The sequence below is a fragment of the Cnephaeus nilssonii genome (genome assembly GCF_951640355.1).
Source record: "Cnephaeus nilssonii genome assembly, chromosome: 6".
Classification (NCBI taxonomy): domain Eukaryota; kingdom Metazoa; phylum Chordata; class Mammalia; order Chiroptera; family Vespertilionidae; genus Cnephaeus; species Cnephaeus nilssonii.
In genome coordinates, this window is record NC_137077.1 from 22248739 (window position 1) to 22363257 (window position 114519).

General features: G+C 39.7%; 5 protein-coding genes and 1 pseudogene across 9 annotated transcripts; 3 read left to right on the forward strand and 3 right to left on the reverse strand.

The window, feature by feature from the left end:
- Positions 1 to 8487: 8487 nt before the first annotated feature.
- Positions 8488 to 17604, reverse strand: CLEC12B (C-type lectin domain family 12 member B; the record flags this gene model as incomplete). 2 transcript variants are annotated; one of them, XM_079775697.1, is made up of 6 exons in its annotated part: positions 8488 to 8551; positions 12309 to 12424; positions 12624 to 12778; positions 13291 to 13512; positions 15584 to 15673; positions 17514 to 17604. In XM_079775697.1, 6 exons carry the CDS (start codon positions 17602 to 17604, stop codon positions 8488 to 8490), a joined length of 738 nt encoding a protein of 245 aa, XP_079631823.1. The 2 variants fall into 2 exon arrangements, with proteins under 2 accessions (XP_079631823.1, XP_079631822.1); XM_079775696.1 differs by having other exon boundaries at positions 8488 to 8638.
- Positions 17605 to 24479: 6875 nt separating this feature from the next.
- CLEC1B (C-type lectin domain family 1 member B) lies at positions 24480 to 32019 on the forward strand (the record flags this gene model as incomplete). The annotated part of the gene is made up of 6 exons (XM_079775956.1): positions 24480 to 24543; positions 25163 to 25261; positions 26462 to 26584; positions 26721 to 26872; positions 30187 to 30293; positions 31805 to 32019. The coding sequence occupies 6 exons, from the start codon at positions 24480 to 24482 to the stop codon at positions 31947 to 31949; spliced, it is 690 nt and encodes a 229-aa protein (XP_079632082.1). The 3' UTR covers positions 31950 to 32019.
- Positions 32020 to 35838: 3819 nt separating this feature from the next.
- CLEC9A (C-type lectin domain containing 9A) lies at positions 35839 to 53158 on the forward strand (the record flags this gene model as incomplete). The annotated part of the gene is made up of 6 exons (XM_079775214.1): positions 35839 to 35929; positions 37826 to 37906; positions 43703 to 43849; positions 49219 to 49358; positions 50567 to 50688; positions 51378 to 53158. 6 exons carry the CDS (start codon positions 35839 to 35841, stop codon positions 51508 to 51510), a joined length of 714 nt encoding a protein of 237 aa, XP_079631340.1. The 3' UTR covers positions 51511 to 53158.
- Positions 53159 to 57941: 4783 nt separating this feature from the next.
- CLEC1A (C-type lectin domain family 1 member A) lies at positions 57942 to 84858 on the reverse strand. 2 transcript variants are annotated; one of them, XM_079773581.1, is made up of 6 exons: positions 84563 to 84858; positions 65496 to 65594; positions 63937 to 64113; positions 62014 to 62165; positions 59807 to 59922; positions 57942 to 59067 (listed from the first exon to the last, which is right to left on the reverse strand). In XM_079773581.1, exons 1-6 carry the CDS (start codon positions 84675 to 84677, stop codon positions 58917 to 58919), a joined length of 810 nt encoding a protein of 269 aa, XP_079629707.1. In that variant the 5' UTR covers positions 84678 to 84858; the 3' UTR covers positions 57942 to 58916. The 2 variants fall into 2 exon arrangements, with proteins under 2 accessions (XP_079629707.1, XP_079629706.1); XM_079773580.1 differs by having other exon boundaries at positions 59807 to 59925.
- A 5940-nt stretch (positions 84859 to 90798) lies between these two features.
- LOC307101940 (chromobox protein homolog 3-like) lies at positions 90799 to 92088 on the forward strand (annotated as a pseudogene). Its single transcript has 2 exons — positions 90799 to 90997; positions 91713 to 92088. The product of its transcript is annotated as a chromobox protein homolog 3-like (transcript).
- A 1652-nt stretch (positions 92089 to 93740) lies between these two features.
- On the reverse strand, positions 93741 to 109176 carry CLEC7A (C-type lectin domain containing 7A). Of its 2 annotated transcripts, XM_079775728.1 has the most exons (6): positions 108983 to 109176; positions 106735 to 106833; positions 104669 to 104806; positions 102998 to 103149; positions 100695 to 100813; positions 93741 to 96486 (listed from the first exon to the last, which is right to left on the reverse strand). In XM_079775728.1, exons 1-6 carry the CDS (start codon positions 109083 to 109085, stop codon positions 96363 to 96365), a joined length of 735 nt encoding a protein of 244 aa, XP_079631854.1. In that variant the 5' UTR covers positions 109086 to 109176; the 3' UTR covers positions 93741 to 96362. The 2 variants fall into 2 exon arrangements, with proteins under 2 accessions (XP_079631854.1, XP_079631853.1); XM_079775727.1 differs by lacking the exon at positions 104669 to 104806.
- Positions 109177 to 114519: the final 5343 nt, after the last annotated feature.

The window sequence follows — 114519 nt, forward strand, 5'->3', positions numbered from 1 at the left end:
TTAGATATGAGTGTGAATTCTTAGTTTTGTCTCAAGTCTGTAGTTTGCTTTCATTTGTAATCTTTAGTTTTGTTTTTCTAACTAATCTACCTGAGCCTGAGTCTTCAATCTATTAATTCAGCAAATTCTATCCCAGGAATTTAACATGAAAAGGGGCGAATTTGGGTCAAGTCACCACATGTTTATTGGGTGTTGGGCACTGCAGGCCGTGAAATGAACATCACAGTCCGTCCACCCTGACAACCCTAGTTAATGAATGTCTAGATGTACTCAAGCCTTTCCCATTGTACCCCTACCCCATCTTGTCTAGGATCTACCTCAGCACCTGACCCTTTGTCACACATTTTTGCCCCGTATGTCTAACTCCTCATTCTGGGCGATTTGTTCCTGACCCTCCTCCTGTCCAGTGCTCCTTCCCCTACCATGGCACACTCAACCCTCTGTTCTTATCTCACCTGATTGTAATCTCCTGGGGATGTGGGCTGCTGGAAACTAGTTCCCCAGCAGAGTTGGGCCTCTGACGTCTGTCCCCCACCCACCCCTTCACCCTTGAAAGCAGTTCATGGGCTATGGTGCTCTGGCTGGCTGGCTGGTATGTCCATATTTGGCCTGTGGACACCCCTCGGGCAGGCCTCTGCCTTTTTTCCTCTGGGCACTGTGAGCCTGCACACGGTGGGCTTTTAGGCCCTCAGAAACCTCACCATCTGGGGATGCTCTCTCAAGGCCAGAAGCCTCTAGCCATCAAAGGCCCTTCAGATTCACGCTGGCCCACGCACTGCTTCCTGGAACCCTGGGATTTCTACAGCCGCTTCTTCTGAAGTGTGAGGTCCTGGCTGCCAGATCTCACCTCAAACACGCCTTCGGGTGCTGAGCTATTGCTTTTTTGACAGGTCACTCTCTTGCAGCAGCCATGGGAGGCCACAGTACAGGGAGAGGAGTGCATCAGCTGAGTTTTAAGGGAGACATGGAAAGGCCAGTGATGAATACATCCCATTCCAAACTGAGTGAGGTCCTCTGCATATTCTGGAAAAGACCTCTGGTGTGCAAGTGGGAAGTAGGGTCTCCCAAGGTCCAAATGAAGGAGATGTCCCCAGGCATAGTGAGGTGGGGTGGGGGGGTGAAGGTTACTTGCTTACCCTGTAGCAGCTCCAGATTCCAGCCTGTGAGAGGGGAATTGTCCAGGTGGTCACCTGAGCATGATTCTGTAACTGCCAAGCAAAGCATGAGAAAGGGATGCTGAGTGTTGGGGAGCGAGGAGGGTACACATTGCTTCTGTGAGTCTCCTAATGGCCAATGGCATTTGCCAAGTCTCAGGGGCCCACAGTACCCTGGGAGTGGGGCTGGGTGGCTTAGCTCTTATCACGTGGACAGCCACACCATGTGGCTTCCCAGAGTGCAAGCAGCAGACTCTGGGTTTGCAGTCAGGCCCCACACTTCCTCACTATGGTCCACTCACTTCCCTTTTCTGAGCCTCCATTTTGCCCTCTAAAATGAAGACATCAGTTGGTACCTTATCAGGGTTAATCCCATGAGGATTAATTTGGGTAACATGAGTGGCCTGGCCTATAGCTGGTCCTCAACAGATATTGTTTGAATTCATTTGGATCTCTAGAATGAACTAGAGCCTTGTGATGTTATCTGGAAATTATTCCTTGAAGATAGCCTAAATCCATAGCATTACTGTTCCAAGGTATTCTTCTATTTACCAAGTTAGAAGGAACAGTCAGAATTTTTTTGATAGCCAGTAACAGAAATCCCACAGTGGCTTAAACAAACCATCAAAGCAGGAGGAAATAGTTTATGTAACGAATAAGTCTAAAGGCAGATAGCTTTAGGCAAAGCTGTACCTGGATGCTTGAGAACCTCAGCAGGAATCATCTCTCCCGACCTCTTGGCTTTGCCTACTCCCCTCTCTGCTGCTGTCATTCTCGTTGGGGCTTTCCTTTTATGAAAGCAAGTTGGCCACCAACAGCCAACAGGATATGATCTCCTAACCCCTCAGCACTCCAACGGAAATAGAGCTTCTCTTCCCCCAGGATTCCAACACTAACTGCTGCCCTGTGGGAGCTGATTGGTCACATGCTCAGCCCTGAGCCAATCACTGTCCAGGAATATGGACCATGTTGATTGGTCCAGGTCATGTAACCACCCTCTGCGAGGAAATTTGTAAAAGAAAACCTGAGTTGGAAGGAATTTCCAACATCACGATCACCCACAGACAGTAACTTTTCTCAGAAACAAATTCTGTCTAGAGTCAAAGGAAGTTGGAGAACTGAAAATGATGGTCTTTTCATTTGGTAACTATTACAATAAAAATAATGTTTTCTACAATTTCCATGTTAATGGATCTAAAAGATGAAAGGGCCTAGACCCTCCCCTTGCTTACCTCACTTCTGACCCCAACACCACAGAGGGTATAGAAAGCTCAAAATAGTCCTTATGGTTTGCCCAGTTGCTTCTTGCTCTTTTTACTCCAATGAACTGATGTTTGGTTACAGGCACCAGCTTACTTTATATCTGTAAGAAAAAAAGGTGGCCTTTCTGTTTACACCAAGATCAATTTCTTAAAAACCTTGAAAGTAGCCCTAGCCAGTTTGGCTCAGTGGATAAAGCATCAGCCTGTGAACTAAAGGGTACCAGGTTCGATTCCAGTCAAGGCACATGCCCAGATTGCAGGCTCAATCTGAAGTAGGAGGTGGGCAGGAGGAAACTTATCGATAATTCTCATCATTGATTCTTCTATCTCTCTCTCCTTCTCCCTTCCTCTCTGAAATCAATAAAAACATATTATATAAAAGAAAAACAAAACAAAACAAAACAAAAAAAACCGCAGGTATAGAAATAGAGATTCAGCACCTGCATGCAAAAACAGGCTCTAGTGGTGAGAATCAGAGAACTCCCTGCACAGTGTGCACAGGGCTGAAAGGGTCACAAGAATTCGCTCTTCAAGTGGGAGGTGGGGGAGTAAACAGTAATAACGGCTAAACATCATTGGCTACTCAGTATACCACATGCTTTTTATCACATATTTTTTTCTCCATAAAATTTACAGGGAATAGGTACTATTTTTGTTACCCTGTGATGTTGAGAGCTTAAGAATCCTATTTAAGCTTATACAGCTCTTAAATGGAGATTAAGAAGAGAAACCCATCCCGGCCTCTGTGGCTCACTGGATGAGCATCAACCTATGAACCAGGAGGTCATGGTTCCATTCCCAGTCAGTGAATATGCCTGGGTTGTGGGCTTAATCCCCAGTGGGGGGCATGCAGGAGTCAGCTGATTAATGATTCTCTCTCATCATCAATATTTCTATATCTCTCTCCCTCTCCCTTCCTCTCTGAAATCAATAAAAAATCTATATATAGATAAAAGCTTAAGAGACCAAATGACTAGAATGACAGGTCGCTATGATGTGCACTGACCACCAGGAGAAGATACTCAACCAAGGAGCTGCCCCTGGTGGTCAGTGAGCTCACACAGCAGAGTGCCGCTCAGCTGACCGACCTGTCCTGGCAATTCACCAGCCTGGCAGCAGCCACCCACTCCCTCAGTAGTCCTGCAGGTCCAATCTCTGGAGAACGGGCCAGGCACCGATGGACTGGTGCCGCCAGCACGATCCTGACAGCACCACTGGCTTCCTGGAAGTTGGCTTCGGGCACCGCGACCACTTCCCCTCCCTAAACACTCCACAAGGAAGAAATGATATAAAAGTGGCTATCAGGTAGCTCCCGACAACTGGTGTGAAAGTCCCAGGACAGATCCGGATCCTGGGTCGGCAAGGGCATCCCACTGCCAGCCCGGATGGCCGATGGCATCCCACCCACCCACCCCCTTGGGCCGGGCGCTAGATGCAGGACTCATGGCTGGTGAGCACCGCTGTGGCGGCATGAGCCTCTCCCTATCAGGACTGACTGGGTGCAAGCCCGTGGCAGGTGCAGTGCAGAGGGGCAGGATGAGTGGAAACAGCAGGCAGGAGCAGCAGGCAGCATTGGACTGCCGGTTTCAGCCGATCCCCACAGGCCACGCTGAGGGACCCCACCAGTGCACAAATTCATGTACCAGGCCTCGTGTGTGTGTGTGTGTGTGTGTGTGTGTGTGTGTGTGTGTGTGTATCCTATCTAATAAAGAGGGAATATGCTAATTGACCCTCATGCAGTCACAAAGATGGCAGCGCCCACAGCCAATAAGGAGGGAATATGCTAATTGACTGCCCTGCCCTCAAGGATGGCGGAGCCCACAGCCACAAAATGGTGGGGCGGTAGGTGCGCGGCAAGGCCAGGCCCACACCACGCACCTGCCTCTGGAGTCCCCCAATCCACTCAGCCCCCAGCCACCCAGGACCAGCCTGAGGCACATGCAAGCCTTGGATGGTGGCTGCCCAGCCACCCAGGGCCTGCCTGAGGCACAGGCAAGCCTTGGATCTTGCCCAAGGCTCAGGTAACCAGGGCCGGCTCAGGCTTGCACTACAGGCAGTGGCATCAGCAAAGGTGTGATGGGGGCATTGCCTTCCCCTGATCACTGGGTCACCTCTTACCACCAAGGGCTCCCGGACTGTGAGAGGGGGCAGGCTAGCTGAGGGACCCCCCCTCCAGTGCATGAATTTTCATGCACCGGGCCTCTAGTGTGTGTGTGTGTATATATATATATATATATATATATATATATATATATATATATATAGAGAGAGAGAGAGAGAGAGAGAGAGAGAGAGAGAGAGAGACGGGGGAGGGGGGAAGAGAGAGAAACCTACATCTGCCTGACTTCAAAAATATATCGTCTTAAGCAAAAAGTGATACAACTCCCCAATAAAGACTAGGATGCATCTGTATCTTGGAAGCTAAGGCACAGTTTGAGAAAACTCAGGGGAGGTGCATTTTATTGTATTTATGTTATTATATATCTTGAAGGAGAGAGAAACACCCATGCTATTACCTGACGTTAGGCTTATTTAGCAAGACTAACATAGCTGAGAAATGAAGAGTTACATTTGCTTCAGGACCACTAGTTAATTTTGGCCATCTGTTCAGAATCTGACTCTCACTTTCAGTCCTCAGCTTCCGAATGAATTCTCAATGTCCTAAGTTAATCATTTCCTCTTCCTGTCTTGCTTTGCTACCATCATACATACCCTGAGGGAAACAATGTTAATCATATGTTTGTTACATTTTTGTCTATACATAGTCAAACATATACAAGAGTAATTACACACAAATCAGTCAGTATATAGCCTTGACTATATAGTCAACCTTCGCTTCAAATAATAGTCACTATGTTCACTCTTCCAACCCATAGAATCCTCACCAATGGAACTAGCTCACCTGCTTTTTGTTACATGATAATGGAGGGTTGGCTATTTTGCCAACATGTTACCCCTGCATTGACCCAACTAAAGGTCAGTGGAATGACCTCATGAAGTGGTTTTCAACCTTATCAACACGTCAGAATCACATAGGAAGCTTTAAATGTTTTCAATACCTTGTCACACCCCTGATCAATCAAATCAGAATCATAAGAGGTGGGATAATCTCAGGCATCAGTGCTTCTTCAAAGCTCCTCATATAATTTCAGTGTGCAGACACACTGAGAACTACCACAAATCCAGACAGATCAAATTGCATATGGCCAGTCTGTCTGACCATCCAATTCCTTCCCCTCATTAAGAAGTTGTTGATCAAAGTTACAACAATGAAATAGCTGCGATTAGTAGTTACTTCTGTCCCAGTTTTGACCTGCCCTGACCTTCACAAACCAAACAAATTTGCTAACATTGCAAAAGGAGCCATTCCTTTGAGGTGATGGATGTGGCAACTAAATACTGTGGAAATCATCTCACAATACATTCATATATCAAATTATGATGCTATACATCTCAAACTTATAGCAGCATTATATGTCTATTATCTCAATAAACCTGGGGGGGGGAGTAAAATATATAAAATTAAAAAAAAAATAGAAAAGAGAGAGAGAGGAAAGAACAAGCCATCCAATTTAAGGATGGTTCCAGCACCTTTGCCTCTGCATATTTGCTGAGGAAGTTCAGGTCATTTATCCAAACATTGCACAGGCTAAGATAATAAGAATCACCTGTGGAGTTTGTGAAATTCACAGGATTTTTAATCCTGCTCCCCTCCTCCCCTAAGTCATTCTGAACCTATAGATCTTAGATGTGAACTTTTAAGAGACTGTTTGTATAAATGTGATGTGAATGCTGGTTTGGAAACCACATAACTACTCAATGAGGGAAGAAAAGTTATCCCAAATAAATACAAACACAACCAAGGGAACCAGGAAATTTGAGAGAGAGAGAGAGAGAGAGAGAGAGAGAGAGAGAGAGAGAGAGAGTGTGTGTGTGTGTGTGTGTGTATCTTCCAGGGATTTTGAGTAGGGAAAGAGAGAGAGAGAGAGAGAGAGAGAGAGAGAGAGAGAGAGAGAGAGAGAGAGAGAGAAGAGAGAGAGAGAGAGAGAAATCGAAATTCCTGGGATATATCATGTTTCATAAGCCAAGTTATCAGTAAGCAATAGGGATAAATTATTGTGACAGAAGAGGTTCCCCAACAAGAGCTTTGGATTTACTCGTTCCCTGTAGAGGGCTGCCAGGGATAGCATGACGATGGCAGGGCAGCACAAGAGGTCTATGAGCAATAAGGTCTGATCAAATTCCAGAGCCACTCTAAGGTCAGAAACACAAATGTTCTCTTCTATTGAATGTGAAAGTCAGAGTGTACATGAGATAAGAATTAAAAGATACAAGATATCTGGGGGGCTGGGAGGGGGAAGGGGGGGAAGGACCTGTAACTTCTTTTTTTATTATTATTGTCTAAAGTTTTACATATGTCTTCTTTTTCCCCAATTGACACCCCCCTCCCCGAGCCATTTGTAACTTCTTTATAGGAACAAAAAATAACCAACACAGATATTTTAATTATTAACAGCAGATATCTCAATGGTTAGAAATAGAGGAATAAAAGAAGAAATTATGTTTACTGTGGGAAGCAAGAAAAACCCAAATGTGTGGGAGTCAAGGGCACAGTCTTAAGCTTCAGAAAATAAAATTATCTTTGTAAGAATGACATTGACAGTAGCTACTAAAGAGTAATGAAACAAAGTTGTTTTTCAATCCATGTATATGTAACTTGTATTGCAGTCCTATGTGAAAATTGGTAAAGCCTGTTCACTTGAGCAATGATGAAATAATGATCTCTAATAATTTGTGCTTAAATATGTTTTATTTGAAATTCTCGCTAAATTTTCACATTAGACTTTAATTCCTTTATTCTAGACTGTCTGTTGGTATAGATATAAAATGCTGATTAGCTCACAATTTTAAATCTTTAGAGAATAATAGGTTACTAGATGGTATGTATGAAGATATTCTTTCAAAAAAAGGTCAAAGTATTCTGAAATGCAACTAGCTTTGATGTTGAATCATATCAGTTTTTCCAGTAAATTCTATATTTTTGTTCTAGCAAAATCAGTATCACAAATTAGTTTACCATTTTCTTTAGCTTATACATAGCTGTGCAATTATATGAGAACATAAGAACCATACTTTTCATTGATATCCTCCAATCAGCAATTTTGTCCCAGAAAAACTCTTAACCTCTAAATTTCCAATGTTTATCCTGTAACGTGTAAGGACACTGGCGAACTATGTCAGAGGGAAATTCTGAAAAACAAAAATTAATAATTCTAATAACTTAATTTCTTCAATTTCTTAGAACTTTTCTCAATGAAATAAAATCTCAACTATAAGAGAATAAACTTTGAATAATAATTCCCAGATTACCACATGAATAACCTCAACATTACTAATTTAAATAAATGAGGATATAAATGCTAAATGATGTGCTACTTCACCGAGATTACAAATGATCTAAATTTAAAAGATTATTAAAAGTGTATTTTCATAGGGAAATGGAGAAGGGCAAGTTATGTTGTACTTGCAGGCTGATGCGGACCTGGTACACAGTGGTACAGGCACTCTATTTGCTAAGATATTTCCAAAGCATTTGGTATAGTGCTGCTGCCCAGAAACTAGAATCCCTACTTGGGGATCCCTCACCTTCTGCATGATCCAGCAACTCTCACAGCAAGATTTCCTAGGCCTTGCTCCATGGCGATGGCCTGTGTCAGTTCTGACTGTTCAATCCTCACATAGCACCCAGTGCACTTGTGGATATGTAACAACAGAGCTAGAAAAGAGTCCTTTATTTGAGAAAGGAAAGTCAGTAAAATGATTTTGTGACAGAACTACAGGGCCTTAGAACAGCTAATCCCCCTAGGACTCCAGCAATAACCAGAACATCAGATCAGAAGGCATCAGACAATGATGTGGAGAATTTTCTGTAAAGCAAGTTTATTTGCCTGATAGATTCAATACACAGTCACGTTTTAATATGTTTTTTGTTCGGGTAGGGTAGCTGTCTCCTTCCTCACATGAACTTAACCACAAGTCCCTTACTTTTCGGTGAATTTGGAAGAAGCCTATTAATCTAAGTCTTCAATCTTCACTAATGCAGCTGTCTTCTCACAAATCCAAGAAATCTCAGCACTGCAGCGGGAAGTATAAGTATTTCCTTCTTGAAAATAGGCACATCCTTGGGATCCATTGATCTGGGCATATTCTCTAGTATTAAATCTGAAAATTAATCAATTCAAAATTAATTATATATTTTTAAAAGTTAAGTTATACATCAAATATTTTAAATTTGATCACAGTTCAATGTTCTCCATTACTAAATATCATATATCTGAATGTTGAGAGACTTAGGCTTCCACAACACAACAAGATCCCTGAAGCTGGCAGACGTGAGTTCTTTATTTCAAGTTAATTATAATAACATGTGGAATTGTTTAAGAAGGATGCTTAAATTCTGAGAATTTGTATTCCCCCCATTAAAATGGTAGAAACTACCCAATCTATATATATAAAAGGCTAAGCGAGTGCACTGACCACCAGGGGCAGATGCTCAACACAGGAGCTGCTGAGCAACAGCAGCTTTGCAGAGTGCCCTCTTGCACTCCAGGACACCTTGGGGGAAGTTGGACTGCTGGTTTCTGCCTGATCCCTACAGGCCAGGCCGAGGGACCCCACCTGCCTGAGGGACCCTGCTAACTCTGCAGACCTTGCCCAGTCCCGCCCCACCAGCCACCTTCTAATTAATTTCCTTTCAATGTGCACGAATCTGTGCACCAGGCCTCTAGTGCAGATTACATTAGAAGTACCAGATTTTCTTTAGTTTGGAACTTGATGAAGAAAAACAAACAAATTAATCACTTTCTGTCTATAAAGTTGTTACATTTTACTATGCACAAGTATCATTTATATATATATATATATATATATATATATATATATATATATATATATGGTGAAAAGAGAACAAGACAAAGTTAAGAGAGAAATGAATGTGGCCCTAGTATCAGTCCCTAGTTCCTCTGTCAAGGAATTGGTGATAACTTAAATAATGTCATTAGAAAATTATACTCATCTGATTTAAATTTTCTGTGTGCACCAATTCTGCCCCCCTCCCCCCACCTGCCAAATGATCTGCCTTATACTGCAATGTTCTTTTCTTGCTTCAGGGCTGAATTTACTAAATCTTATTCATAGTATGTGAGTTTGCTCAAACTGGCCTTTCCTCAGTAGGAAATGGCCATGTGATCCTGAAGTTCAATGTTACCATGCTGGGTGTGCCGCACTGGTTTATCGAACAGCTCAGTCTCAGGGAACCAGTGTTCCCAGGCTCTGAAACTTGCTGTGGGGGCCCCCCTCTTCCATACTTCAATTAAGTGTAAGTGGGGAGGGGGCCAGGAAAGATTAAAACTCTTTCGGGAAGAGGAACATATCTTCTTAAATTCCAAAATGGAAACAACTGAACTTGCATGGTGTCATGGTATACCTGTGTAACCTCAGTCTAGCATCGTCAGTCTCTCAGATTAATTTGTAATCATTTCATGCCCAATATTGCTCCATTGGCAGAGCAACTGTCATTTTTTGGTGTGTTTATTACTTTGCATGTGCTTTTTCCCATTATTACCTGTGTGAACCCAGATTAGTCAATTTAATGTAAGTAGTGGTGATTAGAGGGTGGGAAGATTTGTGTTGAGTAGAAAAGTCCAGGACAAAAATTGGGGAAATGAATGAAGATAAAGTGTAACCAGGGAGAAAAGTATAAACATATTGTTTGTTATTAATGGAAGTCCATGAGTCACAACTGAAGCACAGTATCTTTGACAGAAAATGGACAATTATAATTCAATTTAAGGAAACTTTGACAACATGCATTATTAAAGAGTGAAATAGGAGTTGAATAGATTAATAATTTTATAAGGGGAGGGAGATGAAAAAACCTGCTATGCCCAGAAAGATGCCACTACTTTTAAGTTTCATATAATATACAAATGCCATATGTTATATTAAAAATACAAATATGATTATATCATTTGAATATAGTTGTGATGAGAGGTGTTCCTCAAAATATTTGGTTTTGTAGTCAGTTCGCTAAAAGAATTTTGTAAAACTATGTGCCCCTTGACATATTTTTAACTTGACTTATTTTTTCATATCTTTTAATAGTTCCCCAAAATCCTTTTTTTTCAAAATACTATGTAGTGTATAAATACTTTAAATATTTTTATCAAAACCATAAAGTGGCTCATGTTAATTCATGAAAAACATTTGCTATATAATTTAATTGCAAGTTCCCATAATAAAATTAATTGTTAAACTAATCAACCAATGTAGACTTGCTTTTTGTTAGAAAATAGCTAACAATTGTTAAATTTAAATGTGTGTTAATGTATGTTCTTATAGAAAATACTAGAGGCCCAGTACACGAAATTTGTGCATGGGGGGGGTGGTCCCTCAGCCTGGCCTGTACCCTCTCCAATCTGGGACCCCTTGGGGGATGTCCGACTGCTGGTTTAGGTCCGATCCCGCAGGACATCCATCTCACAATCCGGGACTGCTGGCTCTTACCCGCTCACTTGCCTGCCTGATCACCTCTAACTGCCTCTGCCTGCCTGCCTGATCGCCCCTAACCTCCTCTGCCTGCTGGCCTGATTGCCCCCTAACTGCTCCTCTGCAGGCCTGGTCACCCCAACTGCCCTCCCCTGCTGGCCTGACCGCCCCCTAACTGCTTGCTCTCCCACGCCAGCCTGATCACACCCCTAACTGCTTGTTCCCCCATGCTGACCTGATCATGCCCCTAACTGCTTGCTCCCCTGTGCTGGCCTGATCTCGCCCCTAACTGCTTGCTCCCCTGCCAGCCTGATTGCCCCTAACCACCTCTGTCTCAGCCCCCGCCACCGTGGCTTTGTCCGGAAGGAAGTCGGATGTCCAGTCGACCCAGTCTAATTATCATATTACCCTTTTATTAGTATAGATTATCCTTCTGGATTTTAAGTACCAGAGAGCCAAGGTAGCTGAGAGGCTGAACTCATGATCACAATATTGGTCCTGATTTTGCTACTTACAAGCTGAGTGACCATGGGCAAATTATTTAATCTCTCTATGACAATTTTTTCACCTATAAAATGGGACTATAATAGTGTTTTAATCATAAGGCTAATATTTATAAAGTATTTCCAACATAGTAAGTATGATTTATGTTTGTTAAAGAAATTTAAACTAATAGATGAGAGTCAATGCCTTGACATGAGTTTGTCACACACACAAAGGAAGGTACTCCTCCTTTCAGTATTTTTTTTAATCTTCACCTCAGAATAGTTTTTCCATTGATTTTTAGAGAGAGTAGAGAAGGAAAGAGAGAGAGAGAGACATCTATGTGAGAGAGACACATTGATTGGTTGCCTCTCACATGCACCCCAACCTGGGGGCCTAAGATCAAGCCTGAAACTGAGGAAGGTGCCCATGATCAGGAATTGAATCCAAGACCTTTTGGTTGGTGGGCTGACACTCTAACCACTGAACAAAACTGGCCAGGGCATCAGTATTTGTTACTGAAGCTCTATTTTCTTTGTAGGTTGTACTCTTTCTTATATCTCGATTTATAATTCTTAAAATTAACTTTTTATTGAGGTAGATTAATTAATAACATATGTTTCAGATGTACACTATTGTAATTTGATATCTATATATACTATAGCATACTCACCACCAAAATTAAAAAATAAGCAGAGGATCTGATTAGCCATTTCTCCAAGAAAGACCTACAGAGGGCCAATAGGCAAATAAAAAGATGTTCAACATCACTAATTATTATGGAAATGAAAATCAGATCATTTTGTCAATATCCCATTTGTTAGTGTTATTAGCTTTGATTTTTTCCAAAATAGAGACTTACAAGGATGGAGAGGGGCTAGAACCATCTTCCCACAGCCAACTTCTGCCAGATGGATCCCATGATAATCCCAACCAGAAGAAAGAAGACTTGGGTAATGGTTGTGACTTCAGAAAATGCTGAAAAAGAGAAAAGGAAAAATCTTACATGAGAACCACATTTCCAGTTGCAGAAGTAAGATAGATGGGAATATACATTAAAACCACTTATTAATTCTCCTTCAAAATGTACTGAATTCCTACTGTGTGGATCAGAAATTCTATTTATTTGCTTTACATTACATGGGCAATTTCTGTAACCAGGAAAGGAGATTCTGACCTTTTCTTCTAAGCTGTCTATCTTCACCAAGGTGGAGTTCTTGTCCTTGCAGTTTTTTCTACTGTTACTCCAAGTTTTCTCTTCATTTGTTGCAAAATAATAGCAGCTGTTTTGGTGCCATTGCCACATCTTAGGACAAGGATTGCATTTGTGGTCTGAAAAAAAAATTATATCTAAAGGTACAAACTAAACAACTCTGGAGTGATTGGGGAAGGTTTTGGAAACTAAGCTACTTAATTTGATAATAGGGTTTGAGACCCAGCACCCTAAAAACATACTGTTGTCAGAGCCTTTGAAAATGAAATCACCCCAATTATGGGTTGGGGCAATGGTGATTAAAATTATCTTTGCAGGGCTCAGTCTTCTGGCCTTAGAAAGATCACTTCCACTTTTAACTTCTTATAACACCAGGATCCCTAAAAATAGATCATAAAGTGAGGGGCTGAAGTATCCAAATTGATATAAGTCCACAATGCTTCCCCAAATTTGCCTCTGTTTCAAAAATATTAAATACTTTTATATCTTCCCTTGTCTTCTGTAAAATCAATGTGACATCATTAGTGGTCTTTGGACAGCATGACTCTCTTATACTCCCAGAGGTGATGCACATAATTAACCTAAACTGGGACAACAGATTTGATCTGAAAGGTCATCAGATCCTGATTACCTGAAGTGTGAATGACTAGCTCTTGACAGAGTTTGATGGCCATTTGTCCCTGCTTCTTCAATAGATTGGAGATCTGTGATTTGAGAAGTTCCTCCTCCTCCGTGGGAAAGTTCCTGTAGTTGCTCAGCTGCTGGGATAAGTTATCTTGCTGGTGGTGGACGGTTTTTTGAAGTTGACTCAAATTCTCTGAATCTGAGTTAATTTCATTAGAGGTCTGCAAAACTCCAAGACATAATAGTAAATAAGTTCATACAGCCTCCCATTCTCATGTTAGCCAGGGATAATTCTCTTAACACAGAAATATTTCTTACATTGTTTAAAATTTATTAGTAACTCCTAATAATGGGGGTATCTGGAAGAAGCCTTTCTATTTAAAGCTGTTTAAAGCTCATTCTTATAACTTTATTTATATTTAATTATTTTGTGCTTATATTAAAATAACAAATTGCTGATTATATAACTCTGACATTTCATCCGGGTCATTTTGCCATATGCTTGTTGGAAATTTTGTCTTTTTCTGTTTGGAGTTGGTTCACATAATTGTTTTAATAGAAACAGAATCCTTTGGAGAAATGGCTATCTCAAAGTATGGTCTGCAGACAGATTGTGTCAGAATCACTTGAGGTATTTGTTTATTTGTGTGTGTATGTTTTTTTTAAAGGCAGATTTTAATGCCATACTTGATCATTTCTGATCTTAGATCCATAAAAATATTCATTTTAATAAGCACTTTAGATTATTCACCAGCAGAATAAATTTAAGAACAATTGCACTCTAAGCACTGCACTTTAATTGAGAAAAACTCTTCCTTCTATGGAGAACCAATGAATACATATTACATCTTCTTTTTTATTTTCTTATTTTATTTTTTAAAATATATTTTTATTGATTTCAGAAAGGAAGGGAGAGGGAGAGAGAGATAGAAACATCAATGATGAGAGAGAATCATTGACTGGCTGCCTCTTACACTGCCCACCCCCCACCCCCACTGGGGATTGAGCCTGCAACCCCAACCTGGGGGAACATCTATAATAATGTTAATAATTTAAAAATAAAACATACATCATTGTAGAAGACTGACTACTAAGCTTCATAATGATTGGCTGCTGAATAGTTGTTACTACTGCTAGAACATAATACTTGTTTTCAAAAGAGCAAGTTACATCATTAGCTTCTATTTGTATGTTCAAATAGGTATGTCTGAATCCTAATTATCCATGAGATTTTACACACATAAAAAAAAAATGAAAGTATCAGAGGAAATGTTGGTATCATTTAGCAAATAAATGTTCTTGATTGCAAATCCCCTGAAATTGAATACTGTGCTCACTCACTACTCTACTCTGTACATCACATACTTAACATCCTACAAAGTGTGTATTCTCAGGATATTTTTGTACTTGTTAGTTTAGGATTCCCTACCCTGAATAGCCCTTACTGTCCAAATTATGGGTCAGACTAAAAAGAATACTCTTTTCACTACTGTGCTTGGAAGTGGAGCTTCCATTGTTGGAGGTGGTTCAACTTTCTATTTTCTTGATTTTTTAAAATATATTTGTATTGATTTCAGAGAAGAAGAGAGAGGGAGGGGGAGATAGAAACATCAATAATGAGAGAGAACCATTGATCAACAGGCTCCTGCACGCCCCACACTGGGGATCAACCTGGGTATGTGCCCTGACCCGGAATCCAACCGTGACTTCCTGGTTCATAGGTCAACACTCAATCACTGAGGCACGCCTGCCCGGCTGGTTCAACTTTCTATCTATTGGCTAAGGAATATCAGGCAACTCTTCCTCCTTGTTTGTATATCTTTTTCATTTATAGTAGTCAGGCTGTTTCTGCTGCTTAGACGTTTCTCTACTCTAGAAAGGTCTTATATGAGCAGATTAAGTCAGTCTTGTACAAAGTCTTAGAGGTAAATAAAATAGTATGCTTTTCCTTGAACCCACCTTCCTTGGCTTTCTGTTTCTCACCATTGGAATCATAAGTGGATGTGTGCCTATGCAGAAAAGAGACTCCTTATTCCAACCAATAACTGGAAAAATAAAAGTTGGCTTCATAGTCCAGTCTAGGTTATCGAGAGAAAGCAATGGACTTAAGGAAAAATCCTCATAATAATATTTTCCTAGTTGGTTTACCTTGGAGACAGGGGGAATGAGAGAGATAGAAAGTAGCAGAAAGTATTAGGATATTTAGGATGTAGCACTTACCATATACCAAACCTGAATTCATATAGTTTACAATTGTGTTTCCTAATCATCTTCCTTGGGTTTGATACAAGTATACTTACACATAATCCCCAAGGTCACAAGCCCAACCAGCAGCAACAGACAAAGGGTCAGCAGACTCAGGGCTGCCCAACGCCATGTGTGGGATAGACCTGGAAACAATGAAGAAAGCCAACAGAGGAATGAACAAGCAGAACTCCCTTGTAGGAGTTGCATGCGGCTGTTTATTTTTCCCACCGAGGAAGCTTCCTAAGCTTCTTCAATGCCCCTTTCTAGAAAACACCTAAAACAATGTGCTGTGAGGGCCCCACCACCAGTGCTCTTCCCTTATTCTTCCTTTCTTTCTTTTCCCTTCTCCTTTCCTTTATGAGTGTCTTCTAAGCGTTAGGTTTTTGTTTTCATTACGCACCTTTCTTCTACAAGTTTATTGAATTCATGAATAAGATGTTGTAGAAAGTGGTTTTCTGGATGACCCTAACAATAGAAGAGATCCCAAGTTTTTAAAATTACAAACCTCCACAACACAAGTGTTATTATGGGTTTTATTTTTATCTATTACCCATTTTATTTATCACCTATTAGATAATGAATGGATACTGAATAAAAAAAGGAACGAATGTACAATCTAACTTCAAAACCACAGAAAAAACCAGGAAGCCAGTGAATAATACTTCAAAATTTGACATTCCATATACAAGGTGGGGCAAAAATAGGCTTAAAATAGTTTGTATGGAAAATAATACAATAATAAAGAATAATATAGGAATAAACTTTGTGTTTCATGTACTCACAACTGTAAACCTGCTTTTGCCCCATCCTGTATATATCACAAATGGTTCTCTTACATCACTTTCCTATTCCTCAATTCAGGATCTAATGGCATCTAGCCCAATATTTGAGAATGATTAATGTAACTTCCAGGTGCACTATTACATATAATATATCCACTACTCCCTCTTTCTCAAAGATTAGAATTAAACTTTTCTAAAAAATATAACTATCTTTATTAGACAAATGCAAAGTCTATTCCCATCTTCTTTTTTTTATATCACCCCCTCTCAAACCACACACACACACACACACACACACACACACACACACACACACACACACTTAAATTAAAAAAAATAACTCTAAAGAAAAGAACATAGTTTATATATTTTAGATGATGATTCAGGACAACAACCTGAACTGTCGATGGCTTTTTGAAAGTGAGGGATGTAGTCTGATACATTAAATTGGATTCTTGACCACAAAGACCATTCTTTCTTTCTTTCAGTTGGATATAAGGGGATGAGAGAAAGGCTAGGACTGCGTCTGAACTCCACCACATGAACTTGGTTAAATCATTTAATTGCTTTTAGCCTCAGTTTTCTCAACACATTGTCAAAAGTACTAATATTACTTCATTTACTTAACAACTATATTTTAATAAAGATGTGATGCACAGCAAGTAATATACTTTTAAAAATACTGTTGTTATATATTCAACACTACTAATTATTCTGGGAATTTCAATTTCTTATTTTTTTTAAATACTATAAAACCGAAACTATCATCTATTTCTGACTCACCCATTCTCCAATTATCCTGTTCAGTTTTTTATACCTTTGAAAAGAAAAATTTCCTCTGCCTTCTATGTTTTAGAAGCTTCCAATCTGCCTTCTAAAAGATTCCTCTGGCATCTCTCGCAGGGACTACATTTATAAGAGTACTACATTTATTAAAAAACAACCTTTTAGTCCTCAATCTCTGGCATGTCTAATCAACATTTTTACTATTACACATGGCTTCATGAAACATAATGATAACACACCATTTTTTCCTCAGTATTCGGAACACTTTTTCTACTAATATATTCCACAACTTTGTCTCTATTTCAAAGCTTTCACGGCACCCTTCTCTTTAGCATAGGTATCAAAGTCAGCACCTCAAAGCATTGAACACCTGTCCATCCCCCAAGGTCAAGTCTCACTTTCCCTGAATCCTTACCTTTTTTCCTTAGGTTATTTCTATTCTGGTTATTTCCTGCTCCAACAGAATCCTGAAATGAAAGTGTTGCATAGGTCACTTCTTCAGACATTGTAGGAGAAAGCACTACTGTAAATTGTGTAATTAATGTTTCAGTGTCTTCAGGCCTGAAACAAGATGTTCTTTCCAAGGCTTGGAGCTTTTATACAGACACTCAACTGGCTCAAGACACATCCCACTGCAATCTATGTAAGGACAGAATGATACTCTGTTCTTCTGCAGAGAATGTGAGTGAAGTCAAATAGTCTCCTTAGAAATCAGTATAGTGTAGATTCCAAACTGCTCTTTCATTATTGTTTCATACTATGAAGCAAAGAAGTGGTGCTTGGAATCAGTGCAGGAGTGGTGGTTTTATGCAGGAAATCCTATGATCCTCAAGGTTTCAATAAAGGGTCAGGTTGTCCTCTTTACATGCGTTAAAGGTAAGGTAAGCTAATTCTGCATGGACATATTGGATGTGGTTTATACTCACCTATATTAGATATCAAGCAGAAACACATACTAAAACAGTAAGGAGTGTGTAGTCACATGTACTGAGATCTGTGTAGTTAAATACCAACCACACTTGGCTGATGTTTTAAGAAATTCAAGTGTGTGTGTGTGTGTGTGTGTGTGTGTGTGTGTGTGTGTGTGTGAAAGGGAGGGAGAGACGAGAGAGAGAAAGAGAGAGAGAGAGAGAGAGAGAGAGAGAGAGAGAGAGAGAGAGAAAGAGAGAGAGAGAGAGAGAGAGAGAGAGAGAGAGAGAGAGATGGCAATGGGGCATGGAGAAGAAATGGATAGCTATTAAAAATGATGTGAATGGAGTTCCCTTCTGGCATGGCTAACTTCCTATGGAATAATCTTCCTGCAAAAAGCAACTAATATTCAGAAGAAGATTATCTTGAAAAAATAAAAACAATCAAAAGAGAATTTTCTCTGTTTCACTGACCAAATATACAAAAACATTTACCTCTGTATGCATGGTAATATAATTTTCAACCATCTTCCATGTTAAATTTTACAAACTCTTATCTATGTTCAATTCCATCTATACATTGATATCCATTCCATCTACCTACTCAAAGATTTTCAACTTATAATTTTCTGTCTCTGGGATCATTATTTTTTTCTGCTGGTTGACTCAACTTACAAATATGAGATATCTTCTATTTTAAAAATAAGCAGAAAATCTCTTGTTCATCCCCCTCACACGCTCTACACATTATCACCTCATTTCTCTAATTCTCTTAACAATTAAAGTGTTCAAAAGCTGTCTATTCCTGCTGTTTCTTCCTATTTTTCTTAAACCCACACTAATTAGTCTTTTCCCTTCACTTTATATAAAAATGCTTTTTTCCAAGTCACCATTAATCTCCACAGTAACACATCCAAAGGCTATTTCTGAGGATTCATCTTAGCCTACAAGCAGCATTCAACATAACTGATTTTTAAAATTCATCTTCAAAAATATTTACAAGAAGGGATGAAGAAAAGTAAAAATTAAATTTGGAGGCATCAAAGACATAGAGAAAAGCAAAAAGAAAAAAAAACTGGCCACAAGGAGGAGCCAGAGGATGAGTATAGAATGGAATTTATTTTGGAATGTATATTCATCCAATAAGGATAGTACAATATCCTGATTAAAATAAAGGACTATGAAGGCAGACTGATTGATTCATTCAAATCCTAGATCAACAGGATTTCATAACAGGAAATCTTAGCTTTTTCAAAATTAAAAAATAAACAGTATTTAATTTGTGTAGGAGGTTAGTAAGTAAAAGTTGAACCAACACTTTTAATGCAGAAAACTGAAAGGGAATAGGATATCATCAATAAATGCACTGAAGGATTAGCTTAAAGGCTATACACATTTAAAAGTCCATTAAAAGATATCACCAACTGTAAAATGCTCAGTTTCTTTATATTTTTCAGTGTAGAGACACTGTTAGAGCATTCATAGTAGTCAACATTATTTCCTTTTTGTACACACTACTAACCATCATTATATATTGATCAGTCTTATCCACAATGTTATGTATTCCACTAATTTCCTTTCTTATTGCATCTACAACTTGTCATTGTGATCCTATTTTCTTGTACTCACTCTCCAGCTAGCAGCATAGATAATGAAGTCTGGACTAAATTTAAAATACATCACACTAAAAAAAATAAAAATAAAATAAATAAAATAAAAAATAAAATACATCACACTGTAGAGGAAAGAATGTGGAGGTAGATGGTACTACTTTTTATAAGAAGTGTAAAAATAGAAAAGTCCCAAGATTCCTTAAAGTTCTCTTTTTACATGTAGAGTGAAAATGCCCATCGTACATGTATGTATGTATGCATGTAAGTATACATACATACATTAATTCATTAATTCATTCATTCATTCTTTCATTCATCATATCTATTGGATGATTGCTGTATGTCAGTCACTATTTTAGAGTCATGGAATACACTCTCGAGGGGATAATTACAAAAATTTAAATATCTAGGGAGACTCTGTGTGTCAGAAAGGAGTGAAGCTTTTCTGTAGGGACAAGAATGTGGGCTGGTGTGTGGTGTGATGAGGGAAGTTGTTCTAAATTCTGAAAAATAAAAATTAGGTAGCAAAAATCTAAGATTTTATGCTCCATAAGGACTATTACCATGACTTTGTCCATGAATATTCACCAATGTCAGTGTTTGAAACAAAATGAACATCACTTAAATATTTGCTTTAAACTAAAAGAGATAATTTATGTAATAGTGCCTCTTAATCTCTAAAATATTAAACAAATAAAGGTTTTTATTCCAAATTCAAACTCATAAGGCTGTTTGGACTAAAGAACTATTTTTTCAGGATGGTGTTTTTTTCCCAGTTTCCTGAGCTATGAAAAAAGGGAATAATAAAATATGGCAATAACATGCCTTGTAGTGTGATTAAGAGATATCTAGCAAAGCCCCTGGATTTTGGAAAAGGGGAGGGGAAGTTATTATATCTACTTGCTTTTTCTGCAGTTCTCTGATTAACTGTTGCTGAGTAACTCAGCTTGTATTTATAGGATATGTATAGCAAGAAAGCAGAATTAAGACTAAATGTTATCAGGAGTTCCTTTGACCCTGAGAGTCTCTATACTCAACTAGCGTATACTTAACACTGCAAAGCCATGCTTGGGGAATAAAAATAAAGGCAAATATATTTTAATGAAACAAATCTAAATATAAGACCCTTAGTCTGTGGCTAGAGTAATTGAAGTTCCAAAAACAATATGAATTACAAACCAGAAGCTAAGATAAAGCAAATAAATATCCTCTGAGGCTTACTGTTACCCTAGTTCAGCTTTACCTACTTCTGGTGCTAAATGTGCAGTTTTAAGAACTCATGGGTCAAACTCAAGACCAGCACCTTCCTGGTGGTTTACAAAAGGAATAAATGGACTATTTTTATAATTAAGCCAATTAGCCAAGACCTAGAGAATATGGTAACCCTGACAAAGCAAGCTAATTGTATGCTTCATACCTTCTTAAAGTGTCTGTTAATTGAACAAGAAAATGTTTACAAGAATTATAAGTGCTTCCAAATGCCCAACCATCTTCATTTACATATTTGATTTAATTTAACTGTAAATTTTCATAAGTTACGTACATGGTTATTAAGGGAACAGAGCCATGCTTTATTGAAAAGATGTCATTTGAACCATAACCTCCACATTCTTCTTTCTGTCACTTGGGCACCATATTTTTCAGTGTTTCTGTATATTTTAGGGGGAAAAACAATACTAAAGTAAGGCAGTGTCAGAAAAAAAAGTGAAAAAGAGAGGAGATAGATGAGAAGAAAACCCCATGGCTTGGTAGGTGAGTAGATGTGGGCAATAGAAGAGAGGGAAAGTCAAACATTCTCAGACTGTGGTGGCAGATTGGGGTGATCAATGTTAGGAAGAGTGAACAGTCCACTTTGACTGAAATAAGTTACTCGAACAGAAACAGAAGTAGATAAATGGTAGAGTAATGATCTGAAATTACCCTGCTTATGATTGGGAATCACTGAATATTATAGCTGAGATAAGAAACTCAGTGACAAGTATGGGTCTGGGAATTTTAAAAATTTGATTACTTAATTTTTAGAACATTATTGAATTTGACTTTTATTTAAAGTGGGATATTTTATTAAGGATTGGGTTTTGGTGAAAATACTCAAATCATGCTAACTTTGAGTTTTTAAAATCAGCAATGCCTTTCATGCTTGTTTTGTTTATTCTTTTTACCCCTTAAAATAGTTTGAGGTGTGTATGGAAAGAAATTTTAAAATAAAAGATTATTTTATGTGAATCAACAAAGAATTCAGAGTGAAGGAGATAACAGGAAGAAAAATATATGTATACTAGAGACCCAGTGCATGAAAATTCATGCACTGGAGGGGGAGGTCCCTCAGCCCGGCCTGCCCCATTTCACAGTCCAGGAGCCCTCAGGGGTGGGAGGCGACCCAGCGATCAGGGGAAGGCGACACCCCCATCACACCTCTGCTGCTGCCACTGCTGGCAGTGCAAGCCTTGGTCAGCCCTGGTTACCTGAGCCTCGGGCGGCCCTGGGCGGCTGGGCAGCCTCCATCTGAGGCTTGCCTGCGCCTTGGGCATCAGTTGGGCAGACACCATCCAAGGCTTGCCTGTTCCTCAGGCTGGCCCTGGGCGGCTGGGGGGCTGAGGGGACTGGGGGACTCCGGAGGCAGGTGCGCAGAGTGGCTGGACCCACTTGGGGGCAGGCACGGCCATGCTGCTTGCCTGCCGCCCCAACAGGGATAAGGGGACTGGGTGCCACCATCTTGTGGCTATGGGTGCTGCCATCTTTGAGGGCGTGCCAGTCAATTAGCATATTCCCTCTTTATCAGAACAAGATGTGATAATTAGAAAATGAATAAATAAAATATCTGCCATGAGATCCTATGTAATTACTATATTGAATAATAAAGTCTAACACTATTAACTGAAGAAAGGGTAGAAATAAGATAATTAAGAAGACAAATGCCTAATAGTTTCAGAAGAAGAGTAGCTTTTCTGGCCCTGAAGTTTTAACAAAAATATGTAAGAACTACCCTAGGGACAAAGTAGATAGCACCCTCACCAATATTTTTCTAGTAAGCACAGCAGCTAGCTTTCTATGGTTGTTCTTATAAATACTTTCAATTAAGCTAAAAGGACAATTAAAAATCCATTTCATAAAGTTAAATGTGTGGGAGATCTGGATGTCATATGAAGGCAGAAGCAGCCTCACTTATCTGTATCATCAGTGTGAGCAAACAAGCAGTTTTTTTACTTTTTTATTTATTAACTAGAGGCTCAGCTCACTAAATTCATGCACAGGTACAGTCCCTAGGCCTAGCCTGCAATCAGGGCCATCTTCCCCGGCTACCCACAGCCAGCCCCACCCCACCCCCACCACCCACCTCGGTTCCCCGTTCACCATCGGGCGATCGGAGCCTGCCGGCTGGGGAAAAGGATTGAGAGGTGGTCAGTGTGCGTCATAGTGACTGGTTGAGCGGTCATTCTGGTCGTTCTGCCGTTAGGGTACATTTGCATATTATCCTTTTTATTATATAGGATAGAGACTTGATGCATGGGTGGGGGCTGGCCGGCCTGCCCTGATGGGGGCCCCAGACCGGAGTGGGGGTCCCTTCTGGGGGGCAGGGCTGGCGGGGTGAGGGGCCACCCATGCCTCTGATGAGGGTAGGGATCCCTGCTGGGGGACGGGGCCAGCTGGGGCAGGGGCCGCAGGCAGTTTCCAGACCGGCCATGCCCCTGATCAGAATGGGGTCCTTGCTGGGGAGCAGGGCCAGCTGGGGCGAGGGGCCACGGTTGTTCTGGTCTCTGGTCATTCTGGTCTTTCTGCCATTTCGGTCGCTGGGCTTTTATTATATACGATTCTACTTCTTGTTCCAAAAATGACTAAAGAATGGGACAGATTAAGTAAACTGCTCATATGCTAGACATTATAAGACTTCAATACATTTAAATCAAACTAAGTGTTGTTTTTGAGAAATAATTAACATTAAAATTTTGTTATGACAAAGGTTAAATGTGTGGAATAAATAATATATCATGATGTAAAGTACTAAGAAAACATTTCTTCTCCAAAATAATATCTCTTCAACTATAGCACCACTATGCTTAATATTACATTATTTCATTGAATTACGATTTTTCCAATCCTGGGAATTCACTTGAAAGTGCAAACATTATTGAAAAGTAATAACACATCAAGTCACTAACTCTGCGTTATTTCACTTTATTTGATGTTGTCTTTTGATGCCTAAACCTGAGAAATATGATGCCTGCCTCATGTGGAATCCATGAATTTATGAAGAATTTCATTTGAGAAAGATGCAAGTATTTGGTTGAATTCTAGGTCATAATTACAAATAGCTCCTTCCAACGTAAGTCCATGAAATATCTAACTAAGCCCATATTTGATCAACTGCTATTAGCTTTTTCTCCTCACAATAGAATAGACTATATATTTACTGGTGTTTTGCCCCTGAATTCTCATCAGAAAGTAGTTTATTTTAACAACGTGATCCAGACTCTGTTAGGGTTAAGATCAAGCATGAACTTTTGTTCTTTGAAAGGATACAGATGATGGGATATCCCTCCATTTAGAGTTGAAGATAAGGAAACGAGAAACAAATGCTGTTATCTACTCCTTTCAACAAGTTATTATTATTTTTGTGTTTTTATGTTCAAGGTTCATGTATCCCTAAGCAGCTATGAAAGGGCTTCCTGGAAAGAAAAAACAAAAACAAAACAAAAAATGGGAAGAAAAAAACCCAAAAACCCACACATCCCCAACTCATGGCTCCACCTTATGAGAGAGAGGAGGATCACAGACTGACAGACACTGAAATAATAAAAGTGGACACTACATTTTGCAAAGTCATTGGACCCTGAGCTCACTTGCAGAGCAAAGGAAACCATGCAGGATGAAGATGGATATATCACCTTAAATATTAAAACTCGCAAGCCAGCTCTCACCTCAGGTAAGAATGCCCAGAGCAAGCCATTTGAAAATTAATTATATAAATGGGTCAACTCTAGTTTTCTCTTTAAAAAAAAAAAACTAGTATAGCATGTATAGTTTTATTTTCCTAAATGGACTTATTTTCCTATAGCATTTGAATACTATCCACATAGATTCAGATAGACTTGTTTAGGCAGCAAACAAGAAAAGATACAAGCAAGGAACACTACTTTACACTTACAGAGTTTAATGCCAGAGGGACTAGAAACCATGAGGATAAAGGGAGAGAATGTTTGAAAACCCCATTTTTTAACATGTCAGCAAATGGGTTTGATTCTCTAGGTCTTGCTCATTAAAGCAGTTACTTATGGGAATGACCACAAAACAAAACAAAGACAAACACACACAGTGTAAGTTATATTTGGACTCAGAGAGACGTGCCCTGAGAATGGGAATGGATGTATGGAGTAAGGGTGGGTTGTGCTTACGGTTAATGATCACCAAGGGAACATGGCAAGATCTGCCCATGATGCTGTTTACATCACTGAAAAAAATCCGGAGAGGGCAGGGCCAGGAGGGTCGCTGCCCCATAACTATGCCCACACCTGTTCCCTGACATCTTTATTGTATGTCCACAGTTGAGCCTGCGTCCTCGTCATTGTGGCGGGTAATGGCTTTGATTCTGCTGGTCTTGTGCATTGGGATGGTTGTTGGACTCGTGGCTCTGGGGATTATGTGTAAGTGTTGACTCATTCAATGATTGCATGTGAGAAAGGCAATACCTGAGGGTCCTGGTGTATGCCACTGAGCTAACTGTATTTGTCACTACTCCAGTATTGATTCTATCCGTAGCTGCCATGATATTGTCATTAAAGGGGAACTCTGAACTTTCCCTCCTGATTAAAATCATCTTTTAGATTTCTTATTAGTTAAAAATTATTTTCAAGAATTTTAGACTGGTTCTTAAGTTTCTCCTCAGTATATTTGCACGCTATCTTTTGAAACTTTTTTTTCACTCTCCTGCCTATCTTAAGATCCTGCCAACAAGGAATTTTCTCCACTTTACAAATAAATCCTGTCCCTTGTCTGAGATTTTGTTCATTCTATTCCCTCTATTTTCCCTATAAACCTAAAAGCCCTCCAATGCCATATTATCATCTGTTTAGTTGTTGTTTGTGTTCCTCTATATTTTTTCATAAAATATTTTAGAATCATCCATTCAACATTTTTTATTTATGTGAATATCACAGTACTTTTAGCATAAAATAAATTAATATGCATTTTTAAATAAATGGATATTTTGGTAATACATGGAAAACAAAACAACAGAGTTTATTCACCCACATGAAATCCGCTTAGAAATTTAAACTTTCAAAATAATTGCTGTGGGAATGCGATTTGATCATGGCATTTTTTCTTATTTGTTATTATCTCCTTCAAATAGTTCACTTATTATTTGGGATAACCCTGTCAGCTTTTCTTAGTTCTTAATTTGTTCTTTATGCCCCCTCCTTTTTGCCTTGACCCCTTTTCAGCACTCATTTATTTATGTGTATCTAAAACAGTGATTTTCAACTGGTATGCTACAAGAATGTTTAAAACATGCATATACCTGACTACTTCGTCGGGGGCACTGACTTCTTTTCCCTTAGATTGTCAAATTTAAAAAAAAAATGACAACATCACACAACAATAACCATCCAGTGTGAATGAATCAAAATTATACCCTTTTTATTTGTCAGATTAGCAAAAAATATTTCTGTGTGCCTCAGTTTTATTAATTAGTTTATGTGTGCTATGAGATGAATAAGCTTGAAAATCACCGAGCTAGTAAACACTTCATAGATTGATAACCCTAGTGAAATTAGTTTATTGAAAGATCCTTGCATTACCCTTATTATCCTTACTACAAATTATTAACTAACTTTCACATCTAGCTGTCACGCAGCAAAACTATCTACAAATTGAGAATAAAAATCTCTCAGGAATTCTGCAACAATTATTAGCCAACCAGTTCTGCCAAGATTTAATGAAACCATCAGAACAAAAAGACAGTTTCAGTAAGTATGATTTGGTAACCGTATCTCTCCTACCCTAGAGTCTTTCTGTAATGCTATCTGTAGAAAACATTGAATTTAGAGGAAAAGTAAATCCTACGTAGAATAAAAGGATTTCTATGCTTGATTTCTCCTTAAGGCCATAAGGACAGCCCATGTGACAAAAATTGGAGACATTATGAAGGCAATTGCTATGGATTCTTCCGGCACAACCTGACTTGGGAAGAGAGTAAGCAGTACTGTGCCAACATGAATGCCACTCTACTGAAGATTGCCAGCCAGAGCATTCTGGTAAGGAGATTCCCATGCCAAATATTTTGAAATCATAAGGAGAAAAATCTGAAGTGAAAAATTTAACTTAAAAAAAAAACCACACATAATTTTTTTCTCATGCCTTCTGGTTTGTGAGAAATCTGAGAACTTTATCAAGCTCAGTAAGTATCAACATGTTTTATGTTTTTTATTTTATTTTTCATTCTCTAACAAGTGAACTTGGTCCAATTCTAAATATCAAATATAATTAATTGATATTAACATAGACATATAATCTAACTTTTGTGCGGTCCAGGGTGTTATAACGAAGCTTTGTCTTTGTGCCTTTAAAGAACTGTGGAGCTGAAACCGGTTTGGCTCAGTGGATAGAGCATCAGCCTGCGGACTCAAGGGTCCCAGGTTCGATTCCGGTCAAGGGCATGTACCTTGGTTGTGGGCACATCCCCAGTAGGGGGTGTGCAAGAGGCAGCTGATCGATGTTTCTCTCTCATCTATGTTTCTAACTCTCTATCCCTCTCTCTTCCTCTCTGTAAAAAATCAATAAAATATATATTAAAAAAATAAAATAAAATAAAATAAAATAAAATAAAATAAAATAAAATAAAATAAAGAACTGTGGAGTTAGTTGCCTCCTGTAAGCACCGAGACCGGGCATAGAACCTGCAACCTGGGCATGTGCCCTGACTGGGAATCGAACCCATGACCCTTCCGTGCACGGGACAAAGTCCCAACCGAGCCACGCTGGCCAGGGCCGCACACGGAAGTTTCAGAGGCCCATTGCTTAGAATAGTGCCTGGCCCATGGGAATGGTCCGGCACCTGCTGCCTCTTGGGGATGTTGGCCTTCCTGGTAAAACCCACTCCCAAGGTCTGAGGGACCCTGAAGACCACCTCAGAGGCAGAGAATCCCACGGGGTCAGGAGTCTCAAACCTTTGAGTCAGTTGTAAGGGCTCTGAGTTCACAAAAAGGGAAACTGAGGCTCCCAAAAGGGAGACTCATCCAGCACCCTCTGAACCATGGTGGGCAGCACGAGCAGGAGACCCCGCACCAGAACCCCAGGAAGCGGGCAGGGGCAGGAGAGGCAGGTGAGGCTCTGGCCCTGTTCCCCCGCCCCGCTGGGTGACTTGGGACAAGCCAGACCACCTCTCTGAGTCTGCTGCCCCAGCAAGGAAGCTGCGTGCTCTAAGAGGCTCAGGCCCAGGAGGGCTCTGGACTCACCCCTCCGGAGCCCCCCACCGTGGAGCCACCTGGCCTTCCTGTTTACTCAAGGCCCCCCTGGAGGCTGGGAGGCGGCAGCCTTGGCCTCTTCTGCTCCCCGCTTCCTTCCTCTCCCACTTCAGCGCCTCCGGCCAGGCCCTCAGGGCCCCCGAGGCCAAGACTTAGGAGCACAGTCCAGTGGGGGCAGCTGAGGCCACCACCCAGAGGGCCTACTGAAGACCACACTCTCTCTCTCTGGGACCCTGAGGTTTCAGAGGCGCTGGGCCATCCCTCTGGCACCTTGGGACAAGCCATTTCCTGGAGTGTCACTGGAGACATGAAGACTGTCCTGGATCCGACACCAGGCCCACCTCTCAGCCCACCAGTAGAGGATGAGGACACAGGGACCTTAGAGGTGTCCCCTGCTCCCCCTCCTCCCTGTCCCTTACCTGGCTCCCGCCTCTCTGAGCTCCCCAGTGTGGGCCTCCCTCCCCAGACAGACCTGCTAAATCAGAAGCAGCTTTTTAGCGAGACCCTGGGGAGATTCGTGTGCCCTTAAAGCCAGATGCTGCCCAGCTGCCCATCCTGCCTGGTTTTAAAACCCTTGGGAGCCTCACCTATCCGGTAACCTTGTCTGAAAGGCTTCCCCTGAACATCTATGATATTTACATAGACATATAATCTAACTTTTGTGCGGTCCAGGGTGTTACAATGAAGCTTTGTCTTTGTGCCTTTAAAGAACTGTGGAGTTATTGCCTCCTATAGGCACCGAGACCGGGCATAGAACCTGCAACCTGGGCGTGTGCCCTGACTTCAGTATGACTCTAATAAATAAGGACATTTATTAGAATGTACTTCAGCGTGCAGGAAATTCAGGGAATGGAGGAACAAGTCCAGCGACACCACAAGGAAGCAACAGACACATCTGGAAGGAGGAATTTTCTGCAGGACAACCGGTCCCTTCACAGGTCAATGTCATAAAAAGAAGGAGCGAGTCAGAGGTTAAAGTTAGACGGACAGGTCCTGGATTGCCTCCCAGTTTTAACAAAGACATATTTTGGGGGAAATTGCATGTGGACCGATTATTACCTATGATATTAGTGTTAACTTAGTGTCTTCGAAACTCTGAGTTGTAGCTATATAGCAAAATGTCCTTATTTATTAGAGTCATACAGAAGTCACACTTTGGGAGTGAACTTTGTTCATATCTGTACTTTACTTTAAAATACTGCAACAGCAATAAAACAGAAGTGAAGGAAGTATGGGAAAATGTTAACGATTACTAAATGTTGGTGATGGTGTATGAGTGTTCATTGTATTATTTCCTCTAATTTTGTTTGTTTGAAACTTTTTATTAAAAATGAAACTTTCTGGGCCTCCCATCGCCCTTTTGGGAAAGACTAGATACTTGGGTTGGCATTCAAGGCCCTGCGAGCGTGGCTTCTATCACCGACCAAGCTTGTCTCCAGCTAGGACACCCCTCTAGCCTGCCTTTCAGCCCCCACGAATGCCTCAGCCCTCCCTTCACTCAACGGGTCCTCTCCACCTCTGCAGCTCTGCAGAGCGGTTCCCTCTGCCCTTCCATGCCCTCTGCCTCGTGGTGAAGTGAACTCCTAGGTGTCTTTAGGGCCCCACTCCAGAGCTCCAGGTCAAGGAACCTTCTGCCACCCAGGGCCCCTCTGAGCTCTGTGCTCTGAGCTGCCTAGAACTGGTCTCAGGTGAGTAGGTCTGATGGAGTTTTGCGAGCATGGGTCCGCTCCTGGTGCCGGGAGTCACAGCACAGTGGGCCAGGGCTTGTAAGCCTCCATGGCAGGTGCTGGAGTGCTGCTGAAGGAACAAACGTGCATGAAGAAAACCCTCAAAGAAAGGTTAATAGGAGCAAAGTTTGGCTAGTGGTTACCAGAACTTTTAAAATTTTTGTTTGTTTTCTTTAAGTTTTCAAGCCTTTTTATTTTTATTTTTTTGTGAACAAAGTGATTCTATGGTGAAGAATTTGGGTCAGCTTAGGTTTTCATAAATTGGCACACACCTGAATTCAGGAAGCTGTAATAAGAAAATAAAGATAATGATGATGAAGAAAAAAAAAAAAACTGTGTAAGTTTTCTGACCATTACTTTTATCTGTGTTTGCAATAGGAATATATCAAATCCAGGACTGGATTAATTCGTTGGGTGGGACTGTCCCGACAGAACTCCAATAAAGTCTGGAAGTGGGAAGATGGCTCAGTTCCCTCCAAAAATATGTGAGTCACAGGCCACTCAGAATATAGCAATTTTTATTCCCGAGATACTCTATCCACTTGGGTACAAGTTACTTATAAGTTGGGAGATAATTCTGTACCCTACTGTGGGTTATATAAGCGGAAGCTGAGTAACTTACACTCTAATCCTAACAAGAGAACACTGATAGTAAGACAATTATACTTGTTATATTATCCCATTCCTCTGTTCTTTATCTCAGTCACAATCCACCTCTATTCCCAATATTTTTTTCTCACTCATTTCTACTGACCACTTTACTATTGGAACAGTTTATGTCTTTTTTAGCTTAATCTAATTTTCTTCATATATTTTTACAAGAAAATTATCTTTATTATTTTGTGGTTGAAAGTTATTCACGGATTCTTTTGACTTTTTTTGTAGCATGTACCTACTCTTCCACCCTAGGGCTCTCCAGGAATCAGACTCATCATCATTCACAAGGTGGTTCTGATGTCCTTGTCATAAGGCTCCATCTCTCTGCAAATAATCCAGTCAAAGGAGCCAATTGCATTGAGTTACTTAATGTGGCTTTCCAATCTTCAGTCTCAACACCTATTGTTTATCTTGTATATCAAAACTGCAATGTTTCTCCCACTAAAAGTTAAACTCATTAACCAAAATTTACACAATCTGATTATTACATTTTAATTAGTTTATTTACAAATATTTATTAAATATTTACTATGAGTAGGAGACGAGGATACTTCAACTACAAGCAAGTTTTTCATAGACCTTGATCTCCAATAACTTGCTGCCTCATTCACAATATTGCAAGCAAACTGGTGTTCCCTCCGTTCTTTCAGCAAATCAGTATCCCCCAACTATTATGCAAGTTCCCCAGTAGAAAGGACCTTGTCTTTCTTAACCACTCTATCATTGACACAGAAAAAAACTTTGGCACATAGTAGGCATCCCATAGATATGTAGCAAATGAATTAATAAATTACATTTTTGTCCTCTTCTCATAAGCAGTGTGGCAGAGAATATAAACAAGTTAACAGGCAATACAATATAAAGTGCTGCTTTTTATATCTTCTATTTTATAACATAAACCTTTATTTTGAAGATACTTTATCAACTTACTTTTCCATGAGCTCATTTCCATCCTGTGCAACTACTTTCCCTCTGAAGCTCATCTAAATCCTACCCTTCCTTCAAGACAAAACTAAGGTATTATCTTCTATAAAAGATAAAAAGATAAAGCCTTTCCAATTACTTCAGATTCCCACCCATCTCTTCCTCTGGACTACTATTGTACCTACTGTTCACTTGCTGTTTAATCTTATTCTATTTTAAGTTATTATTGACCGATTCAAATGGACATACTTTATACTCCCAAGCAGATTGGCAGTCTCTCAGTGATCTGAATGTTGTTTGTAACTTTCTTTTCCCATAATTTCATCTCCACTTTATGTAACAAAATTGTACACAGAGTTTTATTGCTGATTGTTTGGCTTTCAAAGGAACTCACGTCTACCTTTTTCATTCACAGGTTTGACCTTTCTGAAAATGCAAGAGAAAATATGAATTGTGCTTATTTTCATAGTGGGAAAATTCACCCTAGCTTCTGCAAGAACAAACATTATTTAATGTGTGAGAGAAAGGCAGGCATGGCAAAGGTGGACAAACTACTTTAATGCAAAGAGACGGGCAGGTTGTCACAGACAAATGCTTGATTGTATAATAAAAGATCTGGATGAAAGAATCACTAGCCATAAAATTACTTATTTCTTCCTTTATTCCCCTTGGAGTCACCTTAACATTATGTTTCCTACCAGCACCACGTAGTCCCCTCTTTATATATCTCTTTATATGAAGGGGTAACTTGGTCTCTTCTTTATACATCCAGAAGCTAGTCTGTGAGTTGATCTTTTGTTCTCAATGGTGCTTTTCCTATTAATTTCCCTTCTGCTTGTCTTCCATTCCTAATTATGTCAACATTGTATTATTCACTGTATCTTCAGACCTAAGATATATTTTCAATTGGAACAAAACAGATCCAGAGAAAGAGAAGCATAGATCAGACTGTCAAACTTCAGAGGGAAGGCAGGGGATGGTGGGGGTAAAGGGGAAAGGTCAACCAAAGGTCTTTTATGCATGCATAACCAATGGACACAGACACGAGGGGGCAGGGTGAGGGCATGAGTAGGGGGATGGGGGGCAATGGAGGGATAAGAACTCATATGTAATACCTTAATAAAAAAAAAAAAGAAAGGTTTGGACTTAGATTACTTAAGCTGTGCAAAATATTTAAGTTTGAAAACCATTTAAAATATCCAAGTTTGAAAGACATTATGAGGTGGTGGGAAAAATAAGAATCTTGGAATCAGAGAATAATTTAGATGGTGTGATTATCTAAAGTACAACCATGGGCCAATTATGTAGTCTCTTTAACTTCCATCTTTGCATATTTAAAATAGGATAATACCTATCTTATATACCTCAGAGTTCTACAACATAGCATAAAACTTCAGAGTATTAACTATATCAGAAACTCCATGAAGGCAGACACCTTGGATTTCCTGTTTGCTAAGGACCAAGCACAGTTTCTGCCTCACAAGAAACAGAAAAAACTAGTGATTTCTCATTGTGTATAGCTCATTACAAAACATCAATTTAGTAAAACACTATGCAAATACTATTTCTATTCTAAATCTACCTCTTGCAAAACTCAACAGCAGTAATTTTCTGTGCAAAGAAGAGAAATAAAGTTTGCAAGAAACCTGATGGAGTTTAAAAATGAGTAAATGCTTCTTATCAAGGCCATAGGCTAGGAGACAGATCAGCAAGTAAAAATACTTTATCTAGTTCTTTTCCTGACAGTTCTGTGCTTGTTTTTTTGCTGAGTAACTCGTGAAATATTTATAGACATGGAGAGAGGCACCCTTTAACAGGATAATAGGCAAAAAGTGCATTTCCTTGCCACAGCTTCTCTGAAGGTACACTTTCTTCTTAAATTAGTGCTAATAAAATTTATAAACATGATTCTCAAACTTCTCAACTGAAGTCTTATGTTTTTAATAAGCTCCCTTAATTGATTCTGATATGTCAACTTCAATAGATTTCAACTAATATTACTCTAGAACTCAATCCCTATGTGGCTTTTGTAAGTTACTTAGTCTCTTTCAAACCCAGCTTTTTTGTGTCTATAAAATTAGTTTAATATTATTACCTTACTCATGAGGTAATTGTGAGGATTATTGTGATTATATAAAGCATCAAGCAGAGTACCAAGCATGTAATGAACACTCAATAAATGTGTATTACTTTTACAGCTTTGTATACTAAGATTGAAAGATATTTAGGTCTTTATCTTGTTTTATACTATCCATAAATGAACAGGATTTTTTTTTTTTTTTGCGGGGATGGGGGATGGGGAGAGGGAGGAAAAACAGAAATACCTCAGATTCTGCCTCCACTTAAAATGTCTCAAGATCTTGGCATTTTCCGGTTAGTATCATTATTTTTCTATTTTAACTTTTATTTAGAGAAACCAAATAGAAACTAATAATTCCAAAAACTATATAAAAATCAATCATATCTCTGGACTTTAATGTTTTATGTCCCCCAAATTTCCTTCTTTATACATCACTATGGCACAACAAAATTTCAAAGACTAATATTTCAGTGCATGGCAAAAATGTAATTAATTACAAATGTGACCAATAAAATTATGCTTACAGAGATTCTTTGTTTTTTGTTTTTGTTTTTGTTTTTGTTTTGGTACTCATATCAAAAGCATTTTGTACATGAACTCGGAATACCACAGATTTTAATAGCATAAGTACTGTGACCAGACCATTTGATTTCAGATACTAACTCTTCTACTTACTACATAAGTAAACCAGTAAATAACTTGACTTCTCTGTGCCTCAATTTACAAATAAGTTAATAGTAGCACCTATATCATAGATTTGTGACAATCACAATAATTCATGTCAAAGCCCTTTGAAACAGTACTTGGAAAATAATGAATAGTAAATAAGTATGATTAAAAACATCAAATATAAAACAGGTAACATATTAATCTTCTATTAGGAGAGCCCAATGGTATTAGAGAATGCAAAGTGCTGATGAAATTCAAGAGAATCTAGAAATTAATGGCAACACTTTGAACTATGTTCCTGACGTTAGTCTTAATGTACATTTGGTATGTTTATTGTTTCTACCTTTTTTTTTTCTCCTGAAGATAGAAATATTTTCACTGATTAAGTCACATTATTTTTCACATCAGAATCTCAGGTCACACGAAAGTCATATAAAATACTTGGAGAATTTTTTGGATATTCTTCATTTGCCTCTTGAGTTCTTCTTATCCCCGCTCTGTGCCTTGGGAGGCAGAACTCAAATGAACAGCATAATTAGGGTAGACTTGGCCTGTGGCTTCCTTATCAAAACTTCATAAACAGCATCTTTATGAATTAGAATACCCTTGAGAGCCATTTGTTTCCTTCTGTAGCAGAGATCAATGATTGATCCAGTGAAACACTGAAACAAAAGAGAACATTGCAATTTTGCAGACTGTTGGAGTTTGCAGACGGTAAATTACTGAGGGATGACCTTTAGCCATAAGGACAAATGACCAGTGATAATTAAAGCATCAAATTTCCCAATACCAGTGCAATAGGCACAGGATGTGGCAGAAGTAGCCATCTATCTGCTAAATAATTCATGCTTCCCTTCTAGAGTGAAGTTGTCATAGAAAGTTTGCCAGCCAGGCAAAAGTTACATTTATCAGGCCCAGCCTTAGATCCAAACACAGGTGTTACATTAGTGCATGTGGAGGTGATCTGTGATTTCTAGCTTATGGCTTTCAAGAAGGGGTTTTGCCATCTTCTTTTCTCCTTTCCAATGGCTAGAAGTAGAAGACTTAATGTTTCACAAGACAGAAGGCATCTGGGTTCCATTTCAATGAAAACTACCCAGTAACCAGGATTACTGGAGCTAGAATGTTATGTGAGCAAGAAATAAACTTTCATTGTGTTAAACTGGCATTTTGAGATTTACTTCTCACAGCAACTGCATTAGCCTAACACAGTGTGCAAATTTATTTTAGGGATGCAATCCCTTCCTAGCTTTCTAATTTAAGGATACACAGTGACGGACGACAAAGTGAGCTACCTTTATGTCTTTGCTGTCTAGGTCATTCCCATGCTTTGTGTCCTATAACAAATATAAGTACATTTTTTGCACTTCTTTTCATTGTAACAGTAACTCAGTGCTATCACCTTCAACATCTGCTACATCTCACAAACCAGACCAATCGCAGCTTCTATCATTGGCCATTTGAATTCAGTTCCTTTCTCATTTCCTTCTTTAGCAAGTTGTGCTTTGGCTTAAACTTCATAAACTTCTACTTTCTGGATGAAGATGCATTATTCTATTCCTTAAACCCCAACATATTTTCCCACTGGTGTGTAAAAATAGCTAATTTCAGTTCTTTCACCGATCGGCTCCTGACTACAAAAGGAGTCATTTGTCTTAGCTTCTCGTGCGGACTGCCTCACCTATCAAAGCCCCTCAGACATGCAGGATGAAGAACTCTATACCTCCCTTCAGTGGGACACTCCAACACCAAACCCTTCCCAGAAACATCAGTCTTCCACCAAATGTTCAGGTAACCTGTTCTAATTATTTGGTCCAAGACTTTGCAGTGTATGTTTTGTTTCCCATTACATATTGAGCCCAGGTGAATTTTCTAGTGAGGTAACGCATTTTAGAATATGATAATGTGCAGGCTACGCTAACATTAAAAAATGAAATAGAATGAAATAGCCTGGCTGGAGTGGCTCAGTGGTTGAGCATTGACCTATGATCCAGGAGCTCATGGTTAGATTCCTGGTCAGGGCATATGCCTGGGTTGCCACTCTATCCCCAGTGTGGGGCATGCAGGAGCCAGCTGATCAATGATTCTCTCTCATCATTGATGTTTCTATCTCTCCTCCCTCTTCCTTCCTCTCTGAGATCAATAAAATTTTTAAAAATGAAATAAAGAATAGGAGTAGTAAGTAAAGATGAAATGAAAAGAGCAATGGACTTGACAAATGTGTAGTTCTATCTCTCTCTCTCCCCAAAAGAATTCCTAGATTTGGAAAATAAGTGGAAAAAATCATATTTTTATTATTTCAGTTTCTGCATAAATACTCCTTTGCAAATTGTCTGACAAATATTAAGAAATAAAGGGAAAATGGACATTGAAAAACTGGTCAACTCTCATCAGCCTAGGGCTGTCTGCTATAGTAATCTGTTCTGTCTTTATTACATTTAATATTTATATTAGTTTCCTATTATTGAGATCACAAATTACCACAGACCCAGGGGCTTAGTACAACACAAACTTGTTAACTTACAGGACTAGAGACCAGAAGTCTGAACTGGGCTTACTGGGCTGCATTCCCTCTAGAGGTTCCAGGGGACAATCCATTCCCTTGTTCTTTCCCAGTTCGAGAGCTGCATTTCCATGGCTCATGGCTTCTTCCTCACTCTCCAAAGCCAGCAGCATCATGTCTGCTTCCATCATGGTACTATACTCTGTCCCTTTGAAATCCTACCTCTCACAAGAGCCCAGATGGAAGAACAGAATAAGCTCTCTATCCTAAATTTGTTCACTTAATTACATCTTCAGTCTCTTTTGCCACATTAGGTAACATTTACAGGTTCCAGGGATTAGAACACAGGAATCTTGGGCTGGTATATTATTCAGCTTACCCCACTCTACAAAGATAAATTTTATCTATTTTTCTCTGATTAGTGTTGAGAATACAACCAGTTACAAAATCTTTCTTTTTTTCTTCCTTACTAGTTGCAAAACTACCTCTGGGAAAAATGTTCCTCATCCAAAACTATATGTTTTTTAAAAAAATGTCTTTGGCCCTGGCTGGTTTTGGCTCATGGATAGAGCGTTGTCCTGCAGACTGAAGGGTCCTGAGTTCAATTCCCGCCAAGGGCACATGCCCAGGTTGCGGGCCCTATCCCCAGTGGGCAGCTGATCAATGATTCTCTCTCATCATTGATGTTTCTATCTCTCTCTCCCTCTCTGAAATCAATAAAAAATGTATATTTTTTAAAAAAAGAAATGTCTTTGAACCAATCATGTTCAAGTGACACTAAAAAGAGATGAGGAGATGCACCATACCAGTAGTATTTTTGCTTTAAAAAATAAAAGGTTGCTGCCTTATTTGCGACAATCTTAAAAATATTTTGGAAAAGAACACATACGTATATCTAGTTAGTCAGTTTGTGGCATCACATATACATATAAGGGTAGAAGAAGTGTGTTATTAAAAATGTCAGTTTAATTTGACATTTTTGCAATCAAATGTATTCCAAGTTATAACTTGCATTTCAAAGAGTTGGAGTTCTCTTTTTACTGTTACAGTTACATGGTGTCAACAATTCTGTGGTTGAAATGCCTAAGGTTAATTCCTTCTTTCACTCAGTCTAGTCTTATCCTGGCCCACCCCTTTCACCTACTTTTTCTAACTCAATTTTATTGTCCCTACTCCTTGTTTAGGAACATGGTGTCTTATGATGGTGATAGCCTGTATTTTCTGCGTGGGCTCAGTAACTGCCTCCATTTTCTTGGGTATTAAGTGTAAGTACAAAAGGATATCTTTAAAAAAAAATCTGTGTGTATTATATATGACATGTCATTTAACATGCAATTACATCTGTATATTATAATGAATAAAATTTCATAGTTTACAAATGGATAAATAAATCAATTACAAACATATAAATGACAAAAATAATAGCTTCCTAAGGTAATTTATGGAACATTGATTTAATATAACACTCTAAGCCCTTGGATGCTGTTATAACTTTTAATGTTCAATGGCATGGTGTTGAACTCAAATCTAATGCTATGAGTCTCTTTGGGGAAAATAATGTAAATAATTACTTATGTGAATCGTGTTAGCATGTGAAAAATTTCAGTAAATGCTCTATATATTCTAATATGCATTTATTCTAAATTTGTGCAGATTATTTTAATAAGAGTTTTCACTTTATTTTAGACAAGGAGCAATTTAATGTTTAACGCAAGCCTGAGAGCTTTATTTGGGCCATATTTAATCACATTTATTTATTCCAAATTTGAGATGTTTCCACCTCTAGCAAGTGAATTTTTTATGAAATATAATAATTACAGAGCTGCAAGTTCCACAAAAATGACTAAGAAAATTTATTATCACTCATGCTACCTCCAAGAAATATGCTGAGACAGAGATGAAGGTTATTGTCGAGATAATTTTTCTCTCTTGCATGCTTTGGCAAATCATTTCTCTCCCTAGGAGGCATTAGCTGGTGACTGAGAATTATGAGTTCTGAAATGAGGAAGAGAAAGGCTCAGATTTGCTTCTACAAAAGTACAAGAAACTTGACCTGAATCATGTTATCTATGAATTCATTTTCCTGGTGGTTCTGAGAGGAATGCTTTAATAATTACTAGGAGCTCAAAAGTAATTGTTACTCTGTCTATCTCCTCAAATAAAATTTCACAGCCTAGCATAAATATTAGAACTTCCAGAAAGCTTTTTATATCATCCCATTCTCTCTCTGTGCTTTATTATATATATATATATATATATATATATATATATATATATATATATATATACTTAAGTATATATGTTTAAATAAATATATTTAAATCAAATGCCAGTCTTTTTTTTAAAGAAACTCACATTTAAATATTTGTTTATCTAGAAGATATACTGGAAGCAGATTTGCAGAGTTGAAAGAGAACTAACAGTTAAGTTAATTAACATACTAATCTAGTTTCTTCTGTAAAAACTGGGAACTTTAGAATATGGCCAAGTTTTATTCTAACTATAAGAATCCATATTTTTTTAAAAATAGGCCTTATTTAACTGACATTGCAAATATCAACAGCTATGGTTTAAGTATCAATTCTATATAATAAATGTCAATGATGTGTTATAAACTACTTGGGATGAAAAAATGAAAGAAACTACAAAAAACACTTTCAATTAAAAAAAAGATTAAATGAAGATGCAACATTTTTAAGCAACATTTTGAAGTGAACAGGATATAGAATTTGTTTTTTATATAAAAACTAGAGGCCCGGTGCATGAATTCATGCACGGGTGGGGTCCCTCAGGGTGGTCTGCAGGGATTGGGCCCTAGCTCGCACCCCCAGCCTAACAGCCCCGCAGCCCCTCCTGGAACCCAGCCATGGCTTGGTGCCACCCCTCACCTCCTCCACCATCCCACCTGCGGGGCAATCAATTGGGGCCGGGCCCCCCACCCAGCCCCCTCAGTGCCTGGGAGCCAAGCAGCCGCACCGCCCCCTGCCACCGCTGCTGGTTGCCATCTGCAGGGAGACCAGCAGGGCGATTGGGCCTCCCACTCACACCTGCCTTGGCCCAGCGCTGCTCGCTCACCTGCTCTACCATCCCACCACGGTTCCACTCTCATCAGGGCCCATCGGGGCCGGCAGTGCCTCCATTGCCGTCCCCTGCCAGCACTGCATTGCCAACGCCTGCCATGTTCCAAGCCACCCCCTTGTGGTCAGCACACGTCATAGCGAGCAGTCAAACATCTGGTCAAACTCCCAAGGGGACAATTTGCATATTAGACTTTTATTATATAGGATAATTTATCAAAAAATTAATTAAAATAATTTATCATCTGCAATCAGCAATTCTTATATCACTGAAAAGCATGTAGTACATACTAAATATGTTAATGAAAGCATACTGTACATTTCCTCAAAAACTTGCTGTCCAATGGATACTTAACTTTTTCTTCTCGCATAGTTCATGAAATCTGTTTAGATAACAAAGACAATCATGTTCCTAACAAACTTTGTATTGGTTGGTTTTGACACATAAATATCACTTTTGAAAAATTTTCCTGTAGATAAACCTGCATGTGTTGCAAAAGGGAGTACAATATATTAGACAAAACTCAAATGCCTATGATTAAGGGACCATTTAAATTAATAAAATTTAATTAATTCCACACTATGGAATACCATAAAGCAAGATGGAGAAGGAGGAGGAATTAAAGGAGTGGTAAATTTAAAGATAAGTAGAAGTAATTTCTTGCTTCCATGTTACTATTTTGTATTTTTCTGGTTTTCTCTATCATATTACTTATATTAATTGACTTACTATTTTAAAAACTCAGTAGTGCAAAACATTTTCTAAGAAATCAGATTTTTCATTTGTTTTTACTATTCTTTTTTATTTTCCTGATTCATCAGTTAGGTAAAACATATAACATCTTATAACAAATACTTTTTTTTTACCCTCACCACTAAGCAACACTGGCCAGGCCCATAACAAATATTTTTATTTCCTTCTAAAAGTACGTTGTTCCATATTTCCCCAGGTAATTATTTTGTTTAAATCTTTTATTCCTTACTGGTTCCAAATTAATTATAACCCCAACACTAATAAAGGTGCAGTACATTCCTTCCCTCTTGGGGCGAAACTAAAGTCTCATTTCGTTTTCTCAGTTTTATTACAATTTTATGTGGTACAAGCTCTTCAAGTAGTAATAAAGCAAAGCAACAATAACCTCCCAAATATAGTGAATCTAAGATAGTCATCAAAATTAACCACTTTAGATTAATACTTCAAAGTCCTGAAAGGAAGTTTATTATTTTTCATTGTTTAAATGTGCCAGGTTATTAATAGGATAAAGTAAATAACACCACTATCCTACTCCCCACTCATGAGATCCAGCCTTTTGTGAAGAAGGAAAATAAATAAGCCACTGACAGATGGGTTACTTGTATTATCCGGAGATGGATGGGGCATAAGCATCTGCTTTCTCTAGTCCAAGGCTCTTGGTTTTAGCATTTCCTTCTCAGTAGCAACGTTGATGACTAAGACAGGTCAGAATATGCAGATATGCAATTAAATAGTTTATTGTGAATGTTGACCAGTTAATTGGGAGACAAACAACATGAAAATGCAAATTGCTTTTTTTTAATACACAAACTTCCCCTTCATGACAATATTCACTATTAGGAACATAGCAAAATTAAAGCTCAGCCTCCCTTTTTGAGGCAGAGCTAACTAGTGTATGTGCAATAATAAACCCAAAAGTAGAAGAAAGAGAGTTGGGCAAAAGTAGTATAATTATAAGATCTATTGGATAAGTATTTTCCATAATTGATTAAAAACATTAAGCCACCGGTTCAAGAAATTCTATAAAAATCAAACAGGATTAAGAAAATCAATATTCATGCTTAGATAAATATTTAATTAAATAGGGATATATAGATACTTTATAACATGATTTTGAAAAAGAACTGACTTAATGAGCTAGCCAGAGTTATAAGAAGGGAATAAGCAAAAATTAATATAAAAGTAATCTGAAAATAAGAGAAGGGCTGGCCCTATGAGATATTAAAATAAAGTAAAAGTCTGAAGTAACTGAAATAATGTGGTGCTGACATATGAAAAGATAAGTAGATAACTTGAATATCCTCAAAACAATAAAAATACTGCATAATCAGGTACTTCGATGGAAATCTGCAGTAAGTGAAGGATGGCAAATAAAGAGTATGGAGAGGAAAGAGTCAATAAATGATACGAGACAACTATGAGCCATCTGGGGGTTGCTACAGAAGACTTGTAGGACAGTGATTCCCCAAAGTCAAAGCATTTACAGATCGACAGTTTATTACAAGAAGAGGATATAATTTAACAACGGTATTAATACGTGTTACAATAAGAGGCCTGGGGAGGCCAGATGCAGACAGGCATCCTTTTCTTCCCTTGAAAGGTCTTTTCGGGACACAATTTCTCTCTTGAATCAGGAGCCACTGATGTGTACACAGAACACCTTGGTACCAGGGAGCCCCAAATCTTGCTGGAAATTTTGATATTTTGCTGACCACCCAGGCACATTCCTTCGCAGTAACCAGCCTCAATAGCAGGGACTTTTCAAGGTCTCTTTGTAACCAGGGGTGAATCATCAATCATTTGTCATTAAGAAACAAGGCTGCCTTAACCGGTTTGGCTCAGTGAATAGAGCATCGGCCTGCGGACTGAAGGGTCCCAGGTTCAATTCTGGTCAAGGGCACGTACCTTGGTTGCGGTCACAGTGCAGAAGGCAGCTGATCAATGTTTCTCTCTCATCGATGTTTCTAACTCTCTATCCCTCTCCCTTCTTCTCTGTAAAAAAAAATCAATAAAATATATATTTTTAAAAATAAAAAAAAGAAACAAGACTGACCAGCTAGTATAATCTCGCCAAAGAAAATTCCCAGACTGATGACCACAAAGCTACACTCTTTAATTAGTGTCTGAGGCCTCGTGCAGGGATCAGCTCCATGCAGGAACTTCAGAAGCGCTGCTTAGGCTGATTCCAGGCCTTCTCAATTAGGACAATAAGGAACTCATAGACACAAAAAGGAAAAAAAAAAACTAGAAACCCAATGAAAAAATTCACAAAGGATATAATTATGCACTTCATTAAAAAAGAAATACAACTGACTTTTATTTATATGTATGCAAAAAAGGTTTTAACATCAAACATAAAAAGAGAAGTGTAAATTCAAATGATATTAAGATGCCATTTGCACATGTGGAGGGTAATTTGGAAGTATCTAATATGGTTTAAATAAATGCACGTAAACAGACCTAACAACTTATCTTAAAAATATACTTGCACATGCGTGAAATTACATATGACTAAGGTTCTTTGTTACAGTATTCATTTCTGTAATACCAAAAGATAATAAATAGTCTAAAAGTCAATAGAAAGTTTCTAAAATCATGATACATCCATTCAATGGACTCCTATGTAGTTATACTGAAATAATGAGAAAGTTCTTTATGTACTGATATAAAATTTTGTCCAAAATATATTTTAAGTACTTAAAGGTGCAAAACCATGTAAACAGGTTGTTACCATTTGTGTAAAGGTAAGAAAGGGTAGTTTATGTTCATTTGCTTGTAGATTCAAATTACCTCTAGAAGAATAAAAAGGAAATTGGTAAGCCTGACTGCTTTAGAGGAATAGAATTGGGTGAATACAAAGACAAGGGTAGCAAATGAGCTTTTTGCTGTGAATTCTTTTTAATTTGTATTCTTGAACAATATAAATTTTTTTCAATAAGTATTAATTTTATTAATAAAGTTTTTCTCCACATTTCCTTTAGCTATATATTTTTTAGTTTTATTTTTCAATTACAGTTTAAATTCAATATTATTTTTTATTAGTTTTAGGTGTACGGCATAGAATAGTAGATAATTCTTAAACAATGTAAATTTTTAAACAAAAACAAAATAATGCAAACTAATGTCACAAAAATCATCAGTAATTGGTAGTTGTGTTTAAGTCTGTGTTGAAGGATGACTCTGTTATAAGTTGTCAGGAATTTAGTAGAAATGATTGTTATTGTTTGAAGTATTCCAGGTGTCAGCTATTGTAAAGAAGCAGCAAGAAAAACTCATGCAACAAGACAGAGTGCTGTTGAACTTCACACAGTGGACGACAAGCCATGACTTCCAGATAAGATATTGCCAAACCTTGATGCAAAACTCTTTCAGATCAGGTAACTGATATAAAAATAAGTTTTCACTTTGCAGATATGGATGTGTGCACCAACTCTGCACCCCAAATCAGTGACATTCATTTTATTCTCTGCAAAATTGTATTCAGCATTTTATAATAGAAGAGACATCATTTGATCCACTCACCAGTTCAATCTTATTTCTGTACTAGGGGCCCGGTGCATGAAATTTGTGCACTGGGGGGGGGGTCCCTCAGCCCAGCCTGCCCCCTCTCACATACTGGGAGCCCTCAGGGGATGTCCTACTAACGGCTTAGGCCCGCTCCCCTAAGCCACAGTCTGGCCTCCCTTTGTGGGAGGCGACCAGGCTGATCAGGGGAAGGCGCCAGCCCCATCACCCCGCTGCTGCAGCCACTGCCAGTCACCGCAGCCGCCAAGGTATTTTCATCAACATGGACTCCATCCAGTCCCTTCACCATGAAAAAATGACAACTTTCTTTAGGCATTTTCAAGATGTGTCTTTCATAGGATATGACATTTCTTTCTTTTTTTCTTTTTTTATCCTCACCTGAGGATATGTTTCCATTGATTTTCCCCCTTCCCTCCGATCGCAGGATCGGCCCCTGCCCAAGCCTAAAGCCTCCGCCTGAGGCTTTAGGCTTGGGCAGGCCCCCCCCCCCCCCGCCCCTCTGATCACCGGCTCAGCCCCTGCCCTGCCCCTCCGATGGCCGGCTAAGCCCCTGCCCAAGTTTAAAGACTCGGCCTGAGGCTTTAGGCTTAGACAGGGGGCCCCCTGCCCCTCCGATCACCGGCTCAGGCTGCCCAGGCTTCAGGCTTGGGCAGCCCCCCCCCCCCCGCCCCTCCAATCGCCAGCTAGGAGTGACCTGGGTGCCAAGGATGTTCCCGGGACCCAGGTACATATGCAAATTAACCACCATCTTTGTCGGGTTAATTTGCATACTCACTCTGATTGGCTGTGGGCATAGCAGAGGTACAGTCAATTTACATGTTTGTCTATTATTAGGTAAGGTTTCAATAGTATGTAGAAAATACAGAGATTCCAAAAAATGCAAATAAAGAAAACAGGCACTCAAATTTTAGTGAAATGTGTGAGATTAGTAGGTCAGATGTTTTATCCAATCAAACTTACAAGTGTATCTTTAACTGTAGCTCTAAATTCCTCAATATATTTAGTTCAGATATTGCTTTATATCCAAATTGAGATGACTCTTTCAGCAAATATCATTTTGAAAATTAGAGTATTTACCTTGCAGAATATATGAAATTATTTCAGTTATATTTTTTACATCACTTACCAAGCATTTCCAACCTAAAACAGTCTATTTCTACTTGTTATATAGTTTCTAAAGTAGTCTATGATTACTTAATTTACATTTAATAGTGCTTATAATTCAGATAATTGATTTCCCTGTAGTGGATACCACTTAAGTAATCATCAATGAGATAGGTCAAAAACCTACCGTAGCTGCTCCTGATTAAATTTTAATCATTGTGTGCCCAACAATGTTTTTAAATATAATAAGCTATTGCAATCAGGTGGTAGGACCACTGATCATCAACCTTGAGTTGATGACAATATCCATTTGGAGACCAACATATCCAGGATGTTCTTCAACTTTTCAGTTGCCATTGTTAACACTATGTTATAACTATAACAATATTCAGGATCTTGATTAGCATGGATTCCAAACAAAGGATATTAATGAACCTTAAAAAATTAGGCATGTGGGCCATGGAAACTGATAAAAAACTATTTGTGACTTTGTCTAAAAACTTGAGTGCTGCAAATTTCAGTATCTTTTCCTGTAAAAAAACTGTGCCAGAAACACTTGGTCAAAATCTTGCTGTTTGATTCTCCTTTTATACATTTGAGCATCCTTCTTTTGTGAATATATTCTTTCTTAAGGCAGATTCTATAAAACAGATTACACATTATGCCTTATTTCTTAGTCATATCAAAGTCTTAAATTAAGTATATTGGTTACATGTTTTTTTTAAGTTTCCTCACCTACATGTTTTCAAATTTTTCTTGAAGGTGCATTGCTTGTGCTCTCCATTATACATAAAACATCCTATATAATAAAAGCCTAATATGCTGGTCATCTGGTCGTCCATTCAACCAATCAAAGTGTAATATGCTAATGATATGCTAAGGCCACTCAACCACTCGCTATGACGTGCACTGACCACCAGGGGTCAGACACTCAGACCAGTAGGTTAGCTTGCTGCTGGGGTCCAACCAATCGGGACTGAGCGAGATGGGCCGGACATGCCCTAGAGCCCTCCCGAGATTCCTCCCCAGTTGGCCAACCTCCCACATCCCCACTCCCCCAGTCCTGATCATGCACCAGTGGGGTCCCTTGACCTGGCCTGGACCCTCTTGCAATCCAGGATCCCTCAGGGGATGTTGAAGAGCCAGTTTTGGCCTAATCTCACAGGGCAGGCTAAGGGACCCCACTGGTGCACAAAAATATGCACTGGGCCTCTAGTTTATATATATAACTAGAGGCCCAGTGCACAAGATTTGTGCATGGGAAGGGGGTCCCCTCAGCTCGGCCTGCACTCTCTCCAATCTGTGACCCCTCAGGACCTCTGGCTCTTAACCGCTCACCTGCCTGCCCACCTGATACCCCTAACTGCTCTCCCCTGTTGGCCTGATCCCCCTAACTGCTCTCCCCTGATAGCCTGTTTGCCCTAACTGCTCTCCCCTGCTGGCCTGATCCCCCTAACTGCTCTACCCTGCCTGCCTGATCCCCCTAACTGCTCTCCCCTGCCTGCCTGGTTGCCTCTAACCTCCTCTGCCTTGGCCCCGCCAACATGGCTTTGTCTGGAAGGACGTCCGGAAGGTCGTCCGGAAGATGTTCAGTCTAATTAGCATATTATCCTTTTATTAGTATAGATGCCACCCTGTCCTAAAAATGCAGGTTGTTAGCAGGTTTTCCTATCGTGGAAGGGGATTTCGCAGTAGCATCCTGGGTTCTGACCAAGACTTATGCGCTTGTGCTTTATCTCAGCAGATGTGATTCCTAGAAGAAGACTCTTGGATGTACCTTGAACATTTATATCAAATTTGCCAAAGCATCCTCCAAAAATGATGAACCACTTTAAACTCCCACCAAAAACCATGCATGTGCCCTTTATCCCACTTTGATGCCAATATCATTGATTTCCCCCTAGAAGCTTCCCTCCCATCAGCCGTGACTGCTTGGTACTTGAGCCAACCTCATTGTTCAGCTGGGGACTTGATTTCCCGAGATAGAATTATGGAGGAGGAAAAATAGTTTTCCTCTACCTTTCTGAGTTCTTAGTGGAGGCCCTTATAATGAAAGACAGATCACCAAGAGAAAAACAAAAGTTCATTAACATGTGTACCTCGTGTATACGTGGGAGATCCCAGGAAAAAATGAGTAACTCCCCAAGGTGGCTTAGAATGCAGATTTAAATACCTTCTTCCTAGGGAAAGGGGATGGGAGTTGTAGGCCTCTTAGAGGAGAGTAAATGATTTTTAGGAAAGATGAATGGGGGTGGAGGGAGATAGTTTGTAACAAAGTTTGGGTGTGATGTCAACTTCTACTCTCCTGTCCTGTGACAGGAGTCAGTCTTCGCTGCCTGATGACACTTCTCCCGTCAAGGGGACCTATGACATTTAAGTTCCTTTTGAGGGGTCCGATTTTAGGCAGATCAGGAGACTTCAGTGAAAGCCTCTGAATGCATTTGCAGTTTTTCAAGCATCTGCAGCTCAAGATCATCAATATAACAACACAGCATATGTTGGAGTGGCATGTTCTCTGACCTTCAGAATAAACCCAACAAAAGCTTGTTTCCTCTCTTAGATGATTTGCCACAGTAGCATTATTCCCTGAAGACGGTATTCTGACCAGACCTTCCTGGGAGTGGTCATAACATACCCTGTGCTTTTAGAAAGGTGTAGGCCACATCACTAAATAAACCAGGGTCAATTTTCTCATCTTATGGAAAGGGAGATAAAGTTATGATAGGTTATCTCCCTTTCCACAGGTTTCTTGCGGGTTTGTGTCTCGACCATCGGGCTTGGGGCTTGGGGCTACTGGGTGCCGGGACTTTGTGTTTGTGTCTCCAATCTGGCCCCCAGCAGTCCCAGCGCCGCCATGGTGGGGTGTGGGGCTGCTTGGTGCTGGCCTCCCTGCTTGTTTTTGTCTCCGATCCGGCCTCCAGCAGCCCCAGCGCCACAGTGGCAGGACTTGGGGCTGCTGGGGGCCGGGCCCCTCTGTGGGTTTGTGTCTCTGATCCAGCCCCCAGCAGCCCAGCACCACGGTGGGTTTGTGTCTCTGATCCGACCCTCAGCAGCCCCAGCACCATCAGGGTGAGCCTTGGGGCTTCTGGGTGCCAGGCCTGCGGGTTTGTGTCTCTGATCCTGCCCCCAGCAGCTCCAGCATTTCCCGGCTGCTATGGGCGTCGCCAACTTTGTTGGGTTAATTTGCATACTCACTGTTGATTGGCTAGTAGCGTAGCGGAGTAATGGTCATTTTCATGTTTCTCTTTTATTAGCGTAGATTGGTTTCAGAGAGGAAAGAAGAGAGAGAGATAGAAACATCAATGATGAGATGGAATCATTACCGGCTGCCTCTTGCATGGCCCCTACTGGGGACTAAGCCCAAAACCCGGGCATGTGCCCTGACTGGGAATCAAACCATCACCTCCTCCTGGTTCATATGTCCACTCTCAACCACTGAGCAACACTAGCAGGGCAAAATTTTCATGTTTAACTCTCATAATTTAAGCATTAACTTGAGGCTTATTACTCAACTTGCCTAATGGTCCAGTACATTTCCAACTACACTGGGCCAGTAGGATTAGCAGATAGAAAATTATAAGCAAACAAATGAGGTCTATAAATGAGGTAAACTTAAGAAAAGGAGATATTTATAAAAATAGAATAATCATATCAATTATTATAGAAGAGGAACAATTTGCAAAAAGATATTCCTGAGCTAATTTTATTTGAAAATTACTGTATAAATCTTACTGTAGTCAGCCTCAGAGAAGCTGAAATTGGTAAGTACTGCAACATATGACCTATTCCAGTGGTCGGCAAACTCATTAGTCAATAGAGCCAAATATCAACAGTACAACGATTGAAATTTCTTTTGAGAGCCAAATTTTTTAAACTTAAACTTCTTCTAACACCACTTCTTCAAAATAGACTCGCCCAGGCCGTGGTATTTTGTGGAAGAGCCACACTCAAGGGGCCAAAGAGCCGCATGTGACTCACGAGCCGCAGTTTGCCGACCACTGACCTATTCGATTAGAGTGTTCAGCTTAACTGGGGGTATTTTTAAGGGGTTCTTTTGAGAGATGTTTTTCTAATATTTTTACAATAACTTTAATAAAGTAAAATGTTTTATTCAAAGCTTCTTGTCCAGACAACTGGATTCAGAATGGAAATAGTTGTTACCGTGTCTTTGAAAACTGGAATATTTGGAAAACCAGTAAAGAGGATTGTTTGAAGGAGGGCTCTAATCTTCTACAAATAGACAGCAAAGAAGAAATGGTAAACACTGTTTTATGGCTTCATATCATTCTGAAAATACCATGTTACCCATTAAAAGAAAGGACTAATTGTAAATAAGATAGAATTGCTTAATATTTTATGACAGTAATATATTTGTTGTAGTAAAGGTTTAAAAGGGATAAAGTAGGAATTAATATGATTTGTGTTCCTTTTAACTGGAGAAGCAAAACAAAAAACAGAACGGTTATCCTGAAGTCATTTAGCAGATGATAGTTCTATGTCCTTTGTTAATCAAAGATGAGAACGAGTAAAAGAAATACCATTTTGGACAAGCTAATCAACTCTAAAATATACATACATTATCATTGTATATATGTTTTAAGTTTATTATTTTTAATGTTGTAGGGAAGAATAATAAACTATAAAATTTTTTTCAATTATCAAAAAAAATCAGAGATATAAAAATTGAGGTGCTGTCATGAAATGGAAAGGTATATGAAAATAAGCATTTGCTAAATAAATTGTTTTATTAACATTAAACCCAGTTTACTAACATCTTACGCAAACAATGAATTGTTCCTGAAATCATTCCATCCATATATATGCGTGAAGTAGAATTCATGGTTACACATTTCTCACTTTATTAAGTATATGCAGCTATATTCAGTAATTAATCAAAGCCCATTTTTACAAGAATAATGGGGGAACATGTGTTAACTATATGTAGTAAAGCAAGGCAACTTGAACTGATTTACTACAAGTATGGGTTTTCACTGTTTTCTGTGCAAATTTGGTGACAACATTGGTAATATTTCCTCTAACAAAAAGTATACCTACGGTTAAGTTGCTTCTGGAATTTTCCAAACTATTTTTCATTTTGAAGTATGCTGTGAAAGAATGATCTACATGGTCTATGATGTCGAGGATACTTTACTTCTTCTGATAATGAGGATTCAGTATAACACTTACCTTGTTTGACATATAGCTCTGTCAAACTCTAAATCTGTTAAAACAATTTTAATACCAGATGCCTATTTTTCCCATGGTCTTCAACACTACATTGATCATAAGGCAATAGGAAATAAAATCTATGAAATGTATTTCTTCTTTTAAATACACTCCCTCCTTTCTCCAGCTTTAAAGTTCCATTCATTTCTGTCTAGGAAAGTTGGCACACTTTATATTTCACGGTATTTTGTTGTTTTCCCCACACCCTCAGTTCACCGGCCAGGTCTTGTTTCTTATAGGACTTCATCGCTGGCAGCCTGAGGAAGATCAAAAGTGACCATGATTACTGGGTGGGACTTTCTCAGGATGGACCCAGCCAACCTTGGTTTTGGCAAGATGGCTCCACTCCATCCCCTGACCTGTAAGTGTCTAAGGGAAAAATCACAACGTTTCAAGAAGAAAATACATAAGGAAATTCAAATGCTCATTTTATTTTATACCTTAGATGTCCTCCAGAAAACATACCCAGCATTATAATTTCATAGACTTATGATTGGAATCAAAGCTGAGTAATTTAAAAGTAGCTTCATGGCTTCTAAATCTTCCTCCTTCCTTCTTTTCAGCCTTCTTCTCAGCTTCAACGCCTCACTCTAGAACATTTATATCAACATCTGAGGGGCTGAAAAATATTATTTACTTATCAAACATATTTTTCCTTTGTATAATTTAATAACTAGAGAGTGTTAAGGGAAAGAGATTATAGTAATTATTAAGGAATTTCCATATTAAGCTTTTCAGATAGACCATAGGGAAACTGGTGAACAGAATCGGGTGCCTTAGTATTTTGAGAATTAAGAGTTAGGGAAGATATTCTACTCTAGAGCCTATCTGTGTGCTTACAGATGCAGTTTGTTCACATTATGCTAACATACTTTTATTGAGAGAAAACAGCTCTGTTATTGAAGAAGGAGGACAAAACGACTATAGGAGGGTGCCATATTAAAACAAAATAGAACAAAATAAAAAGTTACACACCTCTCATAAGTTACCCACAAGAATAACTCCGTAAGCCCCATACCTAACCTCAGGTATACTGACTCATCTCTCCAGGTTACCAATAAAGAGACCCCAATCAACTCACCAGCTCTGTGGATACTTCAGAGACAAGGTTCTTTTTTCCACTAACTGTACCGTTTGGAAATACTTTATCTGTGAGAAGTACACATTAAGATCCCCTGCCTGAAAGAAGTTGAGTTCGAAGAAAGGCCAACGAGCAAGTGCAGAAGTGAACTTCTGTGTGGGCTAAACTAGCTACCTGGGACTCGGAACTTATTTTTGCATTTACCGTGGGTAATATTCTTTTGTACTTCATAGACATCCTTTTGACAATGTTCAAATTGCCAAGAATAAAATTGATTTAAGACAACAGAAGATAAAACCCTGAAAGGTTGAAAACAAACTGAAGAAAATCACTTTCATTTGTCCTTTTTGTTTAGTTTTCAGTCTAGATTGACTATAAACTCTACACAGAAATCTAATGTCACTGGGGAGATGATGCAGTTCTAGCTGACTAATTTTTTAAATAAATAAATGCTGCCTTTAAAACTCACTGTCTGCCAGATCTTTTTTTAAAAATATATTTGATTGATTTATTTTTATTTTTATTATTTTACAGAGAGGAAGGGAGAGGGATAGAGAGTTGGAAACATCAATGACAGAGAAACATCAATCAGCTGCCTCCTGCACACTCCCCACTGGGGATGTGCCCGCAACCAAGGTACATGCCCTTGACCGGAATCGAACCTGGGACCCTTGAGTCCACAGGCCGATGCTCTATCCACTGAGCCAAACCGATTAGGGCTACCAGATCTTTTATGCATTTGCTAGGTTTCCAAGGCATCTTTATCAGACTGGTGGGATAGGAGCCCTGGGATATGGATTATCAAATTGGAAGGCAGAGATGCTGATATCTGCTGCCTGTAAGACAATACCCTGTTTAGAACTGTGGATTTCTACTAGAGAGATGAACTACCAGCACTCACATAAGTGGAAGGGATAGTCAGGCTGCCAATACCAGCCTGTCTCTGGTGAAGGAGAGCTGTGTGCTTCCCTTCTCCCTCTCACTGACCATCCCCACCACTCACAAATCAAAGGACTCTCAAAGGTTAGCTCTCCAGCACTTCTAACTGTATCCCTCTGTGCCTTAATTTCTCCACTGTAAAATAATAAGAGAACTTATTTTAAAATACTTTTGAGGTTTAGATCATTAATATATGTAAATTGCTAAGAACAGTACCTTCGGTAGTGTTTGATACTGTATTGGTGCTTGCTATTATTATTATTTGTAGTAAATCACCAATCATCTCTAGGCATCTACCTTATGTTGTATTCCAGGTAAAAGTTATTCCTTTTCCTGCTCATGTCTCAGGAATATTGAAAGGATAAAGTTTGTATGTAAAATGCCAGCAACTGTCTGAAGAGAATTTCTCTTTTAAAGTGAATAAATTTCTTCAAGTACATTTGTAGATAATTTGTGTCCTAGCTCTGTAGGCTCCTTGAACATGGATTAGCTTGTTCCCAAGAGTCAGTGGATATGCAAGTATCTTATGATCTATGGGAAGGAAAAATTCACTAGTTGTTATTACACTAGAGGCCTGGTCCATGAAATTCATGCCCTGGGTGTGGGGAGGGGTTGTCCCTCAGCCCAGCCTGCACCCTCTCCAATCTGGGTCCCCTCAGGGGATGTCCATATTGGCAGTTGGACATCCCTCTGACAATCCAGGACTGCTGGCTCCCAACAGCTCACCTGCCTGCCTGATTGCCCCTAACTGCTTCTGCCTGCCAGCCTGATCACCCCCTAACCACTCCCCTGCCAGCCTGATCGATGCCTAACTGCTCCCCTGCCAGCCCCATTGCCCTTAACTGCCCTCCCCTGCAGCCTGGTCACCCCTAACTGCCTCCCCTGCTGGCCTGGTCGCCCCTAACTGTCCTCCACTGCAGGCCTGGTTGCCCCCCAACTGCCCTCCCCTGCTGGCCCAGTCACCCCTAACTGCCCTCCCTTGCCAGCCTGGTCACCCCTAGCTGCCCTCCCCTGCCAGCCATCTTATGATGATGTGGGGGTGGCCATCTTGTGGCAGCCATCTTGTGATGACATGGGAGCGGCCATCTTGTGACAATGTGGGGGCAGCCATCTTGTGATGATGTGGGGTGGCCATCTCTGATGATATGGGGGTGGCCATCTTGTGGTAACTATCTTGTGACAACATGGGGTGGCCATCTTGTGATGACATGGGGGCGGCCATCTTGTGACATGAGGGCATGAGGATCAATTTGCATATTACATCTTTATTATATAGGATTACTCTGCTACCCCTTACCATCACTATAATAACTTGCTACACAGTAGATTCTCATCAAATATTTGCTAAATGCAATATAATTTTATTAAATCTTTCATTTTTCACAAGGAGTAGCTGAGCTACACTAGATTCTCATCTTTCTTTATAATAAAGACAGCACTTAAATAAATAAAGTAAAATAAAACCTAATTCACTGAAATGGTGCAAATCATTTAAGCAAACTTGTAAGTCTATTGTAAAAGGTGACCTCTGAAGAGTAAGGTCCTTTAAGGAAGGGAATTGCATGTTTTTGTGGGTTTTTCTTTATTTACCCTTAACCTTCAGTTTAAATGGTGGGGATTTCAATATGAGGGATTTTCTCTAGTTTTCTACTGAAACCTAGAAAAGGAGACAAGCCAAGAAAACAGCATGTGTTTGGTTTTCACAGCTGGCAGCTGGCAGCTGGATATAATAACCTGGAATAAAGGAGGAACAATAGCAATTTTTAGTAGTGAAGACTGTTTGTCTTCAAGATTTTTCAAAGTATTGTCATGAGCTATGTTTAGAGAAAGCATAGGAAGTGTTTAATAATTCTTCTAGGTAAAAGCACAATGAAGCCAAAGGCAAACATCCTTCAGCTGATGTCATCCCGCCGGTATGTGATGCAGTATTTACAAGTCAAAATTTTATCTGCAGTGCAGCTGGCAGAGCGCCTGTAAATTCCCTCAGTGGTGATACTGCCTTCCACTCAAGTACTACAGGTGGAAGATGTTGTCCTGCAGGTTGATTTTGGCCCAAAATGTCAAGGCCTTTTTCAAGGCAGTGGTAAGAGACTGGGCCTTAGCACTGGGATAATCAGTTTTATACCCTACCTAGCCGCACCAATAACAAATTGAGTATCTTGATTCATCTCAATGAATTCCAAGTTAGCTTTTAAAAATGGGAAAGAACCCAGCCAGCCTGGCTCAGTGGCTGAGACATCGACCTGTGAACCAGGAGGTCACTATTCAACTCCCGATCAGAGCACATGCCCAAGTTTCGGGCTCAATCCCCAGTGTGGAGCATGCAGGAGGCAGCCGATCAATGATTCTCTCTCATCATTGATGTTTCTATCTATCTCTCTTCTTCCTTCCCTCTGAAATCAATAAAAATCTACTTTTTAAAATGAGAAAGAAGAGAAAACATAAAAATCTGTCCTGCAAAAGTAAAGAGGCTTTGTAATGTGGTATGGTTAAAGAACATTAACTGAGTAAAAAGAAAAAAAAAAAATATTAGAGTAATAAGATTGAAAGACTAATAACCGTTAGTCTATTAGTCTACTCATACAATGAACCTTGTAAAAAAACAACTATGTACAATTTAACTTGAATTATGCCGCTTTTCCTATTCTTCAAAATTGATAAGAATCCCTTCACCAAGTATTTGACTCCCAAATATTAAGGCCAGCCCTGAGGCAACCTAATAGACTATTTATTTAATAATTTGTTTATATCCCCAAAGAAAAAGCTCCCATTACACGGCTCACACTTCCTGCTGTTATAGGGCTCAAGACCTGTTTCCTGTTGATAAGTTTTAAGAGCTGGTTCAATATCCTCAGGAAAAGAAATAGCTCATGGTGTACCCTGGGGAACTGGGTCTACCAGGAAAGGCCATGTTCCTCGTTTGACTTTTCCTGCAATTGCTTCAGAATTACCTAAACACACAAGAGCCTTGTCAAGGTCTTCTCTTGCAGAAAAACCAATTCGGGGGGTGCTGTCCTCTCTGATTCTCAATGGAAAATTGATCTCAGCAAATCATATTTTCCAATTAATGTTATAATTATTTTCTATTCTTAATTTTTTATTTCTTTTTTTAATTTATTGATTTTTTTTTGAGAGAGAGAAAAACATCGATTTGCTGTTCCATTTTATTTATGCATTCACTGGTTGCTTCTTGTATGTGCCCTGATCAGGTATTGAACTCTCAACCTTGATATATCAGGATGATGCTGTAACCAATTAAGCTACCTGGCCAGGGCTATTTTTAAAATTGTTTTAAATTGTGGAGAGAATGTTGCATCATACTACTTTTCTGTTTTTTAAAATATTTGCTCATATTGTGATCAGTATTGTGGGCTTTTTTGTACAGATGATGGGGTTATTGAGGGCAAAGACAGAGAAATAGCTCAAGAACAGCCAAAAATGTCAAACAAATGCTTTTTTTTTCCTTTCCTCCTTCACTGTCTAAAGTGATACTTTCCCTTAGGTTGCAGATTTGGAGATAGAATACTGTTCAACACCCACCTTCCAGGCAGGTAAACTTTTTAAAGCAATGTCATCTAAAGAAACTTTTGTCATCCAACCCTGAACACGGGTCAAAATTTGTGTGCCCTGTCTATATTTTACAAGTTAGTCCACAAAGTCATTTGATTTCCTCATATTAACTGTATTTTCTTGCTGTAGTAGCAAAATTTAAATAACACTTACCTGCCTAACTAAAGGTTTAATCCACATTTCATATTATGTGCCTACTACATTAACTGCGTGCATTAATTATCTGCACTCATCATGGAAAAAACTTGGTAATATCCACAGCTCCCCAATGTAGGTGCCTTTCTACAATTTGTTCATTAATGCAGGTCTCCAGAGAAGGTTGCTTATGCTTGTTTGTGCTCCCCTTTATTTTAAAACTAGTGTCCCAGTGCACAAAATTCATGCACGGGGGGAGGGGGATGTCCCTCAGCCCAGCCTGGGCTCTCTCCAATCTGGGACCCCTCAGGGGATGTCCGGCTGCCAGTTTAGGGCCTAAACTGGCAGTTGGACATCCCTCTTGCAATCCGGGACCACTGGCTCCTAACGGCTCACCTGCCTGCCTGCCTGATCACCCCTAACCACTCTGCCTGCTAGCCTGATCACCCCTAACTGCCCACTCCTGGTGGACTGATTTCCCCCAACTCCTCCCCCCCCGCTGGCCTAATCACCCCCAACTGCCCCCCCCCGCCAGCCTGCTCACCCCCTACTGCCCCCTCCACCAGCCTGATGGCCCCCCCCTACCCCCCTGCTGGCCTGCCCACCCCCAAATACGCCCCTGCCAGCCTGCTTGCCCCCAACTGCCCACCCCACAGGCCTGCTCACCCCCAATTGCCCCCCCTGCTGGCCTGCTCACTCTTAACTGCCACCACCACCCCGCCGGCCTGCTCACCACCCAACTGCCCTCCCCTGCAGGCCTGACCGCCCCCAACTGCCTTCCCCTGCAGGCCTGATCACCCCTAACTGCCCCTGCCTCTGCCCCACCACCATGGCTTTGTCTGGAAGGATGTCTGGAAAGCCTCCCAGAAGGTCTTCCAGTCTAATTAGCATATTACCCTTTTATTAGTATAGATAACCACTAAATCCCTTTCCCCTCTTTTTGCATATTTTTAATATCCTTTAAATTTTATATTACAATTTAGATTATGGAAGTGACTTCACATTTACCTCATTTTAGCTAAATAATAATACTGTAAAGAAATTATAAATATTTTCATTTTATACTTAGTGAAATAAACTTCTTGAAATAAAGTGATTTTGCAATAATAAAACAAAGGGATCTAAAATTCTCATTTTATGATCACAAGTGCAGTTCTTACACAACATAATAAATCAACACAAAATTTGTTTAACACTGAAGAATTTTCCTAGCCAATGGACTGAAAATTGAAAGGAAAAATCTTAAAGGAGAAATCTGTAATTAGTAACTGATAGGTGACATAGTCTTATGAAAATTAACACAAAAATGTTCTCTTTATCATATGTTTGCAAACTTCATGTCATTTCACCATAAGATAGATGTTTACTGAAAATAAAACTGAAGAATTCCAGTTTCCACTGTTGAAAAATAAAGATTTATAATAAATTATCCTTTCTAGTGTTAATGCCCTAAAATGGTTTATCCATAAACAAATGAACAAGTGTTCATGATGGTGTTCTTTGCAATGACCCATGTATGGCTGTGCATATTGTCATCCGGAGAAAGGGACAACTCCATAAAAAGCCAACTATGTATGTCACAGTCTCTCACTTTCCATGACCTGATTAGATAATTTGCCCTACTACAATTTGGTTTACTCATCTTGAGCCACATGTTGATGACAAATTTGCTTCAAAGGATTTCATTTTTTAAAAGTCTTAAAATCATCCTTTTGAAGACAGAATGCATCTCAAAGACTTCTTATTTTCCTCAAATAATCAAAGAATCAGTACTCTTGCAGAGCCCATACAATGTCTCATAAGGCACAATCAAAACACTTCTGTCATGTTTTGAAGAGCATTTTCACACTGACTTTTCCCCAAAATCACAAATTCATTCTAAAATCACACACACTTCACATTGTTTATTATTATTAAATCTCCAGTACCTGAAAGGTATAAACATGGATCAAATGGAAGAAAATAGGAACTGAAACTAAGCTATTCCAGATGCACATAAACAGACTGATTTTTGTTCTGGTTGTCAATCTCTCTGAAAGAAGTATCAAGGGTAGTAATTCTGATATGGAAGCAAGTTGAGACTATTTCTATCCTAGAAGAATTTCCTAGGAGACAATCATTGGAATCTTAAATAGATATGAAGAGGTATGTTTGTAATAAGTTAAGATTCTCATAAAGAGAATTAGCCAGAGCAGATGAGAAGGAAACTGAGAAGGAAAAAAATATGAATTTAAGCAAACCAAATGAATTAGCTTTGTATTTGTTAGCTCAGTATAAGAAATGATTGCTAATTTCTCATGGACTAATTGATTGTTGGAACAAAGGATCTTACATACATTTAGTTCCTCTAAGTTTCTCACTCCAAGTATTAAGGAAGACATAGAAACAAAAAAATGATATTAGATGCTGAGAGAGAAGAAACACTAGAAAGTTATCTCAAAATCAAGAAGGTGGATTACAACCTTATGGATTTCAGGGGCAGGTTGGTGATACATAATTAGGACTTCTTTGTGACTGGTGAATATGTGCATGAACTTCCAAGCTCAGAAGTACTGGTGATCTTGAGCAGGAAATATGAAAATCCTTCTTGTGCCGGTCAGAGCAATTGCCTTTCCAGATTTTTTTCCATTTTCCTATGTCTCAAAAATCCTTTGCATTGACTTTGCGTGGCTCAAGCTTTTTGTTGAATTGTTGCATAAACGTGGATCAAATGAAAGAGAATAGTTTGAAACCAAACTATTACAGGTGCAACATAAAGAGAATGACTTTTGTTCTGATCTTCAATTTCTCTGAAGGGAGGGAGCACACAGTTGTAGCCATAGCTGGAGAGTCAATCACCTCATAGAATGAATGATTCACAGATGCTAAGGGAGTCTCTCTAACTTGACTGGGGTCGCCACTGTTTCACATGCACACCGCCTCAACTCTTGGCAGTTCTTTGAGAAAAACATTCCACTGAGAATGGTCACACAGTCCCCGTCTCCTAGATTGGTGAAATCTGTTTTAATCTTAAACCTTAAAAAAAGAAAAAAAAGTTAACTTAATTATATTTTATTTATAGAAAGAAATACTAAACACTCAGAAAGTACATAGGAAATATTCCTAGCTTAATACAGTTATAGAATAGATGCCCTGAATGAGTTTACTAGAAAGATGAAGTCAACAACCACTTTCTTTTCAGCCCCTCCATTTCCATGGTCATTCTTTGAAGCATCAAGTCAACCAAAACAACAAAAACTATTTCTATCTAAAACTATGGTACATGTTATCATCCAACTTTAACATGTACTTTTACAGCCATCTGAAAAATTGCCTTCTCTTGTGACTCAGTTTATTTAGCTGTGAGATAAAAATGATTGCCCTAACCGGTTTGGCTCAGTGGATAGAGTATTGGCCTGTGGACTGAAGGGTCCCAGGTTCGATTCTGGTCAAGGGCATGTACCTTGATTGTGGGCACATGCCCAGTAGGGGGTGTGCAGGAGGCAGCTGATCAATGTTTCTCTGTCATCTCTATCCCTCTCCCTTCCTCTCTGTAAAAAATTCAATAAAATATATTATAAATAAAAATGATTAAGTTGTATATTTCCTATTTCCTACAATTTTATTAACACTTTTATCTGTCTGCCTCAGGACATCCTCCTACAAACATAGTATCCAATACAAAGCAGATGTTCATTTAGTGCTTATTGAACCAATTTGTTGGTCTGTCACTCTCTATTACATGCTTTTCCCACAAAATATTCTAAAGGCTTACAGTTCAGAAGTGTAAGGAGCTCCATCCACCCACAGCCAGGCCTTGTCACTGTCGTTGCGGGATAGCCCTATCCAGTAAGAGTAGAAAAACTCAGAGTAGCTCTGAGGCATGGCAAACTGCTGCAAAGGCACACAAGAAAACGTTTAGCTTTTAGAGATATTATAATACACACACATATATACACAGAGATGTGCAGTGTCAGCCAACACTTTTAATATGAGAACAAGACATGACTCCTACCTCACATAGATAATAATTCATTTAAGCGAAAGCATCTATGCTAAGGTCAGTTCATTTGTTCATGCATGGGAGACATACTGATATTTTGAAACAAAGAAGCGCATCAACCAAGATTTAAAAGTCACCTATTATTTTCAAGTCACAGGGTAAACACTAAGACACATATAAAAAAAAATACAGGAGGCAGATTTACAAAGAGATATGAAGTGATTTTGGGAAATGGAAGAAAAAATGCAGGAATGGTGAAGTAACTTTTAGAAATACATGCAGAAGGAACTAACCAAAAGGAAAAAGAATAATGAAAGGATTTAATGGTAAAAGAGATAAAAGAAGAATTTGGAAGGATGACTTATATCTCAGACAAGGAAGGGGAGAAAGAAAAAATTATATATATATATATATATATATATATATATATATATATATATATATATATATACACATATATATACATACACACACATACATACATACTAGAGGCCCAGTGCATGAAATTTGTGTGTGGAGGGGGGTTTCCCTCAGCCCATCCTGCACCCACTCCAATCGGGGACCCCTCAGGGGATGTCCGACTGCCAGTTTAGGCCCCATCACAGTGATCGGGCCTAAACTGGCGGTCGGACATCCCTCTCACAATCTGGGACTGCTGGCTCCTAACTACTCACATGCCTGCTTGCCTGATCGCCCTTAACTGCCTCTGCCTGCCTGCCTGATCACCCCTAACTACCCTCCCCTGCCAGCCTGATCTCACCCCCAACTGCCCTCCTCTGCCAGCCAATTTGGTTCTGATTGGTCAGTTTCTATGTCAGTCACTGTCAAAAGCTCCGCCTACTAGGCAGCCATTGGCTCCTTACATTCACCCAGTTTGGGTTCTGATGGGTTAGTTCTATGCCAGTCAGCGTCTCTGGGCCTATCAATGGGGCCTGATCAGAAAGGCAGGGCTGATCAGCAGCCTGGGTGGGGGCCTGAAGAGAAATGGAGGCCCAGCTGTTGGCCAGGCGGGAGAGAAAGAGGCAAGTTCTGATCAACGGATGCCACAGAGGCTATGGATCAGACCCTGCCTCTCTCTCTGCAGGCCTCTCTTTGGGCCTGATCCACAGCCCCCTAGGCAGTCAGAGCTGGGTTGGGGTGCTGGCAGCAGCCCCAGTCAGTGCTGGGTCACCACAGCAACCCAGCACTGACTTCCGGTCTGGTCGAGCCTTTGGTCGTAATGGTCGTTACAACCCTGGCTCTTTATTATATAGATACCCTATATAATAAGAGAGGAATATGGTAATTATACATTACCCCGTGAGGCATAACAACCGACCACGTAACGACTGGATCATGGATCAGCAGGAGGGTGGGGCAGTGAGCTACAAGTGGGTGGCGGAGAGCTACGGGAGGGGGCAGGGCAGAAAGCTATTGGGAGACAGAAGGATCTACAGGAGGGTGGAGCAGTGGGCAGAGAGCTACAGGAGGGTGGCAGCGAGCTACTGGCACACAATTTGTGTGCAGGGCTACTAATACATATATATATATATATATATATATATATATATATATATATATATATATATATATATATATTTAATCCTCACATGAGGATTTTTTTTATTGATTTTAGAGAAAGAGAAAGGTTGATGTAAGACAGGAACATTGATCTGTTGCTTCCCCTATGCTCCCTGAATAGGGATCAAACCTGCAACCTAGGAATGTGCCCTGACTGGGAATCAAACACAAAACCTTTAGGTGTAGGGGATGATGTTCTAACCACCTAAGCCACCCAGCCAGGGATCATGAGTATACAGTGGAAATTAAAACAACATACATATACTTTTAAATACATGCACAAATACATGTATAAATTGATATAAATCCCTGATTGAAATAAGTGGGAGAGTCTGTGGACCTTGACTCCTTAGATTATTCTCCTTTAAAGACATCTTTTTGAGAATACTTCAAACATTGACCAAAACTCAGCACCTTACCAGCACTTCCTGTGTGTTTATCTTCAGCATGGTTGAGTTTTCAGCAGTACAGAAAGAGTCACAGTCCTGCCAACTCTTGCTCTTTTTAAAGAACTGGTAGCATTTGTCCCCATGCCATTTCCAATTTTCCGGGCAAGGGCTACATCTATGCTCTTGGAAAGAAACCAATTTTAATAAGTTATTTTATACATAGATCTGTTTTCTTGCCTCTCTTAAAATTATATAGTATTTGATGACCCAAGAAAAAATGAACTCCCTTTCTCTTAGATATTATTTGCCGACACAATGATAACTACAAATGTTTACCTAGCACCCACTATATGCCAAGAATTATAATTGGTCCTGAGTATACAGTGGACATTAAAACAGACACTACCTGCTTTCATGGATATAGAATCTCACAGTGAATGATTGGGACTTCCTTGCTCCTTGCCCTGTGCAATTTAGCACACAGAGAGGATGTCCAATACATACAGAACTTTGCATATGTTCAGAAACTCAACATACATTGTACTTAAGAATGTATGTACAATTGAAGTTTTAATAATTTTCTTCTTCAAAATCCTCTTATATAATAGCAAATGGGGTTTTTTAATGCAATATACACCAATAGGGAATGAACTCTTTTCTCATTCTAAACACAAATAAATAAACTTTTAGAAAAAACAACACTTAAATACGTAGCTAAGTATGAATTAGAATGGTAAATATCCATGTATCAGAAATTAAGATGGGCATCCAAGTTAGAGAATTAAGTACAGAGGTTAAGGGTGAGATGGACTACTGTGGGTAGCGGTTAAAAATATAGGAACTAAGCCCTGACAGCCATATCTATGTGGGAACATGGCCTTGGCCTTTGAGGGTTGGGGACCTGTAACCAAGTCCCTTGTTGGTATATGGTAGGATGGAAACTCAATAATTCTATAAAAATGTCTTTATTTTCAAAACAATCCAGTGTCAAAATGTGATTGTTGAAATCTGAGTGGTCAATACAAATAGATATTATATTATTGTTTGTATTTTTTGTATATTAGAAATATTTCATAAGGTAAAACAAAGTTTTAAACAAATAAATAATTTATATTTCTTTGTAAGTCAGTTTGTATTTCTGGCCTAGACCTTATCTCTTGTATACCAAACTGGCTATCCATATCTTCACTTGGATATCTAGATTATATTTTAAATTCAACCTGCCCAAAACATCATTCCTGGTTTCTAGAATTCTTCTCCATTTCACTTGATTACATCTCTATGCTTCTAGTTGCTTTGATCAAAAACTCTGGAGATATCTTTGACTCCTTTATTTCTCTCATAGCTCATTTATTACATCATGCATTCATCTCCACTGATCATATCCTAGTTTGAGCCACCATTATCCTCTTACCTGGATTATGGCAATAGCCATCTCTTACATGATTTCTCTGTTTCTATCCTTCCCTCTTCCAATGTGTATTCATTCTCCAACAGAGTTGCAGAATGAGCCTTTTAAAATTCATGTCAGACATGTATTTCCTATGCTCAAGATCCTGTAATGAATTCTCCTTTTGCTCCAAATGGAAGCCAAATCCCTTACGATGTTCCCTAAACCATAAATAATCTTGACCTCATCTTTTATTAGTCTTCTACTCACTCACTCTGGTCCAGGTACACAGGTTCCTTATTATTCCTTAAATATGCAGTTATATTCACATCTTAGGTCTCTTGCATTGTCTAAAATGTCTGAGTTTCAATAATCCCTTCATGTGTTGCAACACAGATGTATTTGAGCTAAATGATTCCAATGATTGGACATGATCTGGATGCCCAAACTATTGTTTGCCAGACAACTAGTTAAATAATTCAACCAATTAATATATTGGTTCCCAGATACACTATATTGACAGATATCCTGAGGGTAGGAGGAGCTTAGTGATCAGGACTCACCTCCAGTTTTGTTATAAAGCTCACGACAGTATTTTTCAACCACCTGCTGCAGAGTTTCTACAAGCTTCCTGTTCTGGGCTTGGAGAGATTGCAGTTGTTGGGAGAGATTCCCCGATCTTTCTTCCAGTTCATTAATGCTATCTTTCTGAGTATTGGAGAGCTGGTAGAACTGAAAAACTAAGCCAAGTTACCAAGTTAGACTAGACAGTTTATTTATTTCCATGTCTATTTTCTACATATGGGGAAGATAAAACAGTATCTTGCTCATGAGCGTAGGCTCTGAGATCTCTTATTACCTATATTCAATTTTGGACTGTGGTACATAAAAAAATGTATTTCTGTGGGCAAGTTAAGTTCTCCAAGTCTGTTTCCTTATCTGAAAATATGGAGTCATAGTAATAATTGCTAACTTCAGGAATAAATTCCTTAACCATGTTTACTGTTTAATAAAAATTTTTGTATATTCTAAAATCATTACTCAACCTAAACCCACAAATCCATTTATCCTTTGTCTATTATATTGTGCATTGACAATGTATCATAGATTATCTCATTCAGTCATTAAAATGGTCATATTATCATTTCTATGTTTTTATACATTTTTGGTTTGATTCAGTAAGAATAGGTTACAATCATTTGATTAAAAATGTTCAACACTCAGGTTTAAACTCCAGGTTTCTACTATAAATCTAAATGCAAAAATCCTTTATGAAAATAAAATCCTTTATGAATCATGAAAGTTGCTTTATATCCTTAAAAAGAATGGTGGTTGCAAAACAATAGTTAGTTATATCAAAATAAAGTAGGAATTTTGGGATCAGAGTAGAAACTACATTTTTATTTTAAAATAGTAAAAGTTTGCAGATTTCCTGTAATTTTTTTTTTTTTTTACATTACAACTTGCTCATCAATGTAACCTTTTATTTTGAACCACCTTCTTCAACTGTTTCAGGGAACATTGCTGTAATGATCAGATAAAACAAATATGCCCACTTTCTTTTTTAAGTTTTTGAACTTGTCCTTACTAATTTGAAATTTAAAGAATTTTATGCATGCATTTTTCCTTTTTTGATTTTCACAGATTTTCAAAAATGATAGTATAACTTCCTGGACCTTTTGAAAAATATTATAGTGATTAAAGACCTGGTCTTTCTCCTTATATTGTGGGGGTGGGATATAAATGGGGGAAGTCTTCCCTCTGTATTAGCCCACTGAGCCAGGCATGCTAACCGTGAAAACGACTGCCTCACATCTTTTGTGAAATGGAAGAAGCTGAGGCACACACATTTATTAATAATAGTTGATTTTAAATATTGGCATATTTAAACAAAAACTTCTTATCTCAAACAGAACATAAAAATCTAGCTAGCAATTGATTTCTGTATTTTAATGTTTCTTCCACTACTCACTATTTAAGTGGTACTTTAGAACAAGGTACATTGAATTTACCCACAGAATCTAGAAGTAAAAAATAAATTTAAAAAATTCATAACAAATATTTCTCATCCTAGACAAACCTTGGAGCCAGGATCCTCCCCCAAGTCAGAGTGCAGACTTACACACAAACCCCAGTACTGCCAGGCCAATCAGCAGCACCAGGCACAGAATGATCAGGATCAAGGCCACTGGACGCCATGCTGAAGGGGGAGGTGGCTGCTCTGCAGGGAACAAAAGAAAAGACAGGGTGTTTTTTGGGGTGTTTTTTCTCTTGGATGTATGTCAGCTGCAAGCAAGTGAGAGGAGTTGGTTCAGGGAAAGAACAAATCCTGAAGAACAACAGTAGTCAGGGACTAGATAACATTCTTTCTGCCCTCGGAAACATGATCATAATGCTCCAGGCCACGCCTCATTTTCCCGGGCTAGATTCTTTTTACAAGCCCCACCCATTTCTATCCCCCACAGCCACCCAGTCTTTGCAGTGAGTCAAGTTATGCATTACTATTATCTTTACATATCTTTGTATAACTTTATTTTTATCAAACTTTGAGTTACAAAAGAATCTCATGTAAATGCCTTGAGGAACAATTTTATACATCATCAAAGAAGAGATGAAATTAATTTTTGTCACTTTTGCAAAATATCATCCCTCCCAAGTTTCATATGCTTCTTCCAAAAAGCAAATTGCATATCAGTAATGAGAAATTATTTTACTGTTTCTTTTAAGGATTTCTTTGTTGAAAAGTCCCTCTTTTGTAAAGATTTTGTTTGTTCTTTCAATTTATAGCTCTCCAAAAATAGGTTATACAGAAACAAATCATTGCCCTGGCCAGTGTGGTTCAGTGAGTTGAGCATCGTAGAGTGCACCAAAAAGTGGCCAGTTGGGTTGCCAGTTAGATTTCTGGACAGGGCACATGCCCAAGTTGTGGTCAATTCCCAGTAGGGTGTGTGTGGGAGTCAGCCGATCATGCTTTTCTCTCATTGATGTTTCTCTCTCTCTCTTCCTCTACCTTCTCTCTCTGTAAAAATCAAAAACATATTTTAAAAAAAAAAGAAAAGAAAAAGGAACATGATCATCAATTTCTCAAGGATAGATCCAAGCTATCTCAATTTTGAGCCAATCCTATAAAATAAAGAGCTAATATGCTAATTAGACAGAACACCAGAATGACCATCCAGACTACCTTCCAGATGACTTCCAGATGAAGCCAGGACTGTGAGGGCCGGCTGAGGCTGTGAGGGGCTGCGAGGGCTGAGCCCCTTGCACAAATTTTGTGCACCAGGCCTCTAGTCTATATATATAAAAGTCTAAGCTACTGGAAGGACCAGAATGACCGCACTGCTATGATGCGCACTGACCACCAGGGAGCAGATGTTCAATGCAGGAGCTGACCCCTGGTGGTCAGTGTGCTCCCATAGCCAACTTCCCCTGGCCAGCCAACCTCCTGCAGTCCCTCCCCCCAGCTGTGACGGGGAACCGGGGGTGGGTGGTGGCAGATGCAGCCCCTTTCCCAGGGGTCCGAGGGCTAGCTCCCTCCTCAGGGCTGGTGGCCAACTTCCCGTGCCCCATCTCTCCCCCTGGCCGGCAGGCCCTGATCGGCCTGCTGCACACCAGCCGCGGTGATGGCGTGGTGGTAAGGGAAGGAGGGGGGAGAGGTGGGGAACCACACAGTGGCAGGGCACTGACGATGGCAGCATAGGAGTCTGGTGTTCTGTTCCTCCCATGCCTGGCCTGGCGACCATCGCCTCCTCTCTGGCCCGGCCCTGATTGGCCTGGTCCCCAATCAGCAGGCCTTGATCGCTGGCCAGGCCTAGGGACCCCACCATGCATGAATTCTGTGTACTGGGCCTCTAGTTAAGTAATAAAGAAGCTTATAGACAACATCCCTTGTCTATACCCCCACAAGTTTACCATGTGGTAATTTTTTTTTATTTTTTTATTTTTTTTTTTACAGAGAGGAAGGGAGAGGGATTAAAGAGCCAGAAACATCGATGAGAGAGAAACATCGATCAGCTGCCTCCTGCACACCCCCTACTGGGGATGTGCCCGCAACCAAGGTACATGCCCTTGACTGGAATTGAACCTGGGACCCTTCAGTCCGCAGGCTGACACGCTATCCACTGAACCAAACCGGTCAGGGCTACCATGTGGTCATTTTAGGGGCTCTGCTTAGGGGAAGTAAACCTGTCACCTAATGAGATCAGCTATCAATCTGAATGAACCTATAAATCTGACAAGGAAGACTCCCTGATAAGGTGCAGGTAGCATCTAACATTGTGATTAAAATGAAACCAAGGGAGAGAGAAAACCTAAAACAAACTGATCTCTTTATGACTTGTGAGTTTCACTTCATTAGGAATTCAAGTCAGGTTCTAAAACAAAAAGATTAAAGAAACATAATTTCAATTCCTCTTTAGAAGAGTCCTCTACAGTTTTTTCAGAGATGGCGACCGGCTGGAAGGTAGGGAGAGAGTGCGAGTGAGGAACCCATAGAGGAGAGTATAGACTTGTGTGGTGTGTGTGTGTGTGTGAGCTAGGGTCAGTTAGATTCTGCACGTCTTCCAAGGGGCTCCCTAACTGGGCAGTCCTAGACGGCGCAGCCCCGCGCACAAAGCGGACACTTCTCAGCGGCTGGTGCGGACGCGGAGACCACGCCATCTTGGGAAACAGAGCTGCCTGAGACGCGGATCCTGGCTTCTGACACAAACCAGGACCCTGCAGCCACTGGGCACAGAGAACTGCTATCACAGCTTCAGACCACAAACAAGAATCCAGACTTCTCAGCAGAATTCCGTGAGTCAAAGAGCCTACCCCACTCCCCGCAGGCGCGCGAGCGCCATAGTAACTGATAGACCCGCCCCTCCCCCAAGCTGCTGAACGCTTACAGGCGCGCCAAGAGCTCAGTAACTGATAGACCCGCCCCTGGCCCAAGCTGCCGAGCTTTGCGCAGGGACGCGCTCCCCACTAGGGAATTTGGCGCTGCACGGGACAGAAGCAGCTCCCGGTCGGGGAAATCTGTCAGTGCGCACAGAGGGCTCCCCTTCGGGGAATTTGGCTTGCGGGTCACAGCTCCCCCTTCTGGGAATCTTAGGGCGTGCACAGAAGGGCTTCCCTTTAGGGAAGTTGGCGCGCAGGACGGACTCCGCCCCCCTTCCGGGACTTTGGGAGAGTGCACCACAGAATCAGCTCACCTTCAGGATTTTAAGAATGTGCGCTCTAGCCGGTTTGGCTCAGTAGAGAGAGCACACACAGGACGCAGCTCCACTTCAGGGAATTTGGCACGCCGGACACAGCTGCCGGGGATCCCTGACTCACAGCGCATTCACACTAAGAGCCAGCGACCCCAATTGTTGGTGCATGCACACACAGGGACCCTGAGTCTCAACGAGAAACCTCACAAGGCAACAGAGACTTTGACACTCGAGTCTTGGTGCAGACACAGGGAAACTCTGACTCCTGGCACATCCTAAGGATCTCATTTACGGCGCATACCAACAGTGTGGTGCAGACAGGGCCCCTGATTCCAAGTGTGCACACGAGACCACACAGAACACTGGGGACACTGACCCTGGGCAAGTCTGGTTCCCACCAACCAAAGGCAGCCACACGTCCTAGTGTCAGAGCACTCCAGTGAAACTCGGGTGGAGCGAAGTCCCCACAGCACACGGCCCAGGTCCACGCAAACGGAAACTTGAGCTTTCTGGTAATAGCCAGAATGGGGAAACGAAATATCTCACAGAGGAAAGAAAATGTGGAGTCGCCAAGAAAGGAAATTAGTGAAACTGAAGCTTGCAACATGACCGAAAAGGAGTTCAGAGTAATGGTCGTGGAATTTATACAACGGATGGATGAGAAAATCAACAACTTATGCAAGAATCAGGAAGAAATGAAGAGTGATATAGCTACAATAAAAAACACCATGGAAAGTTTCAACAGTAGACTACAAGAAGCAGAGGACCGAATTAGTGAGTTAGAAGATCAGGTACAGAAACAAGCTCAAGCTGAACAGCAATTGGAGAAAAAAATTAAAAAGCAGGAGGAAAGCCTAAGGGAGCTTCGGGACAACATGAAACGAAGTAACATGCGTATAATAGGGCTGCCAGAAGGACAAGAAGAGCAGCAGGGTTTAGAAAATCTATTTGAAGAAATAATGACAGAAAACTTCCCGGATATGGGAAAGATAAAAGTTACGCAAGTAAAGAGAGTCCCAAGCAGGATCAACCCCAAAAGACCCACACCAAGACATGTCATAATTTCATTGGCAAATATAAATGATAAAGAGAGAATCCTAAAGGCGGCAAGAGAGAGACAGAGAGTTACCTACAAAGGAACACCCATCAGATTGTCAAATGATTACTCATCAGAAACACAACAAGCTAGAAGTGAATGGAAGGAGGTATACAAAGTGTTGCAAAGCAAAGGACTGAATCCAAGAATACTATATCCAGCAAGACTATCAATCAAAATTGAAGGGGAAATCAGGAGCTTTGCAGACAAAAAAAGCCTCAGGGAGTTTATCACCACCAAACCAGCAATGCAAGAATTGCTAAAGGGAATACTGTAAAAAGAAGAAATAAACAGGTAAGAAGGAATACAGACACAAAAATAGATATGACTGCAAACAAATACCTTTCAGTAATAACTTTAAATGTAAACGGACTAAATGCTCCAATCAAAAGACATCGAGTAGCTGAATGGATAAAAAAACACGACCCATGTATATGCTGTCTACAAGAGACCCACCTCAGAACAAGAGACTCACACAGATTGAAAGTGAAGGGATGGAAAAATATATTTCAGGCAAATGGAAATGAAAAAAAAGCAGGGGTAGCAATACTTATATCTGACAAAATAGACCTCAAAGTAAATGCCATAACAAGAGATAAGGAAGGCCACTTCATAATACTAAAGGGAGAAATCCAACAAGAAGAAATAATTCTGGTAAACATATACGCTCCCAATATAGGAGCACCCAAATACATAAAAAATCTCCTGGAGGATATCAAGGGAGAGATTAATAGCAATACAATCATAGTAGGAGACTTTAATACCCCACTATCACCACTGGACAAATCCTCTAAACAAAAAATCAGCAAAGAAACAGCAATCTTAAATGACTCACTAGACCAGATGGAATTAATTGACATCTTCAGAACATTTCACCCCAAAGCCACAGAATATACATTCTTCTCAAGTGCACATGGGTCATTTTCAAAGATAGACCATATGCTGGGTCACAGGCAAAATCTCTTCAAATTCAAGAAGATAGAAATTATATCAAGCATCTTCTCAGATCACAGTGGCATAAAACTGGAAATCAACTACAATAAATACAATCCAAAGAAATCAAACACATGGAGACTAAACAGCATGCTATTAAACAAGGACTGGGTCACCAGAGAGATCAAGGAAGAAATAAAAAACATCATGGCAACAAATGACAATGAAAACACAACAATCCAAAATCTATGGGACACAGCGAAAGCAGTCTTGAGAGGGAAGTTCATAGCTCTACAAGCCTATTGCAAAAAACAAGAAACAATGGTAACAAATTACTTAACCCTACAACTCAAAGAGCTAGAAAAAGCGCAGCAAGAAAAGCCCAGCGTAACCAGAAGGAAGGAAATAACAAAGATCAGAGCGGAGATAAATGACATAGAGACCAAAGAAACAATACATAAGATCAACAAAACCAAGAGCTGGTTCTTTGAAAGGATAAACAAGATTGATGGACCTCTAGCCAGGCTCACCAAGAAGCAAAGAGAGAGGACCCAAATAAACAAAATCAGAAATGAAAGAGGTGAAATAACAACAGACCCTGCTGAGATACAAAGGATTGTTACAAAATACTACGAACAACTCTATTCCAACAAACTGGACAACCTGGAGGAAATGGACATATTCCTAGAAAAATATAACCTTCCAAAAATCAATCAAGAAGAATCTAAACAGCTCAATAGGCCAATAACTATGGATGAAATTGAAGCAGTCATCAAAAAGCTTCCGGCAAACAAAAGCCCGGGGCCTGATGGCTTCACAGGAGAGTTTTACCAAACATTCAAGGAAGAACTAAAACCTATCCTCCTCAGACTATTCCAAAAAATTCAAGTGGAAGGAACACTTCCAAGCTCCTTCTATGAAGCCAGCATCACCCTAATACCAAAACCAGATAAAGACAACACAATGAAAGAGAATTACAGACCAATATCCCTCATGAACATAGATGCCAAAATCCTCAACAAAATTCTAGCAAATCGGCTCCAGCAGTACATCAGAAAGATCATACACCATGACCAAGTAGGATTTATCCCAGGAATGCAAGGATGGTACAATATCCGCAAATCAATAAACGTGATACATCACATAAACAAATTGAAAGATAAAAATCACATAGTCATATCAATTGATGCAGAAAAAGCATTTGACAAAATCCAACACCCTTTCTTGATAAAAACTCTCAACAAGGTGGGAATAGATGGCTCATACCTCAACATAATAAAAGCTATATATGATAAACCCACAGCAAACATCATACTCAATGGACAAAAACTAAAAACATTTCCCCTAAGAACAGGAACAAGACAGGGATGCCCACTCTCACCACTCCTGTTTGACATAGTACTGGAAGTATTAGCCATTGCAATTAGACAAGAAGAAGAAATAAAAGGCATCCAAATTGGAAAAGAACAAGTAAAGCTGTCTTTATTTGCAGACGACATGATATTGTACATAAAAAATCCGAAAGACTCCGTCAAAAAACTAATAGACTTAATAAATGAATTCGGCAATGTAGCAGGATACAAAATTAACGCCAAGAAATCTATGGCCTTTCTATACACCAATAGTGAACTTACAGAAAGAGAGACTAAAAAGGCAATCCCATTTACCATCGCGCCAAAAAAATTAAGATACCTAGGAATAAACTTAACTAAGGAGGTAAAAGACCTATACACGGAAAACTACAGGACACTGAAAAAAGAGATAGAGGAAGACGTAAACAGATGGAAGAACATACCATGTTCATGGATTGGTAGAATCAACATCATTAAAATGTCCATACTACCCAAAGCAATCTATAGATTCAATGCACTCCCCATTAAAATACCAACGGCATATTTCACAGACCTTGAAAGAACTCTCCAAAAATTCATCTGGAATAAAAAAAGACCCCGAATAGCCACAGCAATCCTGAGAAAGAAGAATAAAGTAGGAGGGATCTCAATACCAGATTTCAAGCTGTATTACAAAGCCACTGTTCTCAAAACAGCCTGGTACTGGCACAAGAACAGACATATAGATCAATGGAACAGAATAGAGAATCCAGATATCGACCCAAACCACTATGCTCAATTAATATTTGACAAAGGAGGCATGAACATACAATGGAATAAAGACAGTCTCTTCAATAAATGGTGTTGGGAAAATTGGTCAGATACATGCAAAAAAATGAAGCTTGATCACCAACTTACGCCATACACAAAAATAAACTCAAAATGGATACAGGACTTAAACATAAGACGGGAAACCATAAAAATACTAGAGCAATCCACAGGCAGCAAAATCTCAGACATATGCCAAAAGAAATTCTTCACTGACACTGCTCCTAGGGCAGTGGAAGCTAAAGAGAAAATTAACAAATGGGACTACATAAAAATAAAAAGCTTTTTCACAGCAAAAGAAACCATCAACAAAACAACAAGAAGGCCCACTACATGGGAGAACATATTTGCAAATGGCATCACTGATAAAGGTTTAATCTCCAACATCTACAGGCAGCTTATGCAACTTAATAAAAGGAAGATAAATGATCCAATAAAAAAATGGGCAACAGACCTAAATAGAATCTTTTCAAAAGAAGACAGAAGGAAGGCCAAGAGACACATGAAAACATGCTCAACGTCACTAATTATCCGAGAGATGCAAATCAAAACAACAATGCGGTACCATCTTACACCTGTCAGAATGGCTATCATCAACAAATCAACAAACGACAAGTGTTGGCGAGGATGCGGAGAAAAAGGAACCCTCGTGCACTGCTGGTGGGAATGCAGATTGGTGCAGCCACTGTGGAGAACAGTATGGAGTTTCCTCAAAAAACTGAAAATGGAACTCCCATTTGACCCAGTAATCCCACTCCTGGGAATATATCCGAAGAAACTAGACACACCAATCAGAAAGGATATATGCACCCCTATGTTCATAGCAGCACAATTCACCATAGCTAAGATTTGGAAACAGCCTAGGTGCCCGTCAGCAGATGACTGGATCAGAAAACTGTGGTACATCTACACAATGGAATACTATGCTGCCATAAAAAAGAAGGAATTCTCATCATTTGCAGCAACCTGGATGGAATTGGAGAACATTATGTTAAGTGAAATAAGTCAGTCAATGAAAGAAAAATACCACATGATCTCACTCATTTATGGATAATAAAGAACATTATAAAATTGAACAAAAAGATAGATACAGAGACAGTAAAGCATCAAACAGACTGTCAAATTACAGGGGGAAGGTTAGGGAGAGATGGGGGAGATAAGAGATCAATCAAAGGACTTGTATGCATGCATATAAACATAACCAATGGACGCAAAACTCTGGGGGGTGAGGGCATATATGGGAGTGGGGTGGGGGGGGGGGCAATGGCAAGATATGTACACATATAATACCTTAATAAAAAAAATTGGAAAGAAAAAAAAAAAAAAAAAAAAAAAAAGAAGAGTCCTCTACAGAATTTATTCTATGTACAGAGATTTGTACCAAAAATTATTTCCAAATAGGGAATGATAAGTGATAAAGATATATAGAAATAGAAAATATCATCACTATCCTTTGGAACTTACAATCTAGTAGGGAAATTAAGTAAATATAAAGGAGCAGACATTGATATATTTTAAAATGTGAATCTTAATTTCTCTTAGTAATCATCTCCTTCCTAAAAAACTTTCGATAGTTTGCATTACAATTTGAATAAAATCCAAATCACTTTTCATAAAGACTCAGATTGCTCTTTTTAAAAAAAAATGGAAATTTGATCATGGTACTTCCAGACTGAAAACACTTCCAATATCTTTATTGCACTTAGAATAAAATTCTCTGAGAGCCTTTTTCGTCTAGACCCTACATGACTCATCATTTTTGCACTACTCAGCCCTCAGGCAAATGTTCTACTCCAGTGGCTTCTGTTTATCCTTGAAACAAACAAGCTTGTCACAGTGCTTTGTGTTAGCTCTGCCTCTACCCCAGCAGTAATTAATCCTCAGGTGGGTTTATGGGTAGGCTACTTCCTGGTATTCAGCTTTCAGTTTAAATGGCACTTCCTTAGCAGATGTCCGTGCATGCATCTCTAACATATTACCCCATTGTGTCTGATTTTTAAAACCAAGATTATTAGGTGTTATTTTCATCGATTTGTTTGTTTTTCTCTGTCTCCTCCCCCTTAAATGTATACTCCATTTAAAAAGTGATCTTGTCTATCTTGTTCACCAGTGTATTTCTAGTACTGAAAATAGTGCCTGGCACATTAGGGCTGGATACATATTTAATGAGTAAGTGAATGAAGAGGGAAATTATAAAAAAAAATTACTATTTCTTAAACTATATATTTACAAAGGCACGGAAGATTATCTAAAGTTAAACCTTACAGACTGACTTTTTAAAATCAACTGACTTTTCAGCAACCTTTCTGTCAGCAGAGGGCAGACTCAGCTAAATTCATCTCCTAGCTGTACTGGCTTCTATTCATTGACATGTGAGATTCTGAATCATGAGCAGATCTGAGAGATCTGGCCTGTGTGCTTTGATCTAAGTTTTCCTGGAAATTGCTGATTTCTCAAGGCATTGTCATTAAGAGTATCTCAGAGCAGCAGAGCACAAGAGAACAAGTCTAAACAAATTCTCCAAAACCTTGTCTTTTTAAAGCTCTATATTGCCAAAGAACATCAACCAGGTGGGTGTTTCTAGATTCCAGAGATACACGTGCATATGTGGACCAACAACCATGTTGGCTTTATTTTTCTCCACTTCTCTTATTACCACCAGATATATTACATATCTTATTTCCTTTGCTTTATATCTGTCAAACCCCAGTAGAAAGTAAGCTCCTTTTTGGAAAATATTATTGTTATTTAGCACATAGACATCAGTTGAAATAAGCTCAATTACTGTTATATATATACACTGAGTGGCCAGATTATTATGATCTCTGAATGCATAATAATCTGGCCACTCAGTGTGTGTGTGTGTGTGTGTGTGTGTGTGTGTGTGTATGTGTGTATATGTATGAATTCATGCATGGGTGGAGTCGGGCCAGCATGGCCAGGGGGAGGGGAAATGAGCGGTTGGCCAGCCTACCTGCTGGTCGAACTCCTGGTCGAGGGGACAATTTGCATATTAACTTTTTATTACATAGGATATACACTGAGTGGCCAGATTATTATGCGTTCAGAGATCATAATAATCTGGCCACTCAGTGTGTGTGTGTGTGTGTGTGTGTGTGTGTGTGTGTGTGTGTGTGTGTATATATATATATATATATATATATATATATATATATATATTAGAGACCTGTTGCATGAATTCATGCATGGGTGGAGTCGGGCCAGCATGGCCAGGGGGAGGCTGAAATGAGCGGTTGGCCAGCCTACCTGCTGGTCGAACTCCTGGTCGAGGGGACAATTTGCATATTAACTTTTTATTACATAGGATATACACTGAGTGGCCAGATTATTATGCGTTCAGAGATCATAATAATCTGGCCACTCAGTGTATATACTAGAGGCCTGGTGCATGAAGTTTGTGCACAAGGGGGGGTTCCCCTCAGCCCAGCCTGCACCTTCTCCAATCCGGGACCCCTTGGGGGATATCTGACTGCTGGTCTAGATGGACATCCCTCTCACAATCCTGGACCACTGGCTCCTAATCACTCACCTGCCTGCCTGCCTGGTCGCCCCTAACTGCCCCCCCATGCTCGCCTGATCGCCCCTCACTCTCTCCGCATCCGGCCATGTCGCCCCCAACTGCCCCCTCCCTGCCAGCCTGGTTGCTCCTAACTGCCCACCCACTGGTCTGGTCACCACTAACTGCCCCCCCCTGCCAGCCTGGTTGCCCCCAACTACTCCCCTCTGCTAGCCTGGTCACCCCTAACTCCCCCCCCCCCTGCCTGCTTGGTCTCCCCCAACTGTCCCCCCCACCAGCCAAGTCACCCCTCACTGCCCCCTTTGCCAGCCTAATCACCCCCAACTGCCACCCTGCCTGCCTGGTTGCCCCCAACTGCCCCCTCTGCTAGCCTGGTCACCCCTCACAGTCCCCCTGCTGGCCTGGTCACCCCAGGCATTCTGCTTGTTCAGTCGTTTGGTCATCCCTCACTAACCCTCCTGCTGGCCTGGTTACCCCATGCAGCCTGCTTGTTCAGTCATTTGGTTGTCCCTCCGGCCGGCCCTGGGCAGCTGGGAAGCCGACATCCGAGGCTTGCCTGCGCCTTGGGCCTGCCCTGGGCTTCTGTGGGGCTGAGGGGACTCTGGAAGCAGGCGCACAGAGCAGACCCGCCTGGGGGTGGGCCTGTCCGTGCTGTGTACCTGCTGCCCTGGCAGGGCTGAGGGGACTGGGTGCCACCATCTTTGAGGGCATGGCAGTCAATTAGCATATTCCCTCTTTATTAGATAGGATATTAAATTTCATTTCAAAAGAATCATATTTCTCTGATCATTTGGAAATTTTCCTACTCTGACTCTTCTCTCTCTCCCTCACCCATTCTCTCCCTTCCTCTCCTTTCCTTCTTCCCTTCCACTTTTTCTCCCTCAGTATTTAAAATATCTTCATGTTCTATCTAAAGACCCAGAGAAACAAAACCCTAGGGGGTTTCTATACTAGGTATGGTCACTTCTAAGAAACCAGACCTTCATGGTGGAGAGACTATAAAGTTGCAAGTTTCGCTTTTTCTTTTTCCTCCCTGTAGGTAGTTTTTCCTAACTCTGGTTTTAATATTCCTGAGTTTTAATCCAAGTGTGTTGCTTATAATGTGATCTCTCTCTAGGGATCACCCCCACCCTAAAATAAGAAAAATAATCTGCCTGGGAGTTGCTTTGGTTTGGCTTGGCTTCATTGTGTCTCTATTTTTTGGAAAAGAACTCTGATGCTGTCTCCTGAGGCATGTTTAGAAAAAGGTGTGGACAGGCCAAGGAATGATACAAACATCCCTAGGAATAATAAGATATATATAGAAAAAAAAACAGCCTTTCCTGTATCCTCTTACTATAACTATACTATAAAAGGCTACAGTGCTAAGGTCAAATTTTGAACACAAATTCCTTTGTAGTTATAAGAAACTTTGTGGATGAAGAGAGCTGTCACACCAAGCAAGTTACTCTTCTTCAGGCAACAGAGAGGGGAAATTTTATACCTCCATTCCTTGGGCCTATAAACAAAATGAAACAGACATTACTAAATTAATCTATTTAGTATGCTTCCAAAATGAAAGAGATCATAAAAGCTGGAAGAAACAAAGAGAATTCAAAAATGTGTGCAAAGCCACATTGCAAACTAGTGGCAGAGCCAGGATTATATTGTCATGCCTAACACCACACTGTATATGTATGTCACTGTGAACCAGGACTCACAGAGAAATGAGCTAAACTGGTGACACTGAATATTTCAGGAAATGCGTATCTCATCCTTTAGGTCACTGTTCTTTTTAAAATTTTTCAGTTATTGCTAGCTTACACCTGATCGTTGATTATAGTTTTAAAATTTTTTAATTTTAAATGTTTCTTGTGGTTTTTTTTTTTAGCAACTTCTTGTTTCCTTAATCTTCACACATGGCACATAGTAAGCCCCTCTTGGGAGAGCGCTCGAGGCTCTGTGGGCTGAGAGCACTTTCCAGGGTTCATAAGAATGCATGTTTCCCTTAGTTGGATAAGAAACCTGAAGTGCTGGGGAGTTACTTCATTGCTTGGAGTTGAGCAGCTAGTAAGTGATGGAGCCAGAAGTACACTCTAAGTACTCTTGTTCTAGAGCTGAATGTTCTTTTGTTGCTGTTGTTTGCTTTGTTTTTTTGTTTTTTGTTTTTTAGTGAATCCTCACCTAGGATATTTTTCCATTGATTATTTTAGAGAGAGTGGAAGAGAGGGGGAGAGACAGTGAGAGAGAAACATCCATGTGAGTGACACATCAATTGGTTGCCCCTTGCACCCAGGGCCAGGGTTTGAGCCTGCAACTGAGGTACATGCCCTTGAGCTGAATTGAACCCTTGACCCTTCAGTCCGTGGGCTGATGCTCTATCCACTGAGCCAAACTGGCTAGGGCCAGAGCTGAATGTGTTAAGTCATTTTCTTATCCTCTCAACAAACCTCACATTAATATTTGCCTTATATGGCAGTTCTACATGGAATTATAGAAAGACTCTAGAGTTTTATCACTTGTAAATTGCCACTTCTATATTGTGAAATATCTCAATAAGAGGCACTTTAAATAAGACATTTTTCACTCTATCACCAAAGTGAACTTTATAAAGTATAAATGTAGTATCTTCCTTAAGAAACAAAGTTTCTTAGCATGCTCTATAAACCCCTGCATAGTAGGATCTCATCCTACATTTTGCCTTATCTGCCCAGATCTCCCTCATACACCCCTCCCTTCAAGGACTAACATTCCCCATCGTCTATCTTGTCATCATGTTTCACACTGTTGATAATTTCCAAAATTATCTTTTCCTGATCTAAATTCCAATCCAAAACTAACACTTCAACTTTTCCCTCTGAACTCTTGTCATTCTTAATTTTAACCATTAATACACTGCACCAAGCTAGTTCCTTACCTCTCTGTTGTTATCTTCGCACATGTGGTATTCACAATGGAAAAGCCACCCAGTGCCTCATCTTGTTCTACCTGCAAAACTTGTATTCAACCTTACAGACCAGATCAAATGTTACCTCCTTCAAAAATATGCTCATGAATAAACACAGTAAGTTATTCCTGCCTATTTGCTTTTGTGGCCTCCTACATATATTCCATAGCACTACATAACATCTATATATATAAAAGCCTAAGTGACTGGCCAACTGCCCGACCACCTGACCGCTCGATAGCTATGACTCATACCGACTAGACAAGAGTTGCCAAGTGACAGCAACTTTGCAGAGTGCCCTCTCGCCCTCTGGGACCCCTAGGGGGATGTTAGATTGCTGGTTTCAGCCTGGTCCCATAGGCCAGGCCCAGGGACCCCCCGAATAAGGGTTCATATTGAATAGGTATGCATTAAAGATTTATTGAATTGATTAGATGTGATTTATGCCATGACTTTTCAAGGGAGGGGTTATGTTGGAGATGATAAAATAAAGCTAAAAATCTAAGAAAAATTGGAGAATATTGTCATTAATATGAGTAAGGAAAAGTAAAACTTGAATTTATCAATAATTTTTTCCTTAAATCCAAATAGGTTTTCAGAGTCTTTTGTTGGATTATATTTAATCTTCAACAGAAATTTTGGATTGTCAGTTATTTCATTTGCTCTCTCTGCAGTATATTATTACTGTAAAGTGTTCCAACTGTATTTCTTATAAGCTACAATTGAGTTAGAATCTCCTACACCCTAAGAATAATTTTTTAAAAGTATTCATGCAACCCCATAATACTCAGCTCTAACACTTTATTTTTTCTCTTTATACCTAGCTTCCTCATAAAAGAAGAGAAAAAAAATTAAAAATAAGAAAATAACAAATATTTATTTTCCTACTTAACTATTAGTTGCTTTCATAACTGTGCTATTAAAAAATAGCAATAATCTAGTTTCCTTCTTATTGTTAAAACAATATATTGTTTTTAGCATTCCTCTTATTTGAACTCTCGGCAGCATTTATTATTATTTTTAAAATTCACTATTCACTACTGTTGACTTTTCCATTTCTTTTGAAGTTACTGCCTCTTGGCTTCCTAGATGACGCTCTCTCTCCTGGTCCGCTTTTACCACTGTCCATCATTCATTCCTAGTAGCTATTATTGAAATCTCTTGCTCATCCTTCCCCTCAGTATTTTATTCCCTAAAATTCTATTGTTAGCATTCTTCTTCTCACTTTCTTTTTGCCTTTTCATTTAACATTCTCTTCCTCAGTGGCATCATTCATTTTCAGAAAGTTTGCTAGTAATTCCTACCTAAATGTTGACAATTTTCACATAAATATGTAGCTCAGAATCCTTACTTCCAATCTACATACTGTATACTAGTGGCCCGGTGCACGAAATTCATGAATTGGGGTGGGGGGGTGGGGAGAGAGAAGGCCTGCACCTTCTCCAATCTGAGACCCCTTGGGATCCCCTCAGGGATCAGACCTAAACTGGCAGTTGGACATCCCTCTCACAATCCAGGACCGCTGGTTCCTAACAGCTCACCTGCCTACCTGCCCGATCTCCCCTAACCACTCTGCCTGCCAGCCTGTTCGCCCCCAACAGATCTCCCTGCCAGCCTGCTTGCCCCCAGCTGCCCCTCCTGGCGACCTGATTGCCTCCAACTGCCCCCCCACTTGCTGGCCTGCTCACCCCCAACTGGCCCCCCGACCGGCCTGCTCACCCCCAACTCCCCCCCCCCCCCCATCGACCTGATCACCGCCAACTGCCCTCCCTACTCCCCTCCTGGCCTGATCGCCTGTAACCACCTCTTCCTCGGCTCTGCCACCATGGCTTTGTCCAGAAGGAAGTCTGGAAGATCTCCTGGTCTAATTAGCATATTATCCTTTTATTAGTATAGATACTAGTACAAGTGTCTTTGGGCAACACCAACTGCATGTCCCTTCTAATATAGGCATCTCAAACTCAAACTGAATTCATTATCTTACCTATTCTTTCTGTAGTTTCCATCTCAGTTAATGGCAGCATCATCAACATACTATCAGATGGAACCTAGTCAACCTATGCTCTCCCTTTGTCTTCCCACTTGTAACCTGTCACCAATTATTTAAATTCTACCTCCTTAACATCTTTCATATCTGATTCTGCCTCCTCATTTCCATAATACCTCAGTTCAGGTTCTCAAATCCCATGCTGATGCAGTGCAAACTCTGTGTCAGCTCATGCAGTTTCACACTCCTTCAATCTATCCTCCTCAGTGTAGCTTAGATGGTCTTTTAAAAACACACAATTGATGATGTTACTACCTGTTTAGATCCTTTAGTTAACTCATTTTACCTACTGAATAGAATCAAAATACCTCCATATGACACAATAGGTCCTCCTTACCTTTCCAGACTTAACCTCTGATCAAGCTTCCCCCCTCCAACTTTACATCTGAGCCATAATATACTGCTTATAGTTCTCTGAAAAACAAAGTTATTGAAGACCTCCTTGGCTTTTCTCTCATGTGTCTGTCTGCCTGTAAGGCCGCCAGCCTCTTAAACCTTCCCATTTCTGCTTCCATATCATGAGGAACATCTTAAAGTCAATCAACTCAATGGTCACTCCCGCTCTCAAAACTTTCCTGATCCCTTTGACCCTCACCAGATAGAAGTGACCAAGGTCTCCATTGTACCATGTGCATGCTTTCATCGTGGCACTTACCACACTTATTGCTGAGGTGTGAACTGGATTATACTTTAAGTTTCCTCATAAACAGAGATCATATCATATTTGGCCTTATATCCTGTACTTTGCAACAGGCCTAGGGTAGCATAACCCCCAATATAATTTGTGGGAAGAAGGCATGATGGTATTACCTTATATCTTTGCTTTCTATCTTTCTAATTGTTTAGGGGGGAAAAAACATACATAACTTCATATTGAAAAGATGAAAATTTAGAAAATAAATGAATGTATGTTGTTTATTTTTGTTAGTTCTAAAATATTCCAGTTATAATTCTGCCATAAATTATGTGGAATCTGAATCATCTGCATTGCCAAAAAATAAAAATAAAAATCTCAGAGTGATTTTTTTACTCTGTTTTTTTAAGAGCAAAAGTATTTCAGACCTATTTTCCTAAGAAATAATTAGACTTCTATCCTTCTATCGGGACATTGCTTTAAATATCTGCATTATCGCAAGGTGAAAACAAGACATCATACACGTAGGGTAAAATAACTATTTTCAGATGTTTTCCTGGAAGACACTGCTTTTAGCCTCTACTCCTAGTGTTTTAATTTCCACTTCTCACAAAAAGTTGCCAGATGTTTCAGTAGTGTTTTATCCCTTACACTTCCCCCTCCACCCTCCAAGCTCAACAGAACTTGCTTGTACACCCTGTTCCTGATTATGCTGATCACTAATCCTGTGAGAGTTCCTGGCTCTTGTCAAAGGTGAAAAATTAAGTTATACACAAGCCACTTAAAAACCACATCCCTAAAGGCCTTCTCTTCGCAGGATTTGTTAAAGGAAAACATATCATATCCTATTGCACATATCTAGTGGCTGCAGAAACTCACATCCCAAAGTTGCCACTTTGTTTTTCATCAAGGAGGCTGGAAATCCCCCAGTCCCCCCTCACAGGTTACGGGAAGCCACATCAGTGAGTCTCAGGAGGCAGATCATTCAATAAATAGAAAGTGAATGGAAAATGTTAGAGGGGAATGGAAGAGAACAGGGGAAAGGTGTGTCCAGATTCACCAAAGGGAAGAAAACCTGGATGTGGTCAAGAGAGGAAGGACATGTTTAGATCCAGACTTTGAGTGAGGAGTTCTCTGATACAGACTGACACAAAAATGTTAAACAAAACACTTTAGGAATTCTCCAGGAATGGAATAGTGAAAAAAAAAAAAAACCCTCATATTTTTGGTATGCCTGCAGTGTACCAAGGACTGTGCATAGCTCATCAACCTTAGTACTAATAGCCACCTTATAAGAGAGGTTTTGCTGCTTCTATGTAACATGGTTATAAGTTCACATGAAATACCAGTAATATGTATAAAGCACTTAAAACAATGCCAGGCACATAATAACCAAGGTATACATATTTATCATCACTAACGTTTTATAAATGAAGAAGCTGAGGCCTAGAATACTTAAGTAACATGTCCAATATCACACAGTAAGTGACTTTCCAGGTATTAGAATCCAGTCCTGTCTACATGACAGTATGAGGCCTTTTCACTAGACCTCAAGACACATATCTGCCTGAGATTGGCTGAGTTGCCTGGGAAATAAGATCCTTCTCTAGTCCTAGCCATCCTGAGTGTGGGAGGCAACCAACCAATGTGTCTCTCTCACATTGATGCTTCTCTCCCTCTGTCTCTCCCTCTTCCTTCCACTCTCTCTAAAAATAAATGAAAAAATAACTCAGGTGAGGATTAACAACAATGACAAAAAAGATCCTTCTCTACATATATGAATTGTCTCTTCTTTGGACTGAAAAATATATATTAACATTAAAAATATATATAATAATAAATAATTTATTAACATGTCACAGGGTAAATTATTGGAGATAAAAGCATAAGATGGAAGTTAAACATAACTGAAATTAAATATTTTCATAATTCAATTCAATCATCTTGATAATATTCTGGAACTCAATAGAACAAAGGGAAAGGAAGAAATAGGATGTAATTGCACCTGAGGGCACCATTTAAATCCCTGAAACACAGAATGTCAGAGCTGAAGGGGGCTTAAGAGGCATTTGCTTTAATCCCCCCTCATTCCACAGATGATAAAGCCAAACAGTTGATGTTGATATGACTCTCCAAAGGCCTCACACTTCAAGATGAAGAACAATTATAGCAAAATACCAGGTTTGATGTATCTGCTTGGAAAACTCCCTCCAAAGCCATGAGTTCAAAACTAGCCAAAAGGTAACCTTTAAACATCTAACTTTCCAGAGCAGATCACAGATGGCAAATAAAACAGCATTGGATTTGACCCTCATGGGATGGCGGGAAGGAGAAGGGACAATGCTTTACTCGTACTCACAATCTCAACTTTGTATGACATACCTAACTGGTCAAAACAGCACACCCTTAACTGCAAAGCCCTCTGCCAGCAAGAGAATCTTAGAAAAACAAACGTCTGCGTATATACGGAGTTTATTTTACTTTTTCCAGATAGTCTTAAAGCAAGTGGAACACAAGTGGTGGAAAGTGAACCAACCGTTCACAATTGTAAATCATGAAAACATTCACCTGTCTTTCCCCTATTTTGTACATTCCTCGGAGAGATAGCTTATCTCATGCATTTCTCAAGGATCTGGCCCATTTGGACTCCAGAGGATAGAGTACCTGTGTGCCCATGCTTTGGGCGCTGGGATGGAGTAGAGGTTTGAGAATGCAGGCTCAAGGTGGTGCCCCATTCATCATCCAGCATGTTGTTCGTGCTGAAGTATTTGGCCTGCATCAGGATTTCTGCAAGGTTGAGGGTGAGCTGTGGCTGGATTTCTCCGAGCTGCCTGGCTTCTATGGGACAGTTCAGGAACGCAGGCACTGAAAGGCATTCCTAATGTTCTTCTCTCCCAGCAAGTAGCAGGGAAGCGTCTGACTCCAGTTCCTGCCTGCAGAGGCCCAACCCCTCGCCTGTAAACTTGTACTCTGAATGCCAAATTGGTCAGGCAGAGGGGAAATAGCATGTGTTTTCTGTTTGGGCGGTCTCTGTCTGAACAATTACCGAAGCGGTGGTGCTTCTCAGATCTCTTTTGTTCATCTGTTTGTACTTCCTGTTTAACTGTGTAAAGAAGGCAAGACCTTACAATTGCAGAGAGTCAATTACAATGTTCAGACTCTGCAAACAATAATAAGTCAGAGGGATATATTACCTACTTTCTTACCCATCATACACTCGCTGAGGCACTTATAGTAAATTTAACCTCTCTGTGCCCTTGAGAAAACAGAAGAGACTACAGGACCAGCCTCTTCCTTTCTCCAAGGTTATAGTGTAAAGCATCATATACAAGGAATGTCAGCACAAAAGAGTCCTTTTGAGGATATCTAATTGATTCCATTCTTTTATTTTATAAAAGGGAGATTGAAGCCTAGCTAGGTGAGAAATTACTCTAAAGTCACAGAGCTGCTTAGTGACAAAACTAGCCTTAAAAGCACTTTCTGCCCCTGGCTGGGTGGCATAGTTGGTTGGAGTGTTGTCCCATACACTAAAAGGTTGTGGGTTCAATCCCCAGTCAGGGCACATAAGAGAAGCATCAGATTAAGGTTTCATTCTCTCTCTCTCTCTCTCTCTCTCTCTCTCTCTCTCTCTCTCTCTCTCTCTCTTCCTCTTTCTAAACATATCCTCTGGTGAGGATTAATAAAATAAAAAAAGGAAAGAAAGAAAGAAAGAAAGAAAGAAAGAAAGAAAGAAAGAAAGAAAGAAAGAAAGAAAGAAGGAAGGAAGGAAGGAAGGAAGGAAGGAAGGAAGGAAGGAAGGAAGGAAGGAAGGAAGGAAGGGAAAGAGAAGCACTTTCTGGTTGTCAGTTCAATTCAATAATCTTTCTTCTTTCAGTATGAAGACTCAATTTAACATTTTATATCACATGGTACATCATGATAATGAACACAATTTTCTAGAAGTAAAGACTTTTAGAATTATTACTAACTACCTGTGACTTTAGGAAGCTAGTAACAATTGGTGCCTACATTTCCTAAGCTGAGAAGGAAATGAGAAGTTTATTTTAGATAATGTCCAAAAATTCTTCCCAAATTAGTATAATCTATACTAATAAAAGGGTAATATGCTAATTAGACTGGGAAACCTTCCGGGAGACCTTCCGGACATCCTTCCAGACAAAGCCATGGTGGTGGGGCTGAGGCAGATGCCGTTAGGGATGAGCAGGCCAGCAGAGGGGGGCAGTTGGGGTCGAGCAGTCCAGAAGAGGGGGCAGTTAAGGGTAATCAGACTGAAGGGGGGAAGTTGGGGGTAATCAGGATGGCAGGCAGTGTGGTTGGGGCAATCAGGCAGGCAGGCAGGTGAGCAGTTAGGAGCCAGTGGTCCCGGATTGCGAGAGGGATGTCCAACTGCCGGTTTAGGCCCGATCCCTAAACCAGCAGTTGGACATCCCCTAAGGGGTCCCAGATTAGAGAGGGTGCAGGCCGGGCTGAGGGATACCCCCCCCCCCCGCATGAATTTAGTGCTCCAGGCCACTAGTAGAATTATATTATTCTACTAATATATTTCTATATTTAGGGGAGATAGCTTGGCTAAATCAAGCACACTAACTATAGAGTGTGGAAGATGCTTGGATTAGGGCCACCAACCCCTATGAGGGATGGGTCAGAAATTATATATTGTGGATTCATCATGCATCTCAACCTATGTATTGTTTACTGGGTTATTCTAAATAAAGCAAATGAAAAGAGACCTTTCTCTTGCATAATGCCTTGTAATAAGTAGGAAATCAAAAATCATTTGGTAATTTTCATTGTATTGATGTATTAGAAAAGGTATAGAAGAGAAGGAAATAAAAATTTTTTTTGAAGGAAATGATAAGTGAAGCACATATGAGAATGAAGCAGAAAGATGGAATATTAGAAATAAAAACAGGGGCCTGAAAAATATACATTAAGGAGATGCTGATAATTATGATTCTAATGAAACGTCAATGAAAACTTTTTTCCAAACCTCAGTTATTCACATAGATCTTTGGCAATATTTGCCAAACTATCTACATTAGCATTTTACTACTTGTCTTTAAATTATTTTTTTCAACAATGACAAAAACATTCTTTGAATGCAGGTACTATTATCTGAGACATATCAGTATAAAATAAAATTCTCTTTCCTTTTAAAACCTACATCCTATGGAGGAAAGCAGGTGATATACTAGAAAATAATAAGTAAATTATAGAGTTTACTAGGTTCTGATAAGAGTTATGAGATAAGGGAGATCAGGAATATACAGGAAGGACGGTTGTTAATTTTAAATGAAGGCGAGTCAGCCACATTAAGAAAGTGATATTTTTTCAGACTTAAAAGAGATGTAAGGGTAAGCCTGGACATTTCTAGAGTAAGAATCAGTCAGATAAAGAGAACAGGGAGCTGAAAAGGTATGAGGGGAAAGCATGTCAGCTCTAGTTGAGAAACAATAGAAAAATCAGTGTCCTAAATGGAATGAGTTTAGAGAAGAATAGATTGACTCAAAAGAATAAAGTAGGCCACAGTAATTGTCTTATAGACAATTTAAAGGTTTTTACTTTTTATTTTGATTTTTTTCACTCTGAGATATATGGGACATCATAGAGAGTTTTCGTAAAAGGCTGACATGCTTTGCTTTCAATTTAATGGAATCACTCTTCTATGTTTGAAAATAAACAGAGGACAAGGTGGATGCTGGGAAACTACTTTTAAAATTACTGCAATTGCCCAGCCAGCGTTGCTCAGTGGTTGAGCGTCGACCTATGAACTAGGAGGTCACAGTTCGATTCCCGGTCAGGGCACATGTCCAGGTTGTGTTCGATCCCCAGTGTGGGGCATGCAGGAGGCAGCCGATCAATGATTCTCTCTCATCATTGATGTTTCTAGTTCTCTCTCCCTCTCCCTTCCTCTCTGAAATAAATAAAAATATATATATTTTTTAAATACACACACACACACACACAAAACTCTCTAGGAGTTCCAGTCCAGCTCAGAGGGTACCAGAGACATACAGGGAGAAAACTGAGTTGTGTGGCTTTAGGGTGAGGGCCACCATTGTCATTGTGTGGAGCCCTCCCCCCACATGAATCTGAATCTGAGCAAGTTGGAACTCCACTTGCTCCAACCTGATGACTTCCTGGGTCTCCAACCCACCACAAAGGTCTGTAGGCCCCAGGCAGTGGGTGACTGGCCTCAGTGTACATACACTGTGACGTTTGATGAGTGGCCTCAGGCTCAGCACTAGCACCAAATCTGAATCTAGATGAACCTGGTAATCATGATTCATCCTACTCTCATGACTCCCAGAGACCCTGCTTCATCCAACTTGCATACCACTCCAGGCCTTTTCAAGGACGAGCCTTACAGGCAACAGGCAGGCAGCAGCTTATCTCAAGGTGCCTTGTGACTTATGCTGACCTGCCCTAGGCCCAGTACTGGCGGAAGCTGGCCTCACAGTATGCATTTTCCCATGCTCATCCAGGTCCAGCAGAGGCAGCTACTAAGACATATCACTTAGTGGCTCCTAGCAAGTATACCCAGGCCAGTCATAGGCAGCATCTGGCATTGGCCTGCACCGGAGACTCTCCCAAGAGGCCTCAGAACCAACACTCCCAGTGGCCAACTTCAGACCACAGCAGAGCACCACCTGATTAGCATCACAAATGGCACAAGCAAAGGGTGGTCTAAGCAAGCACCAGACCCTTCAGAGGCAAATCCTGCTTGTGGGTAAACACCTACACAGCAGCTCATATGCCAACATTCAAAGTGAGTCATCCTGAAGATCAATCCCACCCACTGACATGCCAATAGCAATCAAGGCTTAACTCCAACAGAAGGGCACACACAACCCACACAAGGGACTTTCCTGAAACACCCAGCTCATTGATCAGGGAGTCTGCACCACTGTGCACAACAGGACATCTACTACATAAAACCACCCTGCCAAGGTGGGAAGACTTAGCAGATATAGCTAATATAGAAAAAATATATAGAGAGGAAGCTAAAATGAGGAGACAATGAAACAACAAAAGAAATATACAGGAAAATAACAAATAATATGGAGGGAAGCAATCTATCAGATACAGAATTCAAAACAATGGTTACAAGAATGCTCAAGGAACTTAGTGAGAACTTCAACAAAGAAATAGTAAGCATAAAAAAAAAAAAAAAGACCATAGAAAGAACCAGTCAGAAATGAAGACTACAAAAACTGAAGTAAAAATACATTGAAGTTCCCAGCTGGCATGGCTCAGTGGTTGAGGGTCAACCTATGAACCAAGAGGTCATGGTTCATTTCCCAGTCAGGACACATGCCCAGGTTGTAGGCTCAATCCCCAGTGTGGGGCATGCAGGAAGCAGCTGATCAATGATTCTCTCTCATACCTGATGTTTGTATTTCTCTCTCCCCCTCTCCCTTCCTCTCTGAAATTAATAATTTTTTTAAAAAAATACACTGAAAAAAATCAATAGCAGATTAGATGAAGTAGAAGATCAATTCAGTGATTTGGAAGACAAGTTACCAGAAAATATTCAATCAGAGCAGCAAAAAGAAAAAAGAATTTTTAAAATGAGAATACTTTAAGGAACCTCTGAGACAACATCAAGCATAACAACATTTACATCATGGGTAATACCAGAAGAGAAGAGAGAGAACAAGGGACTGAGAAACTATTTGAAGAAATAATAACTGAAAACTTTCCTATTTCAACATTAAAAAGATCATCTACCATTTCCAAGTAGGATTTATTCCTGAGATACAAAGTTGGTTCAATATCTGCAAATCAATTAATATAACATATTACATTTAAAAAAATGAAGAACAGATGTCATACAATCACATCCACAGATCTAAATAATGCATTTGACAACATCAGCAATCATTTATGATAAAAATTCTCAACAAAATAAGAATATAGGGAACATACCTCATCATAATGAGGGATATATATGACAAAGCTGCAGTAACATCACACTCAACAGGGAAAAGCTAAAAGTGATTTTCTTAAGATCAGGGACAAGGGATTGAGCCAAAAATAAATAAAAGAAAAGAAAGAACTCATGGACATGGACAACTGTGTGATGATTGAAGGGTGGAGAGAGGTGGTTGGAGGTAGGAGAAGGTACAGTGGGGATAAATGGTGATGAAAAAAATAAGAAAGAAAAAAATCAAGAAAAACACAAGTTGTCTACTTTCACAACTTTTATTCAACATAGTACTCAAAGTCCTAGTCACAGCAATCAAACAAAGAAAAAAAAGGCATCCAAATTGGAAAGAAAGAAGTAAAACTGTCATTTTTTATAGATGACATGATACTATATAGGGAGAATCTTAAAGATTCCACACAAAAAAAACTATTGGAATTAATACATGTATTCAGTAAAGTAGCAGGATACAAAATTAATATTCAGAAATTGATTGCATTTTTATATACCAATAACAAACTATCAGAAAAAAATTAAGAAAATAATTCCATTTACAATTGCATCAGAAAATAATAAACTACCTGGCAATGAATTTAACCAAGGAGGTTAAAGACCTGTACTCAGAAAAATAATTATAAGAAGATACAAATAAATGGAAGCATATACCATGTTCATGGATAGAAAAAAAATTATCATTAAAATGTTTATACTATCCAAAGCAATCTATAGATTCAATGCAATCTCTATAAAAATACCAATGGCATGGCCCCTTGCTGTTACCTAGTGTGGAAGGCACCAATCCCTCTCCAGGCACAGCCCCACATGCATTTTCCCGGCCCCCTCCCCCTCGTAAGTGGCTTGAGCTGAAGGTGTGCAGGGCCTGAGACACTGGAGAAGCCTTAGAAGTGGGACTGGACACGGAGCTGTATGGAGACAGTGAATAATAGCTCTTCCAGTCTGCAATAAAAAAAAAATGGCCTCTAATAAAACTACATTGCAAAAAATGGGAAAGAACAGAATGGAAAAAGTAAAAAAGTTGAAGAAGCAGAGCCTGAAGAATTTATAGTGGAAAAAGTATTGGACCGATGTGTAGTGAATGGGAAGGTGGAGTATTTCCTGAAGTAGAAAGGATTCACAGATGCTGATGAGAAAGCTAAAAGGCTAATTCCAATGTAACTCTGAAATTTGGGGGGGTGGGAGGGGGTGCTAACAATCTGAATCTGTGCCAGCAAGCCCAGTGTACATTCTTGATAACCTATAATTAAGTCATTGCGCCTTTCTCCACAAACTGGTCTTGCAAGACCTGTTACCTAAATGCTCACATTTTTACAGAGGCCATAAACCATGACACAGCCCCCGGAGAGGGGTTATCAGTCTGGTGCCAGGCCAGGCCCTTAGGTATGGTCTCAAGACCCCAACACCTGGGGCTTTTTGCAAAGCCCATGAAAGGTCCAGAAATATAATACATATTTAGAGGACAAAAGAAACCAAAAGGGGATAAAAGAGGAGCTTCCAGCCCTAACTCGTTTGGCCCAGTGGATAGAACATCGACCTGTGGACTGAAAGGTCCCAGGTTCGATTTCAGTCTAGGGGATATACCTTGGTTTCTAGCACATCCCCAGTGGGGAGTGTGCAGGAGGCAGCTGAATTGATATTTCTCTTTCATCGATGTTTCTAACTCTCTATTCCTCTCCCTCTCCCTTCCTCTCTGTAAAAAATCAATAAAATATATTTAAAAATAAATTAAAAATAAATAAATAAAAGAGGGGCTTCCACCATATTGGTTTGCTCAGAATTTGAGAGGTAACCTCCTCTGAGGCCGCTGGCATAATAAAGCTGTGTAACTCCATTTCTCTAAGTGTTGCTTGGTTTGTCTCCTGTCGACACTACTTGGGAACCTAAAGAAAATTTAGATTGTCCAGAGTTAATTGGAGCATTTCTTAATTCTCAAAAAGCAGGTAAAGAAAAAGATGGTACAAAAAGAAAGTCTTTATCTGACAGTGAATCTGATGATAGCAAATCAAAGAAGAAAAGACATGCTGCTGATAAACCAAGAGGCTTTACCAGAGGTCTTGATCCTGAATAAATAATTGGTGCCACAGACAGCAGTGGAGAGTTAATGTTTCTCATGAAATGGAAAGATTCAGATGAGGCTGATTTAGTGCTGGCAAAAGAGGCAAATATGAAGTGTCCTCAAATTGTAATTGCTTTCTATGAAGAAACACTAACTTGGCATTCTTGTCCAGAAGACAAAGCCCAATAATTGTTTGCATTGCTTTTTATATATATTTATACATATATATAAAATCTGGGTCTTGTTTTTTTATTTTTATTTTATTAGTGTGAAGAAAGAACTACATTATAATGAAAATCAAGTTTGATATGTTTGTTTTGAAGTAGTGCTGGGGAGTTGTTGTGGGGTTGCATCTATAGCAATGGTTACTTTGAACAAAAGCTTTCTGTAGTTGCTTCCTTTATCAGAAAAGAACATTTGATACCATGTTGTTGTATTTTTTCCTCTGCATTAGAGAAGCTTTTCTACATGTTGGGAGAAATCTCCATAGTCATTACTCAGTCAGAATTTGTATGTGCCTAAGGATCATTTTGGGTTTTTTGTTTAGGGAGAGGGGGGTGTGAGGAGGGGAGGTGTGTATACATATGTAAATGATTTTCTTTCTTTCTTTCTTTCTTTCTTTCTTTCTTTCTTTCTTTCTTTCTTTCTTTCTTTCTTTCTTTCTTCCTTCCTTCCTTCCTTCCTTCCTTCCTTCCTTCCTTCCTTCTCTCTCTCTCTCTCTCTCTCTCTCTCTCTCTCTCTCTCTCTCTCTCTTTCTTTCTTTCTTTCCTTTTACCAAAACAAAACCATTTCACAACTATAGATAAGCTCATGTTTCTGAGCTGCCATCATTTTCAGCAACCTAAGAAAAAAATCATTTGAAGTTAAATTGAAATTTTTCCTGAAGCTTTTAACATTTGAAATTAGATCATTTATAATTAATTGGGCAGTTTAAATATAATGTAAGCAGTTTAAGTTGGAAAATTTAAAGTAGACATATCAGAATCCATATTTACAATCATAAATGAAAGTTTATTTGCAAAACACCCTAAAAAGAAAATTTTATCACTGCCAATAACCTCCTCACCCAAATGAGAAAACTAGGCAAACCCTGATGTGTTTTAATTAGTTAAGCAACACTTATTTAAAGGTTTCACCTCGTAAAATGTTTCTTTACAAGAGGTTGAAATCCCTGTGCTATATTGACTAAAAAATTAGGGTTAAGGAATGTGTAAGACTTTATTCATGGATACCTAATCAGATTGTTAGAGACCATGGCAATTTAGGACCTACTGTAATAAATGGGTGAACAAACTTTTTGTAATCTAAACTCTTGATCTGCATATTTTCTCTTTACTCCAACTCAGTCCTTACATGTAGATTCAGTCTCAGTATTTGGGGACTGGTTCAACAAAAGCCAGGAAAAACAATAGCTTTGTAGTAAACAGAATGTTACCCAACTGTATATTGTTTACTTTATTGTAAATACTGGTAAACAATGGTTAATAGTTTTATATTCCTTAAAAAATATACCAATGACATTTTTCATGGATCTAGAAGAGATAATTCTAAAGTTTATATGAAACCACAAAACATCCTGAATAGCCAAAGCAATCTTGAGAAAGAACAACGAAAGTTGTAGATATCATGCTACCTCATAGCAAACTATACTACAAGGCTATAGTAATCAAAGCAGCATGATACTGGCATAAAAACAGACTGAGATTGATGGAACAGACTAGAGAGCCCGGAAATAAACTCATGCCTATATGGTCAATTAATCTATGACAACAGATCAAAATATACAATGGACTAAAGACAGTTTATTCAATAGTGTTGAGAAAATTGGACACATACATGCAAAATATAAAATGAAATTAGGCCACGTTCTTACAACATATAAAAGACAAAACTCAAAATGGATTAAAGACTTAAATGTAAACCCCCAAACCATAAGACTCCTAGAAAAAAATATAGGCAGTAAACTGTATAACATTGCTCTTAGTAATATATTTTCTGATATATCTCCACAGGTAAGGGAAACAAACAAAAAAGAATAAGCAAATGGGATTATATCAAGCTAAAAAAGTTTTTGCACAGCAAAAACAAACATCAAGAAAATGAAAAGACAACTTACTAATCCTGAGAAGATATTTGCCAATGATAAGGGGTTAATATCAAAAATTTATAAAGAACTCATACAACTTAATAAAAAAGCAAACAATACAAATAAATGGGCAGACGACCTGTATACACATTTCTCTAAAGAGGACATACAGATGGCTAATAGACATATGAACAGATGCTCAAAATCACTAACCATCAGAGAAATGCAAATTAAAACCACTATGAGATACCACCTGTCAGAATGGCTATAATCAATAATCAACAAACAACAAGTGTTGGTGAGGATGTGGAGGGAAGAGACTGTTGGTGGGAATGCAAATTGGTGCAGCCACTGTGGAAAACAGTATGGAGATTCCTCAAAAATTAAAAATAGAACTACCTTGCCCTAGCTGGTTTGGCTCAGTGGATACAGTGTTGGCCTGTGGACTGAAGCACCCTGGGTTTGATTCCGGTCAAGGGCACATGCCTGGTTTGTGGGCTCAATTCCCAGTCAGGGGCATGCAGGAGGCAGCTGATCAATGATTCTCTCTCATCATTGATGTTTCTATCTTTTTCTCCCTTTCCTTTCCTCTCTGAAATCTATAAAAATATATTTAAAAAATAATAAACTACATTATGACCCAAAAATTCTACTTCTGGGAATTTAGTCAAAGAAATCCAAAACACTAATTCCAAAAGGTATATGCACCCCTATGTGCATTGCAGCATTATTTATGATAACCAAGATATGGAAGCAACCTAAGTGTCCATCAATATATGGTTGGATTAAAAAGAGGTGGTACATATGCAATGGAATATTACTTGGCTATAAAAAATGAAATCTTACCATTTGAGACAATAGGGATGGACCTTGAGGGTATTATGTTAAGTGAAATAAGTCAGACAGAGAAATACAAATACAAAATTATTTTATGTTTATGTTTAATCAAAAGCACAAAATAAACAAACAAAACAGAAACAGGCTCATACATACAGAGAACAGTCTGATGGTTGACAGATGGAAAGAGGGGTGGAGGGATGGGTGAAAAAGGTGAAGGAATAGTAAGTACAATTTGGTAATTACAAAATAATCCTGGACATGTAGAGTACAGCATAGGAAATAGAGTCAATAATATTGTAATAACTATGTATGGTTCCAGGTGGGTATAGGATTACCAGTGGGATCATTTGGTAAAGTATATAAATATTTAACCACCATGGTGTACACCTGAAACTAATATAAAATAATATTGATTGTCAACTCTAATTGAAAAATAAAAGTATTAAATTTTTAAAAATGTGACTAAACAACCAAAAAAGGAGAAAGCTTTCTTTTAGGAGCAGTTTCCCTACAATTACACATTACAGGAGATCTTATTAATCAGAGATGTGACAGACATATTTTCTGGGCTATTTAATTGAAAAGGGAAAAAAAAGATAGAATTCCCACTTTTTATGGAAGTTTTGGTCACAATTATGATCATATTGATGAACAAAATAAAAAATAGCTCTGATTATAGTGAAGCTATTTTGATTTTTTTATTTAGCTATGCAGAATTATATTGTGCCTTTGACCTGTGTCTGATGATGCACTGCTAAACGTGGAGGAACAAATCGCAGAAACACCCCATGTACACTCCAGTGGCACTTTTTAAGGATAAGAATTACTTTGTTACAGCCAGAAATTAAGATCACCTGAAACCCCAAGGAATTCTGGTTAATCCCAGGTAAATGCCAGGTCAACTGTAGAATAAAGATTCAAGTTATGCTATACTAGCTCCATTAGAACATAATACTGGACTACCAATTGAGTTAATGTACAGAAATCAAAATCTTTCCATCCTATCTCTCAGCTAAGATTAAAGTTGGTTGAGCTCTTTAGATACTTCCAGCATTTATTTTGACCTCAAATATCTCTCATTTGTGTTTTGTTTCCTTCCCTTCTTACTACCCTATATAATAAAAGGCCAGCAACCATAACAGTGTAATGACCAGAACGACTGATTGACCAGTCACTATGGGGTGCATTGACCACCTCTCAGTCCCTCCTTCCAGCCTGCAGGGTCAGATTGCTGGATGGCTAACAGGGAACCGGGGTGGGTGGCAGGGGAGCAGGACTGGGGACTGGCAAGCAGGTAGAAGGCAGACCTCTTGGTCCCTGCCCCAGCCCGCAGGCTTAAATTGATCGCCCAGCCAACCGAGACTCGGGGTGGGTGGAGGCGGCAGGGCAGGACTGGGGACTGGCGAGCAGGAGAAAGATGGCCCTGATCACAGGCTAGGCCTAGAGACCCTATGCACACATGATTTCATGCACTGGGCCTCTAGGCTTATATACTTCACTCTGCTCCCCCATGTCAACACCCACATCATTATATCGACTACTTCTTCTCACAAATACCATATGAGGGCACACTACAAAGCTGGTCATAAATTATTGACACATGAATCCATACACAATTGTGGGATGAGTTTTCCTGGGTAGCTGTGCTTCTGATTTGAAACCTATTAAAATAAAATGCAATGAGATAATTAGAATAAACATAAAGAATACAGACTACTATTCACACAATGCTGAAATAAATTGTTGAGGATATTAGTAAAAAGAATTCTTAAGTGTCTACATTTATTGGAAAAGGAGACTTGAATTTAGATTGTGTTAGTTCTCAAATGGTAACATATCCTTCATTATCTATATATATATAAAAGCCTAAGCAACCATTACAACTGAACGACCAGAACGATCAGAACAACTGGTCAACCAGTCGCTATGATGTGCACTGACCAACAGGGGCCAGACGTTCAATACCTGGAGCTTCACCCTGGTGGTTAGTGCACTCCCACAGCCAACCTCCCACAGCCCCTCCCACGGCCGGCCAGCCCCCCAGTAGACCTCAATCACCGGCCAGGCCGAGAGACCCCACCCATGCATGAATTCATGTACCAGGCCCCTAGTTAAGGTATAAAAGTGACTGAAAAATGTGTTGTTTTTTTTAATTGAATTTATTGGGGTCACATTGGTTAATGAAATCATACAGGTTGCAGGTGTACAATTCCATAAAACATCATCTGCATACTGCATTGTGCACTCACCACTCAAAGTCAAGTTTCTTTCCACCACCATTTATCCCCGCTTTTGCCTTCTTCCACCTCTCCCCACCCCCTTTATTTCTTTGTTTAGTTTTGTTTAATCCCTTAACCTTTTTCACCCAGCTCCCCAACCCCTCTCACCTCTGACAGCTTTCAGTTTGTTCTCATTATCTATGAGTCTGCTTCTATTTTGTTTGTTAGTTTATTTTGTTCATTAGATTCCACATATGAATGCACTCATATGGTATTTGTCTTTTTCTGACAAGTTTAGTTCACTTAGCACAGTACTCTCCAGGTCCATTCATGCTGTCACAAAAAGTAAGATTTTCTTCTTTTGTATGGCAGACTAGTATTCTATTGTGTAAATATACCACAGCTTTTTGTTGTTAATCTTCACTGGAAGATATTTTCCATTGATTTTTAGAGAGAATGGAAGGAAGAGGGGGAGACAGAGAGCAAGAAGCATTGATGTGAGAGAGATATAATAATTGGTTACCTCCTGCACATGCCTGGACCAGGGCCAAGGGATCAAACCCACAATCATTCAGACTGCAGGCTGATGCTCTATCCACTGAGCAAAACCAGCTAGGGGCCTACCTCAGCTTTTTTATCCCCTCACCTATTGATGGGTACTGGGTCTGCTTATGTGTTACTGTTTTTATTTGTTTTATTTAATTTTTCTAAAGGTCTGCTTATGATTTTAAGAAATAGTACTACTTGCATGAAATTAAATAAAGCTTCAGACAAAACAATTAATATTCTATAGGCAGTTCTTTGCTTATCTCTCAAACTCTTTTCTAGAAGTATATTTATCAAATAAAGCAACAGTTTAGTGAAATTATTATTGGGTATATTAGTGAGTAGACCAAGTAGAATAGTTATTGCTGAAAGTGATCTAGAACTGAATGAGGAATCAGAGATAGCAAAGGCCATTTTAAGAAGGGGAGGAAAAAAAACTATATATTTCAATGGATCCTAAAAGCAGGATTATATTAGCATACAATGTAAAAAAAAAAAAAGAATACAATGTCAGACAATTACATTAACTACCATGGGTAAGTGGAAGTATGGCTCTGTTCTATTTGCTCTTCAGTCTCCTGAAGGAGCAGTACGAATTACTCAAGCTACAAGGACATCACTGAGCCTCAGGGTAAAAATTATAATCTGATACTCTTCATCTTGCCTATCTATCTCCCCTTGGCACTGTGCTTGGAGGATTGAGAGAATTCTTCTGTAAAAAGGACTAGGCTAAGGGCATGAAACAATTTTGATCAAGGCCTCTGGGAGAATTCTGACCAGTGTTCTCCAAAAATCTTACTTGACATCCAAAAGTTTTTTTTTTTATTGTTGTTGTTTTTTTGGATATGGACATACCTAGATTAAATTACAGCCACCCAGAAAACCAAGGCATAGTAATGTATCAAAATGTATTCCATTAATTTGGAACCCCTCTTTTGATTTTAATAAGAGAACATTATTTCTAATATGAGAGGCCCAGTGCACGAATTTGTGCACCAGTGAGGTCCCTCGGCCTGGCCTGCGAAATTGGACTGACACCGGCTCTCTGACATCCCCCAAGGGGTCCTGGATTGCGAGAGGGTGCAGGCAAGGCCGAGGGACCCCACTGGTGCACAATCAGGGCCAAGGAGAGACATGGGAGGTTAGCCAGCCAGAGAGGGATTGTGGGAGGGTTCTAGGGCATTTCCAGCCCATCTTGCTCAGTCCTGATTGGCCAGACCCCAACAGCAAGCTAATCTATCAATCAGAGCATCTGCCTCCTGATGGTCAGTGTACATCATAGTGAGTGGTTGAGCAGTCTTAGCATATCATTAGCATATTACGCTTTGATTGGTTGACCAGTTGACCAGCCAACCAGACAGTTAGCATATTAGGATTTTATTATATAGGATATATCATCAGGCAAGAGGGACAAAAGAAAGAATAAACAAATGGGATTACATTAAACTAAAAAAAGTCTTTACACAGAAAAAAAAATCAAGAAAATGAAAAGGCAACTTACTAATTCTAAGAAGGTATTTGCCAATGATACATCTGGTAAGGGGTTAATATCCAAAATTTATAAAGAACTCATACAACTTAATAAAAAAAAAAACAATACAAAAAAAAATGGGCAGAGGACCTGAATACACATTTCTCCAAAGAGAACATACAGATGGCTAATGGACATATGAAAAGATGCTCAAAATCACTAACCATCAGAGAAATGCAACCAAAACCACTATGAGATATCACCTCACACCTGTTAGAATAGCTATCATCAATAATCAATAAACAACAAGTGTTGGTGAGGATATGGAGGAAAGAGACCCCTCGTGCACTGTTGGTGGGAATGCAAATTGGTGCAGCCACTATGGAGAAGAGTATGGAGATTCCTCAAAAATTAAAAATAGAACTACCTTATGCCCTGCTAGTGTTGCTCAATGGTTGAGCATTGACCTATGAACCAGTAGGTCAATGTGTTGCAGGTTCAATCCCCAGTGTGGGGCATGTGGGAAGTGGCAAATCAGTGATTCTCTCCCATTATTGATGTTTCTATCTCCCTATCCCTCACGCTTTCTCTCTGAAATCTATAAAAATATATTTTAAAAAATAGAACTACCTTATAACCCAGCAATTCTACTTCTGGGAATTTATTCAAAGAAATCCAAAACACTAATTCCAAAAAACATATGCACCCCTATGTGCATTGCAGTGTTATTTACAATAGCCAAGATATTGAAGCAACCCAAGTGCCCATCAACAGATGATAAGATGAAAAAGAGGTGGTACATATATCCAATAGAATATTACTTGGTCATAAAAAAATTGAAATCTTATAAGTTGTGACAACATGGATGGACCTTGAGCATATTATACTAAGTAAAATAAGTCAGACAGAGAAAGACAAATACCATAAGATTTAATTTATATCTGTAATCTCTCAGAGGGAAGTGGGGGTGGCAGAAAGAGATTAACCAAAGAATTTATATGCATACTAAAGGCCTGGTGCATGAAATTCATGCACGGATAGGGTCCCTAGGCCTGGCCAGTGATCAGGGCCAATTAGGGCCTTCCTTCCCCAGTTGCCGGCTGCTGGCTGCCAGCTGCAGGCCGGGGCCTTCCTTCATTCTGCCCTTCCCCTGGTGGTCAGTACATGTCATAGCCAGTGATCAAACTCCCGGTCTCCTGGTTGAACTCCTGAGGGGACACTTTGCATATTAGCCTTTTATATATATAGATATGTATTGCTCATGGACATAGACAATAGGGTGGTAAAGGCCTGGGATGGGATAGGAACTGGGTGGAAGAGACAAATCAGATTCTTAACTGCTTGATATGTTCTTCCCTTTCTAAGAAAAGGTATGAGAATTTATCTCTCTAGATCAGCGGTTCTCAACCTGTGGGTCGCAACCCCTTTGGGGGTCAAACGACCCTTTCACAGGGGTCACCTAAGACCATCAGAAAACACAGATATTTACATAACGATCCATAACAGTAGCAAAATTACAGTTATGAAGTAGCAACGAAAATAATTTTATGGTTGGGGGTCACCACAACATGAGGAACTGTATTAAAGGGTCGCAGCATTAGGAAGGTTGAGAACTACTGCTCTAGATACTTACAAGTTAGGAGAGAACTTTGTGCCATCCTCCCAGAGCCATGGTCCTTCAGCCTGAGCGCGAGAGAGCCCTATCCAAAATGAGTTATCAGGTTGGGAAGACACTTGCTTTGCTATAAATTCCTGTAGGGAAACATAAACACAAATACACGTCAAGAAGAGAGAGATAAACAGAGATGATAGAGATAGAAAGACAGAGAAGAGACAGAGAGATGTTCTTATAGGCACCGTGAGTCACCTTGGTGAAGGATGCATGTGTACACTGGCATCAACCTCGAGAGAAGCTCTTTATCTGACCTTCAATCCTAAATGATAGCTTTGCTGGGTAGAGTAATCTTGGTTGTAGGTTCTTGCTATTCATCACTTTGAATATTTCTTGCCACTCCCTTCTGGCCGGCATAGTTTCTGTTGAGAAATCAGCTGGTAGGTAACTAACTGTTTTTCTCTTGCTGCTTTTAATATTCTGTCTTTGTCTTTTGCCCTTGGCATTTTAACTATGATGTGTCTTGGTGTGGTCCTCTTTGGATTCCTCTTGTTTGGGGTTCTCTGCGTTTCCTGGACTTGTAAGTGGTAGGGGAAGTTCTCTGTCATTATTTCTTCAAATAGGTTTTCAATATCTTGCTCTCTCTCTCTCTTCTTCTGGCACCCCCATAATTCAGATGTTGGTACACTTGAAGTTGTCCCAGAGGATTCTTACACTATCTTCATATTTTTGGATTATCTTTTCTTTTTGCTTGTCCGGTTGGGTGTTTTTTGTTTCTTCATATTTCCAGTCTTTGACTTGATTCTTGGTATCCTCTAGTCTGCTGTTGAATCTCTATATATTATTCTTTATTTCAGTCAGTGTATACTTAATTTATGATTGGTCCTTTTTCATATCCTTGAGGGTCTCACTAAATTTCTCAGAGGTTTCTAGAAGACTCTTGAGTAACCTTATAACTATGGTTTTGAACTCTATATTCAGTATTTTGCTTTCAGCCATTTCTTTCATTTGTGACTTGTTTTTTTGTCTCCGCATTTTGGCTGCTTCCCTGTGTTTGTTTCTATGTACTGGGTAGCTGCTAAGTCTCCTTGAGTTGATAGAGTGACCTTGTGTGATAGGTGTCCTATAGGGCCCAGTGGCTCAGCCTCCCCAGTCACCTGAGGTGGACACTCTTGGTGCACCCCTTTGTGGGCTATTTGCACAGCCTTGTTGTAGTTAACCCTTGATTGCTGTTGGTATCACTGGGAGGAAGTGACCTTAAAGCCAATTGGCTGTGATGACCAGATGCGTCTACACTGAAAGATATGTTGTGCAGGAGACACTCTTATGGGGCAGGACTTGCTTCAGTGGGGCTTTGGTGCTCACTGAGTCTGCCCCTTGAGTGTGTCTCTTTATGGATGTGAAGAGTTGTAATCTGGTATGGTCTCACTCTGACCACTGGATACACTGGCTCTTGGATCTCCAAGGAGGTGCAAGGTTAGCCACTGTCTGGAGCCACCCAGCAGGAGTTACAGAGACATCTGCCGATTCCTCCTCTTTGTATGGGGTTTGGAAGTGCCTAGATGAGGCCCAGCTGTGAAGCAAGGCCAGCTGCTGCTGCTGGGCCTTGGGCCTTCTTTTGGGAGCTCTGGGGCTCTCTGACCCAGCTACAGTTTGACAGGTTTTAGGCAGAGAAAGGACAGGCCATTCATAGCAAAAGCTGATGCCCATAGCTTGGGTGGGGTTGTAAATTGGGTGTGGCAAAGTCTCTGGGAATCAATAGGGCAGAGCAAATAGCAATGGCTGCCAGTCAGCCCTGCACTGGAGAGGTCCCCGGGTCTCCGCGTTCTGCGCCCCCATGCAGGAATAATGATGGCTGCAAGTAACTACGCAAGAAAGCTGCACTCGTGTTCCTGTCCCGATGCCAGATAGTCCAGTTTCTCTGCATATGTGTCTGGGTCCCCCAGAGTCTCACCTGGAACTGGAGTTCAGAGCAAGTGGGAGCTTGTATCTCCCTCCTATTAAAAGAGCAGCACATCCAGGTGCCAGCACTTTCTGTGCCTCCGTACCTCTTACCAGTCTCAATGTGCTTTCTTCATCTCTCTAGTTGTGGAACTTCCACTCAGCCAGCTTTCCTGCAGTTCTGGGTGGTAGTTGTTCTGCCTTTTAGTTGTAATTTTGATGTGGTTGTGAGAGGCAGCAAGTATAGGTGTTTACCTATGCCACCATCTTGGTTCTCCTCCAATATCAGTTTTTCTTAAGGAAGATTATCATTACCTGGAATCTATCTCTATTTTTCTGCTCAATATAGACTACAGATAACTATAGCTGAAATCTACACTTACCAATTCTTTTGAACTATCTATCTTCAGGAGATAAGAGTCCAGTTGAGAGCACTGTCTTTTACTTTCATTCCAGGAATTCAGTGATGTGCCAAATAGGTAACAGCTACTCTCATGTGCAATCCAGTTAGGGGGACAAGAGCTGGAAAGAACTCCTGGAAATAAAAGATAACTATGATGTGGTGCAAGCACCATGCATCCTGAGGACACAATAAATAATTAATGAATCACCATCAAAATATTTCCTTTTCAATTCAAACTATAAGATATGACTTTACAAAATAGGACATATTAAAATGTCCCCATTCATTTAAAATTTAAAAATGAATTAATTATAAAAGTATTTTAGACAGTCAACCTTCCTTTCTTTCTTATCCATCATTCCTTCAAATTCAGCTAGGAACTCCATTTCTTCATAATTCTTCAAATAAATCAACTCAAAATAAATCATTGAGGTATATGGTAATTTCATGTTAACTTTTTTACAGGTATGAGATCCATTTCAGAAGGCAATTTTCCAAATGAAAAAAGTGTAAGAACAGTTATTCACGTTACAGATTATTGATGTTTCATAATATTAGCTACTTGATACAAATCATGAGGAAGGATGGGTACACAGATGGAAAATTGAAGTAAAAGTGTTATCATATTCAATTATGATACAACTAGAAGCCCAGTGCATGATTTAATCATGCACGTGTAAGCTGTCTGTCCGCTGGTCGGCAGCTCCGAAGTCCCTGGGCCCCTAGGGTGAGGCGGGGCGGGGGCGTGGTCCTCCTGCAGCCGGAGCCCAGGCCAGGGTCTTGCCTTTGCCTCCTGCCCAGGAAGGCTGGGGCCGCCGCCACGTGCTCCTGCGGCCCAACTGCCGCCAGACTCCTCCCCAGGGAGCCGCGCCGCCCGCCCACCGCCCGCCGCCTCCAAACCTCCAAAACGCCGGCTCGCTGCCCCAGAGGCCCCTCTGTGCCGCAGCACAGCCATGGCGCAGACGCTGAGCTCGCGTCGCCGCAGCGTCCTGCCGGCCCAATCACCACCCCAGCCACCCCTAGTCCCGCCCCCTGTGTCACCCGCTGGCCATATCGTGGGCATAGCGGAGTGATGGTAATTTAAATATGACCTTTTTATTATGTAAGATTAGAAGATCAAGTGTATATAAAATTGTAGTGAAATTGTGTGATAAAAAATTAATTTAACTAGAGTTTTCAGGAACATATCTATTAGCTCTATCTCTTCTATATATGTGTCATTTAGCCTCTTAATTCTTGCCAACATGTTTCCTTCTTTCCTTTATCTCTCCCTTTTTTCCTTTCTGATGTGCTATTTTTTATTCTTACTATATTACTGTAAAATGTCAGTTCCCCAAAGGCAAATAATATATTTCAAATTATAAAATCTCCTGTAGGTCTAAACACATAGACAGGGATAAATGAGTTACTGATTTGGAAAAAAAAAATCCAACTTAGAACTGTTCAGCCAAGTACATGGATATTTATGATGTAACATCATCGTATATATGACAGGGGCATTTTAGACTGAGATAATACTGATGTGTGCTTTCTTTGAATGTACAATCACTGTATATAAAAGTTTTCTCTTCCCCAACCCTTCCAAGCCATAACACTGATAATTAACCCTCCTGAATCAAGAATTCCATTAATCATTTAACTTTGCCCTTGCCTGTGGTTGTGAGAGCTTTGGGATAATCCACAGCCTCTTCTAAAGATGATTGTGTGGGTTGATTGTGGTTCTCTTTATTTCTTGATGGAAAATTCTCATTCTTCAATGAGTTGTTTCCTGAATTGGATCTCCAAATACCTTCATATACCAATAATAGTGACAAAAGGATCATTCTACTATGTTTGAAAATTTAAACTCCAAAATCCATATTTTTGTTGTAATATAAAGACTAATTCAAAAGAATATATGCATTCCGTGTTCACTGCAGTCTTGTTTATAATAGCCAAGATATGGAAACAACCCAAGCAACCATCAATAGACAAGCGGGCAAAAAAGGTGTGAGGTATATATATCTCCATATATATATATGGAATACGACTAAGCCATAAAAAAGAATGAAATCTTGGAAGATATTATGCTAAATGAAATAAGTCAGACAGAGAAGACGAATACCATATGATTCCACTTACAGCATATATGGAATCTAAAGAACAAAATACATGAACAAGTAAAATAGAAACAGATTTGTAGATATATAGACAGCAGACTGATGATGGCCAGAGAGATACTTTTTTTTTAATCATCTCCCAAGGATATGGGTTTTTGTTGTTGTTTGTTTGTTTTACTGATTTTAAAAAGAAAGTAAGGAAGAGGGAGAGGGAGAGAGAGAGAGAGAGAGAGAGAGAGAGAGAGAGAGAGAGAGAGAGAGAGACATTGATGCAAGAAGCATTGATCATTTGCCTCACACACATGCCCAGACAAAGAATGGAACCTGCAATCTGGGCCTGTACTCTGACTGGGAACCGACCATGACCCTTTGGTGCATGGGACGACACTTCACCCAACTCAGCCATACCAGCCAGGGAAAGCGATACATTTTTTATTAATGATAAACAGATAACACATTGCTGATGCAGAGGTAAAGATTGATAGCTGGTAGATAAATAGATGATAGACAGATTAAATAGATGGGAGGGAAACAACTTCCATTAAGATGGTATAGTAAAAAAAGGAAAAATGAAGCAGAGAAGAAGAAAGAGTATTAAAGAGAAAGCAGGAAGCACATAGAATAAAGTCAATTGGAGCTATGATAAATTTGAAATAATAATAAATCTTCTATCTTTCTTTTTTTTTTTTTTACTTTTTTAGAATGAGAGCTCCTTGAGAACCTGCCCAGTACCTATAACGTAGACTGTACTCAATAAACATTTGATAATTAAATAATCTAATAAAGACTCTCTGAAGGCAAAATAGTACTTTATTGACAATGGAATGCATGAGATATAAAATCTAAGGGGATTTATTAATCCATTATAAAATATCTACTAAGTACTTAATAAGTGCCTCAGGTAATTTCTGCTGTTACCCAATGGCATTTCTATTAAAGATGAGGTATAAAACAGTTTTCTTAAATCAGAATAGCTTGTAGTCTTGTTAGGGAATTTATTTTATTAGAAAGATAGCACCACTTTGGCCGAGGCCGGTTTGGCTCAGTGGATAGAGCATCGGCCTGCGGACTCAGGGGTCCCGGGTTCGATTCCGGTCAAGGGCATGTACCTTGGTTGTGGGCACATCCCCAGTAGGGGGTGTGCAAGAGGCAGCTGATCAATGTTTCTCTCTCATCATGTTTCTAACTCTCTATCCCTCTCTCTTCCTCTCTGTAAAAAATCAATAAAAATATATTTAAAAAAAAAGATAGCACCACTTTGTACTTTCTTCTTCACTTCCACAGGTTTCCTTCCATTAGTTTATTCCAGAAATTCCACAGCTTTGAAGCCAGGAAGATAGTGGAGCAATGTAGTTCAGAGTATGAATTTTTTAGACACGTTGCCTAAATTCCTAATCATGGTCCTACCACTAACTAGTTTATGATCCTTAAAAAGTAAAATAGCCTCCCAGACTCTTACTTCCCTTATAAATAAAATGAGAATTAATAGCACCAATTGAATAGGGTTAATATATAGACTAAATTACATTATGCATGTCAAGCTTTTAAAAGAATGTCTGGCACATTATAAATGCTTGTTAAATATATGTTGCTGTTAATCTTCTACAGTAGTACTCACCCATAGTACCCAGGACTATAGCTATCACCAGTATTACCAAGCATAGGATTCCCAAAGTCACAGCAATGGAACGCCAAGGAAGAGATGCAGCACAAGGTCCTGATGGAGACAGAGGGAACAGGGATTGGATGAAGAAATAAGATGCCTGGCCAGTGTGACTCAGTGGATGAGCATCAACCTGTGAACCAGGAGATCATGGTTCAATTCCCAGTCAAGGCAAATGCCTCCTGGTTGTGGGCTCAATCCCTAGTAGGGGGCATGCAGCTGGCAGGCAATAGATGATTCTCTTTCCTCATTGATGTTTTTATCTCTCTCTTCCTCTGCTTTCCTCTCCCTGAAATCAATAGAAACATATTTTATTTTATTTATTTTTATATATATTTTTACTGATTTCAGAGAGGAAGGGAGAGGGAAGAAATAGAAATATCAATGATGAAAGAGAATCATTGATTGACTGCCTCTTTATACCCCCCACTGGGGATCGTGCCCATAACTCAGGCATGTGCCCTTGACTGGAACTGAACCCGGGACCATTCAGTCTGTAGGCTGATCCTCTAACCACTGAGCAAAACTGGCTAGGGCAGAAACATCTTTTTTAAAAAAAGAAATAGGATGATTGATCATGGTACACTTCAATTCTGCAATTCATCCAAATCTGGCAAATTCTGAAGTGAATCATTAATCACTGATATTCTGATTATCTAGTTATCTAGGATTAGTCTGAATTTTTACCCACCTTTAGCATATCTCTCTGGATTCTGGAATTGTAATTTGAGCACAGTGCCTTTGTAACTATTCACTCCTAATTTCAGTTCCACATTGATGTCTATAAGTCTTGACATTACCAGGATTCCTGAAATCCCACTCATTCTTAGAAGAGACAGCTTCATGTAGGGGAAATAATAGTGATTACTACAGGTGATCTTCCCTTTTTATGTAGGTGTTGCATGACTTAGGGCAAATTACTTCTTTTTTCAAAAAATTTCTCCTTGTGAAAAATGAGGTAATACTATTTCAAAGAATTATTGTGGGAATTAAGCAAGCTAACACATGGAAAAGCACCTAGTTTAGAGACTACTAGCAAATTATAGGTAACTCACTGTGTGTCTATACATATGCATGAACACACACACACCTTCCTACCTCTTTCATCATCCAGTTTTTCCACTCTTCCCCAACAGGTTGCCCAAGAAAAAGAATTGTGTAAGTGGTGAGAGCAAAATAATTGTGCAACGTGAATGACCAGAAAGCAGAAGAGAGCAAATTCTGATGTCAAACCCTGTGAATAATTTTTTCTTGATAATAGGGAATTCATTTTATGTTGGCATCACCACTCCAAGAATATAGTTTTGCCTCTGACTAAGGATAAGCAGTTAAGAGCACTTCAGAGAATTGTCAGATAGGAGTATTACAGAGGAGACTAAATGCAAGAAAAAGATCTTTTAATGCTCTTCTCCATATTCCACTTCTTTCACATTTTCTTTAAGACTCATGAGTTACTAATAGGACCTTTTCATCTAACGCATATATTTTTCTTCACTGGTTTACAAAAAATTCCTTTTGTTTTTTAAAAACATCCAAATCAAGCTCTTACCACAAACACATAAAAAATCAGATTCAGTATTCTAAAGCCTATAACTTCCAACTTCCCTTTTGGCCTTTACCACAAAATCACAGTTTGTTTTTATCTCTCACCTATCTTCCATCTTTTCATTCTTCTCTTTCTTATCTCTAATATCTTGATATGGTTTACGTATACACTTCTTTCAGTTTTCTTGACCTCCATTCTACAATTTACTTCTATCAAACTAGTCACTTCTATTGAAATTCTTTCATCTTTGCAGCTTATCATATTTATTACCAGTTCCTTGCTGCTGACCTATCTATTTCTGTAGAACAGATATTGTGAGTACTTTCTATCATCCTCATAATTAATTTAAATATGAATAATTAGCCACTGAATGGTTGCTACAAGAAAAGGCTTATCTTCAGTGACTTTGGAAAACCTTTTAAAATATTAACACATTAATATTTTAAAATATTAATGTGTTAATATTTTAAAAGGTTTTCTGAACTTTGTACTGTCTTTGCAATTTGTCTTTAAATCTAAAACTGTTCTAAAAAGTAAATGTTTTTTGAAAAATAATATATATATGTCTATTAATAAAACCTTTCAAATTTTCTCCACTTGGTTAAGTTTTTTAGTTGATGAGAATGAAAATGTGGAAGGCAGAAAGAAAAAAAATACCTTTCTCTGAGGACACAGGTTTCCTGGTGATGCCTCTAGAGCTGAACTGTAATTGAGTATATCCATCTTCATCCAAATTTTCTAGCTCAGATCGGTATGCCATTATTCCATTGAGTTCCTCAAGTGACACAGCATTCGAGAGCTCTTCCCTCTCTTCTAAGACAATTGCCTGTGGACCAAAGAGGATCTATGAAGCAAGTCATGTGTGTTACGCATTTAATGAGCTTTAACAAGTTGAGCTTAAGTAAGTAGTACAACCAGTTATCCAAAAGCAGGAAATGAAAACTATGCTGTAAGTTCCCATTTGTGTCTTTAGATCCTGTTTCTGAGACTGATGACTTAAAAAAATTATAAGACAGCACCATAGACAGGTCTTTATTTCAGACCAAAAATAAGAAACATAAAAAGATTAATATTTTATGCTGTTTTCATTACTTTCACAAATAAATTTTACATCATTAATTGGTTTGTTCTATGTAAACTATCAAACAATTTTGGTACTTTAATTTTATCATTACTTTGTTTTACTATACATACATTCATTTATTCATGTACTCACTCATTCACTAAGCATATATTGAATGCCCATCTTTTGAAATGGCAGGAGCTGGGAATACAAGGATAAATGAAGAAACTCATTCTCTCACAGTGGAAACCTACAGATAGGTATATGAATGATGCTATAAAAAGGTACATTGTTATAACAACAGAGACTAAACAAATTTCTTTGGGATTTGTCAGGGATTGATAATACAAAGTAGTAATTATTTATTGAACAATTACTACAAGCTAGGTACTAGCCAGTGAGTGTGTTTTCTCATTCAATCTTAATTTTCCAACAAGACCATGGGATGGGTATTATTTTTCCTATTTTTAAATGAAAAAGTTAAAACACAGTCATTTTAGTCCCTTGCTCAGTTTTAAAAAGATAGTAAAAATATTGAAGCAAGGAATCAAACTAACATCTACTCTTGCTGGAAAATGTATGATCTTTTCTGTTTTGCTACACTGCTTCCTTCACCATTTCATACACTTATATTTCTAGTAACATTATAGAGAATTCTGGGACTGAAATATTATGCTAAGTGTTGTTGTTGTTTTCAGTATTCCAATTGCCATAGTAATGCCCCCCAAAACACTCATCATTGTTGAAAACTAGAGATGTATCCAACCCATTTACAAGACTTTGAAGCAAGTAGAATGAAGGAGGCATGTAACATTGAAGCAGTGAGGACAGATTTCCTTCAGTAATCTTTCTTTCTTACTGAAGGAAATAGAGAAGAGGGCCAGCTTGGACTGCACGCAACTTCCTCAAAACCAAAGGCTAGAGACTTTTTAAAGGCTGGAGTGTGCTAAGGAAAGGTTGCTGAGTGGCATTAAGGAGAGTTAATCCATGTGACTAGATCATGTGGATTTGTTAATTATACTTATCCAGAAGAGAAAGAAACCTCTGTCCTTATGACAGGAAACAATGGTGCCTGTTGAAGCTGAGTGGTGCTTCCACTGAAGTTTCACACCCTTATCCTCCCTCCCACAGGGACTGATCTCCCTAACTCCCTGAATGCATTCAAAGAGACGTCTCTAAGGTCCTTGAAGAAAGTTTGGGGTGGTAGATTTTTACATCTTAAAGAGCAGGTAAATAACTTATAATTGTACTAGAGGCCCAGTGCACAAAATTTGTGCATGGAAGGAGGGTCCTTCAGCCCAACCTGCATCCTCTCACAGTCTGGGAGCCCTTGGCAGATGTCTGCCTGCTGGCTTAGGCCCACTCCCCAAACAAGTTTGTATATTAATCTGTTGACAAAAATGTGGCCAGATGCTCATAGGAACCTAACCGGAAGCAATAGTTATTCAGTGTTCTCTGTGACTTCATAGACCTCTGCCATGAATAACAAGAATTGACTGTATAAACAACTAGATAAACAGATAGTTTTAAAACTTAACAGTAACCACAATAATTGTTTAAAGCTTTGGCCAACAAAATATACTTTCAGGGAATATTTTATCACTGACATTGTTTAGTGTGGTAAATGGTGATAATAAAAAGCAGACTGACTTTTAGTACACTTTATTATTTTTTATTCTCTACAGACAATTCACCACCACCACTTTATTGCCTAATGAACACTCCTTGGGATAGCGTCTCTTCCCTAAAAGGATCTAAATGATGTAATGTCTGACTACCGTTCTAGCTTCATTTCCTAACCATCTTCCCTTCACTGTCTTAAAACACCAGCTTTCTTTTTTTTAAATCACAGGAACATACCAATTTTATTTTTGTCTCAGGAACTTTGGACTTCCACATAGGCTGAAGTGCTTTGCTTTGAGAACTAGGCCTGGTGGAATTTTTCTTGATAATCAGTTTTCAGTTCAAATATCACCTCTCCAACAGGTCTTCCTTAATTGCTCAGTCTGAAGCAGAATACAACCAGGATGCCTGAATCATGTAAGTCTAAATCATATCATACAGTTGTTTGTTATTTCTTTAAAGCACTTTACAATATTTGGATATATCTCATCTGTTTATGATTAGACTCACTCATCCACATGTTTGTAAGCTCGATGAATTAAGAATCTTGCTTGTCTTTGTCACTGTTAGTTTTGAAAAACTTAGACTAACTTCTGATTCATTGTAGGTTATCAATAAATATATGTTGGGTTGATGTATAAAAGAATGTATATAAGAAATGGGAAATACTTTAAAAGTAATACTATATGTATGAAATATATACAAGTACCTTTATATATTATAGTCTAAAATTACTAAATTCTATTGTCTGATCTAGTTTATAAACTCCAAAAGGACAAGCATTCTATCTCTATTGGTATTCTGAGTGTGATGTCTAGCATAGTGCCTCCATATACTCTCTAATGAGGAAGATGGACAGAAAAGAAACATATTTATACTTCTTATGAACTAAGAAATAAATTTTAGGTAATTCCAATTTCTAGTCCCAAATCACAACCAAGTTGTCTTCCTTTCTTCCTTCCTTCCTTTCTTTCTTTATATTTATTTTTTATATTGCAATATTATATTCTACTAGAGGCCTGGTGCACAAAATTCGTGCACTGAGGGGGTGAGTCCCTCAGCCCAGCCTGCACCGTCTCCAATCTGGGACCCTTCGAGGGATGTCTGACTGCCTGTTTAGGCCCGATCCCACGGGATCGGGCCTAAACGGACAGTCGGACATCCCTCTCACAATCCAGGACTGCTGGCTCCCAACTGCTCGCCTGCCTACCTTCCTGATTGCCCCTAAATCGCTTCTGCCTGCCAGCTTGATCACCCCCTAACCACTCTGCTGCCAGCCTGGTTGATGTTTAACTGCTCCCCTGCCAGCCTGTTTGCCCCAACTTCCCTCCTCTGCCAGCCTGGTCACCCCTAACTGCCATCCCCTGCGGGGTTGATTGCCTCCAACTGCCCTCCCTTACAGGCCTGGTGCCTCTCAACTGCCCTCCCTTGCAGGCCTGGTACCTCCCAACTGCCCTCCCCTGTTGGCCATCTTGTGGTGGCCATCTTGTGTCCACATGGGGGCAGGATCTTTGACCACATGGGGGCAGCCATATTGTGTGTTGGAGTGATGGTCAATCTGCATATTACTCTTTTATTAGACAGGAGGATAGAGGCCTGGTGCACGGGTGGGGGCCAGCTGATTTGCCCTGAAGGGTGTCCTGGATCAGGGTGGGGTTCCCTTGGGGCATGGAATGGCCTGGGTGAGGGGCCTGTGGTGGTTTGCAGGCCAGCCACGCCCCTGGCGACCCAAGCAGAGGCCCTGGTATCTGGAATTTATTTACCTTCTACAATTGAAACTTTGTAGCCTGGAGTGGAGCCAAGCCTCCTGCTCAATCCATGACTGCCGCCATTTCTGTTTGGATTTGTTTACCTTTTATAATTGAAACTTTGTATCCTTGAGTGGAGGCCTGGGCCTTCCAGAGTGTATGGAAAGCTTGGCTTCTTCTGTTGCCGGGGAAACCCAAGCCTCCCTCTGGTAGCCATCTTGGCTGGGATTAATTTGCATACTCACCCTGATTGGCTGGTGGGCGTGGCTTGTGTAGCAGAGTGATGGTTAATTTGAATATTATTCTTTTATTAGAGAGGATTAGTTTCTGGTGTATAGCATAATTGTTATGTTATTGTATTGATTATCTAGTTATTAATATTAATAACTAGAGGCCCAATGCACAAAATTCATGCGTGGGTAGGGTTTCTAGGCCTGGCTGACGATCAGGTCTGATCTGCAGGGCAATGGGCAGGGCGATCGGGGGGGGGGGGACCCATTGGCACCCACCTTGGCCAGCCTGGCATGCCCACTCGCCAGCCCTGCCCCCCACTGCCACACTGGTCGCCTCCCTCTGTGGGGTGACTGGTGGGGCGATTGCGGGGTCCTCACTGGCACCCACTTTGGCAGGCCTGGGGCCTGCAAGCTGGTGGCAGCTCCTGCATTGAGCATCTGCCCCCTGGTGGTCAGTGCGCATCATAGTGACCGGTCGTTCCACTGGTCTTTCCTCAGTTTGATCAATTTGCATATTAGGCTTTTATTATATAGGATAGGAAGGAAGAAAATGAGAGGCCAGACATTATAAGCATGGTCATCTGGGCAGTGTCACCAGAAAGCTACAGTTTCACACTCCCCAGAAAACCACCTGTCCATTTCCTGCAGATCACTAGGGGAACGGATCCAACAAAAGGGGAGATGGGCTTATGCACAGCGAGGGTGCTCGCTTGTCAGTCTAACCTGTGAAAAAGGTAATTGGCTATGGGTGGTGAAGCCCCTGCAAGCACATGAAATCTTGAAGGGTTAATGGATTACACTCCTGGTTATAATCCCCAGACAAAGAGCACCCTCTCTTTTACACCTCTTGTTCTGCTCTTGTGCTTTGGTGCTCTTGCTCTGTGACCCACACTCACCTCATGCATTGTCTGTTCTCTCTCCATAGCCATGTAATCTTAAGTAACCCCATGGCCCAGGGCCGTGCAGACTCTACATGTAGGATGCTGGACTGGACTGTGCTTTAGTACGGAGTGAAGACTCCGGGAAGTGGTCTTAATTCTTACCCTACTGAAGACAAGATTGGACTTCTTCCATGGCAGAACATAGGAAAATGCAACATTGGGAACCCAGTGGTTTAATTCTATGGAAATAAAGATCACTCATCCTCCCGTGTGAGTCTCAGGAAATTCCTTTTCTTGCAACATCGCAAGAAGTCCACGTCCATTGGTAATAGATGAGGACACAGATTGCATTCACTGATAACAATTAGACAATCATATACTTGACAAAATGTTCTCTCTGCTATTTCCAGTACCTACATGGCATCATACATAGTTATTACAATATTATTTACTATATTTCCTATGCTGTACTTTACCAAGTTGTCTTTACATTGCCTTTGGAAAGCAAGGGGTAGACTAAGAAGGGTTGGTATTATTTTGAAGTGGGAAGTTTTTTTGTATGTATATTTGTTTGTTTGCTTTCAGTTACATGTGACATTATCTTTTTTCTTCCACCCACAGTGGCCCCTCCTTCTTCTTTGCATTT

Excerpts from the sequence above, each read along its gene's own strand:
- CLEC1A (XM_079773580.1), bottom strand. The coding sequence starts at position 84,677 with ATGCAGGCCAAATACTTCAGCACGAACAACATGCTGGATGATGAATGG. Across the intron at positions 59,926-62,013 it reads TAAACACACAGGAAGTGCTG|CAGTTTGCCATGCCTCAGAG; the intron begins GTAAGGTGCTGA and ends GTGCCTTTGCAG. Across the intron at positions 59,068-59,806 it reads GCTCCTTACACTTCTGAACT|GTTTAAGATTAAAACAGATT; the intron begins GTAAGCCTTTAG and ends TCTTTTTTTAAG.
- CLEC7A (XM_079775728.1), bottom strand. The coding sequence starts at position 109,085 with ATGGCATACCGATCTGAGCTAGAAAATTTGGATGAAGATGGATATACT. Across the intron at positions 104,807-106,734 it reads TATAGTCCTGGGTACTATGG|GTATTTGGAGATCCAATTCA; the intron begins GTGAGTACTACT and ends TGGTATATGAAG. Across the intron at positions 96,487-100,694 it reads ACAAAGTTCTCTCCTAACTT|GTTTCAAATCAGAAGCACAG; the intron begins GTAAGTATCTAG and ends TTATTTTAATAG.